The 144,179-nt window shown below is 46.8% G+C and overlaps 2 protein-coding genes and 1 pseudogene across 3 annotated transcripts; all 3 read right to left on the bottom strand.

The window, feature by feature from the left end:
- Positions 1-19,308: 19,308 nt before the first annotated feature.
- On the bottom strand, positions 19,309-19,776 carry LOC308413433 (large ribosomal subunit protein uL23-like; annotated as a pseudogene). The gene has a single exon. The product of its transcript is annotated as a large ribosomal subunit protein uL23-like (transcript).
- Positions 19,777-33,238: 13,462 nt separating this feature from the next.
- DPY19L3 (dpy-19 like C-mannosyltransferase 3) lies at positions 33,239-95,238 on the bottom strand. Its single transcript, XM_080908632.1, has 19 exons — positions 95,115-95,238; positions 93,477-93,618; positions 90,657-90,790; positions 70,552-70,642; positions 68,239-68,360; positions 66,624-66,769; positions 64,962-65,085; positions 63,518-63,652; positions 59,091-59,222; positions 56,611-56,712; positions 55,475-55,548; positions 55,182-55,340; positions 52,243-52,365; positions 51,850-51,961; positions 51,209-51,265; positions 47,244-47,326; positions 39,317-39,449; positions 36,262-36,420; positions 33,239-34,760 (listed from the first exon to the last, which is right to left on the bottom strand). The coding sequence occupies exons 2-19, from the start codon at positions 93,577-93,579 to the stop codon at positions 34,599-34,601; spliced, it is 2,151 nt and encodes a 716-aa protein (XP_080764758.1). The 5' UTR covers positions 93,580-93,618; positions 95,115-95,238; the 3' UTR covers positions 33,239-34,598.
- Positions 95,239-114,491: 19,253 nt separating this feature from the next.
- ZNF507 (zinc finger protein 507) lies at positions 114,492-142,580 on the bottom strand. Its single transcript, XM_080909244.1, has 7 exons — positions 142,464-142,580; positions 141,081-141,171; positions 133,176-135,253; positions 131,574-131,688; positions 127,691-127,805; positions 117,840-117,974; positions 114,492-117,733 (listed from the first exon to the last, which is right to left on the bottom strand). The coding sequence occupies exons 3-7, from the start codon at positions 135,249-135,251 to the stop codon at positions 117,367-117,369; spliced, it is 2,808 nt and encodes a 935-aa protein (XP_080765370.1). The 5' UTR covers positions 135,252-135,253; positions 141,081-141,171; positions 142,464-142,580; the 3' UTR covers positions 114,492-117,366.
- Between the last annotated feature and the right edge of the window lie 1,599 nt (positions 142,581-144,179).

Raw genomic sequence — 144,179 nt, 5'->3', positions numbered from 1 at the left:
GCCCACCCTGCCCCGGAAGCGTGGCCCACCAGAATCCCTCAAATTGTCACTCTCCCAGACACGAGGCATCTGTTTACTTCCATGGTGGTTGGGATGAGAAACGCCCACCATTGATACATGTATTTGAACACTGGGTCACAACTGGTGGTGTGATTTTGGGAGGTTATGGAACCTGTACGAGGTGCAGCCTCACTGGGGGAAGTGCTCTAAAAATGTATAGCCTTACCCACTTCCTGTTTGGACTCTGTTCCATGTTCCTGGCTGAAGATGTGCTCTTCGCGCTTCTTGCCAGTCACTTACTGCCAGCCATTTTGGACTCCTTCCCTGGAGCCATAAGCCCCAATAAACTCTTCCTTTTATAAGTTGCTTTGGGGTATGGTATTTTATCACAGCGACAAAAAATAACGGGGACACCTCACCCCACCCCCGACTCTCATGAGCCTTTCCCTGTGGAGGGAGTGTTTCAATTCGGGGGAACACTGACATACAGGGCACATAGAAATGTGCATACACAAATGGGACAGAGGAGGAGAGGAAGGGAGGGATGAAAGGAAGAGATGGAAGGATGCACTTGGGAGAAACCACAAGTGATACATAGCGATTTCATGGCCTCCCTGTGTTAGTCACTGCTGTCACTTCTTGCTGCTTATGTGACAGCAGCTGGCCAGCAAATCCTAGAATCCACGGGGATAATGCTTACAGCATTCACTGGTCCCTCTGCCATGCTATTCCCCAGGCTTCTTTTCCCTGGGCAAGCCACCCTCTCTGCTTAAATGTCCTCGAGCCCCCAGGCAGCTGAGCCCTGGCTGTCTCCTGTCAGCAGCAGAGGGAGCCATACCCTACCGAAAGAGAACAAGTTCCTCATTATACAGCGAAGCAGAGAAGAGCGGAAACTGTTGCTTTGCACCACACAGTTGTGTCCTCACAGACAAAGCTGCAATCTCTCTCAGACATCTCTGCAGCTGTAAACCTGTGCTCCATTCTGGGTCCCCATGCGCAGATCCCCCTCCGAGAAAGCCTCAGCCAGCTCGGTGGGTGAGTCGGGGCTTCCGTGCTATCCTTGCTAGGAGGTGTTGTGTATTCATGCCTCTCACCATCGGGGTTTAGGACCAGGCTGGGCAACACAGAAAGACATAGATAAGTAACTAAGTAAATGAACGGGGATAGCGATGCTTGCCCGTAATCCTAGCATTTACACGGTCAGGACAAGAGGATCAGGAGTCTGAGGTCCGGACTGCATATCAAGATTCTATCTCAATCTAAAATCTAAAGTACTGAGTGGATTTGTAGAAAGAATTTAGAATCCTAGCTAGCCTGTATAAAAGACACAGACCCCAGGTGTTTTATTTATAAGCCATAAGCTTGGGTTGGGCAGGTTTGGGCAAGTTTGGGCAGGTTTGGGCAGGTTTGGAGCTATACTAACTTATTCTCCAGCTATAAAGTCCCCTTTACTTGCTATTCCTCCTGGCCACATGCTCATGGCCCATCTCCTCTCATGGCTGCCTCCTCTGTCTTCTTCTCCCCCCTCTACTGGCAACCCCTCCCCCTAACTCAATCTTCAGGTCCCACCTTTTTCCCTCCACTGCCCAATCATAGGCTCTAGCCTCTTTTTTCCCCTCTTTTTTTTTTTTTTTTTATTAGATACTCTGTATTTACATTTGAGATGTTATCCCTTTACCCCACCCTGCTCACATTCCCCCTAGGTTCTAGCCTTTTATTGACCAGTTAAATTGGGGAGTAAGGTTCACAAAGCAATACTTGGTGTATGTGAGGATCGGCTTGTTGGGGGCAACTACATCTTGAGAAGCTAGTATTTAGCATTAGAATACAAGTGCCATCAGACCAACCCACTATATGCATGGATAGATAAATGGATGGATAGATGATGGATGGATGGATGGATGATGGATGGATGGATGGATTATGGATGGATAGATGGATGATGGATGGATGGATGGATGATGGATAGATGGATGGATGATGGAGGGATGGATGGTGGATGGATGATGGAGGGATGGATGGATGGATGGATGGATGGATGATGGATGGATGGATGATGGATGGATGGATGATGGAGGGATGGATGGATGGATGGATGGATGATGGATGGATGGATGATGGATGGATGGATGATGGATGGATGGATGAATGGATGGATGGATGGATGGATGGATGGATGGATGATGGATGGATGGATGATGGATGGATGGATGGATGGATGGATGGATGGATGATGGATGATGGAGGGATGGATGGATGGATGGATGGATGGATGATGGATGGATGGATGATGGATGGATGGATGATGGATGATGGAGGGATGGATGGATGATGGAGGGATGGATGGATGTATGGATGGATAGATGGATGATGGATGGATAGATGGATGATGGATGGATGGATGGATGATGGATGGATGGATGATGGGGGGATGTGCTCATACTCAATAGCATACTCAGCCCTTGTGACCGTAAGTGATGAGCACTCATAATCAGCTCTAAGCACCAGGACTTCTTCAGCTCCTCTGCCACAGCCCTGACCGTGCTCCATCTGCCTCCCGTGATATTTAAATCTCATCAACTCTGATCTGTCCAGAAAGAAATCTTGATTTTAAGGTGATATTTAGAAATTTATCCAACAGGTCCGATACCCACACTTGTAACACCAGAATGAAGGAAATGGAGGCAGGAATACCATGATTCAAGGCTAGCCTGGGTTACAAAGTAAGCCAAGGCCAGCTTGAACTACTTAATGAGACCCTGTCCTCAAAAGCCCAAGGGGCAAACATGCTTGATGAGAAAGCATTTGCCTGGGTTTGACTTCCTAATGTTGAAAAAAAAAAACAAAAACTGAACAAATACAAGCTATTGATCTAAATTTCACTTTGTAAATCAGAGAAAATTACTACTCAGTGTGAGACTTCGTACATTTATGTGTTCATTCATAATTAAGGCAACTGTGTCACACAGGAACATACGCTCCTGGGTCCCCTCAGCTGCTAAGGAGCCACTGGCTACGTAATGTAACAAGGAAAATAGATTTTGTCACAGTTCTGCTTGCTTTCTTCTGAGACATCTCCCCTGACCTTGTAAATGGCACCTCCTCTGCATCTGCAGAATTCCTAGTGCGGGAGTTTATGACCAAAGCCCAGGCACACTCGTGTCCCAACAGCCACCGTCTCAATATACCAGTTAAATGATGACTGGAGACCATCAGTGAAGTTATGCATTAAGAGACCAGACCATTGTAAACCAAGGGTTGGAGTTTAACAAGGCCATGTGACGTGTGTGACATCACTTACACATCCGGTTTCTTTGGACTTATATTCTTTAACAGCGCCCTCATTTTCCATTCCCAAGTGTGTATGGTACACATGAGTATGCATGCTTGAGTGCGTGTGTTTGCTTGTGCACGTGAAGGCTGAGTTAGATATTCGGCATTGCCCTCCGTCACCCTTCCACCTTAGCCACTGAGGCAGGCCTCTCAATCAAACCCAGAACTCACTGATGTGGTGACAAAAGAACCCCAATTTTCAGTCATTCACCACTGGGAGTGCATGGGGGAGTGGTTGTGCTCATGGCAGACAGGACGTAGAATACAGTGGCACTAGTGGGAAACCAAGGCAAGATAGAGTGCCCAGGCATGACCCCAGTGACCTGCTCCCTTCAGCCAAGCCCTGGCTGTTCCTGTCCCACCATCTCCTGGAGAATCTCTTGCGCAATATATGTGAAGCATCACCTGTCAATAAAAAGCTGATGGCCTATTAGCTGAAACAGGAAATGGGAGGTGGGAGGGACTTCCATCAGGGAGAGAGGATTCTGGGATAGAGTCGGGTGAGGGAAGGATTTGCCCCAAATGCTGATGGAGACATCATATGAACCTGAAGGAGGGGTGACTGTCCCCCACGGCAGGATGTAGAATAAGATATTCAGGATAGTTGAGATATGGGCTAGTGAGAAAGAGTCAAGGCATTGGCCTAAGCACTTACTCATAATTCAGTCTCAGAGTCATTATTTTGTGAACTTGAGCATGGGTGGAAAAGCCTGTGGTTACAGTCTGTTCATAAGTAGATTAAACTATCGATTAATTCAGAGCCTTTATGTCCTGATCATTGTTTTGGTTTTTAATTATCTGCTTTACAGGCATGTACCTGAGTGTGTGTGTATGTGCCAGGTGCGTGTAATAAATGTCCTCGGAGGGCAGGAGCGGGTGCTGGATCCTTTGGTACTGGGGGTGTCTGAGAGCTACTGTGTGGTTGTTGGGAATGAAACTCCAGTCCTCCACAAGAGCAGCCAGCGTTCTCACTACTGAGCCACCTCTCCAGCCCTTCTAGTGGACTTCTTAACCCAGGCAAATAAGCTGTCGGTACTTAACATGGCAGAGAGGCCAGAGAGATAGGCCTCCTGTGTCCTGCCTTACTTCTTGTGGGAATCGTGAGATGTCCCAAATCTCTTACTTATGAATGAAGAACTTTTCATTAAAACACTAGAGTACCACAACTGTTACAAGCTACACTTTTACAAGATGTACTGGTGTGTGTGTGTGTGTGTGTGTGTGTGTGTGTGTGTGTGTGTGTGTATGCAATTACCTTCAGAGTGTTATGCAATTACCTTCAGAGGCCAGATGAGGGCACCATGGTCCCTAAATGGGAGTTACAGGCAGCAGTGAACAGCCATGTGAGTGCTGGGACCTGAAACCTAGTCCTCAGAAACATCAGCAGGATAACCAACAAGTTATCTTTCTGGCCTTCAGCCTATTTTTTTTAATCCCCCCCCCCTTTTAAGTGTATTAGGCAGTAGGAAAGAAAGTTTGACCCTTTACCTACAAAGATTATTTATATCTCGGGGGACACTTAGGAATTCAAGAACCAATTCTCTGTTGGGATGTCTTTCTATGACTAAGGTAAAGGCCAGACACAATAATGACAAAGAAATGGGTTACATCATTTGGGGTGATCCAGACCCCTAGAAGATCTTGACCGACTGTGTGCATCTGATCACTAATTAGAAAAACACATTCCTACCCAGACACCGCTGAAATAAGCGAGCTGAGAGACGTTAGTTATGTAAATTAAAACCAAAGGCATCAAACTTTGCATTTCTGATTACATATTCAAACCATACAATTACAGTGTATAAAATCAATTTTTACTATAGTCATAAGTAGCAATTAGACATCGCACTTTAAAATTCAAATGATATTTGTATTAGATGAAATTTCTTCTTTTCCCCCAGCCCCAGGAAAACATCTGACTAGGAAATGATCCCCTGTGGTTCCTTTCTTCATAAGTCCCTAAAATAGCTGCTCGTGACCCATTTTAGCTTAGCGGCCACAGTGGGAAAAACTCATACTGACTCCCTCTAAACACTGTGTAGTCGAGGTCAGGGGTTGATAGTCTTCAAAGATTACAGCATTTTGTCAAAGATTTGACAACTAAAGGAAGCTGAGAAGAAAACAAGGGCAGATAATGGTAGATGTTTTGGTAGTGATGGTGATGATGGTGGTGATGATGGTGGTGGTGATGGTGGTGTTGATGGTGATGGTGGTGTTGATGGTGATGGTGGTGGTGGTGATGGTGGTGGTGGTGGTGGTGGTGTTGATGGTGGTGATGGTGGTGGTGTTAATGGTGGTGATGGTGGTGGTGTTAATGGTGGTGATGGTGATGGTGGTGTTTGTGTGTCTCCAGAAGAAGTAAGTTATAGAAGACTTGAAACCCATTGTTAGGCCCTGCTAATTAAGGTTGAAATCTACCATCATCCAGGTAGCCCACTGAGCTCAGTGCTAAATTTCCTTTGCCAGCAGGGCTTCTGCTTCTCTAACCTTGTCTGAGGAGCCCAAACCCCAACACTTGGTGAGAATACAGGTTCAGCTTCCTCTCTCTCCAAAAGAACTTGTCCAGCAAGCCCCTGGGATTCCTGGAATGCCTCTCCATGCAAAGGAGGTATTCATAGAACTCTAAAACTCCAGCCAATAATTTTCATTTACCCAAAAACTCCCTCCCCCAAGGTCCATATATACCCCCGGTTCACCTGAGTAAAGCGTGTGTGTGTACAAGCCCATTCCATATAAAGTTATGGGCCCAAGCTAAGATCCTCTAAGAAAGCTGTAACACTAAGATCCTTGGAGGCCTTTCCCTGCCCCTCACCATCACTCCCGGCCAGACAGGGACCCTACAGGACTGCACCCATCCCAGACTCTGCTTCATCCTTCCAGCCTGGTGTGCAGTGGCATCTGAACACCCTGAGAGGCAGGGAACAGAGGATGCAGAACCACAGCTAGCAACCCCCAAGATGCACAGCCCCAAGATGCACAGCCTCAAGATGCACAGCCCCAAGATGCACAGCCCCAAGATGCACACCGCAATCCATGAAAACCCAACACCCAGATCAAGGTCTCTAAGCATCATTCCTTCCTAAAAGGAGCCAAGGCTTTGTTGGAATGATGGATTCCATTTGTGGAGAAAAACAAAAGCTATGTGTGTGTGTGTGTGTACACAAATTAAGCTTGAACATACCCAGGAGTGATAGAAACATGTTGCTTTTCCTTTTTAAAAATTATATTATTATTATTATTGTTGTTGTTGTTGTTGTTGTTATTGAGACAGGGTTTCTCTGTGTAGCCTTGGCTGTTGTGGAACTTACTCTGTAGAGCAGCAGTTTAGCCTCAAACTTACATCTGCCTGCCTCTGCCTCCTGAGTGCTGGGATTAAAGGTGTGTGTCACCACACCTGGCACACTAAACTTTCTATGGGGTAAATCTGAGGTAATCTGAGCAACAAGAATGACATCAGTTATGAAACATACCCCCCACAGCTCCTCACAAACAATGCTGGCTAATGTAGGAAAAACTGTCAGATACCATTTTAACCAAAAGTTCCAACTCTACAGCCAATAAGGGGGTATCAGACACAGTGTGTTTCCTGACAAAGAACTTATTTCCTGTTTGTACAAAGGGCCTGTAAGATACCAGACATTGAACTTGATCTAATTGTGGGGACTCAATGGAACAATTCAAACCAAGAGACCTTCTGTAAAACAGCACACACAGATTCTCAAAATGTCAGCTTCAAGAATGGCCAAGGTGGGCTGGAGAGGTGGTTCAGTGGTTAGTTAAGAGCACTGACTGCTCTTCCAGAGGTCCTGAGTTCAAATCACAGCAACAACATAGTAGATCGCAATCATCTGTGATGAGATTTTCTGGTGTGTCTGAAGACAGCTACAGTGTACTAATATATAACTAACTTAATAATAAATAAATAAATAAATAAATAGTAAATAAATAACTTAAAAATTAAAGAATGCCTAAGGTAGGAGGGCAGGCATGGTAGCAACACCTTTGATGCCAGCACTCAAGAGACGGAGGAGGACCTCTGTGAATTTGAAGGCATCTTGGTCTACATAATGAGCTCTGAGACAGCCAGGACTACATCCAGAGACGTCTCTCAGGGCTAGGAGGATGGTTCAGTGGTTAGGAATGTACACTGTTCAGGTCCCATATCTGACACCTTGTAACTCCAGTTCCTGGGAGTCTTGCGCCCTCTTCTGGCCTCTGTGGCACTGCACTAATGAACAGGGCCACCCCTCCCCCGACCTCACCCACCATACGGAAACTAATTAAAAACAAATCTTAAAAATGAAGAGTGTACTGGGCGGTTTTGTGTCAACTTAACGTAAGCTGGAGTCATCAGAGAGGAAGGAGCCTTGGTTGAGGAAATGCCTCCATGAGATCCAGCTGTAAGACATTTCTCAATTTGTGATCAATGGCGGAGGGCCCAGCCCATTGTGGGCGGTGCCATCCCTGGGCTGGTGGTCCTGGGTTCTAGAAGAAAGCAGGCTGAGCAAGCCAGGGGAAGCAAGCCAGTAAGTGACATCCCTCCATGGCCTCTGCATCAGCTTCGTCCTGACTTCCTATCGCGAGGAACAGTGATCTGGAAGTGTAGCTGAATGAACCCTTTTCTCCGCGACTGGCTTTTGGTCTCGGTGCTTCGTCGCAGCGATTAAAAACCCTGACCCAGACAAAGAGTGAAAGAGTGCAGTGTGGAGGCTGACCACATTCTTTTTTTTTTTTTTTTTTTTTTTGCAATATTTCTGAAGGGTTCGATATAGTTCAAATGACAGAAGTGAGGTTCAGATTCTATAGGCCACATGGAAAGTGACAGGCTGGGCGAAGTGGAACCCCATCCATAACACCCACGGTGGGGCAGGATTTTGTATCAATGCAGCTGAAGGTCACCTACTCTTCATGAACCCTGGAGCCAAAGAAGCTCGGGAAACCCATTGATTTCAACAACAACAGAGTAAGTAAGCGGACGGATAAATAAATTTCAAATGGAAGGAACAATCTGGTTAATTCCCTGTCTTAGTCAGGGTTTCTATTCCTGCACAAACATCATGACCATGAAGCAAGCTGGGGAGGAAAGGGTTTATTCAGCTCACACTTCCACATTGCTGTTCATCACCAGAGGAAGTCAGGACTGGAACCCAAGCAGGTCAGGAAGCAGGAGCTGATGCAGAGGACATGGAGGGATGTTACTTACTGGCTTGCTTAGCCTGCTTTCTAATAGAACCCAGGTCTCCCAGCCCAGGGATGGCTCCACCCACAATGGCTGGGCCAGGGGTGGCACCACCCACAATGGGCTGGGCCAGGGGTGGCACCACCCACAATGGGCTGGGCCAGGGGTGGCACCACCCACAATGGGCTTGGCCCTCCCCCCTTGATCTCTAGTTGAGAAAATGGCTTACAGCTGGGTCTCATGGAGGGATTTCCTCAACTGAGGCTCCTTTCTCCGTGATAACTCGAGCTTGTGTCAAGTTGACACAAAACCAGCCAGTACCTCCCATATTACATTATTTATCTAAATATGTTAGCTAAGTCTTAACAAAATAATGGATTTATTTTTAATAATGAATTATTAAATGAATGTGAGATCACTGCAACACGCCTCGCCTTTCTTCAATTAGCAGCTAATTGACTTTCATGCATATTTAACTTTTGAATAAAAATCTGCTCACGTGGCTGCAAATGAAAAGAGTCTATGAAAAAAAAAACAAAACAAAAACAAAAACAGAAACAGAACTCCCCAGGGCTGTTGAGATGGTGCAGCAACTTAGAGCACATTTTACTCTTGCAGGGGACCCGAGTTCAATCCCCAGAGTTAATGCCTGTGACTCTGGCTCCAGAAAACACTGATGTCTGTGGGTACCACGCATACCCGAGGCACACGCTCTTACACGCTGCTGACGTGCTCATATACGTAAAATCAAATAAATAAATTTAAAGGGAATTTTTAAGGGGCTGAGAGATGGCTTAACAGTTGAGGGCACTGGCCGCTCTAACAGGGTGCCGGCTCAATTCCCATCACCCGAAAGGCAGGTCACATTTGTAACTCTAGTCCCAGGGGGTCCAATATCCGATTTTGGCACCACACGCAGGCAAAACACCTATATATGTAAGAACATTTAAAAATTTTTAAGTGAATAAAAGGCTGGTGCTATAATTCAGTGGTAGTTGACTGGTTGCCTAGCAACCCAGCATATGCAAGGCCCTTGGTTCAATCCCCATCACTTACTGTAGAGACACACACAAAACCCCCTGCCTAGGGAGAACCCTTTGATTAGAGTCTCCCGCCCACTGTCCAAGGATTCTGCTCTCTCTCTCCACGGGAAGCAGATGCCAACGTACTTATCTTGCTGACAGAACACTAAATTAAGAAACTGAGCCTAATGTCACTTGCTTGAGAACTTTGTAAGATTTTAATGTCCAGGAATCCAAATTAGCACGCCTCTGTCCAAGGGGTATGAAGAACTAATCTAAGTCTAATGATCTGATAATTCGATCCCGGGAGCCGGGACCCGAGCCACTGCCTGCGCAGGTGAGTTATAGCAGAGTCATTTAACAGACTCCGTCAGCCAGACCCTGATCCCGAAGGCTTGACAAGAACAGTTCCCGGGATGACCCTTGGTGATAAGAAGGATCACTGAAGGTTGACGTCTTCATGGCAAAGCCTACAGAACAGCTTCTGCTCGGAGCCCTGACTGAAATCCACATCTAACAGTCGGGTTCCAGGGGTTCTCAAAAGGGAGCTGCTCAGGCTTCCAGTGACAAGGACCTTAGGAGGTGAGGATGCCCAGAGCCCTGATTAACGCCGCCTCCCCTCTCTGCACGCCGGACTCCCAGAGGGAGGTGACCCACGTGTCTGTTTGGAGTCTGAGGGGTGGGCTGCTTCAAACAGGCCATCAGTAGAGCTTCAGGATAATTAGCTGCCTAATTGAGTGTCTCACTTCAGCTGAAGCAGTTTATGTGGCGTCTAGTCATGGCTACAGTGCCTAGTCCACTTATGGATTAGTTTACGTATTTTCTCTTGTGTGTCTGTGTGCACTATGTGCTTGTGGTTCGTGTGCTCTCTGTGGTACATGTCTGTTGTGTTTGTGTGTGTGTGTGTGTGTGTGTGTGTGTGTGTGGTGTCTGTATTTGTTGTGTGTGTGGGGTCTGTATTTGTTGTATGTGTGTGTGTGGTGTCTGTATTTGGTGTGTGTGTGGGGTCTGTATTTGGTGTGTGTGTGTGTGTGTGTGTGGTGTCTGTATTTGGTATGTACGTATGTGTATTTGTTGTGGTGTGTACTGTGCCATATGCATGTGATGCATGTGCACGTGTGCTTGCACACCCATGCATGAACGTGTGGAGGCAGAGGAGAACATCAGCTGCCTTTCTCTAGAGCTCCCTGTTAAGTCTCTTGAGGCAGGCTCTCCTCTTAAACCTCAAGATGGCTGTTTCAGCTTGGCTTCTGCCTGCTGAGCTCTCAGAGTCTGTGTCCATCTGAGGCATTGAGGTTACAGAATGAAAAGCTTTTCTTTTCTTTTCTTTCTTTTCTTCTTTCTTTCTTTTTTTCTGGTTGTTTTTGTTAAAGATTTCTTTCTTTTACACAAGTGCTCTATCTGCAGGTACACCTGCGTGCCAGAAGAGGGCATCAGATCTCATTACAGATGGTTGTGAGCCAGCATGTGGTTGCTGGGGACTGAACTCGGAACCTCTGGAAGAGCAGTCAGTGCTCTTAACTGTTGAGCCGTCTCTCCAGCCAAACTGGTTGTTTCGTTTGTTTGGTTTGACAAGGGTGCCAGGGATTTGAACTCAGAACCTTGTACCTGTGCGCACTAGGCAAGAACTATATATCATGAAGCTGCACCTTCAGTCTGTGCCCCCCTTTTCATGAGGCCCTGATCCCAGCCCCAGAGGTCATGCGTTGATGGTGTTTTAGTCTCCTTTCGAAGGTCTCCTACCTCTTAATGCCTTCGCTTTGGGGAGGGTCTAGCATTTCAACACAGGGTACAGACATCCAGGCCATAGGGGAAATGCACTGATATATGTCAACACATTTTTCTCTCATCCCTGGGTGAGGGGTGGGGTACTGCTTTTTGTAGAATGCCATTATGCTGGTTCCTCAATATTCAGTTAAACATTTATGAAGTACTTACAGAATATACTGATTCAGGATAGTTGTGGATCCTAGGTGTTGGCCCACACCTTCTGGTCTGGTTTTGTTCTCTTTTTAAGTGGAGTCTTGGCTTGAAACCTCAAACCATCATGGGGTGCCAGGTTCTGTACAGAAGTCCTCAGGGCTCTCGGGGAGCAGGCTGTAAGTTGCTGGCTTTCTCTCTGGGTCTCCCAGAACAGAAGAAGTGGGGTCTCCCAGTGGGGCCCACTGCACAGTTGAGATGTCTCAGAAGGGAAAGGCCGGCCAAATCAGAGCTTTAAGACAGAACAACACAGACAGAATTTATTCAGGAAGCCAGGCCTATCTCTGCGCGTTAAAATACCTAACACAAGTGACTCGGAGGAGGAGGATCTATTTAAGCTCATGGTTTCCAAGGCTTCGAGGTTGATTGGCTGCAAAGCTTTGGGCCTGAGAAGAGGTACCACGGAGACCGGCGTGTGGATAATGGCAGCTGGGAAGCAGAGGGACAGGAGGAGCAGAGCCAAGGGACACCTTCAAAGGCGTCAGATCCCAAGGCATCTCCACCTCTGGTTTCTGCAACCTCCTAACTGTATCATTACATTTTATGCACTTACCCTGTGTGTGTGTGTGCACATGCGTGTGTGCGTGTGTGCATGTGCTTTATCAGAATATCTTTTATTTAGTCTGATGATTTAATTCGTGTAAACAATATATTTGATCAAGTGTGTCCTAAACTCCCTTACAGTCCCCCAACTCCCCCACAGGAGCCCTCAGCTCCTCCTTTACACCCCAATGTTTCCTTCTCTCCTTCATACTCTCTCCCCCCCCCCATCTTTCTTTCCAGTTAGTACCACCTGTTGACAGAGAACCAGAGCTGCTGAGTCGGTCCATGGCTGCAGTGTCTCGGCCTGTCTCCTCCCAGCCCTCCAGCCTCTGTCCCTCATCCTAGGATGCTCTTGAACCTGGGAGGCAGGGTTTAAGATGGATGTCCCATTTAAGGCTAAGCCCGGGGTGGGTACCACATGTTCTGACTAGCAGGCTCCTTAGCTCACTGACCTTGGCGCTGGGAAGGTAAAGGTCGTACTTTGTTTAGGCAGTACTTGGACTCCAGACCCATGTCCTGTGTTCTGGCATCCCATGCAGGCAAAGCATCCACGTATACAAATAAATAAATAAATCTAAAAAAAATTAAAAATTAAAATCATGTATTTTTAAGTGCTCGTGATGGAGTGTGCTTTGAAATATTTTGACAGCCCATGCAGTTCAGACGGTTTGCTGCCCGTTGACCCCTTTCTATTGGGTTTTGATTGTCATGTAGAATTGTTTTTTTCAGAATCTCCCCCAGGTAGGAAAGTGAGAGGCTGTGTATTGGGGTTGACGTCTAAGTCCAGGATCAGCCTTTCTGATGGCTCCTAATTGGAAAAGATTGTTCTCCAGAATGAGACCACTGGTCTCTGGTAAAGGCATTGGCTTTGAAAGAGTTACCATGACAACCTCTGTCTTTAGGGAAGCATTTGAGTTTTATGAAAACAAAGGACTTGGCTTTGTATTAAGTTGGTCACCGTGGGAGTGTGCACAGCGTGCAGACTTCACCAGCCCCCTTCGCTCCCCGGGGGTGTGGCGGGGGGCGGGGGAGGGCTTGATTTTCTTTTGAGATCTGGAGGCTCCATTCAATTGGGTGGCTGTCCCCTACCTCCCTCTGGCATCTTGGACTGGAGTGGAAGCTCGGTTATATCCGTCCCTAAATAAAGCATGCTCTCCGTGGCTGGACGCAGCCTTTTGTGCTTGTTACTTCTTAGATACAGGCTCTAAGTCGGGGGAGAAAAAGTTTGTGCACTCCACCACACCCTTGATCACAGTTCTGCCCAGCAACCCTCTCTGCCCACAGCGTGTTGCCTGTTCCTTGACTGTTCCGCTAACATTAACAGGACAACGAGTTATATCCGCTTAAGGGGGAAATGACATCTGCACTTGCAAGACACTCCCGAGATTATGTGTTATATTAAAAATCTGAAAGTGGCCTCGCCGGCCTGGCTGGCGGTGGCGCTGCGCATGAGTAGGGCTGGCTCTGCCCATCACGGGCCCAAGCGAAGGCGCGTGATGACCAACGCAGCGACCACCCAGGCCCAGATTCAGGGCTTTGAGTTGGCCACCGCAATTTGTTGAGCTGCTGGAGCGCAGAAGGGGCCAGTCAGTCCAGCAGATCACAAAGTTTGCAGGATCTCCAAGTATCTCCTCGGGTGAGGAGAGGAGCAGGTCGTTTACCCAACAGGGTTGGCAGGATCGTGTGCGGCAGCCCCGAGCTCGTGCGGGCTCAGCCCTACCCCCACCCCCGTCCCGAAACAAGCTGCCCACCTTCATGATCGCCTAGGCTCTGAATAGCAAGAGGATGTTGGAGATGTCCATGTACCGGGTTGGGCTTTCTCGAAAGATCTCCATGGTCTGTGTTTCTCCCGGAGGCCATGCTGGTCTGTGACCTGTACTTCAGCAGAGAATCCTGCTGATGTCCACCAGAGACCAATCACAGGACATGATGCTGGAGACCACGTGGATGTTCATGGTCCAGGCTGTTGCCAGAAACCACACAGAAGCCCGGGATCCGTGCTCCCACTGACCGTAAAGGCAGAGAAGCTCTTCTTGGAGATACCGATGTCTGCAGATGCACAGTTGAGAAAGAGGGACATGGAAGGCTTCTGTGACACTGCCCGCCCCTCACAGCAACAATCTAGACAGAAAGCCACCGAGGAGCACTTTGTAACTTGTGATAGGGATGCTGAAGTGTAGCTCTCTACAGCTGACGACTTCTGGAGGGGTTGCAGGAGTTTGACCATGCTCCAGGGACCGCTTAAAATGAAGGGTTTGTTGTTGTTGCTGTTTCTTCCTCCCCCCTGCCCCCACCACTTCTTTTTCTTTTGGTGGTGGTCGGAGAGGTTAAAAGTGAGGGGTGAGGGGTAGAGACCATGGAAGGACTGGGAAGTGAGTTTGATGTGGGATTCCCAAATAATCAATAAAAATATTGTGTTGGGAAAAAAAAACCCTGAAAAGTGACTTAGGTAGCAGAAGAAACTATTATGTGTGTGAGTGTGTGTGTGTGTGTGTGTGTGTGTGTGTGTCTGTAGTACCCACAAAGGCCAGAAGAGGGCATCATATCCCCATCAGATTTACTAGGAAGCAAACTCTGGTTCTTTGCAAGAACACTCTTAACTGCTGAGCCATCTCTTTTGATTTTACTTTTGTTTTGTTTTTGAGACAAAGTTTCTTTGTGTGGACCTGGCTATCCTAGGACTTGCTCTATAGACCAGGCTGGCCTCGGACTCACAGAGGTCCATTTGCCTCTGCCTCCCAAGTGTTAGGACTATAGGCCTGTGCCACACTATCCAGCTTATATTTTTCTATTCTATTTTATGGGCTGGATATCCAACCCCCTCTTCTGGCCTACGTAGGCACTGCATACTGCACACCTACATACAGGCAAGCACTCGTATACATAAAATAAAAAAATACGCAACCCTCCCCAAAACCCCACACACAACATCGTAAAATCTACTCTGGCTGTTTTCTCCTTTACTTTTATCTCCACTCGTTGTATTTATCCTCATTTAGCTTTATTTTATGGGCCTTGTGACTTCTTGCTGAATGAAACATTCACTTACTTTTCTTGCATGACAATGAAGGTACCTCTGGGAGAGGACTTGGCTCTCTTAGCTGTTGGCTGGTCTCTGTCATCCCCCACCATTGTCCTAGCACCTGAGGATCCTGAGATGAAGGCCTGGGTTGTTTTAAAAGGCGTCCCTAAGTTCCAGGTTTGGAATGTTTAGAGAGTAACCCCTCACGGGTGATTTTTAGCTTTACTACACCGACACGTGCTGTGGTGGAATCAGACATTCTCCGCCCGTGGAGCGTCCGTTATTCCTAGGAGTGAGTTGATTATGCGTGAGTAGGAACGTTGAGTGGGCCTGGCAGTTGGCGGCATCTGCGATACCTTGTTTGGTTTCCCACCGGAACCTATCACAGATGGACGCCTTCACACCGCAGTATGTCGCTGTGGGTTTTTCCTTCAGACGTTTATCCCTTGGTTTCTTCTGTTCTTCTTAAGATACTTTAGGTTTGGTTATTGACATTTGTGTGACATGCACTTCAGCCATCTTCTCTGGGAATTGTTCCCTCTGGTTGCTGATAACTTGGCCTAAAGCCACATCATACATAACCGTAGGGTTTTCTTTGCTGGCATCTGCTGTTCATTCATTTGTTCATTCATTCATTCATTCGTTCATTCATTCATTCATTTGTTCATTCATTCACTAATTCATTCACATGTTCCAGCCATCATACCTGGCTCTGAGGACAAAATGCTGCCCAGAAGCATTACAATCCCTGTGTCCACAGAGCTTCTGGACAGAGATGTGACCTAACCTGAGACCCACATTCTCATGCACACGCAGCCACACTGTCACTCATTCCCCCACGTACACACCCATCCATGTGCTCACGCTCACCCTCAGACACACCCCCCCCCTTAACCTATAAGAGGCAGTCTTAGGAAAGACTACCACTTTTGCCTTCTCCAAAGACTGCTTGACTTTATAGTCTGTGGTGGTGAGAGGCCGAGTCTTCTCAGTTCAGACTTCATTTTAGAGGACCCCACCTGAGTTTAAACTCAGGTAATCTAACAGGCTGGTTCCTAGCATTAGTTTCCAAGTTGCCCCTCAACAAAATTTGAGCCTAGCTCCAGTCTCTAGGCTAACCCCCAACAAGACCAGCATCTCCAGGTTATACCCCCAACAAGACCAGCGTCTCCAGATTATACCCCCAACAATCCTGCATGTCCAGGTTACAAGCCCACACCCTGCCTAATGACCGCCAATGAAGAGGGGAGCAGAAATTAAGTTTATGATATGGCTCCCCACATCGGCCAATTATGTTGAAGGCCACGGTAGCTTTCTAATTAATTACACTGCACATTCACAACCCCCCCCCCATTTGCTGCTTCCTATAAAGTCTTGCCCAGAAAGACATCCAGGGCTCCCCAACTACCAAACCTGTCCTGCGTGGTGACAGTACATGGGGGGGGGGCTGAGCTAGCTTGCATAGAATAAAGACCCTGCTGTGAGTTGCATCAGATCGGCTCCTGTCTGGTTTTGGAGGGGGGGGGTTCAACCCTTCCCAGGCTCTACAATGACCATCATAAAATGTCCAGAAAGTGTAATCACCTGCGAGACAGGCATATCTGTGGGGGTGGGGGCGTGTCATCTTCTTGATCATGTTGACTGGTGTGAAGCCCGTTGTAGTGGTGAGAGGGACCGTTCCACAGGGACTGTGGACGGATAAAGTTTAGGGAGGGAGTCCAGTACTCACTCATCTCTTCCTCTTGAAGGCTGTGGGTGTAATGTGAGCCACCAGGTGACGCTGAGCAGACCCCTGGGTCCTCTGCAAGAGCCACCAGTGTTCTTAACTGCCCATCTCTCTAGCGTCCCAGCATATCCCGTGCTTTGATCAAATGTGCTTTCTTTGTCAATTTCAGTTTCATTTAATTTAGTCCCCACTGAGTCCAAACGGTGTTGCCTATAAAGCCCACGAGTAATAGTTCTCTGGAAAAACTTAGAACTAGGTACGGTGGCTTACACTGTAATCCCGAGGCCTCCCATGTATACGTGTTTCTGTGTGTGTTGGTGTGGATATGTGTGCCTATGATATATGTTTATGTGTGCATGTATGTTTGTATATGTGTATATGTATAGACGTGCTTGTGTGTGTGGTTTGTACTTGTTTATGTGTGTTTGTGTGGTATATGTATGTGGCGTGTGTATGGTGTATATGTTGGTGGTGTAGGGTGTTTGCGTGTGTATGTGTGTGTAGTGTGCACATATCTATGTGTGTTGTATGTATGTGTGTGGTGTGTGTAGGGTATGTGTATGGTTCATGTGTATGTATAGTGTGCACGTACATATGTGTTTGTAGTATGTGGTGTACGTGTGTGTTGCATGTCCCCAGGAAGTCTCTCAGCCATCAGGCATGCAGCAGCCTTAAGACATTTCCCTCCTGCATCTGAGCTGCCCTTCAGGACACTGTCTGTGAACAGCTGAAGGACACAGACTCAACTCTCACTGCGTCACCTTGCAGTCAATGGACTGAAGGCAAAGGAAAAGGGTGCTTAGCGGGAGTGGGGAGGACTCTCTTCAAGGTTCCCCATTCTGCTTAATTTTAACAAATAGAATATATGTCAGCTAATGAATATTTCAGTCTTTCACGTAGGAACCGGGAATGTAATTATGGATTTGATTTTGCCGACTGTTGCCGCCTGAGGTAGTCAGAGATCACAAATCGCATTAAGTGAAAGGTGAACCCCATTACGGTATCAGGAAAATGGAGCTTAATAAGTTTTATAATTATGGGGCAAATCTATGCAAATTGCCATTTTTTTATCAGGCAATTTTCCATCTTCTTCTCGGCGCTAATAGTCCATTAGACCCGTGGCAGTGAAGCCTGTGATACGGAGCGCTCCAGCTCTTTCTGGGTCATTCTTTGTGATGCAGACTCGATGTTGGGGGTGGACTAGCCAATGGGCCGGGCTGGCTTCTTATTTTCAAGCTTTTTAAAAATAACAAGATTCAAATCCTGTTAGCCACTTGGGGAAGGCTCTAGAGCCCGTTTATACTGTCTTACATGGAGGTGGAGAATTATGAGAAGCCAGATTCAGAGAGTTTTGTTTAAAAGAGGGTCTCACTCTGCCGCTCAGGCTTGTCTGGAGTTTGCTAGGTAAACCAGGCTGGTGTTGAACTCAGAGATCTGCCCGCTCCTGCTTCCCAAGTGCTAGGATTAAAGGCTTGTGTCTTAGTTAGGGTTTTTATTACTGCAGTGTAACTCCATGACTAAAGATTGGGGAGGAAAGGATTTATTTGGCTCACACTTCCACATCATAGCTCATCATTGAAGAAAGTCAGGACTGGAACTCAAATCGAGCAGGGCCAGATCCTAGAGGCAGGAGCTGAGGCCACGGAGGGGTGCTGCTTACTGGCTTGCTCCTTGTGGCTTGCTCAGCTTGCTTTCTTATAGAACCCAGGACCATCAACCTAGGGATAGCACCGCCACCAATAGGCTGGGCCTTCCCTCATCAATCACTAACTAAGAAAATGAAGGCTTGCTTATAGCCTGACTTTATGGAGCCATTGTTTTCACTGGCATTCCCCCTCTCAGATGGCTCCAGCCAGCACAGCACGGGCCACCACACCTGGCTTTGTCATTTATTGTTTTGAGATATGATTTCACCCTCTAACTCCCGGCTGGCCTGGAAATCATGGGAATCCTCCTGCCTCAGCCTCCCAAGTGCTAGGATTACAGACGTGAAGCCTGGGTAAAATTACACATTTTGTAGTGATTCTTTTTGAAAGATTTATTTTTAACTATGGGTGTGTACGTGTGCGTGCAAAGTGATTGCAGTATCAATAAGTGGCCAGAAGAGGGCGTCAGATTCCCCAGGAACTGCAGTCATAGGCAGTTATGCGCTGTGTGCTGTGGGTGCTAAGAATGGAACCCAAGTGCTCTGCAAGTACATGCCCTTAACTGCTGGCCCACCTCTCCAGCCTTCATTACTTTTTCTTCTTATGGTGAAAAATAAAAAGGTGTATATTTAGAATTAGCCATCTGGACTCGGTTTAGATTCTCCCAATCTCTTTTTTTTAAAGATTTATTTATTATATATATGTAAGTACAGTGTCGTTGTCTTCAGACACACCAGAAGAGGACATCAAGATCCCATTACAGATGGTTGTGAGCCACCATGTGGTTGCTGGGATTTGAACTCAGGACCTCTGGAAGGGCAGTCAGTGCTCTTAACCATTGAGCCATCTTTCCGGCCTTAGATGATCCCAATCTTGTTGGCAACATCTAGAGCATCACAATCAGGAGCCAGGCGAACATACGCCTTCTTTCCATCAGGCCTTATCGGGGTAATGACTTTGGCCACATCAATGTCACAGAGTTTCTTCACAGCCTGTTTGATCTGGTGCTTGTTGGCCTTGACAGCCACAGTGAACAGCAGCGTGTTGCTGTCCTCTAATTTCTTCATGGCTGACTCGGTGGTCAGTGGGAATTTGGTGATAGCATAGAGGTCCAGTTTGTTTCTTCTGGGTGCACTCTTTCGAGGATATTTTGGCTGCCTCCGGAGCCACAGAGTCTTGGGCCACTGAAAAGTGGGTAATGTTTGGATCTTCTTCTTTTTGTGACTGTGGAAGCTTTTCAGCACTGCCTTCTTAGCCTTCACGGCCTTTGCTTTGGCTTTGGCTTAGGGAGGGGCAGGAGCTTCCTTCTTCGCTTTCCGCACCATCTTGGCAAAAAAGTGTCGCCTTCATTACTTTTTTGGTTGTCTTAGCAAATGTTTTCTTACTTGATACCACCAAAGGTTTCACAGTTTAACATGGTGGTTTGTAAAGAATGATTTCATAGTTAGGTATTTTGCCTGCATGCATATATATGACCACACATGTGTCTAGTGCCCTTGGATGTCAGAAGAGGGTGTCAGGTCCCCCGGAACTGAAGTTGAAGGCAGTTGTGAGCTGTCACGTGGGGGCTGGGACTCAAATGCAGATCCTCTGGAAGAGCAGCCAGTGCTCTTACGCGCTGAGCCTTCCTTAGTATCTCGCATTCAAATCTAAGAGGGTGCTGTCTCTTTTCCTAATGATTCTACCACAGGCTCATGCTGAGATCCTTTTCTGTGGTTCAAGTTGGGATCCCAGTAGGCACTTGGGTGGAGGCCCCTAAGGTGGGTAAGTTCCTCCGGCTTCAGTTGTCAGTGAGGGTGTTTCCTGTTGCTGCCGACAGACGCCAGACAGCAGGGAAGACATGCGGAGAAGACAGCCTGTGGGCACTTGGGTTCTCTGGACACACGGGCAGACGTGCGGATGCAGAACTGAAGGTTCTGGCTTGAGCAACAGGGTGGACCAGGGTGCTGTTCACGCAGACACGTGTCCTTGCGACAAATGACTCAGTATGTTGACCTGGAGCGGGCACAAAAGCATCACTTCAGAAAAGAGGAGGGGTTCTGGGGATATAATTAAGAACCTTGGGCAGCGCTTTTTGCTTTTCCAGAGGAACTAAGTTTGTTTCCTGGCAACAACACTGGATGTCTCACGCCCACCCGTATCTTCAGCTTGAAGGGAATTTGATGCCTTCTTTTGGATGACTGGAGACCTGCACTCACAGGTACACATGTGTGTGTGTGCACACACGCAAGCACACGGGCACAAACATGCACATGGACACTTGCACGTGCACGTGCGCACACAAAATTAAAAATTTTAAGGAACAAATCTTGAGACCTTTATAGATGATTCTGGGACTCTCTGGAGGAAAGTAGCGAAAAATCTAAGACATAGGTAAAGTACTCATAAAGATGGGGAAAAGACTTAAAGCTATGGAACCATAAGACAAGAACTGCAGGAGATAAGAAGGTGGAAGGTTCCAGAAATAGAGAAAAAACAAACAAACAAAAACCACACCTATGTCCGAGATTCTGCAAGGCTCATTCATTGACTATTAGAATTGTGGAGAGTTGGAATGTTGCAGATCCAGAGCCAAAAGGGCTGTCTTTAGACACCCTCCATAGCCACTTCTCTCCCGCCTCTGTGTCTGACCTACTGTCTTCTGGACTCTTGGGTAAAAACCCTTTTGGAATGTACCAACCGGATCACTAGCTTTCACCCACGAGAAAGCCCAGACTGTGACAAGCGTTCACCAGCCAGCAGCAGCTGCCGTAGTAACGCCTCCTACCTGGTGTCCAAGGAAGTAAAAACAGAACAAGCGAAGCGACACCCCCGGTGCTGAGCTGCTCTTGGGGTAGCGAGTCGCTGAATGGAGGGGGCTGGAGTCACCAGAGAAAGGGTGATGAGCCCTTTCCCTCTGTGCTGAGTGGCATCTGCACTGAGGATGGATTTGCCTCTGCTGAAGAAAGGAAGTGTTTTGGGACAGGCACGTAGAAGAAAACAAACACCCATAAGTGTTTTAGCCATTCCTGGGCTAGACACTTTATAGCAAAGGGTAAAAGGGGGAACCACGCAAGACAACCTCCATGTTAGGAAGTGTCAGAATTGTGTTAATAATAGCAATAAATATTTATTAGCTGTTTCGTCTGCTCAGTGCTGTTCTAAAAGCTTTAAATTATTAACTAATTTAAGCCTTTCAAAGACTTCAGGGGATAAAACTGCTGACTCAATCTATTTACAGACGACACGACACCCCAAGGTCATGCTACGGGCATCAGGCAAGATGGTTGGTTCTGTTGTGGACTTTGCCTCAAACCTCTCAGAAGGACATTAAGACGCAATAGGGAACGGGTTTGGAGAGACGGCTCAGTGTTAAGAGCTCATATTAACCTTGCAGAGAACTGGAGCTCAGTCCCCTGCCCACATGGTCAACAATGGCGTAACCTCCTCTAACTTCAAGGGGGAAATCCTACGCCCTCTGCTGGCCTCAAAGGACACTGCATTCAGATCCCAACACACACACACACACACACACACACATACACATGACTAAAAATAAAAATAGATACACAGGGCTGGAGAGATGGCTCAGGGTTAACCGCACTGGCTGTTCTTCCAGAGGTCCTGAGTTCAAATCCCAGCAACCACATGGTGGCTCACAACCATCTGTAATGGGATCAGATACCCTCTCCTGGTGTGACTGAAGATACCAACAGTGTATTCATATACATATAATAAAATATTTTAAAAAATAGATACACAGAAGAGTAGAAAACAAAGAGTGCACTAGCTAAATGTCTTTCTGCTTCCTCCTGGGTGGTGCTGGGATTTGGACTCGGTTCCCTCCTCCCCTTGCCATTACAGCAATTTCGCAGCCTCCCCTGATGCACAGTTTATTCCATCACAACATCTTCTACCACAGAAGCACATCCCCATGGAGGTGACATGGGTACCATAAGCCTCTATGTGTTCCTTCAGCCTAGGTTTGCTCATGATGTGACAGTCTGTGCATCACCATGATTGGAGACAAAATGTTCCCCGCTTCAAAATTACCTCTTTTTTTTGGGGGGGAGGCTGTGAAATGGCTCACCACACAAAGGGGCTTGCTGTCCAGGCTGACAATCTGAGTTCAGTCTCAAGGTAGCTCTGGTCTCAGAGTCTTCTTTGCAGCTCAGCTTGGTTTAGTCTGAAAGGGACTCTCAGCTTTTATTGCTAACTCTGGCAGGAAGAGGTCTAGCACTGCTCAGTTTCAGGGACTTCCTGGCTATTCTGAGTTGATTACATTCTGGCTTTAGGAGCATTCCTTCAGGATTGAATATTTTAGTCTCAGACAAAACTGTTACACAATAGGCACACATGTGAAGTCAGAGGAAAACTTGTAGCATGTGTTCTCTGACTTCCATGTGGGTCCCAGAATTGAACTTCTGTGTTGTCCCCAGTCCCCAGTGCCAGCACAGCCTTTACCCACTGAACCATTCTAGTGGGTGTGTAGAAGTGATAGCTCCTTGCTATTTAATTTGTAAATTCCCGATGGAATGTAATTACCTTAATCACAGACTTGAGTTCAAGTCTTACCATAAGGAAATCCCATCTGGCTAAGGTCCAGCAATATTTTCGATTCTTTCTCAGCATCCCCCCCCCCCACAACCCCTTCCCTGCCCAAGGAGAGCAGATTGGGTTGTAGACAAGGGGAAGTTCATGAGGTGAGACCAGGAAGTGAGTTTAGCAGAGGATTTACACACCCCTGATGATGTCACATAGTGCTATGCCAAAAATAGTGGCACCGTTACCTTCATATCTTAGGGGCTCAACAAAAAAAAAAAAAAAAAAAAAAAAGCACGGATTCGTTGTATTAGTCAGGGTTCTCTAGAGAAACACAACTAATAGAATATATTAAAGGGGACTTTATGAGGGGATGGGGAGATGGCTCAGTGGTTAAGAGCACTGACTGCTCTTCCAGAGGTCCTGAGTTCAATTCCCAGCAACCACATAGTGGCTCATAACCATGGGATTCAATATCCTTTTCTGGTGTGTACATAAAATAAATAAACATCTCTTTTTAAAAGGGGGATTTTATGGGCCTGAAGAGACGGCTCAGTGGCCAAGAGCACTGGTTGCTCTTCCAGGGGACCTGGGTTCAGTTTACAGCATCCATGTAACTACTGACAGCCCTATTCACAAAGGTCTGTAACTCCGTCTAGGAAACCTGATGGTTTCTGGCCTCCATGGGTATCAGGCACACACTTGGTGCACAGGCACACATGTAGGCAAGACACCCACACACATAACATGAAGTAAATTAAATCCCAGGCTGCATCGTCTCAAAAGCGAGACACACAGCACCATGTAATGAATTCATTCCCGGGGCTGGAGGGATGGCTCAGCGGTTACGAGCACTGGCTGCTCTTCCAGAGGTCCTGAGTTCAATTCCCAGCAACCACACGGTGTCTCACAACCAACCATCTGTAATGGGATCTGATGCCCTCTTCTGGTGTGTCTGAAGACAGCTATAGTGTACTCATATAAATATAATAAATAAATCTTTAAAAAAAAAAAGAGTGGCTACTTTTCTTGCAGAGGACCCAAGGTGGGTTTCTGACACTCATCTGATAGCTTACAATCACCTGTAATTCCAGCTCCAGATGATCTGGCACCCTCTTCTGGCCTCCACAGGCACCTGCACTCACACACAGACACACAAGACACACACTCAAAAACAAACCTTAAAAAATTAAAACACTCACAGTGGGCTGGACCCTCCTAGCCACCTGACCAGTTGTCATGAAAATGCCCTATACATCTGCTTCCGGGTCAATCTGACAGAGGCATTTTCTCGGTTGAGGTCGCCTCTTCTTTTATATCTAGGTTTGCTCCAATTTGACAAGACCCAACTGGCACAGCTCCTCTGCCCTAGGGATAGATGGGGAAGACGGTTTCCTTTCCTTCTTTGAACAAGTTTGAAATGGCCGTCTTGACATCTTTGCTGAATTTGACATTTGGCAATCTCCCAGGCCATCCCCACTGCTTGCTTTTTCTCAGCCTATGGGATGCACATTCCTGGGCCTTCTCACGTCTTATAATTTTTTTAAAATAAATACGTTCTGTCATTACTCCTGCCACTGTTGCATATTTAGAGCCTGTCGGCTTGAGCGACCGTATATTTTTAGAGGGATTTTCATATGCATGCGGCCCTTCGGAACATACAGCTCAGTCTCTTTGACAGGCAGTGGGGAGGCAAGGGTTCGTTTGTCAGGCAGCGCGGCCCCTGTTCTCATTCTGTTCCTTTCTTTGGGAGACACCCACTGGCCCCTCCCCCAGCCTTTGTCAGACCATGAGGAATACTAGCAGAACATTTTTTTGTAGCCACATTTGAGCAGTCTTCCTAATTTTTCACAGCTATTTCAAATGTTCACCATTTCTCATTTTTAATTAAAAAAAAAATGTTTGAGAACTTCATCCATGAGTACTATGCTTACATCATATCTCTTCCTCTTCAATTCCCTTTTCCTTCTCAAATCCATGGCTTCTATTATTATTATTATTATTATCATTGTTATTCCTAGTACATGTATTTGCAGATATATGTGTGCACACACACGCACAAGTAAAAATAAAATAAGTTTAAAAAATAAAGAAGAAAGAAATCCATACTCATGAGGACCTGGGCTTTGCCCCTGCCACGTCTTCACAGAGAGAATGTGGTTAGATGTTTGCTCGTATCAGATTAAGGCAAAGAAGTCAATTACTGAGAATATGACATCAATACTTTGTGGAATCCAAGATGACCCATAGCTGAGACTCACAAGTGGGTCCCTAGCACAAGTTTCTTTTCTCCTTGACTCGTAGAAACTACAGTATTTCATTGCTACTTGAAAAAAATAAAAATAAAAAGTCATATATGTTCATGTGTTTGCCATGTGTATGCAGGTGCCAGCTGCGGCCAAAAGAGGGCGCCAAACTCCCGAAGCTGGAGCTGGAGTGCTTCCAGTGTTGGTGCTGGGAACTAAACTCTGGTCCTTTGCAAAAACAAACAAACAAAAAACCAGTGTGCACCTCTAAGCCATGAGCCATCTGTGCAGACCCCCACCCCACTGCTACACTTTAGTACTCGATTCAGTGCAGGCTCCAGGTGACTGTCTGCGTGGCATATACACACCAGCTCAAGCCTGACGCCACCGTTCCCTATGCTACTGGAGACTAACTGGAGTTCTCTGAGATACTGGGTTTTGTTGTTTGGTTTTGGTTTCTCGTTCTTTTACTGCGGGTCCTGAAAGCCAAGCTTTGTATATGCTAAGCAAGTGGTATAAGCCCACTGGAATTGTGACACAGGGTCTCGCTATGTTGCACAGGTTGGCTTGGAACAGTCTTCCTACGTCAGCCTCCTCAGTGCCGGGATTAGAGGTGTGCACGTTTTCAAGTTTTGTTGTTTGTAGTTGGTAAGCACACATGGCTTTTTGTTTGTTTGTTTGTTTGTTCTGTTTTGAGATGGTCTCCCCACATAGTTCTGGCTGGCCTAGAGTTCATTATATAGATCAGGCTAGCCCGGCACTCAGATGCCCCTGTCTGTGCCTCTGGTGGGATTAAAGGTGTGTGTCACCATAACCAACAGCCTTTGAATTTTGTGGTCTCTTAGTCACCCACTTTAACACAGCAGTTTAAGAGAACTCCTAATGCCATATCCAATGATATATGTTTTGAAGAATTAGGTTAACATCACTAACTGGCTCAAGAAATCTGCCCTACCTCCATGTTTTTGTTACCACTGGGAAAACGTCCCGCCTCAGTGTGGCATCTGTGGCCTTACTGCCCCTCTTTCCCACCTGCTTTATTCCCAAGTCACTGGTGCCAAACTCTTTCTTGTCCTGGGGGTTGATGATGCCCAGTCCACCTTCCTGGAAACTTCTTCTCTCACCTTGTCACTTGGTGGGCTTCAATTGTCAACTCAAATGTTACCTTAAGCATCATCTCAGACATCAGATCAGTCGGTTCCGCAGCACTTCCGGTCCCACCAGCACTTCCGGTCCCACAGCACTTCCGCTCTTTTAAACATCTGGCATTTCCTTGTAGTATTCTTACCCAGCGTCTGACTCACCGCTATGATGTTAAACTCAGCGAGTATATGGAATTGATTTGCACTGATGAGAACCCTGAATCTACTGGACACAAAAATACTAGGTGAGCTGAGCCTGAGGTCCTAGCACCCAGGAGGGTTAGGATGAAGGGTTTGAGTTCCAGTGAATCTGGGCTATGCAGAGACCCTGTGTCCACCCTCCCCTCCCAAACAAAAAACCAAACAACAACAACAACAACAACAACAACAACAAAAAGGGCAAAACAAAAACAAAATGCTCCGGCAAAAAGAAAGCAAGAAAGGAGAGACCAAGGAATGAAGCTAGTCAACTGGAACATCAGATTCAATGGTATCTGAAGGTCTGATGGTTTCAATGTGCTCAAAAGCGGCACAGATGGTGTAAGCCAACCTGGGCTAAGTTTTCTGTAATAGAGGATGAGCCCCCAAGTTGGTACTCTGTCTTAAAGGTCATGGTGATTGCTTTTTAATTTTTACAGTTCTAGGGATGGAACTCAGGGCACAAATAACAGGGCAAGTACTCCACCACTGAGCCACGCCCCCAGCCCCTCCCTGGGGGATTCTAGGCAGGGGCTCTACCACTGAGCCACGCCCCCAGCCCCTCATTGGAGGATTCTAGGCAGGGGCTCTACCACTGAGCCACGCCCCCAGTCTCTCACTGGGGGATTCTAGGCAGGGGCTCTGGGGGACTGCTCACAAAGACAGCAGACTTCCATACACTGGGCTTCCCCAAAATGGCTGCATTGACCATTATCCCCAGTTCCCAAAGTAGTACCCCAGCCATGGAGGGAGGCCCAGTGTGAGATCAGGTGTTGGAAAAACCCCACATCCTTGAGCTCTAAATGAACACAGCTTATGTAAATAATCTTAGTAGCAATAATAAGAGAGATAATTGTTCACAGGTGTCGTTTCCTGGGGAAAAAAATCCACCTTTTCTTCTGAGAGAAAATGCTAATAGTTTCATTCAATTTATGAGTCTTAATTAGCACACTGCTGTTCTAATTATTGTGCGGGGCCTAAAATCACTTTCCTGCAGCCCCTTCCCTCTCCCACACAGCCACACTCAATCAGCCGCTCCTCTCCTTTATGAATATGCACTTCTGGGCATGTGCACACATCTGCGCATGTCAATCACACAGCACAAAGCGAGGGCGGTCTGAAAGAGAGCTGTCAGTCACGTCTGTCAATGGCCCGTACCCAGTTTCCTTTCTCTTTCTTTTCTTGCGCTTCTACATACATCGACATAGGCGTGTCTTCGTTTTATTTCTAAGTTGTGTCTATTTTTTATGTGCCTATACTTCACTTCTGTGCCTGGTGCCTCAGGAGGACAGAGGGTGTCAGATGCCCTGGGAACTGGAGTTATGAATAGTCATGAGGGTGTTGAGAATTGAACCCAGGTCCTCTGGAAGAGCAGCCAGTGCTCTCTCTGGCTCCATAAATATTATCTTTCCTGGCAGCAATAGAAATATAAACCTTGAGAAAAAAAAAAAACCCAAATGTTTAGATTATCCAATTCTGTGCCTAATGTGGTTTTGTTGAGATGTTTCCTTCCGTCTGTCGGTCCATCTGTCTGTCCATCCGTCTGTCCCTCCCTCCCTTTATCCCTCCCTCCATGTGAGTGCTGTGACTGGACATTAATTGTCCCAGTGTCTTCCTCCCATCTTGCTGTGGGAGCACCGGGGTTATAGATGCGCACCAATGCTCTGGCCCGTCAAGATTTGAAATCATGTATCTGTGTGCACATACACACTCCAATCCGGGTGCCCTCAGACCAGAGTCCGGAAGAGGAAGTTGGAGTGGTTGTGAGTTGCCATATGGGTGCCGGAAATTCAACTTGGGTCCTCTGTAAGCGCAACCAGTGCTCTTAACCACTGAGCCATCTTCCAGTCCCTGCAACTGGCTCTTTTTAGATGGCTTCTTGGAATCAAACCTGGGTCTTTGAGATTGTCTGGTAGTATTTTTTACACACTGAGCCAACATCTTGGCCACCATTTTTTTTTGCTCGTGTGTGTGTGTGTGTGTGTTAAGAGCACTGGCTGTTCTTTCAGAGGAGCAAGGTTTGCTTCTCATCACCCATATGGATGCTCAATTCTGGGAACTCTGATGCCTACTTCTGCTTCTTTGGGCAACCACATAGCATGCAAACACACATGTAGGCAAAACACCCATACACATAACATAAATCTTTAAAAATGTTTCCATACAACCGGATATGGTGGTTCAGACTTGTAGCCCGGGGTTTTGGAAGGCTGAAGCAGAAGAATCCTAAGTTTGAGGAGGCATATATAGCAAGATATAGATCTTGTGTTATATAGCAAGATATGGGACAGGGAGAGAGGATAAGAGTAGTGGGGGAGAGGAGAGGGGGCAGACAGACGGACGGAGGAGGGGAGACGGTATAGCAGAACAGGACCTATTAGCTGAGATCCCTGACTCCTCCAATTTGACCTTCAAAGCAACAGAAGACACCACGGATTATTGAAAAGAGCTTTATTTAGTATAGAATCTCCACACAATTCAACAAATTATAAACGCTCTTTGTAAGGTTATTTTTTTTCCCTATCAGATGCCACAGACGGGCAATGCCCCTAGCTGATAACAGACCAGCTCCCTTCCTCTGAGCCACCTGCCCAGCTTCCAGCTTAGACATCAGAAAGGTGGGATGAGCATGTAAGATAATCTTACGAAGGAATGAATTTAAGCTCACTCATCTCCTTCATTTTAATCCCTCCAATATTTAATCACTTTTCTGATCACATTTTTATTTAAAAATAAGGGTCTTCCTTTTATTCTTCGTTATCTGACTGCACAGGAAGAAGGCGTCACGTGGGTGCCTTCGAGTCAGAGTTGTAGGCAGTTGTGAGCTGACGGGCGCTGAGAACCGAGCTATACAAGTGATATGCGCACACCACCGAACCGTCTTTGCAGACAGGGGCGAGTTAAATTTAAACGCAATTCTGATGAGCGACCCACCTTGTCAAAGCAGTTGATTTAAAATTTTGCAAAGTCATCTCTTTGTCTGCTGCGGTGCTGAGGACGAAGCCTAGGTTTGTGCAATGCCAGGCAAACACTCTCAAGCTGTACCCTGGCCCTCTCGTGGTTGGGATGCTAAACTCACAATCAGCCGCGGAAGGTGCACCCAGACATCTGGGGTGGGTTACCACTGGGGCTTGGCACCAGGAGGAAACACAAGGCAGCGGCCACCTGCCGGATTGCAGCAGGTGGCTCCCAAGATGGCTCCAAGGAGTCAAAAGTGGAGTTAATTAAGAGCACTTCTGTTGTACTTAGAGGTTCTTCCGGGAACTCAGATGCAAAGCCTAGGGCTTCTATCCAGAGCCACAACTGAACACTGTGACCAATAGTCCCCAGGGCCCACGCAGCAGAAAGCCAGGGCTATAGGTGCCAGCTTCTGCTTGCAGTGTGGGGGCCGTGGCCAGGGGTGGATCTGCTTCCATCCCCTGTGCTCAAAGACAAGGTCATAAGCTGAACTCCTCACCAGAGCGGAAATGATCAAACATGATTTGCTGAAAATTTACGTGACGGAGTGTCAGGAGCCATTTTGTCTGCTTCTGTGAAAGCCTGCCTGCCAAGCAGAGTCTAGGCAGGTCAGGGTCTGCTGGCTGATTTCCTGGCCTGCAACAAGAGGGAATACACTTGAGGCTCGAGGCGGGAGGCTGGATATTCTGTTAATCTTGGTGGAAGGAACAGGGAGGCCTCCTGATGGGACAGATGTCCTGTGTGTACATTAGTCCTTGTTTTTGCTAGCTTGTGACTTTGTTTCCCATGGCAGTGTAAAGTATACAAAGACCAAAGAAAATAAATTTGAGGCTGACATGGGGTTGACCTGCGGCCCTCCCAAGGCTAACGTTCGTCTCTGAGTCTTCTGTCTTTCCTATGATCATCCTCACTCCCACCTCAGAGGACTGTTCCGTTTTGTACTGGCAGGGCCTGTGCAGGTGGGGTTCACACAGGGACACTCTGAGAGTTTGGGGATCAAGTGGTGGACACCACAGAAAAAGCAAGTGCTCAGAAAATGTCAAAGTGTGGTGAGATTCTTGGGAGTAAAGACATAGGAAAAGGTACATAATCGAGCTCAGAAAGGTAAGGTAACTCAAAAAAAAAAAAAAAAAAAAAAAAAAAAAAAAGAGACAAGAAAAAAGAAACAAAAATGGAAAATAGAACCAGCTTATGCTTTTTGTACAAATGCTCAAGAGAAAGCATTTGTGGGGCTCAAGCAGGTCACAGCAATTACATAGCTTTTTAGATTTTGTAGAGGTTTGCTCTTGGTTTCCTGAGGAAGGTACAGTAAATTTAGCTATGGCTGCTTGTATTATGCTAATTTGGGTCCCCAAAATCGTTTGCACTAGAATCCACATGTAAGACACCGAGGGACTTTGTCCTCACAAATAAACTTGCCGGCAGCCAGTGGCTGGGCAACGTAGACAGAGGCAGAACCTTAGAACCTTAGGATTCCCAGGTGAGGGACTGAGGGAGGAAGAGGAGTTCCACAACGCCAGGAGAGCTGGAGGAGGGAACGCCATGCCTGAAAAAGCTCAGGACACAAAGCATGGCCCCCATATAGGAGCCGGGGAGAGTGACCCCAAGAGGGCTGCCTGACTGGGTCCAGGGCAGCAAAGATGGCATATAGGACTTAGTAAGTAATAATTTGGGAATACTGGAGGGAGGTGGATTAGCCATGTGGATGGAAGTTAGGAAGTGGCCCAGCCATTGAGCTGTTTTAGGTATATCAAAATATAAAGGCTGTGTGTCTCTTTCATTTGGGGACCCAGAACATTGGGATGGGTAGTGAGGAAACACCACCTCCCGGATCAATTTAAATTCTTAATCAATTTAAGATTTAATACTATTACATTTAACAACTTGGGAAAAGGTTAGGGAAAGACTTCAAAACTATTATGGTGTGCATGGACCAGGTAAAATGCCTGCTGGTGCCTTTAGTTTCTGGACGTTGATTAGAGAGTTTGGATCCTAGACACGAGAGGGAGAATGGGTGACGGGGAAGCAGCCCCCATCTGGGGATGCTCTGACGGAGGAGGAGGAAGAAAATGAAGCTAAGGTGCCTGCTCTTGCGGTTGGTCGAGCCCTCTGTATACCTCTGCATAGGGAAGCAGTGTTTGAGCTTCCCCTGCTGGAGGAGGAGAAGGAAGAGGAGGAGGAGGGAGAGGAGGAGAAGGAAGAGGAGGAGGAGGAGGAGGAGGAGAAGGAGGAGGAGGAGGAGGAAGAGACCCTACATAGGGGAAACTGAGCAGCTGGAAGAGGAAGCTGCTAGGTATCTTAGGGAGGAGAAATCTTTGCCACTTGTTGCCTTGGCAGAACTTGAAATTCTCTCAAGGACAAGTTAGTTACGGAGAAAAATCCAACAGCTGCAAATGCTTCTACTTTGCTGTCTGTGCAAGTGGAAAGGTTACAGGCTCGACAAAGCTCGAGGGGAGATCTCGGGACTCCCCACCCTCAGCTGGACTGCACCCTACAGATGCAGAGAAGTGGAGGCCAGGTGGGAGGCAGCCTTCTCAGAGGCTTTCAAGCGACCCTGAAGGAGGCTCAGAGAGGAGAGGGTGTTCAGGGATTTCCTTTTACATTCCCAGTAATAGAGCAGGTCAGACCTCAGGCAATAGAGCCAGAGTTCTTTAGCCTTCTGTTTAAACAGGGAAAGAAATGAAAATCTGCTGCGCAGTACTCAGGTTAGGTGGAATCTTTGTCCTCAGGGCCCTCCCTCCTGGGGCTTGGAAACAACCCGTGAGGGTGAGCACAGGCTTGTCAGGAGGAGACTTTTTATTATGGAAATCAGAATTTGCCGAGCAGCATCAAAACACTGCTCAATCAGGCACTACATAGGCCTATTATGTTTCAGAAGCAAGCAGGAGAGGGGCATAGACAGTTACATTTTCATCCAGCTGTTTATGAACAACGCTGCAGCTAAGAAAGCCTGGTGTAAGCTTCCTTCTACAGGGAGGCAGGCTGAGGATTTATCTAAAACTAGGCAGGTTTCAAGATTTTGTGGCCAGGTTGCTGCAGACAGTAAGCAGACTTGGGGGCGGCGGAGGGGGCGGATACTGAGGCAGCATTTTATAAGGTGGATAAAGTGTGATTATCTTAATCAAGTATTTAAATATTTTTTTAAAATATATAATTTATTTTTAGAGAAAAACTTTGTTCTGACGTTGTCCTGTACAGATCACAGTGTCACGGGGAGGGCGCCTGTGGGAAGACGGTTTGTTGGCACTTCTCGCTGTTTAGGAAATGGTTTGGCAGCAATGGTGCTGTGGAGACAGCGCCGACGGGCCTGACAATGTCACCACGGTTAAGGATGTGCATCCAAGTTTAAGTCCATGGCTCTTGGAACACAAGACGCCAGACACCGAGTGATTAGACAAATGCACACAGGAATGTTTGACACAAATGCAAACTCACCCACAAAGTAACTAACTGTCACCAGGTCCCGGTGCTCCGTGCCTGACTTCTTTAGAGTACGGCACTAGACCAGAATGCTCCATCGCTGGCGGCGGCGGGCGTGGCAGCTTCACTAAACTTTTAGCACTGGCGAACATGCTTCCTTGTGTACCCCAAACGTCAGTGATCTCCAACCTCATTAAGGGGTCCAGAGAAGGCAGGATCCCAAAGTTCCAACAGCTTAATTTAGTAACTTAGCTGCTGCTGTCTTATTTAAGCGAGTTTTACATAAAAACTCCACACCTGATGAGACAACGGAACACAGTTTTGAATGTTTAGGCAGCAGCCAACGGGAGGCTTGTCGGAGCACACGGTGCTCTCTGCTGAGGCTGGAGGGGATTTATTACACTCACACGTGAGGAGAAACATTTAAATCACTTCCAAATGGCAAGAGCGGGAGGGAAAATTAATTTCATTAGCTATCTTGATTTAATTAAGTGGACAATGTGCCTGTATCAGCAGCTTTTACATGCCCCCACCATTAGGAATGAATTATAAAAGCGATTATCAAGAACTCTTGAGCAGGTGCACCACCCTCTCTGCGGCTCGCAGACACGCGTGGCTTGGAGGCTCTCGGGTTTTCCCAGGGAGGAAGGCGGTGTCTGCAGGGCCGAGAAGGGAGACTGGAGATCAGAAGTCAAAGAGAATGAAATGCCGCACACAACTCCCGGAGTCAAGGTGCAGCGTCTAAAAGCGGTCCCAGACTTTGCAAGTTTCTAGGCTAGAAAAAAAATGCAAAGGCTAAAAAACACGAAAAGTTTACAAAGTTTTGCAAACCCAGTAAATTGAGATGAGTAAGAAGTGAAACAAAACCATTTTACTTGCAGAGAGATTAAAACGCATGAGTGGCCTCCCTCAGACTCCTAGGAGAAGCCCTGACACATGCTGCCTTCCAGAGACAAGGCCTTGTTACATAGCCTTGGCTGGCCCCGAGCTCACCAGATAGACAAGGCTGGCCTCAATACTCAAGAGATTTGCCTGCCCGTGCCTGCAAGTTCTGGGATTAAAGGAGTGTGTCACCATGCCTGGCCCGGTAGCACCCTGATTGCTGTGCCCAGAATTAAAACAAACACACACTCTAAATGTGTCACACACTACCGTACGTGTGACATTTCAGAGCATGAAAGATTCAAAGACTTAAAATAATTTGTTTCTTCACACGTGTGAAAGCATGGCCAACTGGAAATGTTATAAAATTTCAACGAGACAGGACAATCAACTGTTAAAAAGCCACCAAGCGGTCTCAGTGAGGACGCAATGTCAGTAACTGGACCCTGCAGCCTGTCAACCTCGCTCACAGCTGCCTCAGGGTCACTGAAAGTCACAGGGATTTCGAATCTTACACAGGCTCTCATTTCCCAAACCACCTAGTGGGTCACACATAATTCCCTCAGTGACAAAATCCCTGGCCAGCCGTGGGCAGGTACAAGAGTGAGGTTAAGAACAGTTGCAGAAAAGACAGAGACGGGACAGAAAGGGCTGACGTTCCAGGGAGGCGTTCCCGATGGTGGCAAGACTCGTCTGCGGGCCGTCCGCAACCCCAGCATTCAAGTCTCACTCCTGACCGGGACGTGGACTCCGCCAGCCGCAGGTGCGCTGTGGACTTGGTTATTTGTTTCTGGACAGTTTGTAGACGTGGAATGTCTTGTTCTGGAACACTCTAGTGAAGTGGGCTGAGTAGGAGGGCAGGTTCCTTTTAATCTCCTCACAGAAGCGAGGGTGGTCCGCAGGTTTTAAGTCAGGGTCACTCTCTCCCGGCCCATCCATCTCCTGAGAACAAAAGAAACCCAGATACAATGTGAGTGGTGATGGTGGGCCCTGTCCATTCGTCCGTCCACCCCCCCCCACCCACCCACTCACTTATGTATCTATTGAACCATCCTGACTTTTGTTCATTGCTTTGTCTAATTTTAAAACAGGGTCTATGTGACCCTAGCTATCTGTTACTCCACATACATCGTCTGCCTCTGCCCTGAGTGCTGGGATTGAAGGTGTGGACCACTATATCAAGCCCATATCCCGGGTTTGGGGGACAGGAGCTCACTACGTAGCCAGGTTGGCCTAGAACTCTTAATCCTCCAGCTCGAGCTTCAGGAATGCTGGTACTAAAAGCGTCCATTGTCACACCCACTGGACAAAAAGAATCAACGTCAACACCAGCCGGAGGTCAGACGGTTCACCGGTCCACCTCGTCCCCTCCCTCCAAAGAGCAAACAAGGCTGGAAAGAACTGTATCTTCAGATTTGCCACCACTAATGGCAGGACAAAACTAGAGTCGTCCTAGGAGAGAGAACGCTATTTTGATTGCCTGTAATCAAGTCGATGGGGAGGGACCAGACTACTGTGGGTGGTGCCAGCCCTGGGCTGCTGGTCCTGGATGGTATTAAAAACACAGGCTAGGTAAGTCGTGTAGAGCAAGCCAGTGTGCCACGGCCTCTGACTTCCCTTCATGACAGACAGAGTCATAAGATGAAATAAATCATTCCTTCTCTAGTTTGCTTTTAATCCTGGTGTTTGTCATAGTGTTAAAAAGCCAACTGAGCTACCCTCTCCCTAGAAGCATACTGCCCTGTCCCATTCACAGATGTTAAACACACAGAGCTGGAGAAAATTCCCCACCTCAGAGGCTGTGTGAAAAGATCACACCCCACATGCAGACCTGTGCTCTGCTCACCCTCCGAATCTGAGGCACTGACTGCTTCCTGGTTTCCTTGGCAAACATCTGACTGTACCCTGCACCCCCAGTGTGCTTTGGGATTCAGGCTCGTTTTCACTGTCAGCGTTCAAACCGTCAGTTACACCAGCCCCGGAAGGGGACAAAGACCCCGTTCACTGTGGGCTGGCTCAGCCCCAGGCGATACACGGCTTGTTCTGCTGTGGAGGGCGAGCTTAGCTGTCCTGAGGCCATGTGTAGGTGGTGGACAAGAGGAAGCAGGATGGGAAAAGGGGGTGGCCCACTGCCCGACACTTAAAGCTGTGCCAACAGGAAGCCCTGAAGCAGTGTGCTTATAGGCAGATATGTTGTATATAGCAGAAAAATACCCTTTACAAATAAACCTCACGCAGTGATGTATCATGCAAACATGCCAAAGGCAGAGATGCTCTACATGAGTCAAGCTGGGAACCCAGAGCTTTCCTGTCCTCCAGCCCAGCCTCCCATGTCACTAAAGAGCAGGACCTTGACAAATGTCTGACTTGTAATGTCACTCACACACGAGGTGCAAAGTGATATCTCTGAAAGCTCCTCAAGATAAGGAAGCGACATGCTCACGTGTCCATTGGCGACGTCCAGCAAATCACGTAGTCGGCAGCCCCGGTGGTGCCTGCGTTCATAGCAGATGCTGTCCTCCAGGATTACAAAGTCAGTGCCAAAGGACCTCAGGAGTGCGTGCACTTCCTCTGGGGACCTCTTCGCATATATCTGATAAACCTTCAAAATGAGACAAAAATGGACCGGTGGACACAGCCTCTCAACTGCATGGGGGTCAGTGGAGGAGGAGAGGGACCATCCCTGGGGGCTGATGCTAAGACCTGACACTCAAATCCCCTTGCTGCCCCGGCCACTCTCATCCTGTCAATCAGTCTCTCTCTCTCTCTCTCTCTCTCTCTCTCTCTCTCTCTCTCTCTCTCTCTCTCTCTGTGTGTGTGTGTGTGTGTGTGTGCGCGCGCGCGTGCGCGCGCGTGAGTGAGTGTATGTGTGTATATGTGTATATGTGGCACTATTTAGCTTAGTGCCAAAAATACTTGGATTCAGAGTGAATCTTCTTATAATTCTAAGAATTATTAAACATGGTCCAGTCTATCAGACAAGCAAGCAGGTTGGTGGTTCCGTTTGGGGACATGTATATCTAAAGAGGAGGCCTGGCTTCCCCCAATAGCAAGTAGGAAAGGACAGTGGCCCCTAGCTAGAGCAGACCCTGTTACATTGTATCCCACAGGCCCTGTTACATTGTATCTATCCCACAGGCCCTGTTACATTGTATCCCACAGGCCCTATTACATTGTATCCTGCAGGCCCTGTTACACTGTATCCTGCAGGCCCTGTTACACTGTATCCTGCAGGCCCTGTTACACTGTATCCTGCAGGCCCTGTTACATTGTATCCTGCAGGCCCTGTTACATTGTATCCTGCAGGCCCTGTTACACTGTATCCTGCAGGCCCTGTTACACTGTATCCTACAGGCCCTGTTACACTGTATCCTGCAGGCCCTGTTACACTGTATCCTGCAGGCCCTGTTACACTGTATCCTGCAGGCCCTGTTACACTGTATCCCGCAGGCCCTGTTACACTGTATCCCGCAGGCCCTGTTACACTGTATCCTGCAGGCCCTGTTACACTGTATCCTGCAGGCCCTGTTACACTGTATCCTGCAGGCCCTGTTACACTGTATCCCACAGGCCCTGTTACACTGTATTCTGCAGGCCCTGTTACACTGTATCCCGCAACCCCAGGAGGCCCAGTGGTTCACCATCCACTTCAACTCTTTCCCTGGAGAATTTCCCAGGGAATCTGTTGTTTCCCCAGGGGCCTTCTGTACCCTTCAAGTCTACCACAGTGCACCCCGAGAAAACGCTTCTGGGAAAAGTTAGCTTTGGGCACAACACCAGGTTGTGATTCCTGATACTCAGCAGTGTGAGGGCCTGATGGCGGGTGAGGCTCCAGCAGGGACAGATAAGATGGGAAGGGTGATGCATTTATTGCCTGCTAAGGCCGGCAAGGTGATCTCGGCTGAGACATTCTAAAGAGTCAGAGTCCTGACAGAAGGCCAGCACGGGGACTTCGGTTTGTGGGGCGTTTATACTCAGTACCTCTGAGGGACGGTGGCTCCCAGCTGTCTTTCTGTAGCTCTGCAGGCTAAGTGGAGCTGGCTAACTCCTAATGGAACCAGCCATCTGTCCTAACAAACATGGGGCGGCTGTCTGCTAACATTTCAGTGGTATGAAACCTTAGCTCTTTAACAATGTTCGAAGCAGGGGTGCTGGCCAGAAGGCTCAGAACACACACTGTTCTAGCAGAGGACTAAAGTTCAGTTCCCGGCACCCGTGGGTGGCTCACAATTGCTTGTATCTCTAGCTCCAGGGCATCCGATGCCTTTGGGCACCTGAGCACATAAGTGTACAACCAGAAAATCCCCAAAGTACCCCACTACACACAATTAAAAATTAGGTTAAAAAAAAAAAGCTCGGGTAGTGTGAGCTCATCAGGATAGAAGACTGAGGCTCAGGATCACAAGTTTGAAGCTAGCCAGGGCTACAAAGTGAGACCCTGTACCACCTCCCCCCCACGCACAAACTGAGCAAGCACTGAATCCTCGCTGATATGGACTGGAGAAACACAGACACACACACACACACACACACACACACACATACCCCTTCCTGCATTGCTGTCCAGCATCTAACTAAAATGAGCTGTTTAGAAGGTGCCTCGATGAAGCCCATGTGAGACCTGCTACACCGGCGGGCACTACGGAAGCACACACAGGTTCACTCACTCGGCTGCTCCGTGACTGAAGGAAAGCCAGCATACCCACACAAAGTATTTGGAATCTTTAAAATGGTCTCGAGGGGGTCTCGAGCCTTGCTGGCCTTCATGTGAGGTCCTTCTATAGGCTGTGTGAGTGCACTGGTAAAGTTAGCTCCAGAACAGAGTGTCAAGAAAAAGGAAGGCAGACTACCGTATTTCTTCGTAGGAAGCCTAGAATAGATGGGGCTGGAGAGATGGCTCAGTGCTAAGTGCACGTACTTCCTAATTTTGCATCCAAGGACCCCAGTTCAGTCCCTAGCACTCACATCAGGAGGCTCGTAACCCTCACTGGGTGCTGATGCTCTTCCGGCCTCTGTGGGCACCGCAATCTAGCGCACATATGTACACACAGACGCGCACAGACAGACAAACATGCTTTTTGCATCCTGAGAAGGCAGTGGGGAGTTAGGATACAGGGATGAGGTGACCACGTTTCAGGCCACTCCCTTCCATATGCTCTGAGCTTTGAACCCTGTGACTGTGTTATCTAAACCAACAGCAACAGCAAACACCCCAACACCGCCCCGCCTCAACCATGTGACTGTGTTATCTAAACCAACAGCAACAGCAAACACCCCAACACCGCCCCGCCTCACTAGAAACGGCCCACAGATTCATAAGACCCGGTCAGAACGTCTCCACTTCCGTCCCTTCCCTTCCCAGATCACAAGCTCCAAGGGCTTTGGCTAAACACTGCCTCCCACCAATCCCGGATGTTTATCCTCCCAGCCCTTTCCCTACCGAGGAGGAGCACGTGCTTGCACCCAGCCCTTAAAAGGCAGAATCAGATGGGCCTTACCGCCTGGGTCCGCTCTCTCAGACTTTTGTCTTCATAGTGTGGGTGGTTGGTTAGGGTCCGGCCTGTGCACAGCTTGACTCCAGCCAGCAGCTGCATGCTTCCAGCGAACACGGCCTTCCTCGGTGTGTTGGAGCTACAAGGTTTCAGAGTTATGAGTTAACCCAATGCCAAGATTCCCAAGCAGGCACCCCCCGTCAGAACCACTCAGCCCTGAGGGAACATCTCAAGAGTTAGGGGATCACAGACGACCAGAACTGACTTACAGCCACGGTATTTTATGTGCACTTTATCTACTTATTTGACACATTCTCACGGTACGTAGCCCAGGCTTGCCTCGAAGGGCTGGCCTTTATGGCGGACGGTCTTAGGAAGCAGGCAGCTAGCCCCTGAGCCTAGCGTCCCTGCACCGTCCTCTTCTTCTGCTGCTCGGAGAGGCAGAGGCTAACAAAGATCTCAGAGGCTTCCGCTGCTGGTGAGCTAAGGGGCGGCTGAGAGTAAAGGCAGGAGAAGTGTCTGGAGAGGTGACTCTGTGGTTCAAGGACACTGGCTGTCCTTGCGAGGTACTCGGTTCAGTTCCCTGCACCCACTCAGCATCACACAGCCGCCAGTAACTCCCTTTCCAGAGGATATGATTCCTCAAGTAATGCATGCATACGATACATGCATATGCACAATATACAGAAACTTATACACAAAAATGTAATAAAATAAAATAAGTGGGGAGTCAGAAAATGCAGTTGATCATGACTCAGTTCCATGGGGTTATGACAGCAAAATTATATAAGTCATAAAATTTAGTATGACTGTAAATGATATTTAAAGCCCAAAGCCTTGTTGTTAACCCAGAAGTTAGGAAGAAGCAATCCGTCACGGAGAGAGGATGGATGTACATTATTTCTGACATGGAAACATTCTTCTGTTTGCTGATAAAGGACACGGTATACAAAGCCAACGCTTAAGTAACATCCCATGAACTTATTTTCCTGTGAGCGCCAGGCTCTGACCTCTGCTTTCTAGTGGGAGGACGTGGGAAAAGACACCACGTGGAAGGTATGTCTCACCCCCCAGCCCTGGAAATAAAAGATCTGTCTTTTCTTCTTTTAAATGTTCATACTAAGTATTGCCATGTACCCCAGGCTAGCCTTATGATCAGCATCCTGTTGTTTTAGCTTTTTTTGGGTAATGGGCTAATAGATGTATTGGACATCTTACTTTCCTCTCTATCTGGGGGAAAGTTGGGAGCTGTTACTGGGGACTCCAGGCCTCTGCCCCCAAAGGGGATTTTCTAAATGCTCACTAGGAACATCCCAGGACATGCTCATTTTTGAGTTAAGAAACGAGGGGCTTCTGGTATGGCTGTATACACTCCTTTAACCCCAGCACTCTGCAGACAGGCAGGCAGGTGGCTCTCTTGTGAGTTCGGGGCCAGCCTGGTTCAAACAGCCAGTTCCTGGCCAGCCATCACTACGTACGTAGTAAGACCTTGTCCCCCAAAACAAGCAAGACAAAAGACTAAGGAGAAGAAATAAAAGGCTTTGCTGACTTGTACTAAAAGGACGGAGGTAGTTATGAAGGCTATTTGGAATTTAACAAGAAAGCAAGGCCTGTCGCCTGCTCTGCTGTTCAGGCTCAGGGGACGCCTCTTCACAGTTCTATCTGTATTCCAACTTAACGCTAAGAATACAGCTTGGATGCAGGCCAGCAAAGACTTGTGGGTGTCTGGGGGCAAGACACGCCAGGCTTCGAGTGATGGCACTTAGCTAAGTTACTTTTAGAAAACTCGAGGTTTCTCTCTAACGATGACATCCATCTACGCTGCGTCCCAGCACGGGGTTCTCGAGTGGAGGAGCAAAGCGGAGGGAATTATAATGAGTGAGGAAAGACGGACAGACACGTCTGCACCCTCCCTCACCCCCACTGAAGTCTAAGATCTGCATTCCGACTGAGGGAAAGTTGAGCCTGAGCTTGCTGCCCTGACAGGCTTGTCAGTGGTCCTAAAAGCAGATTTGGGAGCACGGAACACATAGGCGTTTGCCATGTCCCCCGGATTCACAAATTACAGTGACGTCTGACACTGGTCCCACATGGTCAGAAAAGTGGGAGAGTTACGCAGGCATGGGAGGGTTTAAATAACGGCATTCGTAGGCAGAGAATTCCTTAGGGCAAGAACTCGGGGAAATTCAGTTTACTTCAATTAATGCTCACTCAACACTAATCCTGGACCCCGTCTATCTTCCTATCCTACGTTTGGAGTTTAATTTATAGTTACAGTCTAAGTTTTAGACTGCATCACCATTGCCAAAAGGAATACATATGAATGAAAGGCTGGCCTTCAGTCCCCTTGGATCCTCTCAATGCTATAAGCCACTCCACTGCAATTAGCCCAGAATGACATATCTTCTGCATAACAGAGGTTTAGCGTACACAGGAAAAGGAGCCTGGTTTCCTCATATGGCGGAGCAGGAGACAGAGGCAGCTCCGATTTCATTTAGTCTTGAACTGCCAAGCTTCAACAGGTAAATTACTGATGAACTAATGGGCAAACTTCAAAAATGAACACTTAGTAATTTATAAAATTATGAAGATAAGAGAAATGGTTCATTACACAGAAAAGGTTTGGGTAGGAGGGTGGAGTGGCTAAGAGCACTGGCTGCTCTTCCAGAGGACCCTGATTCAATCCCCATCATCTACATGGGAGTACACACATCTGTAACTACAGTTCCGGGGTCTGATGTCCCCTTCTGGGCTCTGAAGACACTGCACACACACGCTATGGTGCACATATGTGTAGGCAGGCAAGCACTCATACACATTTAATAAGTAAGAGGTCCACTTAAAGTCTGAACCTAGAGAACACAATCTTTAAAACACACAACAAATCTTTCTACTCTGATTCAAAGCAAAAGAAATTCAGTGTGTGCTTTTTCAGTTGTGCTGAGAACATTCCAAACATGGCAGACTTTGGCTGCAAAGAGGCTACTTCTAGTGAAAATCTAAAGAATTAAAAGGCCATCTCTCAAAATATTCCCATCTACAGATCTCTCTTAATTGTAGAAGAGAATTTCCAGGCTACATTTATTCCAGGATATACTGGCACAAGGCATGCATGACCTGGCTAGGCAGCTGCTCCAGTCAGTCTTGCTGAGGCAAACATACTTTCTAGTCTCACCCAAAGCCTTTAAGGTACTGCCTGGCTTTGGCTGAGAGGCACAAGGCGGCAGAAGGACCCAGGATCGTGATCTCCGCAGCCAGGAAAATGTCAGCAGGTAAGGCACACCGAAACCGAGCACAAGGTGGCAGCAGGCAGTCAGACACTCCAGCGGCAGTGAGTGAGATGGCAGCCTCTACCCTGGGGGGCTGCTGGGACACATATCCAGGGATCTGGCCTTCATAAAAGGTCCCTGTGAACTAACATGCCTTTATATAAATGCAAGTAATTAAAATCTCCTGAGTGCTGTGGCTCAAAGCCAGGGCTACAGAAAAAAGACCCCCATCTCGAAGGAAGGGAGGGAAGGAGGGAAGGAGGGAGGGAGGGAAGAGGGAGCGGGGGGGGGGGAACAAGACCGTCCCTGCTAGTTTGAGATGAGCTCTCCTGCATCCCAGGCTGACCTCCAGCTCTCTGTGTGGCTGTGGCCTTGGGCAGTCACTGTCCCTGGTTCCACCTCCAAGTGGTACGAACACAGGCTTAGGTCTTTTCAGTGGCTCGGGTTGGCCTTGATCTATCTCACTTTGGAGTCTTGAATGTTGGTCTTCCTGACTGCCTTCCAAGTAGACGGGGTGACAGGCCTGGTTTATCAATGTCCTCGTCTGTTCCATTAGAAAATAAACGTCAAACACGTTATGAGCACACCGGTGAGGCGCCCACAAACCATGAGGTTGAGTGAAGAGCCGGGGTCCTCGGCAGAAGCGGCAGAGGCCCATCTGCTGCTATGAGGGGCAGCCAGCAGCGTTCACACGTGGACCCTGATGTCCTGGGTGTGCGCGGTGTGTGCGCTGCTGATCTCATATAGAAGCAGCTGAGCTGCACCAGTCAGTGCACAGATTCTGCTGTGGGAAGGCTGTAATCTGAAGGCTCCTTTCGGGAGCACGGTCTCTCTCTAGCCTGCAGAAGATCTCAGCGGGGCTCCCCGAAAAGACGACACTCACTGACTCCCGCCATGGCTATGTCAACTTTCAGTGTGTCCTCAGCCCACCTGCAGGAGGCCCAGAGCAGGTGTGTGGCTCCCACAGAGCCCAGAGTGGGGGTGGGGTGGTGGCTCACCCATAAGCCGGTGTCCACACTTGGTTAACAAGAGTCTTCTAGCTAGCATGGAAGACCACTGGGCATGTGTCCTGAACCCAGGAGTCGTTCCTTGTCCTAGCCGTCACCATGGAGACTGCACAGACAGAGGGTGTGACTCGAGGACAGGTGAGTCAGCATGGAGTGCAGGCACCCCCTCAATGACCGTGCTGGACCCCAACTGCAGGCTTTTCTCCCGGCGGCACACACACCCTGTGGCCATTCTCCACCATGGAGCCAAAGCAGACACGAGAAATCAGACGTGAAGAGAATATTTAAGTGGGATATGGCGGCACAGGCCTGTTAAGTCCGGCTACCCAGAAGGCTGAGACAAGAGGCTCCGAGTTTAAAGCCTGCCTGGGCTACAGAGTGAGTTTAAGATCGCCGCGGGAAACCGAGTGAGACCCTTCCTCAAAATAAAAAGTTAAAGAGGTCTGCACCCAGTAGTACAGTGATGTTTGCCTAGTGTGCATGGAGCCCTAGGCTCAACCTCTAGAACTGAAAACGTAAGACTATTAAATGAACTCCCTTACAGGGAGAATCAAGCCTGCCGACCGCAGCTGATTTGAATGTTGATTTAAACAAACATATTTTGTGTCTAAATAGACCCTACTTTGGCATACATTCATCATCACTTAAGTTTAATTTACAAACATGCCAAGCAGCTATTTTTACAAAAAAAAAAGAAAAAAAAAGAAAAAAAAGAAAAGAAAAAGATGGCTTTGATTCGAGGAGTTTTAAGGGGGAACAGGCAAGATTAGATAACAATGCAACCAATATTTTTAGAACAATATGAATCTCCTTGTTGCAGAGAAAAAAAAGTAGTAGTTGTTGTAGCAGAAAGCAAAAACAAGTTAAAGGAGCCTGCGGACAAGGAGGCTGCCAGGGCTCTGCCAAGGCCAGTGCCCAGCAGGGAGGAGCAGCTGGATGCTGCCTCCCTTATACCTGACTTCATCTCACCCAGACCTCTGCAGAGGCAGAAATGTTGCTTTACACAGAGGTTTCTGAGAGAAAAACTAGAGAATGCGTGTTGAGTCTGAGACAGACAAAGAGAACCCTGCGCGGGCTCCGCTGTAATCGTCTGGACCGTAATAACGTCGTCGGCAAGTCAGGGAACACGGGAAAAGATGCTAATGATGGTAGGCCGGGGGAGGTCCTTATAGCATCCTATAGCACTTCCTCTAATAGTATCAGCCACAGATACAGAGGACCAGGGCTGGTGATGGTTCTCCCAGAGGTTCTGAGCTCAGTTCTTAGCACCCATGTTGGGTGGCTCACAATATCCTACAGCCCTAGCTCTGGGGGATCCAACACCCTTTTTCTAGATCCTGTAGGCAGCTCCTCTACATATGCAAGCACACATCCCCATGTGCATACAACAAGGACAAAATAAATCTTGGAAAAATACAGACCGAGAGGGCCAGCCTCGCTTTCAGATGCACCTGTTGTAAATATCTGATAGATTAGCTAGTGCAAAAGTAATTAGCTTTTCTTTATATGAATAAATAACCTTTTCCTGTTTACAATAAATACTGAAAGCATTGTTTACTCCAATAGTACCCATCATGATTTAAAGTTAATAAATAAAGAAGATATGCTGTTTCCCACTAGAAACATGTCAAAAAAAAAAAAAAAAAAAAAATACTGGGGCTGGAGAGATGGCTCAGCAGTTAAGAGCACTGACTGCTCCTCCAGAGGTCCTGAGTTTAATTCCCAACGACCACAAGGTGGCTCACAACCATCTGTAATGGGATCTGATGCCCTCTTCTGGTGTGTCTGAAGACAGCTACAGTGTACTTATATAATAAATAATTAAAAAAAAAACAAAACAAAACAAAAAACTCGTGTCTAGTGAAATCCAGTTTGACAATGAGACAAAACCACATAGACATTTAAGTCTCTATAAAACCCAGGCATGGGGAGGGGGATGGGAGAGGGGGATTCCAGAGGGGAAACCAGGAAAGGGGATAACATTTGAAATGTAAACAAAATATCCAATAAAAAGAAATAATAATAATAATAATAATAATAATAATAATAAAAGCCCATGCATGGTCTTCAGGAGACCTAAGCTACCAAGCAGCTGCTGTCTGTTAAGTAGGAGCAGCGCTGACCGGTACTGACCAGTGAACATTGTCATGGCAACATCCTCAGGCTGCTGCTAAATCCAAGTGGTGGAGACATAGACAATGCCTTCGAGGCTCACCTGTGGTGTACAGGTGACTGTCCTCTGCAGCACACACGTGACTCGTGCTGATGAAGCAGGGAAGCCTGCTCTGCAGAGCCCGGCCACGCTGCTCAGGACAAGAAGTTTGTCCTGCTAGTGAGAGCCACAGTCCATGAACGATGCTTTGAAGCACACCCCTGTCATCCTGAGGTTGGAGGCTGAGGTAAAGCAACCAAGTTTGGGCAAAAGAAAAGAGGAAAGTAAAAACGGAGAGGGGGGGAGAGGGGAGAGGGAAAAAGAGAGGGAGAGGGGGAGAGAGGGAAACAAAATAAACCCAAAAGGGAGGAAAAAAAAAACCCAAGAAAACTAAACAAACAAACAAACAAAAAACCAACATCACCACCACCAAAAACAAAACGAAAACTAAGAACAGTATCACACCAGGGTGTTCTGATGTTGTGTTGTATGTGAAAATCTATTCTATGGGTTGGAGAGATGACCCAGTGGTTAAAAGTACTCGTTCTTTCCGAGGCCCTGGGTTCAATTCTGAGCACCCGCAGGATGGCTCACAGACACACGTGCAGACAAAGCATCCACACACATAAAAATACAATTACAACAATTTAGAAAGGAAAGTGCCTTGCTTTCTAATTCATTAATTATTAATTAATATTTAAAAATCTGAGGCAAGGTCTTTCTATAGATGAAGCTGGCCTTGAACTCACGGACATCCACCTGCCTCTACCTTCCAAATGCAGGAATTAAGGATATGCACTCCCATGTCCAGCTAGGAAAAATGTTTTAGAGTAAGATGAAATCTCCTCTAAGATAAGAACTTAGGCAGTGAGCTATGATTCTGGAACGAGGGCATGTGTGTGAGTATTAACAGCAAATATGAACGGGATTCAGAAGAAAATAAGATAAAACCAGCAGGAAGTAGAAATGTGAACTTTTAAGCATGTGTATGTGTCCATGTGGGGGCACGCGCCCGGACACCCTGAAACTAGAGTTCCTGGTGGCTGTGGGCGCTAGGACCGAGCTTGGGTCCTCGGCAAGCACAGTGCTTGCTCCCAGCTGCCTCATGGGTAAATCAAACCTTACTTTTGCGAGTTTATTTTTCACTTTAAATGAGTGTTTTCTTTCCTTCAGGGAATGCAGCTGCAGAGAATCCTTATGTTGTTTAAAGACGGGGGTAGGGGGGGTGGGGGGGGCTTGCTCTGTGGCCTAGGCTGGCCTTGAACTCATGGCCTCTGTCTCAGTCTGGGTGCTGGGGTTACAAGTGCGCACTACCATGCCCAGCTACGACAGTTCTTGAAAGGAAGAGTTCCTTTGAAATTCATAGCTTTAAAGAAAAGCTTGGTTAAAAAGGATGTTTCTTAAGCATTAGAAAATAAACAAGCCTTCCCCACAACCAAATGAGCTCTACAGCTGACTTAAAAGGGCGTTCAAAGTTTCAAACTTAAGAAGAGAAAGTTCCTTACTTAATCCAGTTCATCAGTTCCACCGTGTCTGGGTCATAGAATTCTTTCAGTTCGGACAGTTCATCCATCATTCCTGGCCAGGACTGAAATTAAAAACAAAACAAAACCAAAAAATGCACCCCCGTAACTGTCACTGAGAGGAAGTAACAGAGAAAGAGGAGCCGTGTACGATGTACTCAGGAGGCAAACACAAAGGGTAACTGCAGCCCAGAGAGGCCTTACCTCTGCGCCAGTCTGCACAGCCGAACCAGAGGCCTGAGTTCCTCCAGTAACCCCTGGACGCTCCTACACACGGGCTTTTATATGGTGGCTTACGTATAAAGTCTAAGACTTTATTTATGCAACAACAATAAAATACTGCTCCTGTTGGGTCTGGAGAGACGGCTCAGTGGCAAAGGGCACTGGCTGCTCCTGCAGAGGGACTGACCAGGGTTCAGTTCTCAGGACCTAGAACACCAGCTCACAACTGACCTTAATTCAGTTCCAGGTGTCTGTGCTGCCCTCTTCTGGCCTCCGTGGGTGTTGCATGCATGCGGTGCACAGGCACGCACACAAGGCTTTCCATACAGGGTGTCGTCCTGTCCCCAGGGGTATCACAAGACAGATGGTGCAGCTGGGAACATCACCATCAGATCTGTTTGTTGGTGGCTGACTAAGTCACAGAGCTGTGCCTCAGAACTTGCTTCTAAATGCAGCCCCTTCTCTCCGCACTGTCTGACTATTCTGGAGCTAGAATTCTGGGAAAATGGCTTGGTACATGTTAAGAGAAATGCTGTCACGATAGGAGAGGATGGTTGGAAATCAGACTCCCCAGGAGTATCTAATGTATTAGACTTTATTATTTTGGACATCGATCAGCTCATGTCTCTGAAGGTTATTCAGACTGAGTTTAAAAAGAACTTTCCCATCTAACACTTATCTAATGTAAATTTCAGTTCAATAATCAATTAAATCTTAGTTATTCTCAAATGGTGGTGGACCAGGTACCACTTCCCCCATTAATTCTTATTTTGAGACAGATTATTACTCTGTAGCTCAGGCTAGCCTCAAACTCCTGACTTAGTCTGCTGAATACTTTGAGGGTTAAATCTGTGCTGCCTGTCACCTGATAATCGATGCTGCCTGTCACCTGATAATCGATGCTGCCTGTCACCTGATAACCCGCAAGATCCAGCATTTTATTTAATATAATGTTCCAATTATTTTGATCTATCTATTTAGTGGGCATTGGATAGTTTTCTAATGTTAAAGTTGTAGATCCCGAAAGAATGTAACAATCTAGTCTGTCCTGAGGGAAACTCCTTAAATGACATCCAAATAAAAACTAAGTGTCACTTTTTAACAGGATGCAATAGATTAGCTGGGATTTCAACAAGCCAATAAGCTAATCAAAACCAGAGTAAATGCTTTTAATCTCTGGCTCCGAGGAGCCTGGCACATGCCTTCCCCTTTGAACAGGATTATCCTAGAGCAAAGAGCATGGTCCACATTGTAGCTGACAGTAAAACTTAAGCCAGGCTTGGAATAAATACTCATGTGGCTTTCAGAAGGTCTTCACAGTTGGCCCAGATGGGAAACAGCTTTACTGTCCGGGTGGGGGCGGGGCGGGGGCGGCGCCTCCTGTCTACATTGTTCATATTCTCTGGTCTTAGACTTGACAATTCTCTCTTTAAAAGAGACAAAACCTCACTCACTCTATAGCCCAGGCTGTCCTGGAACTCATTTTGTAGCCCAGGCTAGCTGCTAAACTAACAGAGATACCTATGCCTCTTAAAGCTAGGATTAAAGGCATGAGCCACCATGCCTGATTTTACTTTGCAGATTTGGAGTGAAGTGGCTAAAGGGTTTCACATAGTGTGAGTAGAGGAGTCAGGCCGCCTATCCAAGGCCTTTGCAACAAACACCCTTGAGTAACCCGCTGGGATCCTGACTTTCTGACCCAGGACATTGCAGGCAGCAGCGGTGGGTTAGGTTCCCCTGGTGCTTGCCTGGTCCCCTACAGCAGTGGTCCTTGGAGACTGTTCTCAGCAGGCAGAATGCACGTGCTGGAAATGACAGGCTGCCACAGGAGGAGCAGTCAGCCTCAAGGAGCTAGAGGGTGGGCACTTTGCTACTCAGTCTGCTTGGTGCAGGCCAGCAGCCCGGGCGGGCCATGGTTATCCCGGGAGAAAGTCCCAGGAAGCACAACAGGCTCTGCAAACTTGTCCTGTGGCTGACTCGTGAGCCTCTGACTCAGGAGGTCCAGGGCACCCCACACCTTACATTTCCTAACCTTGGTTAAGAACCAAAGCTCAAGAGCATGTTCTGTTCTCTACACCTCCCTAAATCGTATCCCCACACCTTAAACAGCTTTACAAGGGAAACTCACCAGATTTCAACAGGAAGTGAAGACATAAAAGAATTCAGTCTACAAAACACACACATATCCATACACATGCACATCCATCCATACACACATCCATATACAGAAACACGAGTATCCACCCCCTCACACACATATCTATACATACACATCTATATACACACACATCTATACACACACATCCACACAAATATACCCATATTCACATATGCATAGACACACAAGTACATATATACATGCATACATACTTAAAACATGTATGAACACATATGTGTACACATACATACAGTCTGCTCACACAGCTTTGGTGGGGACACTAGAATGACACTGAGCTTCCCGAGGTCCAACCCTCATAATTCCATGTGGAGGCAAAGTTGCCAAGTTGCTCATTAACCATTTAACCTTGCTTCACTTACTTACAGACAAGAGTGAAATTCCTGGAGCTGGTAGGCTCTGCCTGGGACACTGACTATCAGATACAGGTCCTGAGCCTAAAGCCTTTGGTTTGCAGAACCGCACGTTACGAAAGAAGCAGTCAGAAGGCTGAACTGTAGGCTGACTCTCTCCTGACCACGATGACAAACTGGGGCCACTCCACAGTAGTCTCCAGTCTACTGCTCTGACTTAAAACCATACAAAAATATAAAAAATAGTCGGGGTGCTAGTGCACCCCTTTAATCCCAGCACTCAGGAGGCAGACGCAGGCAGATCTCTGGGTTCAAGGCCAGCCTTGTCTGTAGAGTGAGTTTCAGGACAGCTAGGCCTACACAGAGAAACCCTTTCTCAAAAAAAAAAAAAAAAAAAAAAAAAAAAAAAATCAAAACAATAAAATAAAATAAATAACGATAACAACAACAATAATACACACGTTTGGGTTTGGTTTAAGAGTTCAATCGGATTAAATATTTTTGTGCTATTTTCCCAGGTGATAATTCAAGGTGATAATCTCAAAAATGTAACACAGAAGAATATCACCAAGTGGCCAGTGTGTCTCTGAGGGGTGCCCAGTTAAAGGAGAATATGGCTTTTCTCACTGCTTCATTAACCTGTCTCTGCGTTGGGGGAGGGGTCAGCCTTTCTTTCTGCTGTCTAGTTTTTGTTTGGGTCTCACTACGAAGCCCAGGCTGGCTCTGAACACCGGATCCTCCACCCCGGCCTCCGTGTTAAGGTGGCTGGTGTGCACTCCGCACCGTGCCCCAAACACTAGCCTTACACTGTTTATTCCATGTGTCGGCGCTCCTGAAGACATGTCCCTAATGAAATGAGCAGGTTAAAGTCGGCCCTACCTTAAAACTGCTCAGTCTACACAAACCATGCAACAGGGGAAATTTGTTCTGCCTTCTTTGATTCAAAACAGGTCTGAAAACATTTTCAAAACCTTGCTTCCATTAAGAAGCTGAAATTCACAGAATGGCTTTAAAAGGAAGTGTTTTCCCCCCTTTTCTGAATGGCCTTTTTACTCTAATGCTTAACGCCCAACAGCTATTGGTTTTCAGACCCCGACTTTCTTATCAGTGCCAACGTGACAGGATTTAACAGGAGCCTTTGTGGATGCCACAAACCCCTCTGCTGCTCAGTGGAGGATGAGGGAGGTCAGCCTTACCTTACAGCACAGGTACAGCAGGGTGAGAACGGGCACCGAGTACCGCAGGACCCAGATCTGTGGAACAAAGACTACTTAGATCACAAGTCTTTGGACCTCTTGGGCCGCAGAGGCTGGCTCTGAGCATGCGCACTGCGCCTACCATCCTGCCAATGAGCATAGAGGGCAGACCGGCTCTCGGCTATAGGCGGTAAATTAACTTTTTAGAATGTCTTATGTAATAACTGTAATTCTGCACAATAGGCCTATTGTAAAGTTTTAATTTCACTTATTACATTCCTAAATTCTGTATATAGTGGACATATCTGACATGTAAAAATATAAGTGGATTTAGAAGTGTAATGGATGACTAGAATGTGACTCATTCCTGCCTTGAGTCTCTCCGTGACGGACTGCGACTTGGGACATGAAAGGTAAGTAGAGTTGCTTTGGTCATGGTTTACCACAGCAGCAGAAAGCACGCTAGGACAGCGGGGTACTCATAGCGGTGTGAGGCGCTCGAGACCATGACACACATGTACGAAATTGTCAAAAACCTAAATGAGGTAATCCGCTCTGCACAATGCCCAGCCCCTACTGGAATGCTTGCAGGAACCCACACGGAAGAAACCTTTCCGGCTGACAGACAGGATGACACTCACCCTCTTTGGGTTACAGAGATGAAGCAACCTCAGCAGCAGCCCCCAGATCTCAGAGCTGCACAGGCCGAAGGATGCGAACACGCACATGTGGGAGGTCCACAGGTACTTCATCCTGAAACGGCAGAGCACGGGTCAACTGCGAGGGAGGAGTTCACACAGGGACCAGACAGCCCTGTCTGTGCAGACGCCATTGGCCAGCATTCAGCCACTCTCTAGGTGTGGTCATACAGGAGAGCCACTGAGGACTGTAACTAAGAGAAAAGAACCCTGGCGGTGACGCTTCACAGAGAACACAGAATCACCAACAAAGACGACTGTCAGATAATACTGCTAGGTACCGTCCGTCAAAGAGCGGTCAAGTTAAACTGAAGAAATCAGGAGAGATAGAAGTACCTCATCGTACTCAACGCCAAGACCCCGAACAGAATGGTGTGGATCAGATTGTACGCAGCTTCTGGCTTCAGGTCAACCGCACGCTCTCTTGTCTGATCCACGGGCTGCAGGCTTGTGGAATCACTGGAGAAAACAGCCAGTGAGCAACATTACATTTGGATGTGTAGCAATGATTTACATAAACCTTATTATCCCCCCCCCCCAGAAAATGAATCAGCACCCACCAGTGTGGAATCTGAGACTTGAGATCATAACACGAACTTCCCTGCACCAGCAATGAAGTAACTGCAATTTCACAGAAGACTTTAAATCAAGCACCTACCACTGCTTTATTATTTCTATCCAAGAGATGAACATTATCATCGTTAAAAGTGTGCTCTCGTGATACAACTCAATAGCGTGCAATACCTGTGCACAATAGCATGGTACTAATCTTAACATCACTCAATGGTGCTGTTTACCCCATTCATTTCATTTACTTGTTTAGTTTTTGAGGCAGGATCTCACTATGTAGCTCCGGCTGGATTTGAACTCATTAATTCTCCCGCTTCGGTTTCCCAAGTGCTGGCACTACAGGTGCAGGGATTACTTTTCATACTTTTCTGTTTAGTTTTTATCTTTGTTGTATGTGTGTGAGTGTTTTGGCTCTATGCATGTGTGTGCACCATGTGCATGTCCCGGTGTCCATCCAGAAGAGGGCAATAGATCCTTTGGCATTGGCTTTATAGATGGTTGTGAGGCGCCGTGTGAGCGCTCTTAACTTCTGATCAGTCTCTTTGGTCTCAGTTTTAAGACTTTTTTTTTTTTTTAAGTCATAATCCAGGGGCTGGAGAGATGGCTCACTGGCCGAGGGCACTGGCTGCTCTCCCAGAGGACCTGGGTTTGTTTCCCAGCCCCACATGGAGTGTTACAGCGGTCTGTAACTCCAGTTCCAGAAGATCAGATTTCTCTGGCCTCTGAGGGGACTGCAAATGGACAGGCATGGCACGCATGCAGAACAAGTAAAATAAAATAAAAATAGATAAATCTTAAAAGAAAATAAAATCAATCAGGCACTGTCGGTGCATACCTTTAATCCCAGCACTCAGGCAGGGGCATGAGGATTTCTGAGGTTGAGGCCAGGCTGGTATACAGAGCAACTCCATGACACAGAAATCAATCTCAAACCCCCTTCTTGCCCCCCCACCAAAATCAGCCCACTGAGTTAGCGTGCATTGAGAAACTACCATCATTAAATTAACATAGCGCTTTTCCAAACAAACCCAGACCAGGTAGATGAGGGCCCTCGAATGCCTTCATCTACAGTCATACAGCAAATCAGCTCCAGATGCACCCCAGAGCCACAGGAAGCTCAGCACACTCGGCAGGCCAACACAGATATAGCTCGGGGTCCTGTCTACACCTGTGCACCTGCAGTGACATCAACTGTGCCACCCAGGCCAACTTCCCTGTTGGCTCGCTTTGAGCCTTGAGTCTGCATAGCTGATGAAGTGTTTTCTCAGTTCCTTTTGAGAAAGATTTTATTTATGTGTCTGTGTGCGTGTTCCTGCAGAGGTTAGACGAGGCTGTCAGGCTCCCTGGGACTGGGATCACAGGAGGTGGGGGGGTCTTGCAACCCAGGTGCTGTAACTCAGAGTTCCCGGAAGAGCAGCCAGCATTCTTACCCACCGAGCATCTCCCAGGCCCTGCTTCATTCTTAGTAATCATAAGGCTGGAGGGACCCATGCGAACCAGTTTCCTGCCTGGAAGTCCCAGCTCCTGGCATTTTAAATGGTTGTGGAAATCCACAGAAAAGGGGCCTCATCACGCTCTCATGAATGACAGTTGCTTCAACTTCTTAATTTTCTTTCACTGAAATACAGATAGTAAATGCAAAACCTATCGGCTTGATGGGAGGTGTTCTACAAATCTGCCAAAACCCCCTTCAAGCTCCTGCTCCTTTCTTCCAGACTGGGAGACGTTTTAAATCCAGACAGTGAACGGACAAGTTTCCGTAAATACTCATAATTATGGCCCATACCAAATGCATGGAACAAATAAACAATAATTAACTTTATTTTTCTGGTAACCCGGGCCTCAGCGTGCTGGACCACTGGGTTAATGTCTGGTCCTTATTCATGTTCTCTTGTTATTTTGAGTCTATGTTGCCCATATTGGCCCTGAACTCAGTGCAGGGTGGCCTTGAACTTGTGATCTTCCTGCCTCAGCCACCTGAGTAATTAGGCTTACAGCTCTGTGTCACCAAATACAAAGTTCTCGGTGTGATGGAGTTACCAAAAAAAAAAAAAAAAAACAATTGCAGATGTACACTCACGCACGCACACACGTGCACGCGCACTCGTGTGTGTGCACACACACACACACATTGCCCCCAAACAAAACCCAAAGCCCAGTTATTTCACTATTCTGTGCTGTGCCACACTGTAGCTGTGTTGGTCTCACACAGGACCCAGGCTGCATGAGCCTAAACTAGAAGAAAGCTACATGGGGCTAATCACCGAAACCAAAGCAGACTCACGGTCAGTACCAACAACAGGTAGTGGCGGCTGATGCCTGCAACGGGGCCTTGGATTTCCACACTAAGTGTGGTTTTCACACCGTTACCCCGAAGCCTCACAGAAGGTCTTCCTCTTCGACAGGAAAGGAGGCAGACGTGCTAGCAGGGCTCCCGACCCACCAGAGATGATGCTTCCAAGAATGCCGGCCCCACCAGCTCCGCAGAACCCAGCCCACTGGGTTTGTCTGCCCTAAACTGGGGGTGGCCTCTTTGAAGAGGAACACAGAGCTTGGATGCTCTGTGCTGTTCTCATTGTCATTCTCCCTCTTCCCTCCCTCCCTCCCTCCCTCCCTCTCTCCCTCTCTCCCCCTCTCTCCTCCCCCTCCTTCCCTCCCACATCGCCCATCAAGAACAACTTCATCAAAGTGTTCAAAAGTCCTACCTGAGATTATGAAAGGCCACAACAGACGCTGTGACCACTGTGACCAGCAGGACAAATAAGTATGCGTAAAAAAGCAGTGTTTCTGAGAGCCTTTGGAATGTGTTGAGAGGCAGGAGGCCGAAGGCTTCTTCACACAGGTAGAGATTTGCATCGAAGTCCCTGGGGAAGGAAGGCAGGGCAAGAACTTACATCCAAGATGGGCAAGGAAACTTCAGGGCATTGCCCAGGGCTCCAGGGCTCGGGGCTAAAGCTCCCAGGGCTCTGGTACGGGCATGCTCCCACACAGGTCCTACCTTGTTGCTCCAAATCCGAATTTGGCCTTCAGAAATTTAAAGATGTGTTCGTCTGACTTCAGGTTAAGAATTTTCTGTTAGGAAGAGAGGAAAGGACATGAGCTGTTAGTGTCCTGGGCATGGTGTCCCCCCGGCAGCCTGGGAGGAATATGGCTCAGGAGGAGGCCAGTCCACAGTCTAACCCCAGACTCACAGAGCTGCCTCATCCCCTCCTCCCTTTATTCAAACATCTTCATGAACTCAGCAGGGGAAGCAGATAAAAGAAATGTGGGCCCTTTGGTTTTATATCAGAAAATCAACAAAATGATTTGAAATCTCAGGCAGGTAAGCAGCCCATGTGGCTGTCGGGTTTGGTTCTGGGGACACAAATGACTCGTTCACCTATAACTCTGGACAGAAGTAAAGTTAAGGTGTAGCCGCCCCAACTCCAGTGATCATCATTATTGATTGTAATTTTAATTGATGTGATTGAATTTTTTATTCGTAGACTATGAAAACCCACACAATACAAACGGTGGGAGCTTGAGAGAAGGGGAGCCGATAATGCTCTTGCAGACCGGGTTCCTAGCACCCAAATAGGGTGACTCATAACTGTACGGAACTCTAACTTCAGAGGGTCTGTCGCCCTCTGCTGGCCTCCATGGGCACTGCACTCAAAGGTGCAGACCCACCCACAGACACACACCACAATGTCCTCCATCATCTCAGGCATTTGAACACTTCCTTAGCTGGTAGTATCGTTTGAGGAGGCTCAGAAGGTGTGGCCTTGATGTAGAAAGTGTGTCGTCACTGGAGGTGGGCTTTGAGAGCTAAAGGCCTCACTCCACTCCCAGTTTGTAAGATGTGAATGCTCAGCCTGCTTGGCCCACCATTTTGGACTGTAACCCTATGGAACTTTTAGCCCAGATCAACTGTTCTCTAAATGGCTTTGGCCATGGTGTTTGCCGCAGTGACAGAAAAGCGACACATACAGGGAAAGGGAAGGGAGATGAAACTAAAACCAACAGAGCCGAGTGTGGCTCTTGCCAGGTCCACCATGACTCTCGGTGATTCAAGTCCTAATCAGAAGTTCAAAGCTTAACCATAATACCATAAACACAGTTCAGAAGTGGATTAAATCTCAGTTACTAACTTACCTTAATAATGTTGTTGAGAAAAAGTGTCAAACAGAAAACTAGAAGCAAATGCAACAATAGTTTCCAGATCCTAGTCAGGAAGGTTCCAGTCTTCAGGTTTTTCTAGAAATTGAAAGGGTTGTTTTCATTTTAAATTAGCATTTAGATAAACTTCAGCGTTTCTATAATGTCATACACATTTGAGATTCCTTGAAGATTTAAAATGCTGGCTCATGCACCACATGAAAATGTGTGTGGGAAACCCTACTTCACGGGGTCTTTTCCTTTAATAATTTTATACGTGGTGTGAAACGGGGGAGGGGGGTTTAACTGGTGGTTGAACGGCTAAACAGGGGTGGGTCTGAGAAGCGGATTGGGAGCTAGTGAGAGAAGACTAAGGGTGTCTGAAATCCCTTGTGGGAATCTACTACGTTGTAAGGTAATGTGGAAGTGTAACTAAAGAAAGAAGGAGTCTGAACCGAGGTCACCCGCACGGGTGAACAAGGCTGCCCCTAGAAGACAGAGGTTATTCAATGGAAACTCCAGTCAACACGTGGGAGACCTCCCTATGAGTTACTAGACCGGAAGGCCACACCCAGGAGACCCTAAGACAACACAAGCCTCGGCTGTTCACTGTAACAAGTGTTAAGGCCCTACTGGTGAAGTCATTACACATGGAGTGTAGGAACAGAACCTGAACCGGTGCTGAGTGGGAACCCCTCTCATCAGGGGAGCTTTCGCAGTGCAGGATGGCGCTCTTCATGCGGCCACAAGGGAAAGACATCTCGTCTCACCCTGCACTAACCCCGCCGGGCAAGGCATCCCCGCCCGTGTGATGGCAGCATGGTTGGTTGGTAGCTTTCTGACTAGATGTGGTCTATTCGCCAGGATGGACACCGCGGCTGGGGAGGTCATTAGTCCCAGGGAAAACCTATCACTGCTGTTTTGGGGAATGGCCATGTTAGCTAACTGTTTTCTCAGTGTGTATGTTTGTATTTACACATCCGGGCTGCTCTCACGCTTGGTCAAGCTCGCCTCTTTGCAGTGGGCAGTGGTTAATGCAGAGACTCACAACCAACCTAAGAATTCAGAATTACTCACTCTAGGTGTTCAGCCTTATGCGGGGTGCCCATATCACACCCCCAAGGCTCGGGGAACCTCAGGACAGACTGGGTGGGAAGACTGCAAGTGGGGGAGGGGAGAGTAAACTCTTGTTATTTTGTCTTTTTTTTTTTTTTTTTTTTTCAGAGCTGAGGACCGAACCCAGGGCCTCGCGCTTGCTAGGCAAGCACTCTACCACTGAGCTAAAACCCCAACCCCTGGAGAGTAAACTCTGAAACGCTATGTTCTCATGAGTTCACAGTGGGGGTGGCTGCCTTTATAAGGGTAGCACAGCGTAAGTCAGACACAGTCCCAGTGCTGATGAGGCCCACCCTTAGCTGACGAGCTATTGGCGGTTGCCGGCTGATGGGAGTCGTAATTGAGGATGCAGTTCCCACTTGGCTGCCCACGCTGCCATGCATGGCCCCATCTGCATAAGGTCAGCACTAATTGGATTCATCAAGTAATTTTATAACTAAAAGACAAAGTTGGGGGGGGACATGTTAGGGGTGTCTGAGGAAGGACTGAAGGGTCATGAGAGGAAGTACTTATAATTGAAATATATCACATACATGTATGAAATTCTCAGAGTTAAAAATATACATAAAAGAATTTTACATGATCTTTTAATAGCTTACAAGGTGCTCTGTGCCCTTGGAAGTTTTTGTTTGGATTCTTTGAATTTTAAGAAGTTTATTTTAAATTCATTTCAATAACACTAAGAGGGCAGGTGAAGCCAGGAAAGGGTGGCTCGAACAGCAAGGGCTCCAGACCTGAAGGGCTGTGCCGGACACACTGGCATTGATCACGGATACAATTTTTTCTTTCTTGTACCACGGCTTTACATCCATGGCAGATAAGATCGTATTTCAAATAAGCCACCTTGGCCAATGACTGAATTAAGGTTTCAGTTGCGTAAGAAGCCATCACTGCTAAAAGGAAAGAATGACCGGAGACAGCTTGAAACAGAGGTTTCGCTTCAAAAGTGAAAGCGCCCTTTAAAAGGAGACGCGCCGGTAACCCTGCTGGTGCAACCACTGGGAACTGGGTCAGGTTTTCCTTTGAATTCAAAATGAAAATAAGGTCCAGTGAGCCACACAATCAAAAATAGATTTTATAGGGCTGGAGGGCTGGCTCAGCAGTTAGGATCATATACTATATTCTCACAGACAACCCCTCGGTTACCAGTGCCCACTTTGGGCAGCTCACAAGAGCGGGTAATTCCAGGTCCAGGGGACTGGGTGCCCTCTTCAGGCCTCCATGAGAACTGCACTCATGTGCACAATCACAAAACATTCACACACACACACACACACACACACACACACGGAGGGAGGGAGGGAGGGAAAGCGAAAAATTAAAATCTTACAATATCGCTTATAAAAATTAGAAAGCCCTACCTGAAGTTTTCTTACAATTAATACTGAAAGGTTAAAACTGATGAGCAACGATCCCAGAATCATGGAGTTGAAAAACTGAAGTGTGCAGACAAGGAGCAGGCAGCCTATCTGTATGCCGTACAGCCACGTGGCCTGCAAGGAAGCAGACGGGCGGACGTCACCGGAGAGCAAGACATGGGACAGCAGGACAGCGGTCCCAGCTCAGGTTACGAGGGGAGAGCACACACCAGCTCCGGGAATCACCAACCCGAAACGGGCGCCCTGTTGTATAAATTCCACTTGTTTTTCACTGCTTCCCGCCATGATGATAATGGGCCAAACTTCTGAGCCTGTAAGCCTGCCCCAATTAAACGTCCTTTATGATAAGAGTTGCCCTGGTTGCGGTGTCTCTTCTCAGCAATGAGACGTTATGACATCTTTGAAAAAGTGAATCGCTCATTTCTCGATTCCATACTCAGAGGGCTGTGCAAACCGGTTCTGTGGAGCAGCAGCTCTGAGCCCTCATGGCCGCAAGCCCCTAACCTCAGCGGAAACCCGGCTGCTTCAAGCATGGGGAGGTGAGTCTGCGGGCTCTGCCTTGCCTGGTGTCACCAGGAGCTCAGCCCAACTGTACACAGGCAAACGTTAAACAGAACAGGAATTGATAGGAAGGCGGGGCCGAGAGTCAAAACCCAATGCTGTTACCAACAGAGGGAACTCGGTTCCGACTAACATTACATTCAAACTGCTTACTCTACGCTACGCAGTATCATTTCTCACACCAACGACTATTCTGTAAAAACCTGAACTTCAAGATGCAACCGAACTGCTAAGATCTGATTCTGAAATATGCCTCCAAATACAGGCTTATGTTTTGAAGGCTGGTGGTGCCTTACACATTTTTGGAGGAATTACATACATGTACGCAGTAAGTATGATTGTATTTAGCCCGTCTCGATCCTGTGCCTCCCAGTATGTTCCCTCCCAAGTTCAGGTCTTTGTTTCGTTTTTGATAACCAGTAAGTCTAGTCAGTGTTGCCCATGTGTGCATGGGTGTGCATTGGAGTGTGGAAGATGTGCCAGGGCCACGTCCTCAGTATAGAACGATGTTCCCTCACTCAGCAACTAGCCACTGCCAGCAGCTACTGAGGAGGCCCGACGCCAGGCTTTCGGCTGGCCTGATCTCCTGTGTGTCTTGTATGGGCAGACACAGCTGACAGAGGCGGGGTCTTTGGGAGACGGGCCCAGCAGTGAAGGCAGCCCCCAGCACGAGGCAGCCCCCAGCACGAGGCAGCCCCCAGCACGAGGCCGTAGACAGCTATGCCCAGCTCTGGTTCTCAGCCGCTTCCTGCCTGCTGACTCTAACAATAGGACCAACCCATCTCCTCGCTAAGACAGACTGAAATCTTTCTAAAGCCACGGGACAAAATAAACATTTTCTGCCCCAGCAGCGAGAAAAGTTACTAATATTACGTCACGTGGGCATCTCTTAATTTTTCAGGTTTAATTTGATGTGGATGAGTTTCATGCACTCAGCCCAGCTCCGTTCTCCCACCCAGCCCGGGCATTCCTAACACGGCTCCCTCCCCATTCATGCCCTCTCCACTGAGTGCAATGCCTGCCGCCTCATCTAGGGAACCAGACATATCAAGTCCATGGGTGCGGTCCTAGGATGCTCTTGAACCTGGGAGACGGGGCTTGAGACGGATGTCCCATTTAGGCCTGAGCACAGCATCACACGCTCTTCTGACTAGGAAGCTTCTTAGCCCGCTGACCTTGGCAGTGGAAGGCAGCACGCAGTGGGTCTCCTTAGATCCCGCCCTGGCAGGAGGGATGTCACCACAGCTAAGCGGGGGCTGAAGTCAGACTTTCCATAAGGTCTGTGGGAGAGGGTGAACATTCTCGATTTTGTGACACTGCCCTGGCACAGAGCAGACATGAGAACAGGGTGAGAACTGAAATCCAGGCGTTCCCATGATTCCCTGCTGGAGGTGGGGGTGGAGCTGCACGTGTTTGTAAGGTGCTGACTGCTGTGGGCTGTTAAGTTTTACCTTGCTAAAGTCTCTTTTCTGGTCCTCTGCTAGGAGAACATTGCTCAACTGCTGTTTCTGGGCTTTTGGTTTTTCTAGTGCCTACTCTTGGATCTGTGAAGGAAAAAGAAAAACCCAGAAGACTCATGGCCACGTTTTCCCTCTGGTCTGAAGTTCCTACTTGTCTTAAGGTTTTGCTGTGAGGAGACACCACGACCACAGCAGCTCTTACAAAGGAACGCGTTGAATTGGGGCTGGTTTACAGGTTCATTATCACCACGGGGAACACGGCAGCATGCGGGCAGACACGGTGCTGGAGATGAGAGTCCAGAGTTCTACATCTGCATCGCAGGCAGCAGGAAGAGAAAGACATTGAGCCTGACTTGAGTATCTGAAATCTCAGAGCCCACTCCCAGTGACACAGTTCCACCATCAAGGCCACACCTCCTCCAACAAGGCCACACCTCCTCCGTCAAGGCCACACCCCTCCAACAAGGCCACACCTCCTCCATTAAGGCCACACCTCCTCCAACAAGGCCACACCTCCTCTGTCAAGGCCACACCTCCTCCAACAAGGCCACACCTCCTCTGTCAAGGCCACACCTCCTCCAACAAGGCCACACCTCCTCCGTCAAGGCCACACCCCTCCAACAAGGCCACACCCCTCCAACAAGGCCACACCTCCTCCAACAAGGCCACACCTCCCACTAATGTCACTTCGTGTGGGGGCCATTTCTATTCCAGCCACACTAGTCACCTCCTTTCTTAACTCTGTGGACTGGAACAAGAAGAGTGTGAATTCAGCCTTGTCTGCACGCAGGCTCTCGCTTTCGAGAGGCTACTTACATCTTACGGGGATGTGTGCACACACGTGCAGGAGCCCAGTGTGCAATGCCCTGCCCAGTGCCCTGCAGCCAGAGCTACAGGCAGTTATGAGCTGCCAAGGGGATGCTGAGAATCAAGCCTGGGGTCTTCTGCAAACCAGTAGGCATTCTGAAGTGTTGAGCCATCAACTCTTTTTAATGTAAAAAAAATTTAAGATTTAAAAATTTTTAATTAAAAATTTAATTTAAAAAAAAGTATGTAGTATCTGTCTGTGAGCTATCTACCTGTGGCTGAAATGACTACTATCAAACCAAGCCGTGATTAAAGGACAGCACACATTAGGGGACAGCCAGCGCTGACTACGGGGGATCTGGAGCCCTCTTCTGGCCTCTGCAGGTACCAGGCACATATACGAAACACATATTTACATGTAAGCAAAACACTCATATATGTAAAATTAAAATAAATCCTTCCTTAAAAAGATCAAAACAAATGCCTCCAAAAGAATAAACACATGCCCTATTGAGTTCTGTATTTAAAAAAAAAAAAAAAAAAAAAAAAAACAGGTATTCCATATTAAGAAAACTTAAGAGCTATGGCTGTATCTGAAGTCGCAAGCCACCTCACTTATGGTTATAAATGGCAACTGATTGAGACACTGTGTCTCACTTAAACGGACGCACAAGCAAATGATTTTTTATTTATTTCTATTATTTGCCTGCACGCGTTTAGGTGTACCGTATGTGTGTAGCTCCCGTGGAGGTCAGAAAAGGGCACTGGATGTCCTGGAGATGGGCTTGCGGGTCTGTAACTCTGTGTGAGCTGCTATGTGACTGAAGCATTGACTGCAGGTCCTCTGCGGCTCCGCGGTTAAGAGCACTAACTATTCTTACGGAGGACCCGAGTTCAATTCCCGGCACCCACATGATAGCTAACAACCATCCGTAACTACTGTGGAGAGCGGGTGTGGCGGCAGTCCCAAGATGGCACCTGGGACTCCGGCCTAGTCTTGTGACTAGCACTAGACTTCCTCCTGCCCCCCCATATTAGCCACTCCCACCGAGTGAGCTGCGCAGGCGCACCCATGACTCGCGATCAGGCCAGATGACGCAGACCTATGACCTGCAGCCACGAAACATGGACTGAGGAGGTGGAGTTGAGAGAGGATAAAAGGGACTGCGCTTGGGGGCGGGGAGGAGAGAAAGAGAAACAGAAAGAGAGACAGAAAGGAGACAGAAAGATTTTCACTGGCATGCTGTAAGGTTCCTGAGTAAACCGCTTTGAGAAGAACGACGTGTCGTCGCTCCTTTTCTACTGGTCGGAGACGGTTACGGCTCTAGGGGATCCTATGCCCTCTTCTGGCCTCCATGGGTACTGCGTGCACACATGCGGCATACATACATATATATATACAGGCAAAGCATCCATACATATAGCGTTAAGTGTTGAATTGTCAAACTGGGCTGCACACAGTTCTTAGCTTCAGGTGACCGCCCGGCCCAGTGACACGGATCAACAGTTTCGCCTTTGTCATAAGCCTGCTATCCGTTTCCCGCTGCAGCCCGAGATGGGGGCCCTTCCAGGGGTGCTCACCTTCAGGGCTGGCAGCATGTCCAAGGAGTCCAGGATGAAGAGCACCAGCGCCTGCAGAAGCATCATGAACTGATTAAATTGCCACGTCAGGCTAAAGAGGAAAGTTGATACGAAAATGGCAAGAAGTGTCAGCCTCTGTGGGAACAAAAGAAAACAAACCTTTGAAGGAGTCTCATCTCCAAACAAAAGTAGAGGCGGCAGAAGCTGTTGCTCTGAAAAGCTTCGCATTTGTAATCTGAGCTCCAAATATCCCCGAGTGATATTCTCACATAAATATTCACATATGGTCTGTGCGCGCTCCACTCTGATCTCAAGGCTGTGACACAGCAAACCACGTCTCAGAAGCAACGGATTAGAAACCCTCAGTTTCACAGAACAATGTGGGCTTCCTGCAACTGTCTGAGGGTAGGTTGTAAAGAGGACATTTTTAACTCGACATTTTCTTGGCCAAGGAGGAAAAAGTTCAGAGGGAGACGGCTTAACTTGGGGGTGAAGAGATGGCTCAGCAGTCAATAGAGCTGGCTGTTCTTGCAGAGGGCATGAGTTCAGCTCCCAACACCCACACGGGATGCTCACAGCCGTCTCTGACTCTGGCTTGAGGAGACGAACGCCATTCTTTGGCCTCCACAGGTACCAGGACCCAAGTACCTACATCCACAAACACATGCAAGCATACATAATTTAAAAATAACAGAATTGCTCATGGGTTGAGAGCTGTCCCTGTGGACTACAACTTTTTGCTTCTCATACAAAACCAGCAGATTAAAAAGTGCCCTAGAAACTTTGAGCTGGTAAGTCAGCTCGTGGGTGGAGACACTAAGAGCCCCAGTTAAATCTGGGTCTTACAGACGGCAGGATCAGAAACAACTCCCCTGAGATTTTCTCTGACCTTTGCATGAGTGCTGTGGCACCCAACACACCTGGATACACATACATGGATGGACACACAGACACACAGAGACAACACACACACATACACTCTCATACACACTTGAAACCAACACACATACACACTCTCACACAATCACTCGTGCACACATACACTCACAGACTCTCACACTCATACACACATTCACTTACACACTCTCACACTCACTCATACACTCACACATACTCGTACACACACATGGATGGACACACAGATACACACACAGACAACACATACACTCTCATACACACTTATAACTAACACTCATACACTTATACTCATGCTTTCACACACAGGCACACATACACACTCACTTACACACTCACTTGTACACACATACACACACACACTCACTTGTACACACATACACACACTCACTCATGCACACATGCACACTCATTCCCACACTCTCACTTGTACACACATACACACTCTCACACACATTCATGCACACGTGCGTGCATAGACACACACACAGACACACAGACAAGTAATTACAGTGTTCTAGAAACTTACTTCAGACAGAGGCTGTAAGTTTGGTCTCAGGAAGTAGGTAATTGCTGCAATCTGAATTGCAAAAAAAGGCAGAGCCCAGTTCTCCCTCAGCGGGATGGTAAACTCAACTCTTGTGGTATCTATTCTGTGGGAAGAGAACACAGACAGCCAAAATAACAGCCAAAATTGTTCTTGCAACAATTTCCTCAAGGAATCCTAACAGGAAAGCTAGAGGGCGTTTAGTTGAGGGACACACGCTAGGCACTCAACAGTAAAATCCTCCTTATCACCACTACTGTCCTCACGACAAGAAATTGGTGCCGAAAGCAGACCAGCTCTTGTTCCTTATTAGCTAAGTGGTGGAATCCAGCCCATGTTAGCCAGGGTACCGAGGCCACGGAGGCCCACGCCAAACTCCTCCCTCACACTGTTCTCTAGATGCTGTAGGCAAAATTTTAAAGATTTTTGTTTTATGTAAATGAATGTTATGCCAGGAGTGGCCAGAAGAGGGCACTGCACCCCCTGGAGCTGGAGTTACAGGAAGTCATGATCTGTCATGTGGATGCTGAGAACCAAACCGAGGTCCTCTGCAGAAGCAGCCAGTGTTCAGCCATCTCTTCAGCCCCCACGGCTCTCCCCTCCTTAATGCTTTCTGTCTACACTGAGGCTTGCTGACGGCCTTCTGAAGTGAATTACCCACTGGAAGTGAATAACTCCAGAAGGCGTGTTGGGAAACCTCTAAATAGCAGCTAGGAAAGAAGAGGCAGGAGGATCTGAATTCAAACCCTGCTTGAGCTACAGTGAGTGTAAAGACAGCCTCACAATGTAGTGAGTCCCTGTCATACAACTCAAAAGTTACTTGAAATTTTGGGACATAGTTTAATAGCAGAATGCCTCCAAGGCAAATAAATCCCCTGGGGGCAAAACACACAGAAACACACATACTTACACACCCTATCACACACACACACATTCATACTTAGACACAGATATTCACACCCTCTCACACACATAAATGCATACACACTCTTACATACACACATACATGCACACACTCTCACACACACACTCACATATATACACACACACTTTCACGTACACACTCACATACACATTCTCACAAACACACACACACCCACAAACACACTCACAGAAACCTTTATACACACTCTATCACACACTCTCACATTTACATATGTACACACTCACACACATACACACACTTTTACATATACACACACATTCACAGACACATACGCTTTTATACACACACACACACAAACACACTCAGCACAAATACTCTCTCACACACACTCACATTTACACACCGACACTCATGTGCACACACACATTCGCAGGCATACTCTCTCACACACCTCTCTCCTGTTGAACGAATACCTAAACTGTGTGGCTGAAGCAATACCGGTCCCAGAGCAAGCAGGTAACGGCAGAGGGTCATAGCTGTTGGCGCTGTAACGCGACACACTCTGCTTCTCAGATGAGAAAACTTCTGAATGAAGCTTTCTCCCTTGCTAAATAAGAAAAATACTCTCAGCCCATGAAACATGGCAATACTGCGTTTTGGCTCACGAGCCACACTGTTCACAGCCATTCTGTGTACAAGAAAACAGTCACTTATCCTCACTTAAGTCTAGGAAAAAGGAGTGGACTGACCCAACTCACCTGTTGGTGACGTACCAGAGGGCTGCCAACAGTCCTGACAGCCAGGTGCCACTGAGGAGCCAACTGGTTACATAAAGGGCCGTGACATAGACTGCTTGGAGGCCGAAAAGAGTGTAGATATAAAAATAGACAGGTTCTAGATATTTCTGTAAAAGACAACAATAAAAACTGTGCATGAGGGATGGGGACTCGGCTCATGCCTAACATCTTAGCTCCTGTTCTCTCTCTGTAAAGAGACAGTGGGACCTCACAGTCTCGGAGGGTGAGTTCCTGACCATCATGGTGGGAGCATGGAAGGCAGACTAGGGCTGAATCTGTTAGCTTACAACCTGATCCACAACCAGGGGGCAGAGACAGAGCTAACTGGGAGTGGTGTTGGCTTTTGAAACTGCAAAGCCTGACCCCATCCAACGCATACCTCTTAACCCTTCCCAAACAGTTCCACCAAAGCGGGAATCAACCATTCAAACGCACGAGCCTACGGCAGCTATGTTCACTTAAACACCACGCCAGACGTACGCCAGGCCTTTGGTTCATCCCTCAAACTGTGGAAGTTTATCACAGATGTGCCAAGCCTCCTTACTGGCATTTTAAAAAAATCTATCCATGGAGGCCTGAGGAGCTGGCTTACACAGAGGGGCCTACGGAATGAGCCGGCTCACGTGGAAGGACCTAGGGAGCTGGTTCAGAGGAGGGGCCTAGAGAATGAGTCAGTTCATGGGGAGGGGCCTAGGGAGCTGGCTCAGTGCCTGAAAAGTGCACATGGATCTTGCAAGGGACCTTGGTCGATTCCCAGACCCATGCTTGGCAGCTCACAACTGCCTGTAACTCCAGTTCCTGGGGACGCCAATGCCTCTGGTGTCTTTGTACTACTCTCACATGCCCACAGCCCTACACAGGCACATATCCGCACAGACATAACCCAAAATAGAAGGACCCCCTCATAGAACACGTCTACAGAAAGGTGATACTGGGCCTGGGGCTAGATCTAGCATTAGGACCCTCTCCACTCTACTCCTACAAGCAAGCAGCTGCCTTTCTTCAAAGTACACGCAAGGAAGCCTCTAGACAAAGCAAGGTCTAACCTTTCCTTATTCGACCTCGTCCATGTGAGAAGTGCTGATTCTGATCTGATAATTAATGCACATCTTTTAAGTCATAAAGACAAGTCACTGATCTGGGCAGGGATGGCCCACGCCTTTAACCCCAGCACCCGGGAGGCAGAGGCAGGAGGATGTCTATGAGTTGGAGGCCAGTCTGGTGCACAGAGTAAATTCCAGGACAGCCAGGGCTACACGGAGGAACCCTGTCTTCAGAACCAAAATTAAGAATAAACAAACAAAGTGAGTCACAGAGAAAACTGGTTACATGTTTTCAAATGGAACTACTTCCCAGGCCTCTAGACTCCGTGCATAAATAGGATATACGCCAAGGAGGCTCTGCATGTAAAATAAAGTAACAGTATCTTACAGGACCAACAGCAAGGAACAAACAAGCAAGCTCAGTGCCCACAGCCACGATTCTCTACTGAGGCAGCTGAAGTCAGGAGGCCCGGAGTGAAGCGCCCACTGTGCGGGGCAGACCCTGTGAAGTCAGGACAGAGGGCACCACGTACCTGTATGGGGAGGACTCTGTATAACACACTGAGGACAACTTCTTGGTAAATATTCATCCGCTGCAGGACGTTGATGGTCCTCATGGATTCCGTTTTGTTGTCGTAGATTAAGCCGTGGAAGCCTAAGGACACGTGAAAGCAACCAGGGTGAAAGAACACACTAGCAAGTCTCTGTGCACCCCGCCGTGCAGACTCCAGCACTGTGCTGGGCGTGGATAGGACAGCTCGGCGTGAACGCCAGAGCCGGCCATCCTGAGAGGCTGGCACCGGCTAGCGGAAAACACACCACAACTCAGGCACACTTAAGAACTTCTGAGCAGAACCCCAGCGGGGCAGCACCCCAATCCGACACGTGATGGCATGACATGGGAAAACTTCGGCACAGCAGAGGGAACAATCTGAGAGGACACAAGCCTAGAGAGTCGGAGAAAGTCCTTGCCAGTGACACCTACACAGGAGATTGATAGCCAGGCTATTAAAAAAACAAAAAAACAAAAAACTGCAAATCAAGAAATGGGCTAATGAACTATAGATCAGTTTTCAAAAGAAAGGACAGAAATGGCTGATAGGTATTTTTAAAAGTGTTAACTATCATTAGCCATCAGGAAAGATGCAAACTGAAACGACTTGGGGGTCCCATCTCATGCTGATTAGAATGGCTGCCATCAAAACAGTAATGCCGGGTGCTGGAGACAGTCAGACCCGAGGCCGGAGGAGCCGAACCGTCTCCGAACCGTCTCCGAACCGTCTCCAGCTCCCTGTGGGAGCACAAACCGGGACAGCGGCTATGGGAACCAGTATGGAGGCTTCTCAAAAAATCAGAAATGACTATTAAAAATTAGAAGGCCTCCCTCCCCCACCATATCCCCCGAGAAGCTCCTGGCAGTGATGTTTGCTGGGGCAGGGGACTGACTCTCTTCAGTGGTGTAACCACCGCTAAACTGCCCAGGCGCCAGTGGGCACCCAAAAATGATTATGCTGGCGACCGTGCCTGAACTCAGCGGGGCACAAAGAAAACGGAAGGAAACGAAACAAGACAAACAAACAAATGACATGAAGGCAGGTGGGAAACTTGCTGGGAAGGAAGCAAGGCTTAACAGATGCAGGGGAATGACAATGGGTAACGGGATGGTAAAAACATTCTACACATACATACACATACACACACACACACACACACACAAACACACACACAGAACTTGTCAAAGAATTTCTTTAAAGGTGATTTCTTTCTCGAAATGACTCATCACAGGACCGCTTGCCCTGTGTCAACCATGTGTCAACCATCAATAATATCGGGTTGTTCTTGCCACGTGGCAGTGGCTCACAGCCTACGATTTACAGAAGCAAATCTACTGTGTCATGGTCACAGATGGCTCCCGAGAGAGGAAGAGCTATCTCACATGGTGGAGCAGGCACCCGTCAGAACACGCTTCTGTCATATACATGCTGAGGAACGACTGTTTTCCAGACCCTGACCTGGACTTATGCCAGCAGCATGGGGACAGAGACCCAGCTCCAAGTGCCAACCCTGACCTCAGAGGTTAAAGTTTTCAGGGACCCTGACTTTTGCCAAACCAGATATTGTGGCTTTGATGCAGAAAAAAAAAATCAGAATTAGCCAGTAAGATGAAGGCAGAGTCAGGGGCTGAATTAAAACTGTTAAGATAAACTCTCGAGAAGAGAGGGCCAGCATATACGAGAGATATCCCCATGGTGACTGTGTGCAAGACACTGGAAGCGGTGGGAATCTCACTGCTAGGGTTTCTTGGGATACGAACTGCCTCCTTCGCCATACCATGAAAGGGATTACAATCTGATACAATGAAACCAGAAGCTACAGGAGCTCAGAGATGGCTCAGTGAGTACTGGCTGTTCTTCCAGAAGACCCTGGTTTGAATCCCAACAACCGATTTGGCTCACAACCACCTGAAACTCAGTCCTAGGGAACCCAATTCCCTCCTCTGACCTCCACAGACAGCAGGGTCACATGTGGTACACAAATGTATATGAAGATGAGACACTCGTCCATTTAAAATTATGAGCCGGGTGTGGTGGCCCATTCCTTTATCCCAGCACTCAGGAGGCAGAGGCAGGAGGATCTCTGAATTTAAGGTCAGTCTGGTCTACACCAAGAGTTCCAGGACAGCCAGGACCATGTAAAAAGACTGTCTCAAAACAAAACAAACATGTACACACACACACACACACACACACACACAATGCATCAGGTACAGAGAGGGGAATGGGGGAGTCTTGAGGGAAATGAGACACAGGAGTCAGCGTGCCTGGATGAGGAGCTGTTGCGATTACCTTGCAGGAGGGTCGGAGCCTGCAGCATCTGCTTGTAGTAAGAATAGTACAGTCCACATTCCGTCCTGAATGAGATTTCTCGCTCTACTTCCTGTAACAAAGTGAGAACTACTGGGTTTACTTGACCCAGTTTTGTTGAAACGCCCACTGTTACTATAGAAACAAGATGCAGAACTACAGAGTTTAGGAGAGAAAAGACACTCTGGCAAATACCAGAAGTCTTAACATTGTGAGACACAGAGGCGCCTGCAATCCCACCAGCTGGAGGTTGAGACAGGAGGCTTATGAGTTCAAGGCTGACCTGGGGACTATATGGACAGACCCTGCCTCAAAACAACCAAAAGAAAGCTGATGCTTGGGTGACAGACTGGGTCACTATCCTCTCTACTCTTGTAGACATGTGGCCATATTTAAAAAAAAAAGAAAAAAAAAAAAAACAACAACAACAAAAAACTGACAGAACTTGTTTAATTTAAGGGGTATCTCAAAGTTCATGGTTTCACACAACTTAACAACTACAAAGAAACTCACAAATCACCATCAGACCCAAGTGACAATCGTTCTCAGAGCTCTGGGGCTGGAGAGATGGCTTAGCAATAAAGAAACGTCATACTCCCCCGCCGCCCCCCACCGCTTGTTTTCCCCCAAAGTATAAACGACTTTAAAAGCTATAATCTCTGCTATTACAGATTCCTTTACTCCAGCTTCGCAGAAGCCAGGCCCCCGAGCTGACAGCGCATGGTGTAAAAAGTGGTATAATGTACCCGTTAACACGCAGATGCACGCTCCACAGACCTCAGGCAGCCAGGAAAGGTCAGAGGCGCTCACACTTGGTGCCAGACGGCTAAATCCTCACCTCAGCTTCTCTCTGCTCCTTCCTACCTACATGAGTTTTTGTTTTCAAAGAGCGATAGCATTTCATTAAAAGAACCATTCATGGGTTTGGTTCCCAGCAACGACAGCTCCCAACCATCTGTTGTTCCAGCCCCCAGGGGAGCCGATGCCTCCTTCCTGCCTCTGGGGTACCTCGTTCACGTGGTAAACTTACACACATGCAGGCACACAATCAGATACATAAAACTAAAAACAAACAACATTTTTTTTTAAAATAAGAACCATTTGGGCTATTTATCTTCAGACCTGAAAACTGATGTATTTCTACCATCCTTTAAATACATTTTCTTTTCTTTTTAAAGACGTTTTTATTTGGGCCAGTGAGTGGGCTCAGAAGATAAAGGTGGTTGCTACCAAGCCTGATAACCTCAGTGCCACCATGCCCAGCACCTGTAACCCTTTTAAAACTTGTATTTTGAGATGAATTCTCACTGTGTAGCCCAGGCTGGACTGTATGATTCTCCCATGTCCACCTTGACAATGGAAGCAGACTTGAGCCACCATGCCTAGCAGACCCCTCCTCCTTGTCCTCTTCTTTCTCTCTCCCTTCCCCCTCCTTTCTCATACCCTTCTCCCTCCTTCACTCCCTTCTTCGTGTCTCTTTCCTCCTCTTCTTTAATGCCTGTCAAGGCCAAGACATGCTTATTTTCTAAGAAGAAAGTTCGGTAGATAAAGTCTATCCTTACACGATTCTAGAAGGAATAAACAGGACCAGCTAATGGTATCTGGAGTCAGTAGTTGGATATTTCAGCATTTTTATAAAAATGTCTTTTAAGTTGTACTTGTATGTGCATGTGTATGTGTGTGCACTCGAGTCTCTATATGTGCACATGCCTATGGGTGTGGCTATGTTGTATCACGGCACATCGGTGCAGGTCAGGAGGCCTGTAGCAGGAGTCTTTTCTCTGCCTCAGCCGTGTGGGCTCGGGATGGAACCCAGGTTGTCAGCCTTGATTGCAGGCTACCTGCTCAACAACCTCAGCAGTTTGTGTTACCACACTCTTAGTTATTAGGAATATTTTATTAGTGATTTTTCCACAAGCACACAAGTAGGTTCTTCATGTTTTTATATTTTACAGAAGTTTTTCCTGTGTGTGTGTGTGTGTGCGCGCGCATGCATACATACACGTGCTAATGCATGCATGTATAGAGCTTATATTTGCCAAGACAGATGTACAGCGGTCAGAGGATAGCTTGTGGGAGTCTGTTCTCTATTTCTACCAAGTGAAGCACAGAGACGGAACTCAGGTTGTTAGGTTTGGTAGCAAGCACCTTTATCTTCTGAGCCCATTCATTGGCCCAAATTCATATGTTTTTAAAGGGTAGAAAAAGTATTTAGGGCTGGAGAGACTGTCTTAGCGGTTAAGAGCACTGACTACTCTTTCAGAGGTCCTAAGTTCAATTCCCAGCACTCAGGAGGCAGAGGCAGGTGGATCTCCAAGTTCGAGGCCAGCCTGGTCTACAGAGGAAATTCCAGGTCAGCCGGGGCTGCACAGAGAAACTGTGTCTCAAAACCAAACAAAGAACAAGGAAGACCCCTGTAGATGCAGTCCAGAAGTACAGTCAGCCTGGCCTACACATGGTAGTACATACAGAGGCAAAACAAACACAAAGATTCCAAACAATGGAAAGTTCCAGTCCCACATCAGCCTCAGCATCCCCAGTCCCACATCAGCATCCCCCGTCCCACATCAGCCTCAGCATCCCCAGTCCTATATCGGCCTCAGCATCCCCAGTCCCACATCAGCATCCCCAGTCCCACATCAGCATCCCCAGTCCCACATCAGCCTCAGCATCCCCAGTCCTATATCGGCCTCAGCATCCCCAGTCTCACATCAGCATCCCCAGTCCCACATCAGCATCCCCAGTCCCACATCAGCCTTAGCATCCCCACTCCATGCTGAGGACTATGGGAACAGCACCCCTTCTCGGCTTTCGCAGTGGTTCTGATTTACCTTTCACAGCAGAAAGAGGCCACCTTTCCTAGTGATTACACCAACCTGGCCATCTCTAATCTTTGTAAACACACGATTTGTTGCTTTGGTAATATAAGATCAAACTGGTATCCTGTGTTTCTGCACCGTTCAAATTCCTACCCAGTCAAATAACCATCGAGACTGCCTACTGATGTTAACTGAGCAAGTACTAGCTTTTGTCCATGCCAAAAAAAAAATGTAATACAAAATAAGCCCACATTAGTGTAATTACACTCCTCTTTTCTCCAGCTGTCTTTGAGCGTTCATGGCTCTACCTACCGCCTTCAACAGAGCACCCTAACTCTAAACCTACAGTGGGGGAGCCAGCTCAGTCATTCACATCTTTGGGCTCCATTTCCTATAGGGCTCTAAGGGGAAAAGGGGGGGGGGCTTATAAAAGAAGAGGGGTTATTCAAAGTATAAAGAGTAGAAGGCCTCTGTGCCCTTCCCCCATTTACTATACCCAGAACAGTAAAAACCGAAGAGGGATCTAATTAGTAAAGAATGCATTCAAACATGATTAATTGGTAATCTTGGCACCAGCTGTCTAGAACCAAATGCTATCCTTTATTAGACAGACACTCGCAGGTTTTACATCTGCTTCATGCTAAGGGAACATCTGCCTCGCTCAAATGCTTCTCCAGTTCCACAGCAATTTATACTTTGGTGGGTCTGGCCAATGGAGACGCACATCAGTGGGAGTCGCCCTCTGCAGAGGGCGAAGCGGAGCAATACTCCACGTTTGAATTTGCATAGCTACTGAGCGAGGAGCAGTGTTTGGTGGAAGAATAAAAATGGGCCTGAAGATAGTGACAGAAAGAAGCAGAAAGACAGACAGACTGCGTTCCCGGTCATTGGTGTGCATACACACTCACAGTCCCACAGAGCCGGCAGGGGGTGTCGGAGCCAAGGAAGCCAGAGTTCCAGGCAGCTATGAGCTGACAGTACAGGTGTTGGGAGCTGAACTCAGGTCCCCTGGAAGAGCAGTAAGTTGTTCTTAACCTCTGACCCATCTCTCCAGCCCTGGGCACTGTACTGTTAAAGATCTGCATCCCTAAGAACAATTCGGTGGCAGCTTGGGTAGCAATGTAAATACCAAAAGAGGAGAAAAAGAGGACTGTTCATAGTCCGTCATCTGTACCCAGCACTCAGGCATGATGCTGGCAATGCCTGAAAGGTTACCACGCCCTTTGAGGATAATGACACTCAACACAGCAAGTTCTTTTCTAAAAAAACCTCACAGCAGTAACTTTTGTTGATAAAAACTGTTCCCTCCCACCTCCCAATAATTAGGCTGCTGGGAACGGAGAAGCCAACGACCCATTAACTCTCCGAAATGCCGTCTCAGAGTTAACAAATCATCTCACCAAGAATCGGGGAGTTCAAGGGAAGACAGCTGTGCAGAGCCCCGCACTGGGAACCGTGCCCTTGGCAAACGTAGTTACGGCACGTACATGGTTTATTGTCTGGTTAAATTCCCATCCATCTGTTAGGATGGAAGGATTCCTGCCCCAGAGTTGTCTAAAGCTGCGACACGTGACAGCTGACAAGCAGACTAGTGAGAGGTTAAGTCTTGCAGGCTCCACTGGGCCTGCCCAGAAGCCTCCAGCGGCATCTGCGGATTAACCCCATTTATCCCAGAGACACCTGGCTTTGAAGGAGCACAGAAACCCTGCACCGTGAGACCTATGTGGATGCTGGTGAAACGGAAGCCCGAGAAAAACAGACTAGGAAGAAGCCGGGAGAGCCATGCTTTGAGTTGGTGGAAACAAGAGGTTTAAGAATCCAATCCTAGGCCCAGAAGAACAAGACCCGGTGCACAGAGAACAAGGGAAAAAGCATGTGACAGCTCACTGCCTAACCTAACAGGCATCTAACCCTGTCCCCTCATTTCCACTGTCGCCACTTGGTGAACATACACACCTGCAGAAAAACACTTCACAATCTAAAAAGCAGTCGCTTTCCAGAGTAGCTGGGTGTGGGTGTGGTGGCACATGCCTTTCATCCCAGCACGTGGAGGCTGAGGCAGATGGGTCTCCGTGCAGTTTGACCCCGTCTCAGGAAAAGATGGAGTGCCGTGCTGGAGACGTGGTGTCTGCACAGAGATCTGGAGGTGACTGTGGGCCAAGTGGTGCCCGAGGAAAGGACGATGATAGAGAATCACAGGAGCACCAGGAAGAACAGCCAGGAGGGCGTGGCAGCCCAAGTGCAGATGAAGTATGGGGGGAACGGGTATTAAGGGCAAGAGGTGGGTACCGGAGGGCACATCTCCTTGTCCCTTAAGTGATACAGGCTCTGGACCTGCAACTTAGAGCTTGGAAGGGTGGGGTGTGCAGAGGGAGTCAAGAGTCTGTTTTTACCTCATTAAGCTTAAGAAGCACAGGGGGTTTATATTTCATTTTGAGACTGGGTAGCTCAGGCTGACTAGCACCAAACCGATCCTGTGCTTCTACCTCGTGTTAGGATTCCAGGCGTGCACCACCGTGCCTGTCCACACACCACACACATACTCATGTAATACACATACATTCTGAAGATTCTTAAATTTATGTGTCTTTGTGAGTATATGCTGCAAACGTGCAGGTGCCCAGAGTGGCCAGGAGAGGGAGCCAGAGCCCAGGGAGTTGGAGTTGGAGTTAGAGCCGACAGGAGCTGCTTGACATGGGCACAGGAAATCAAACTCAGGTCCTCTGGAAGAGAACTATGTACTTTTAACCACTGAGAGGCCTCTCCAGTCCCTTAAGTTAAAAACAAGCAAACAAACAAACAACTGCAGGGTTCTGAGCAGTCCCAATGGACTGCTGGGTAAAATAAGCCAGGCTCAGAAAGATCGACATTACGTGAATTCCCTCACACGCAAGATCTAGACAGAAAACGTAAGTGAGGCACAGAAGCAGAGGGGTGGCTCTGCTGGGTAGAGGAAGGGACTAGAAGGATGGGAACAAAACAGAGCAAGTATTTCAATGTCTTCCTCGTGGGCAGTGCCTGGTTGCTCATCAGAGACACAGTCACGAAAGCAGAAGCGGGAAGGAGATGAGCAGGGACAAGAGAGGTCCTGGGAAGTGGGCAGACAAGTGTCAGGACAGGCAGGCTTGACATGTCATAAGGAAAGCAACTGTTTACACCCGTTTTAAAAATAAAGGAACAGGCCGGGCCTGCATCAAGGGTCTGCTGTAGTGACACCGGCAGAGAAAAGGCACAGTCTTGAGACAGTCACCTTTTGCACATTGGATGTGCTTAGCAGAGGGAATTACTGAGGGAGTCCATGGGGGGTCTGAATGAGCAAGTGTCTTCAAACCCTTCCGGCATGTGCTGGTCAAACATGATGCTTTCAGTCACAGATATGGGAAACACAAAGGCCAGGCAGGCCAGGGCTTTGGCCCCTGCATCTGAAATGCCTGTTGGACGCCAGAGGTTGGACAACTAAGGGGCTAACACTCAGGTCTCCACTCCAGGGGAATCGCTGAGTGCAGTCTTCACTGGGAACCACCAGCATGAAGACCTTAGAAATGAGGGTGGGCAGAAGAGACCCGGGGTCTCATTCAAGAAGAGGCTGGAAACTGAGGAGTGGCCTTAGGGGGACCCAAAGACTCAGATGCAGCAGCAGGGGCAACTCCTGAAGAATGTTTCCAGGAAGCCAGGACACGATGGCAGCCGACCGAGCCCAAGCAAGGCTGGCTGACTTAGCCTCCTCAAGACCACCCACTGGGCATTTCACTACGCGCTTTTGTGGGGAAGCTCTGCACTCGTGCCTGATTGGAAAGGGTTCCAGCCAGAACCATAAGAGAGGAACAGGGACTACAGGTCATTAAAACGAGACGGTAGCTCAAAAGAAAAAAAAAAAAAAGGTATGTTGCATTTGTCCCCCAGAAGGGAACAAAGGTAAAAACGCCAACTGTAGAGCTCTGGGTCTCAGCAGAGGTGGGGAGGAAGCCAGGGGCACGGATGTGTGTACCCGTGAACCAGCCGGGTGCGGTGTGCAGGCCCCTCAGGTCCACTGCCTAGACGGTAACTGCAGAAGGGCTGGCGAGGGTCTGAGGCACGAGCTGGGGGAGGTGCTACACACCTGTGATCCCAGTACATCCAGTGTGCACAGTCATTGGCGCACACACAGGGACGAGCGGGAGGCAATCAGTCACCCTTTTCAGTACATGCTCAACACAGGAGGGGTCAAGTACCGCAGGGACACCAGCTGGATGGGGTTTCCATGCCAGCTGGGGCACGGAGAGTCGGTGACATCACTCAATCCTTCTGAACCTCAACTTCTCTTTCAGGAAATAATCTACTGTCCATGAGGATGGGGTTTCAAGAGTCTAGGTTATAATCTACGCGTGATATGCATTCACATGTGCATACACATGTTTTCAGGGAGCAATCGCTCGGTGTTGGCCAGTTCTGGTTCTCAGCCACTGTGTGCTAAGTGTAGAACAAGAAAACCAACTGCAGTTTCCATGTTGGTGCTGTGACAGCTTTATAAAATGCGTCCCAGAGGGTATTTTTGCTTGTTTGTTTTTTAAAGAATCTGGGCAGCTAAAGCTATAGGTCAAGACTAAAGCCTAGACTCCCTCAGTGATGGGTTGGGGGCGTGGCTCAGTGGTAGAGCCCCTGCCTAGAATTCCCCAGTGAGGGGCTGGGGGTGTGGCTGATAAATAGATCACTTACCTTATATGCAACACCCTTAGATCTACCCCCAGTGCAGGAAAACCTTGTCTCTCTCTCTCTTTCTCTCTCTCTCTCTCTCTCTCTCTCTCTCTCTCTCACACACACACACACACACACACACAAACATAAAATCCCTAGTGCCTAATATTTTTAGGGCAATGAAGGCTGAAGTCCCTATTCAGCCCACAGTATTTGTCTTCTGGGGCCACACTTGAAAATCCCCATTTTCCTAGAATAAAATCCATTTTATTTAGACCTCAGATTTGTGTAGACATGCCACTTGTGATGTCACAATCAACTTGTTTTTTGGTTTCTGTATTTCTACCCCATTTTATCTTAGTGCGTTGGTAGATGAGGACACACTGACGGTTATCATCTTCACCAAGTGTTTTCCTCTATTTTCCTGTGATTAATCTACTTTTTAGCTATATCTGTCCTTTTGGCAGGCTGTTTGCTTTCCAATTCCATGAAGGAACACTCCCCATTCATTTCTGGATCCTCGCTCTTGTTCTATATCATACTACGTAAAGCCACAAAGCTCCTCATACTGCTTTGAAATACACCTCTGATTTGTAGCTCTCAATTATAATGTCTAAGCATTCAACATCCACTCCCTGTGTCCCACAGTCTCTAAGGAATACTTTCAGGGACGTCTGCAGCAGACAAGGCCCCGGGTTCAATCCCCGGGGCTGCAAATGAAGAGAGGGTGAAGAAGGGGAGGAAGCGGAGGGGATGGAAACTGGTAAATTACAGGTCGGAGGTAGCTTCGTATTTAGCTCAAACTTTTACCTAAAGGAATGAATAAGTCAAAGAGAAAACTGTCACATTATCCGGAGGCAGGAACCAGAGTGTTTATTTTCCTGGGAGAGTGAAGTCTATTTTCTCTGCAAATGAAACACACACACACTCCGGGGAGACAGAGAGTGGTGCAGCCGTCCAGAGCACCTTCTGCAGGCTCACAGTTGCCTGGCACTGCAGTTCCAGGGGATCAATGGCCTCTTCTGGCCTCTTGGGGCAAAGCACTCGTTGCACATACACAAACACACACTCACCTACATTCCTAATTTAAAAATAAAGGTTTGGAAGTTGGATGTGGAAGTACACAAACAGTGAGTTCGAGGACAGCCTGGTCTACATTATAAGTCCCAGGCTACCCAGCAGTACTAAGACCCTGCTTCAAAAGAAAGTTTGGATATATCTGACATCTTTGTGTGGATGGATTTTGTGTCATGCTTTGGGGAATGCATCTTTGATTGTGTATTCTCCCCTCCCCCCACCCCCCCCCCCGTGTGTGTGTGTGTGTGTGTGTGTGTGTGTGTGTGTGTGTGTAGGTGTCCTGCTTTCAGGGTAATTTTCTTAACTACGAGGACAGGACAACTCATTCACCTTTCTGTGTGCTAGCTATTGACGCTCTGCCATGAGTAGCGTAGCCACAGGACCGTGTGTGCTTCCCCTGTGCTCTGGGGTCGTGTTCGCCCATAAACACACCTATGGGGCTTTGCATTTGGAGACAGCCTCATATGGAGCCCAGGCTGGTCGTGAACCCAGATCTCTCAGTTCTCCCATCTCCCTTCTGAAGAGCTAGAACTGCAGGCATGGATTACCACACCACAGATCTGGTCATTGATCTATCAGGTTGTTGTTGAGACAGGACCTTAAATAGCTCGGGCTGGCTTCGAAATCTCCCTGTGGTTGAAGACGTCCTTAAACTCTGACCCCAGTGCTGAGATCACAGGTGGGAACCACGGCACGGTTTCCTGGATGCAGGGGATCAACCCAGGGCTTCCTGCATGCTATGCAAGTAGGCAGCTGACACCTGCCCTGGAGCAACTTCCCAGTTTTGATATAGATACACATTTATAGATATGTTTTGATTCTACAACTATAAAAGAGAATCCAGGATGCTTCCATTACCTAGGTCTCTTCCTCCTTCCCCTTTATGCGTTATGTTATCATATAACTCAGTCATTAGATTACACAACCAAGCATTACACACGTACGCCTGTGTTACTTAAACCCAACACTCTTTATGCTGTGGCGTTAGGCATCCTTAGCCCTACAGTAAATAACATCAGTTCCACTGACAGCATTTCTGACGCTTACAAAATTCTATTCTAGATAGTTTGTGGTTGTTGTTGTTGCTTGTTTTGTTTTATTTTGTTTTTGAGATGCAGTCTAACTATATAGCCTTGGCTGGTTTGGAATTCACTATGTAGACCAGGCTGGCCTCTGTTGGCCTGCTTTTGCCACCTGAGTACTGAGATTAAAGGCATGTAATGCCACGCCCCCACATCTGCCATTGTTACAAAATCTGTACAAAGTCTGGGTTAAACATTTCCTCTCAACTTCTTTAGGAGCTTAAAAATCATTTCCCAGGCTAAGTAGAGTGTGTATAATGCCTTTGGTGATCTGAATAAGAAAAGCCTTCATAGGTTCACAGATCTGAATGCTTCTTACCAGGGAGTGGCATTATTTGAAAGGATTAGAAGGATTGGGAGGTGTGGTCACACTAGAACACGTGTGACCTTGGTGGAGGAAGTGTGTCACTAGGGGTGGGCCTGAAGGTTTCAAAAGCCCATGCCTGTCCTACGCTCTCTCTCTTTCTTGGCCTTCAAATCAGAATGCAGAACTCAGGTGCAATCTCCCTGACATAATGGATTGAAACTGTGAGCCAGCCCCCCAGGTAAGTGCTCTCTCTGGTAAGAGTTGCCTTGGTCGTGATGTCTTTTCACAGCAACAGAACCGTGACCAAGACAATGCCTTTATATGTGATAAGAACGAGTAAAGTAACATGTAAATTGCTTATTCTACAAGCATCATTCAGAAGTAATTACATATTTTTTTTGTGCCAGATTAATATGCAAGTCTCTACTGTAGGCCTAGATTAGCTTCAAATTCATGATCCTCCTGCCTCTGCCTCTTGAGTGCAGGCATTACAGGTATGTAACTACCAAAGTCAGTTCCATTCACGATCCACAAATTTCACATGTGATTATGAAAGATTTGAAGAGAGATTAACCTGTGACTCTCCTCCTAGGTCATGTGATCCTGTAATGCCCAGAGATTCTGTTATTAAGTCCCACAATCAATTTCCTCCCTCTTCTTGCTCTCTGAGACTGGGGGCTGTGTGTGCTATAAAACCACCCATATATATATATATATATATATATATATATATATATATATATATACACACATACATATATATACACACACATACATAAATATACATATATATATACATACACACACACACACACACACATATATACATACATATCACATCACTCAGTTGGCTCTCTCCTCCCCACTTTACGTGAATTCCAGGAACCACGCTCAAGTTATGTCCAAACCACTGCCACACACCAGGCCATCACAGTGGCTCAGAATTAATGTATGTAGACAGACACTCACATATATACATACATGCATGTGTACGTACAGGGTTTCCTGTATGCTTGGCTGGCCTCAAACCCTATGTAGCCCAGGGTGACCTTAAACCTCTCATCCTCCTGCCTCTTCCTCAATTGCCCGGATTGCAGGTCTGCTCTACCACATTACATTTCTGTGGTGTTACACCCTGCTAATAATTTTGCTAGTGGACTTTCCCTTGGGACCAGCTACTTCCTTTCAGGTTGTTTACCCAAATTCCCCTTTACCCTTCCTTTCTCTGAGAAACAAATTTCTGCTTCACCCTTCCCCTCTTCTTTGGCTGGGACAAGAGTGTTACATGTTTGCTGCTCTTTTGTCTTCCCTGGCTGCCCGCCAACCTTTGGTTAATTTCACTCAGCCTGTTTCCACTTACCAGCCTGACAAACTCCCGCTCCTGCGCTTTCCAAGTCCCGTCTGCAGGGTGCCGACTCCTATGTTTGGTCCTCTCTCCTCTTTCTTTTCTAGATTCCGGGGGCTTCTGTGTCCTTTTCCACTGCGGCTTTTATCTCTTTATAAAAAGCACACACTTGGGGTAGGAGATGGTTCAGTGAGTAAGAGTGCTTGCTACTCCTGCAGAGGACCTGAGCTTCCATGATGGCTGCCAACCACCTGTAACTCCAGTTCTAGGGGATCTGGTGCCCTCTCCTGGCCTCTGAGGACACTGCATGCAGGAGGTACATGTATACACACACACACACACACACACACACACACACACACACACGCACACACACACAAGTAAATACTCTTACTCATAAACATAAATTTTAAAAAGTCTCTGTTCTGAATCTACCTTTCAAACTAGCAAATACTTTATTTTGGGGTCAGGGTGGCGCCATGTAGCTGAGGCTGGCCTTAAACTCTACCCCACTCCTGCCTTAGCCTCCTGAGTGCTGGGGCTACAGGCCTGCGCCACTGTGCCTGGCTGTTTGTGAGGTATTTGTTCAACCTTCAAGTGTTTGCTAAAAGGTTTTCTGGATTCTTCTCCCCTTTCTCTTAGGGTGTCACCTCACAGCCTTCTGCTACTCCTTCTGGGTACTTAGTCATTCTGAATATGACTGACCAGCTCTTTCTTGAACAGTTCCTTCCAACAAGGCTTTGGGGAGAGAGGTGGAAGACACACTCAGCAAAAAAAAAAAAAAAAAAAAAAAAAGCTTCTAAATTTAAGATAGAGGGTGTTTTCTCAGCCTGCCCTGGCGGTGCACACCTTTAATCCCAGCACTGGGGATGCAGAGGCAGAGAGGAAGTTGAGTTCAAGGCCAGGGGTCTACGTGGGAGTCTCGGGTCAGCCAGGTTAACTAGTGAGACCCTAAGAATGATGTCTTTAGTTTTCTTCTCAGCTTATTGAACGGTGATCGGCAATGATAGAGTTGTTCAAACTGGTGCTACCACAGCCCAAATCTACAAATACGGTCAACCCCCTCACACTCCCTCCTCACTGCTTAGCTCCCTACTGCCACAGAAGCACGCTCGGGAGAACTGCTTTGTGGCCCTTTGTGCCGATTCCCACAGTCCTCATCAGGACACGGGCGGCTCTGTCTCCTAGGACATCCTGCACATCAAGCCTGTCTACACTGGGAGCCTCACCTGAAGGCTGGGCGGGACAGCCCTTGCTGAGGGTCTTTTATACTCCCGGACTTCACGGGATCTGCCTGGGATCTGGGTAACGGTCTTCTTAGATTTCTGAGACACAAAGTCTGGGCACAGTGTGGTAGAGGGTTCGAGAGGGCTCACAAGCAAGCCTTATAAGGAAGAACTGGAGGGAGGGCGGGAAAGAGAAGCCAGCTCTCCTCATTTTCCTTAATTGTTCTGACACGATTTCAGGACGAGTAACAAGTGACATGTTTTTACTGCCACTTTCAAGTGAGAAGTTAAGTAAGTAATTTTAGGAATTTAATGACACAATTAGAAACAATCCAACTCTCCAAAAATTGGGGCACATTCAAAGAGTGAAATAAATAAGAGTACATGCACATCCAGTCTGAGAATTCTATAGGCAGACTTAAAAAAAAAAATTTATTTATTTTATGTGAGTACACTGCCTCTGTCTTCAGACACACCGGCTCCCATTACAGATGGTCGTGAGCCACCATGTGGTTGTGGGAATTGAACTCAGGACCTCTGGAAGAGCAGTCAGTGCTCTAACCACTGAGCCATCTCTCCAGTCCACCTTTTTTTTTTTTTTTTTAATGTATGAAACACAAGCTTGGTAAAGGGATGTAACCGTCCACGTGAGAAGCACGTGATACGATGTCAGACATGGCGAATTATGTGTACGGCATTGGGTTTGCTACGTAAAAATACATATGCACGTAGGATGAAAAATAGAAGGGAAATATTTTCCTGTGGTGGTGGTAGCAGAAATGAAACCCAGGCGTGCACAGACTATCCAAGTGCTCTACACCTAAGCCACACTTTCACCTTCAGTATTCAAAACAGTTCTTCCTGACCGTGCTGTGCGTGTGTCTATGTGTGTGTCTCTGTGCATCTCTCTGTGTGTCTCTGTGTTTCTGTATGTGTGTGTCGTGTAATATGTCTGTGTCTCTGTATCAGTGTGTGTGTGTATCAGTGCGTGTGTCTCTGTGCATCTCTCTGTATGTCTGTGTGTGTCTGTGTTTCTGCATGTGTGTGCCATGTAATATGTCTGTGTCTCCGTATCAGTGTATGTGTGTGTCAGTGTGTTTGTGTGTCTGTGTGTATGTGCGTCTCTGTGTGTCTATGTGTGTCTGTGTTCCTGTATGTGTGTGTCGTGTAATGTCTGTGTCTCTGTATCAGTGTGTGTGTGTATCAGTGTGTGTGTGTGTGTGTGTGTGTGTGTGTGTGTGTAATAACTAGAGACTGAACCTAGGGCCTAGGCAAATACCTACCACTGAACATCTCTGGCCTATCTTACCTTGTTTACTCTGAGACAGGGTCTTGATAAGCTGCCCATGCTGGCTTTCAACTTCCTCACTAATCCTCTGCCTCAGCATCCAGCCAGCCCTAAAAACCTTTTTCTTTCTTTTTTTTGATACAAGTGTACAAGGTGGGTGTGCTGACACATGCCTTTGATCCCAGCACTCGGGCAGCAGAGGTGAGTGGATCTCTGTGAGGTCAAGGCTAGCCTGGACTACATAGTGAGACCCTGTCAAAACCACAAAAAGTGTGTGTGTGTGTGTGTGTGTGTGTATTCCTAAATACATAAGTACAACTTCTATCAATATAATGTATGTATGTATGTTTTCAGGGCAAATCATTTGGTATAAGATAACCAACTGCTGTGCCCTCCCCTATTTTTAATAATAACTAATGAAAAAAGAGGCCATGAATTTAAGCAGGTATTTTGGGGGGCTTTAAGGAACGTGGAGGGGGAAATGGCATCACTATAAACAAAGAGTAGTTGTGAGTCTGAAGCACCGTGTTTCATCTCCCAGTCTGTTTCAGCATCACAGTGTAGCATGTATAACACCAAATAAAACAAAATAAATGCTCAATAAATAGAAGCCTAACGGTAACACAGCCTTCCTCTGCTGACAGCTGACATTAAATTGTACTGCCCGTCCCCCACTTGCCTGGACTAACGATGTCCCCTCAGCCAAGCTAAGCTGCTTCTTCCAACCCAGTTCCAGACAGATCTTCCCAGCTCCCAGCAGTGGCTGCCTCCCCCCCCCCCCCCCCCCGCCACCTTCCCGCAACCCCACAGGCTCACCCTGCCTCAAACGCAAGCTTATTTACGTAGCCCCAGTAATGCGCTGGGCTTTAAGGGCAGCGGCACGTGAGACTGTGGACTGTGACCTTTCGGCTTGTTTTGATTATGATAAAGGACAGTAGAAAATTGCACGCTACATTTAAAGGCCAATTTAAAGCCAAGGTGTTTATGCAAGTAAACAGAAAAAAAAAAAAAAAGAAAGAAAAAAAAAAGCACCAAGCACACTGCAGACGCTCAACACAGGATATGTGCTTTTAAATCTCTAACATTTGAAGCTTCCGGTTGAGGGGCATAAACTACAGACTGAACGGGAGCAAACAGACTCTAACCCACAAGCGGGGCTGGGCAGGGGTGTGAACACAGATTCTCTATACAGCTTAAGCCCGTCTCCTTCCCTTCAGTTTTCACGTCGATGTCTCAAGGTTCCTGCTTTTCAAATTCTGACACTGCCAAGACGCCCCCGAAACAGCTCTGAAGCACGCTGTCGCACACTGTCGCACACTCAAGGTGAGCCGGGGTTATGCTCAGAGTTCCGATGAAGTGACTGAGGTGACCCCATTCTGTCCTGCTCAGGCACTGCTGAGCCCTAAGCACCTCCGAGTGGTTGTGTAACACATTTGGGATCTTCCACGACCCTGACCACGGTCTGATGGGGAAAGCAAAACAACTGGTGTGTTCTGCCAAAACAAATGCTACCAGGTTCCCCTGACCTGCACCTGACAGCAGTGTCACTGTGGCGTTTGCCTTCAGAAATGCTCCCACTCTTGGCCACCAGCTAATAAAGGACTCCAACTTGGCCTTACGTGGAGGGCAGTCTGTAACTGTCTCGCCTGGACTGTAGCATCAGGCCACCTAGGGCTGAGACTGGGGCTGTGTTTCAAAGGAAACAGAAACGCAAACACACACATCATACTGAGGAAGGGCATGGTGGTGCACATCTGTAATCCCAGCACTCAAGGCTGAGGCTGGAGGATCAACACTTGGAGGCTAGCCTGGGCTACAGAGTGAGCTATTAGCTTAAAATCAAGTGAAACTTAAACCAGTAAGTCATTTAGAAAACAGAAACCCAATGTACAAGCTGGTCTACCTTATAAAGAATTATTTGTAGTCTTTGAATAATTAACGATTGAATAATTAACTCAAAAATCTGTATTTTCACACACACACACACACACACACACACACAAATATATATATAGTGGTGTTAGGAGTCCGCACCTTTAATCAGAGTTCTGAGTTTGAGTTCCCGGCCTGACAGGGCTGCACAGTGAGAGCCTGTGTTGAAACACAGAGAGAGATTGCAAGAACAGCCAGTGAGCCTCTGAGCTCAGTTGTGGCCTCCACGGGACAGGGGGTGGTGGGTGGAAGAAACCTGTTAGAGGATATGCCAGCTTGTGGCTCCCCAGATGGACTCAGGCACAGAAAGATGGCCCGGGCTTCTCTCTCTTTCCCACTCTACACATTTCTCAAACAGTCTCACCCACACATCTACAAGCTGGTAATGTGGAAGTGTCCGTTTTCCAACACAGATGGAGTGCCTGCCTTTGGAGCCGCACAGCCAGCTTCCTCAATTCCCTATCTTTAGCCCGGCTACTTTGAAAGAGCCATCAGTACCAAAGTCAGCTGGTGGGGGGCGGGCAGGAGAATCATGAGTTCAGAGCCAGCCTGGGGTACAGAGTAAAACCTTGTCCTTGAAAGTAACTTCTAGACCCCAAAAATCAAAATACTGGCTGTTCTCAGTCCTCTGTTCCTAAAGGACCCGGACCAACAGCTCGAAGCTGGTGACTAAGAAGGGCCTCTCATTTCTGCAAAGGTGACTCAGGATGTCGGTAAGCCTTGCCAGTAACTTGAAGGTGAGGGCTTTGAGCCACATGGTACCATGTCACTCTGACCTCTGTGGGCTGCAGATTATGTTCAGCCCGTGGCCAGTGATTGAGTCTCATGCATAAAGGATACTTTTTATGTTGACTTGACATCGGCTAGAGTCTATGAGGGAGAGCCTCAACTAAGGAAGCTCCCTCCCCATCGGACTGGCCTCTGGGAAAGCCTGTGGTACGTTTACTTGATCAGTGTGGAAGGGCTCAACTCACTGTGAGCAGTGCTACCCCTGGGAAAGTAAAAGCAAGGGGACAAGGAAACCACGGAGAGTACCAGGTAGTCAGCACCCATTCCTCTCTGGACACTGAGGGCTCCTACCTCCAGGTCCCCGGCCTGACTTTCTTCAGTGATGAGCTGTGAGCTGAAGTGTAAGCTGAGACAGACCCTTTCTACCCCAGGTTGCTTTTGATCAGGGCGTTTCTAATGAAGACAAGTCGCTTATCCGGAGCTCGGATGAGCTGTCCTGCCTGGCATCAGGCCACACACCCTGAACTCACAGGAAGAGCAATGGATGCTTGGGTTTGGGATGCTCTGGACCGCCCTGCATCTCTCCCTTCAGTCGGTTCCGGTCTGTATCTTTGTACCTTCAAGTATGGTATGTCCCTGAGTTCTAGGATTCATTTTAGCCAACTGCTCATCACGAATGGCTAGGGCACCTCACTTAGCTAACGACTAGCTTCTCAGGGACTCCAAAGGAATGCCATCAGAGGACGTGCGAAGCCCGGACCTTGCTGCACCCGGTGTCCTAGTTTGCTCTCTCCTGCCGAGATGAAGCACCGTGACTAAAGCAACCTCTGGAGGACGACAGCTTATTGGCTTTATACCCCCAGTCCCTCACGAAAGGGAAGTCAAGGCAGAAACTGGGGGAAGGAATTTAAGCTGAGGCCACGGAGGGGTGCTGCTTAATGGCTTGCTCAGCCTGCTTAGAGATGTCACTGCCAGAGGGGACAGAAACCTCCCACGGCCATCATTATTAACCAGTCTGGCAGAGGCATCTTCTCAAGTGAGGTTTTCTTCTTCCCAGAAGAACTTGAGCTTGCTTCAAGTCGCCAAACAAGTAACCAGCGCACCCACATCCTTGGCGTCCCCACCAAATTATTTGGATAAACGCACTGATGTAAGATTCCTTGGGTCTGTGACACAGAAGGTCCTGTGACCTCTTCCACAGCAGCACGTATCACTCAGGGCCACACGAGCCACACCATGGGGACGCTCACTTTCTTCCACTCCCCTCCCCATGCACCACCCGCCTCATTCTGGACTTGCCAACTTCACTCCCACTCCGGAGCTGCTTCCTTTTTTGCCATGTAATTCCTGTTTCCGAGTCTCACCCTTGAGGGCTCAGCTTTCCTGGGACCCGGAGGAGCCCTTCCCAACCCCAACCCCTGCCCAGTCACTCCTCCTCTGCTTTGATTTCTCTTTCTGCTTGTCCTCCACATCAAAGTTAAGTTCCGAGTCCCCTCCCAGGGTGGATTCCGGGACAGGAAGATAATCGCTTACTGAGTATCCTAATTGGATATTCAGGTCCCACAGAATCCGCTGAACAGGATTAACTCAGCAGTGGGCTCTAGCTTTATTCTGCCCTCCACAATCCATTCTCCACACCACATCCTGAGTCCGGTTTCTCTCAGGAGCTCGGGGTGGGGGTGGGGGGCACCACCCAGCTGTTTCTACTCTCAGTCTATACTGTGTACATCTGTTCTCCCGCTAGGCTGTCCTGGGCACGTGTTCAGGATGAACGTCCCTGTCTGGAGCCTTGTGTGTATTCTTCTCAAGTATCACAAGGAGGTAGGGTCCTATCTTACTTGTTTATACGGCGACCTTGAGGCACATTGCCTGCTTAGCACGGTAGGTGTCTAGACATTCAACCCATAGGTTAGACAAGCTCAAGTCCTGGTTACTCCTTCCACGTTCTCCATAGAAACCAGATCCGTGTGACCCACAAAACAGGTGCCCAGACGGGTTTAAAAGCAGCAAAACAACTACTCTGACCCAGAGAAAAGTCAGGGTGCCCAAGCATCTTGAGTGTGTTTTTAAGGATGTGAGCAAGGAAGACCGCTCAGGAACTTTAAAGAGCTTGATTCAGTCGCTTCTGATTTATTCTGTGATTTCTTTCAGCGCATCTTCCTACCACACAGCTACTAGCGTTTAACTTTGGCTCCACAGTGCCACGGAGGTATTTCGGTCTTTGTTCGAAACAAAGATACTAATGTGCCTAAAGAGGCATCATTCTGGGGCTGGAGAGATGGCTCAGCGGCTAAGCACGCACTTGCCGCTCTGCCGGAGGACCAGGGTTCGGTTCCCAGCGCCACCAGCTCCAGTTCCCGGGAAACCGGTGCTCTTCGCTGGTCCCTCCCAGGCCACGGCTAGGTGCATACTGCACAGAAATAATCGGGTAAACTTTAAGGAAAACAGCAAGTAACGCTTGGCCCGAAACCCCTGGCAATGTGCATGTTGCCTTTTGTGAACTCACAGGCCTGCCCTGAAACCGTGCCGGTAAGTTCTAGGAATTCCAAGAAAGACAGAAAGAAAACAGAATGGTGGATGATTGGAGAGACTGCCCAGACCCCCTCCCCCCAAAGCAATGACGACTTTTCCACCCAACACCATCTGCAGACAGCAACAGCAAGGTCTGAAGCTCCCGATGGGGACGAAGGCTCCAACAGTCTCTTACTTTTCTTTTAGCCTTTGCAACCGACAGGCAGAAAAAAGAAATTAAAAAAAAAAAAAAACAAAAAAAACAAAAAAACAAACTTTTTACACAGGTATATGCAATCAAAACGAGAAGTAACATAACAGGCCTCAGGCCTAGTCTACCGTATCCCACTGCATTTCACCGAGACGCAGGATTCACAACCTCGGCACCAGTTCCACAGCCAACATTTCCATAAGCACCGAAATAACCACAGAACAACTACACTGATTTAAAAAGGCCACGTTTCCGTTTTCTTTCTTCCCTCTTTCTCCTTTCTGCGTGTGTACAGGGTGACAGGAGACGGATGCACAGGGACATGATCTGTCCGTCATGAGTTTTAGGAGGCGGAGTCTCTCCCTGCAACCTGGGACTGTAAGAACTTACTACTGTGCCTGGCTGTTTTACATGCACACTAGAGATATGAAGTCTTCACTTTGTTTCCTATTTTTTTCACCCAGGGTTTTATTATGTAGCCCAGGATAGTCTCAAATTCTCGAACCTTCTGCCTCTGGGGGGTAGGGGAGCAGATACCACAATAACCAGAGAGAAACTCATTTGATCAGATTCTGGTGCTATTTTAAAATGATGAACAGTAAAGTCTTTACCCTAGAGTCAAACTCTTTCGAGATCCTGGTTTCTTTTTATTCTTTGAGGGACAAGGCCTCATGTGTCCATTTCACCCAGGCGGGCCTTTGAATGTGTGATCTTCCCACTTCCACCTCCTGAGTCCCGGGATCACAGACACGCGCCACCATGCCAGGATGAGAGACTGGACTGGCCTCTCATGGTTCGACTGCGTGGTCTCGGTCATTCATCTACATGGTCGGCTACGGGGGGAGACAAGGGAGTGGATCATATAACGGTCCAAGGGGCCCCGTACCTTAATATTGGAAAACCACAAATCGTTCTCATGGAGGGTGGCCAGGTACACGGATGTGAGAAGTCCAATGCAAAGGGCCACAGTTCCGCCAACTGCAGATGACAGGATCTTCCAGAACCTTCCAGAGGTACAACCTTTTAGGACAGAAAAAAAAAAACAAAGCACATAAAACACGAAACTTAGAGACGGCTCCACTGTTAACATCACTGCAGTGACCGGGGTTTGGATCCCAGCACTCCTGTAACTCCCAGTGTAGGAGAGCTGATGTCCTCTTCTGCCCTGCGTCCCTTTGTCCAGCCTCCACACCAACACGCAGAGACGCAGATTTAAGAATAGAAATAAATAGTACAGGGACAAAGGACATGCCAACTAGGAAAGATACAAAGGCGGGAGGATTAAGGATGGTCAGAAAGGACGATGGATATTCTAGGAGGGAACAGATGAAGGATACGAACCGTCCATGAGCAAAAGGGAACGTGGCCAATAACCGTAGCAGAAGGAAGAAGACCTGCTAAACTTCATTCAAATTCCCTAGCAGTGACAAAAGAATGTACCTTAGCGAAGAGGAAACTGGAGATGGCAGGAGCTGGACGTGTGGCTCAGTAGTGGAGCATGTGCCTGACATGACCCGCCATGCAAGAGGGGATATATGTAACTGGAGTTTAGAACCGCTTTGGAAATGTGCTGGCTAGTATTTATGTCACCTTGACACAAGCTAGACTCAGCTGAGAAGCGGGGAACCTCAAATTGAGAAGCTGCCTCCCTAAGTTGGGCTGCAGGCAAGGCTGTAGTGGATTTTCCTAATCAGTGAGTGACTATGAAACTGGGGTCTTCAGTGCTAGATAAGAAAGCAGGCTGAGCAAGCCATGAGAAGCAAGCCAGTAAGCAGCACCCCTCCATGGCCTCTGCACCAGCTCCTTCCTCCTGGTTCTCGCCCCGCTTGAGCTCCTGCCCTGTGTGAGCTCCTGCCCTGTGTGAGCTCCTGCCCCGACTTCCTTTGGTGGTGAACAGCAATGCAGAAGTAAGTGTAAGCTCAAGAAACCCTTTTTTTCCCCAAGTCACTTTTAGCTCATTGTGTTTCATCACACACAGCAATGGAAACCCTAACACATGAATGGGTTTAAATAATTAAATCTCTTGAGGACCAGAGAGATGGCTCAGGAATAAAGAGCACTTACTGCCATTAAGAAGGACACAGGTTCCAGTCCCAGTACCTAACACAGTGACTTAAACTATATATAACTCCAGTTCCAGGGAACCCAATGCCCTCCTCTGACCTCCAGGGGTTCCTTCCTCCTTCTGACCAGCAGGCACACACGCACACGTGACATACTTAGGAAAGGCTCAGGACATGGAACAGGAAGAGCAGCAAGTTCCGGAGCCACGCGTGGATCTTGCCTGTTTTCTAAAAGCTGCTTTAGGGTAACCATGTGCAGATGCATCGTTCAGACAGCAAGACAAACACCGGCGTCTACTCCCCGGATGAGCAAGTCGGTGGAGGCAGGTTTTCTTTCTTCTGAAAGTTGTCTTTTATGTTCAAGGTTGCCTTTTTCTGACATGATGTCATAAGGTGAGCAATCTTCAACTTTTTTTTTTTTTTTTAATTAAAAACAAAACAAAACACTGGGGCTGGAACGGTGCTTGGCTGTTTGAGAGCACTTACTGCTCTTGCAGAGGACCCAGTTTCAGCTCCTACCACCCACATGGTGGCTTATAGCCAATTGTAACTCCAGTTCCAGGGAACCCAACACCCAAATCTGACCTGAGAGGTCACCAGGCATACGTGTAGTGTATGTGCAAGCAGAACTCAAACACGTAAAAATAAATGAACACATCTTTACAGATAATCAACCTAGAGGCTGGTGAGGCAGCTCAGCGAGTAGGGAAGGTGCTTGCTGCCAAGCCTCATGACCTGAGCTTAATCTCTAACACACAAGGTGGGAAGAGAGAACGCTTTCCTGCCAGTGGGCCTCAGACCTTCACCTAAACACCCTGTTCAGCCACCATACAAGGCATATAAATAAGTGTAATTTTTAAAAAAGGACACAATCTAACATAAATTTTCACTGCGTATCATCAGAAACGATTCCAAATGACCTAATATGCCTTGGCTCTCATCAGCTTGGCCTAATGGTCTGGCTTTCCAACCGAGAGACCTTTTATCTTATTAAACAGCTTTCTCTGCTACTTACTAGCTCTGGCTGCTAAGAATTCATCTGGCCACAAAGGATGAATTATGTCCTCTACAGAAGACGGCTGATGGGTGTGGAGTTTTTCCACGCTTACTAAAAGAAATTTGGCCATGTTCAATTACCTAGCAACTGCTCAACGTTAGAGAAACATTTCGACAGGCTCTGTTTTCTCTTCCCTGCCTTCCATTCCTACGCTCCCTAAATAGAGCAAAGGAGGTAACTTCAGAATCTGACTGAATACAAACTGTCCTTTTCAAAGGTGTTAGTGAAGTGGGAATGAGAGGAGACTAAAAGGAGAGGACACCTGGAAGGCATAATGCGACGCACAGGGTACACCAGACAAGGTACCGCAGACAGGTCAAGCAAACCTCTAACGGACCTGATCACACGGCCACCGAAAGTTAACCAACACATAACTTTCCTTCTCATCAACGCTCATTTACTGATTACAGCTGAAAAGCCAATATAATCAAAGGACAGTCAGAATTTCTGGGTGCTTGGAACAAGTGTCCTTCCTAAGCGTCACCATTTTTTTTTTTTTTTTTTTTTGCCCTATTAGATCATGGCATATGTTAATACGCAGAAATGAAAGTAATCCAAAATACTGGCTTGAGTTCTCATCACCTACCAGACGGCAATTTCTTTTCCAGCTTCGCATCTTCTTTGGGTGATGGAAAATCCTCAGAGACTTCTACGGGTTTTGTCTCTTTTCTTTGCCGGATGTACATCATGATGTCAAAGACTCATACGCATTGTTCTTCCAACCACACCTACAAACAACATCAGATGAATACCCCAAGGAAATGTCAGCAGCCACTTTACCCAATACACCCTTACGCTCTTATGTGCTTAAGTGGCCTGACTTAGCCTGCTGTCCCCTGCTCTCAGCAGACCCTCCCATACAAATCTTAATCAGCCTTTAAAGACAAAACACAAATGTTGAACTCAACCACATTTATGAAGCACCTGCTCTCCAGCAGGCACTGCCAGGAGGCACGGATACAGGTAAGCCGTATGAAGAAGCCCGGCACTTCTTCCAGGGAGCCATCTTGGATGCTCCACATCTTGTGATGTTTTTCCCTCCTCAATTCTGTAACACTAACCGTGTGATTTGATGCGCTGACACAGTTTTACATTGTTTTCTACAGTTCCGACAAAAAGTAGTGGGTCTGATTCTCCCACAGAACTGACCACGTGGGAGGGATTCCTAGTAAACTTGTGACAGCCAGGTTTCGAAGAACTGAAACATTGTTTCTTCTGATACCTGAATTTTAGCACCTGTGTTCTTTGGAAAAATCACTAAGCTTTATGCCTGGGTGTCAGAGACAGCATGGGGCTGTGCCAATCAGGGTGGCTGCTCTCCCTGGGGAGCAACTGTGGGTGTAGCAGCAGGAGCAGTTACCTAGTTTGGAAGCTGTAAGAGGGAGGCGGGGGTGTGGTGGTGGTGAGTAAGCTGGCTTCAGTCCCCCCGGGAACATCTTGCCTCTTCCTCTGACTAATGAATAGCGTTTTACTAATTATCTATTAAAGATGAGGAGTAGCCAGACGCGATCGTTTCAGCAGCTTGTCCAGCCTGCACTCGAGGTACCAAAGTCTCCTTTTACCTAACGGAAAGGCTCTTGCTCCACACAACAGAGGAAGCCAATACCACACAATGCTTTTGTTAAGAGTCGTTCATTCAAAAATGCTGAGACGGAGCACAGACCCAAATGCTGGGTGCCCAAAATCACAAGAAACGGGGGTGGGGAGGGGGGAGTATACGGAGGAGGGGGGTTGAGGAAAAAGAATCTTTTCAAAGTCTTGCAGCCACAGCTGGAATCCTCATCCCTCCTGGGGTGTACCCGGCTAGCCCTCGGCGGGTAAGGGCTATACAGGGCCCACCTTACATCTACCCAGAGCCTGTTGAGGCAGAAAGTTAACAAACACGCCGGGTGCTGCTTACGATTCGCGTCTGGATGGCAACAACCTCGCCAACTAGGAAACAAAAAGTTGCTCCGGCCAGCCGGACGCAAAGCCCCGCCAGACCTTAGCAATGGGACCCCCGAAGGCAATGCCTGAACCTGCGACCAGGACGCGCGCCACTCCCCCGCACCTGGAGCCACTACCCTGCGCACCTGGCGAGCCCAAGAGAGGGCCAGGTGCCAGCGGGCCCGGGAACCTCGAGGCACACGCTTCCGCTCACAGACGCTCCCTCCCATGCCCCGCCCACGTGTCCCGTAGACACCGCGCGTCCAGTTCCCTCGCGGCCCGACCCGCAGCCACAGACCTGCGCGGCCTCAGCAGTCCTCGCGGGCGACTCGGGATTGGCAAGGAAGCACGCCGAGCACCCAAGCCTTGGGGACGCGCCCACTTCACGGGCTACGGCGAAGTGACGACCCGGACGACTCGGCTGTCGCCGGCTCTGTGCGGCGCGGTGGAAGGATGGGCCTGGGGGGCATCTGCAGCCCCGGGAAGGGGCGCGCCGGGGAGGCCGGGCCGCTGCCGCTGCATTCATTGGTCTCGGCAGCTGTTCGTCAACGCCAGGCCCCGCCCCCGCCTCCCGCGCTGCCCCGCCCCGTCTCGTGCGGCGCACACCGGAAGGAAGAGGTGCACTTCCGCTCAGAGGGCCGTTGCGGGTAGTAGGTTTGTAGGCAGAGCTTCAGCTTGGTATGTTTCCTGTCTTCGGGGTCCCTGGTGCCCCGAGGAAAGGTTACCCAGTCTCAGGGGACCTTCCCAGCTTTACCTCCTGCCCCCAGTGTCCAGCTATATGTGCTTTCGACGTTGTTTAGCGACAAAATCCGCGGACACGTTTGTGTCTCTAAAGTCACGCCTCTCACTCCCCACACCCCTAACCCATCCACACCCGTCTTCCACCCCCGTAGTACAGCTCTGGGCTTTGTTAGCATGCTTCTCCAGTGTTGCTTGAACGCCTCTTTTCCTTTCTTTGGGACAGTGTCTCACTGTGTGGCTCTGGCTGGCTGAAACTGCATGTAGACCAATTTGGCTTCAACTCCGCTTCTGCCTCCTGAGTTCTGTAACTAAAGAAAGGTGTGAGCCACACTGAGTTTTCGTAGTGGATGGCCCTCTGAGATCGATACCTAGGAAAAGGCGACCTGTCATCTAATTCCAACAAAAATTATACCACCGTGCCTTTCTTGGCTACCTGTCCCTGATAGATCTTTTCCCCTTTTGTTTATCAACTGCTAATAGCAAGAACTGTTAATACCAGGATGTTTTATTAGATAGTCCCCCCCACACACACATTTTAAAAGTGATTTGGAGGAAATGTAACTGCTGCAAGGTGTGTGTCCCTTAGGGGAACATCATTCAGCTGCTGTTTGAGGCAAGGACTGTCATAAGATCATCAGGTTGCCGTGCTTCTCATAGAAATTGAATGCACACTGCCAAGAGTAAAGTCTGAAAGTTAAGCTCCCGTGGTCCTGCTGAGGAGGCCGGGGCAGGAGGATGACAAGTCCAACTCTTGCCTGGGCTATATGCAGAGACACAGAGTACTGGCTTGTCGCAAGCATGCAGTAAGGCGAGGATGAGTGCTAGTGACACAGAATAGGAAGACAAGGAAAATTATGGAGAAAGGAAAAGGAATTCCCCCATTCCTTTGCGGATCTAGACGAGGCCGCTCACCAGCCGCAGGCAGGGATTCCAGCACAGAGCACGTGCGGTAAAGTTTGTTAACATAGAAATGATATTCCTCTTGTGGGTCTTTTGTTTAAATGGGCCTGAACTAAGGCTTGAATGTATCTGACTTTTGGGCCTCGTTCATTCCCCCCAGATGGAAATCCCAAAGGAGATGTTCACCTTTATTTACAGGCAAGATATTCTACGTTAGGGCTGCAAAGATGGCTCAACAGTTAAGGGCTGATCTTCCTAAAGACCCAGGTTTGGTTCCAGAACCCACACGGCAGCTCACAACCATCTGAAACTACAGTTTCAGCGGCATCTCTTCTGGCCTCTGTGGGCATTAGACACACACACACACATATACACATGTGCACATATATATGTTCAAGCAAAACACTGATAAACATACAATAAAAACCTATAAAAATGCTCTGCCTTCCTGCGTTTCTGTGGTCTTGTTGGTTGTAATGTTAACAGGCATCTCTCAGGAATTACTATGGCAAATGAAGAATGCAAGAAGACGGGCTGGAGGGGTGTCTCAGAGATGGCATACTTGCTGCTCTCTTGTAGAAGACCAGAGCTAGGTTAAGGCACCCATGTGAGTCCGTAGCTCCAGTTGCAGATCTCTTAACACCTTCTTCTGGCCCCCTGGGCACCCACACAGACTCACACATGCACATAAATGAAAATGGATCTTAAAAGTGCAAATAGAGGGGACTGGAGAGATGGCTCCGTGGTTAAGAGCACTGGCTGCTCTTCCAGAGGTCCTGGGTTCAATTCCCAGCAACCACATGGTAGCTCACAACCATCTGTAATGAGATCTGATGTCCTCTTCTGGTGTGTCTGAAGACAGCTACAGTGTACTCATATAATAAGAAAATAAATCGTTTTTTAAAAGTTCAAATAGAGTTATATTTAAAGTCATGGGACCCAGGTTCAGTTCCTAGCACCTACATGGTGGCTCGCAACCATCTATAACTCCCATTTCAGGGAATCTAATACCCTCTTCTGATCCCCAAGGGTGTCAAACATGCATAAGGTGCACATACTTGCAGGCAAAACACTCATAAAACAATGTAAATAAAGGGATGGTTGGCGAGATGTCTCAGTGGTGAAAAGCACTGGCTTCCCCTCCCAAGGACCTCCATTGGATTCCCAATACCCACATTCTCAGTAACTCTTTCCCCGAGGATCTGATGCCCTCTTCTGGCATCAGCGGGTAATGCATCCATACAGTGCACACTTAAGGCAAAACACTCCTATACATAAAAGGAATCTTTAAGAGTTTTTAAATAGAAGTAAGTCTTCTGAAAAGTATTAACTTGGGTGATAGCCATGGAGATGAAGAAATGTCAGCAGATCTGGGATATTTAGATGCTCTGTGCAGCTGGAGCAGTGTGGGCGTCTTTACAGATTACATAAGAGCCATGCTGGCTCCTAGGTTTCTGACTTGTGAGCAATCAGGACCATGGGACGCACCGAAAGAAAAGCAGGCTTGAGGTGCTTAATGACTCAAAGGAATGTAAGGGTTTTTTGTTTGTTTGTTTGTTTACAAAGGCAGTACTGGTTCTGCCCAGGAAAGCTGCCCAGGAACTGTCTGATCAGCCACTACATGGTGGGCAGCTGGCTCTGGGCAAGTTGCTGTTCACAAGGCTCTGTCTCTCCGTGGGCTGTCGGAGTAGCCTCAAGACATACCCTCTGGGGAGCTGGAGAAATGGCTTTTCGGTTAAGAGCACTGACTGCTTTCCCCAGGTCCTGAGTTCAGATCCCAGCAACCACATGGTGGCTCACAACCATCTGTAATAGGATCCGAGGCCCTCTTCTGCTGTGTCTGAAGACGACGACAGTGGACTCATACAAATAAATACATTTTTTTGGGGGGGGGGGAAACATAACCTCTGAAACCTGAGGGCTTCCAAGGCATCTGTGGTAGAGGGAGAGCAATGTAGAATTGGGCTCGTAACATCATGATGGAGACAGCAGGGGACGGGCTTCCTCCCTCTTCACTTTTACCTGATTTGGGTTGGGGCCACTGGAAGTGTGCACATTCAGGGCCGGTCCAGCACTTCAGTTCATCCCCTCGGAGATCCACCCTGGGATGTGCTTCATTGAGCCCCTCCAAGTCCCTCGCACTTCTTCCCTTCCTGTTCACCCTGCAGCGAGCGCATTCTCCACACATTCTCCTGCCGTGATGTTCTGCCTCCAAGTACTGCAGACAGAAGCCGCAGAAGCCACAAACCAAAACAAGTGGCATCTGACCGTGTCTTGCCGTGTGCGGTCAGGTATTTTGGCCGTAGTGGTAAAGAGCTGACTCACATGATACCCTTCTGACATTCCCGATCACTGAATTGGGGCTGTGGCAGTGTGTCCAGGGTCAGCCTTAGCTTCTGTTGGATTGCTCACTTATGGGAGGATCTCAGTGTCATGCCTTGAGGCTACCCCAACAGCCTGTGGAGAGAGGCATTTGCCAGTGAGCTATCCTGTTAGCAGATCCGAGAGCTCCTTCCTGGACAGCTTTGGCTGATATCAGGACGCATCCTGGGCAGACCCACTTCTGCTTGTGACTCTTACAGGTGGAAACTCTGAGGGCAGTGGATGCTTATTTTTGTTGTGAGGGGGGAGGTGTAGGGGGGCTTTTATTATACAGTGATAGCTAATCAAAACAATACTGATCACCAACATGGACATGGCATGAGGTACATATTTCCAGTTAATTGGATGTTTAGGATATATATAATATATATAAATATATATTTATATTTAATTTTACATATATTATAAATTTATATATACTGTGTGTAATTATTAAATGTAATTTAATGTATAATATATCATGTAGTATGTGTAGTATATATTATATAATATATCATAATGCATACTATATATTATATGTAATATTATACCATTTATATTATATGGGTGTTTTGTGTGCATGTATGTCTGTGTACCTCCTGATGCCCAGGAGACCAGGACAAGGCATTGGATCCTCTGAAACTGGAATGACAGATGGTTGGGAGTTACCATGTGGGTGCTAGGATTCAAACCCAGGTCCTCTGCAAGAGCAGCCAGTGCTCTTAACCACTGAGCCCCTCTCCAGCCCGTCTACTGCCCATGTAGACCAGGTTAGTGCCTGCCTTCGATTTCCCATGCTTGGGCTGATGACATGCACTATCATGCCCAGTCTGTTTCTGGTTTTATGCAGTTTTTAAGCAAATCTGTGAGAACATTCTTAGACATATACAATTCTTTAGGAAATGTGTCTAGAAATGGAATCGAAAGAGCTTGTGTTCTACTTTGTGATAAAAGTTGGCAAGCTACACCGCAAAAGGATGAACAATTCCATTACATTAATTTTTTTATTACCGGTTTGTATTACAGCTCAGGCTTCTCTGTACCTTTGCCATCAGTGGACATGTCCTTGCCAATCTTAGAGGAAAAATAATATATCATTATCTTAGGGTTTTTTTCAGGGATGGGGGATGGGCTGCCGGGGCTTACACCTAAGACACTGCACACGGTGGGCAAATGCTTTACCATTTATTCCGGCCTTACTCCTCAGCTCTTTGTTTTTGCAGCAGGACTGTGAACATGGTGTATAGCCCAGGCTAGCCTTAAACTCATCCTGTAGCCCAGGCTGACTGTGAATCCAAGCACTGGAGTTAGAGATGTGTTCCCACCACATCCCCTGTATGTGTTTATTAGGTAAAGGCGATGCCGATACCTGGGTTTTTATTTGTTTGTTTGTTTTTACGCTGGTTGCCCTTTCTATAAGCTTTGTCCTGCTCAGGCTCTGAATCTCTGGCGAGGCTATCATCTGTTCCCTGTGAGTGCACACTTGCTATTTGTCAGAGACAGCACAGGAAGCCAATCACCTCTGTGTATCTGTTGGCTGTCTTCTGCTCTGTGGGAATTTCCCAGGTTTACTTGGTCAAAGCTGTCGTCCTTATAGATCACAACATTTACAAGTTCTCTCATTTCTAGATCAGGTTTCTTGAATACTTAGTTCTAGTATCTTGAACTACAGATTTTTATTTTTTAGGTTTTTTTTTTTTTTTTTTTTTTTTTTTTTTTTTTTTTTTTAAAGATGGGGTTTCTCTGTGTAGCCCAGGCTAGACTGGAACTTGCTTTTTAGACCAGGCTGGCCGCAAACTCAAAGCAAAGATCTGCCGCCTCTGCCTCCCAGTGCTGGTCTTAAAGACATGTGCCACTACCAACCAGCTTCAGAATCTTTTAAAATATGGAATCAGAAAGATAATCTTGTTCTAACTGTTCAATTATTTCATGGTCCTTACTTGACTGTTTTAAATTATTTATACCGCATAATAAATTCTCATGGGCTTACAGCCAGTTTCTGTACTACTATATTAATATTATTTTTACAAATCATCTTTAAATATATAATTTTTTATGTGCATTGATGTTTTGCCTACATGTGTGAGGGTGTCACACCCCCTGGAACTGGAGTTACAGACAAGAGTGAGCTGATATGTAGGTGCCGGGAATCGAACCTGGGTCCTCTGGAAGAGCAGCCAGTGCTCTTAACCACCGAGCCATCTGTCTGGCTCCTTTAACTTATTTTTAAAATCTAAATTATGTTCTTTCCTTTGTGTTTGTACTCCAGCCAGAGTGCATGCAGTGCCCAGGGAGGTCCGAAGAAGACAGTAGATTTCTCTGGAACTGGGTGGGGTTAAAGGCAAAGTGTGAGCTACCGTGTGGGTGCTCAAACCAACTGGGTCCTCTTCAGGAAGATCGGGTATTCTTAAGCATGGAGCCATGCTCTAGCTCCTGTTTAATTTTTCAAAGAACCGAGGTGCATGCCTATAATCCCAGCGCTTTGGAGGCTAAGGCAGAAGGAGGGGCAGAGGCTGGAGAGAGAGTGTGATTAGAACCTACTGTTCCGGTTCCCAGCAGCCGCTCACAACACCGACACCTCTCGTTAGAGGGCACGGGGAACCTTCTTCGAGCACCTGCGTTCACATGCTCCACCTTTACACATACAATTTGAAAAGAATAAAGTATTTTTGGGATGAAAACAAAAAGAAATAACAAGGGCCAGAGGTGCGACTAAATGGTAGGGTACCTGCTTACGAGAATAAGGCCATGGTGCGAAGCCCTGACCAGCTGCTGATCTCCCAGCAAACAGAGCCAGTGCACAGGTCAGCCGGCCTGAAAGGTCCTTGTAGAATGCTTTTCTCGGCTCCGAGACAGCAACTGACATTATACTACCGTTAAGCATGGCAAATAGTTCAGCCACTCCGTATATTGCCTTGAGAAACTTCGTAATCGGTTTCCAGGTTCCGTGAGACCGTTCATGATCATCGTTATTACAACTGTATAAAACACACAGACATGTGTGGGAGAAATGGGGGCTTCACAATACAGCATCCGTAACAGGAGCGGATACACAGTTCAAGACAGTTTGGCCCAGGGCTGGGGAGGGAGAGGGAGGGAAGAAGGTAGGGAGGGAAGGAAGGAGGGAGTGAGGGAGGGAAGGGAGAGAGAAAGAGAAGGGAGTTTTACCCGGAGGACTATATAGAGAGACAGGTTGAAGAGAGAACAAGTTAGACACAGGTGAAGACAGAATGAGAAGGAGCCAGAAGCTTAGAACAGATCGCTAGGGTTAGTATGAGGCCAAGCAGAACAATTCAGAGGCAGAGAGAGAAGCCAGATTGAGTCAGTCATCTGGGAGCAGAGTTTGAACCAGAACAGCTGAGTTGAACCAGCCAAGTAGAGTTCAGGAAAAGGTAGAAAGAGGAAGCTTACTCAGCAGCAAGTCTGGGAGGTTCAACAATCTAGACCTAGATTAGACTGTATAGAGGCTAATTCAGGACTAGGCCTAGGTCAGCAGATGGAGTCAGGAGACCTTGGAGATGACCATTCCTACAGAAGAATAGAAAACTGTGTTTACAGCTAAGAGCATTTGGTCATGCACAGGACCTAGGTTGGGCTCACTGTCTTTCTGGAGCTCCCTCTCCCCAGTACTGGGATTACAGTGTGTGCCACCATACTGGCTCCTAGTGTCTTCCTAACATAGCAGTGGTCCCTAGGTTTTTGTCATAGGATTATTATTTCTCTTTCCCCTTTCTATAACTATAGAAATATGTTCAACTAAAGTCAGGACAAATGGAATTCCTAATATTTTCTGCCACGATTCTTTCATACCTTCCTTGTGCATGGCTCTAAGCCAGGAACCACAGAGGTAGGTCTGTGTTTGGCGTTCTTCTCGGCCTGGTTCAGCTCACTTAAGTCTTCTCTGAGTTTTGTAGTGCTTAGAATGAACTCAGGCCCTTATGCACAGCAGACAAGCACATAACCACTGAGCCACACCCCCAGCCCCTCACTGGGGGATTCTAGGCAGGGGCTCTACCACTGAGCCACGCCCCCAGCTCCTCACTGGAGGATTCTAGGCAGGGGCTCTACCACTGAGCCACGCCTCCAGCCCCTCACTGGGGGATTCTAGGCAGGGGCTCTACCACTGAGCCACGCCCCCAGCCGCTCACTGGGGGATTCTAGACAGGGGCTCTATGACTGAGCAATGCTGTCAGCTCTAATCCATATTTCTAAAGGAAGTTGTACATGTCTGTGAGCTTTGCTGATGCTCACAGATCATTGCATGGGAACTGACAATGTCTCCTTTCCAGCCTTTAAGCATCTGTTGATATGGCCCCCTTGATGTGAGGGTCTGCAGGCGAAGCGTTCTTAAAATATTGTCAATGTTCTTCTCTTTCTCTGTGAATTTTGTATTAACTAGATTTGAAATGGTTTACACCCGTGAATTACATGAGTGGACCGGCACAGGCAGGCATTAGCTTAATGCAGCCGGTCAGAGTTAAGTTCACATGGCTTTGAAGCATCGCTTTTTTTCCCCCCTCACACCTGCTATTCTTCATACCTCGACTTCTCTGTGCTTTTATTTTTTTTTTATCTCCATGGTTACCTCCTACATTTCTTTTCATTTTCAGGGCTGAAATCAGTGTTGTGTGTTTCTGAATGAGGGACGAGAATAGACCAGCTCTCCGATGACAGCAAATGATGGTCCTTGATCGCATACGCTTTTCAGTTGGGATGAGTCCCAGTTGTTCCTGCTTAATCAAACAGTCAGTGGCCTTGGTCCTCTGGATTACCGTAGTACCACTCCCTGTGCAGCCGAGAGCTCTGTCGTGGTACCTGAGACGGAGAAGCAAAGCCCCCTGGTGACAGATGCCTAGGCATACTGTCTGGCTTCAGATTCTTTTTGGGTTCTCTTATAGAAATAAGTAGAACTTTGTGTTGAAATGGATGTGCTTCTAGAACTCTCTGGTCCAGGTATTTTATCATCCCAATCTAGAGCTGGGCTAGGTTTTCACTAAGGCTCTTCAAGTGTTCTAGATATGTCCAGAGAAACCCTGAATGGAGATGAGCCAGTCTGAAGGTGGCTTCCCTCTCCTCCATTTCGTCTCCTCATTCTCCATTACATTTATTTATTTAGTGTGTGTGTGTATGTGTGTGTATGTGTATGTATGTGTGAGTGTGTGTATGTGTGAGTGTATGCGTGTGTATATACGTGTGTATGTGTATATGTGTGTGTATGTATGAGTATATATATGTGTGTATGTGTGTATGTTTGTGTATATGTATATGTGTGTGAGTGTATATATGTGTGTATGTGTGTATATGTATGTATGTGTATATGTGTATATGTGTGTATGTGTGTATGTGTGTATATGTGTATATGTATGTATGTGTATATGTGTTTATGTGTGTATATGTGTGTCTGTATGTGTATATGTGTGTATGTGTGTGTATATATGTGTATATGTATGTATGTGTGTATGTATATATGTGTGTATGTGTGTGTATATGTGTGTATGTGTATTGTGTATGTGTGTGTATGTGTATATGTGTGTATGTGTGTATATGTGTATGTATATGTGTGTATGTGTATATGTGTGTATGTGTATTGTGTATGTGTGTGTATGTGTATATGTGTGTATGTGTGTATATGTGTATGTATATGTATGTATGTGTATATGTGTATGTGAATGTGTATGTATGTGTGTATGTGTGTATATGTGTGTATGTGTGTATGTGTGTGTAGGTCAAAGGATGACTTGTGGGGTCAGTTCTCACCTTCCCCCCAGTGGGGTCCTGGCTTGGTGGCAAGTGAACTAACCCACTTAGCCATCTCCAGGACAGGGGGAGGGTCTCTCAGTCGAATCCAGAGCTCACAGGTCCAGCTGGCTTGCTCTGTGACTTCAGTACCAGAATTCTGAGCCCTGTGATCACAGTCAGGCCGCTGTGCCCACCTGGTATTTATTCGGTTTATGAAGATCCTAACAACAGACTTTATCCCTGCTGCTTGCAGGGCAAGGCCTTAGCTAAGAGCCGCCTCCCAGCCCTCCAGTGGTTACCACGCTCATCTGACTGACGAGGTGTGCCCTGGCCATTCATGTGTCTTTGTGGAGAGATGTCCGTTGAAGCCCTTTGCCCGTTTTTGAAAGATAGGATAATGAAAAAGTCCTTTGGTGCTGGTATGGCTTAGCCATTTGGTGCGTGGTTTATTCATTATCTCGGCTTTTCTAAAATCCTACCCTGAGGGAATCAGTGGCTACCGTGTTTTAGTTACACACTAGTAAAAACTACCAGGCACTGTGTTTGCTTTTACTTTTGTATGACTGTTACCATAATATCTTAGAAAACAACAGGACAGGAAAGATTTATTCTAATCAATAATCCATGATTGCTTGGGTTGGCCAGAGTATCATGGCAGAAGCAGTGAACAGAAGCTAATTTTTCTTTACCTCAAAGTGAGCCACGGTGGGACTCGAGACTTCAGAAAACCTTCAGAGTCTGAGCCTCAGCGAATGACCTTTTCTAACTACGTCCCATCTCCCAACACTCTTGGGACCCCTCAGAAGCCTCTCAAAATTAGCAGCATGATCTGGGAATCAAGTGTTCACATGCTCCTTGGGAGACATTTCATATTCAGATGCTAACAGGCGCTACTGTACAGATAGCAATCTGTGTAATACATTTCAATAACCAGAAAAAAAAAAAAAAAAAAAAAGACTAGAAAATCTCTACCACAAAGACTTCGTGATTGGGGCTGCCGAGATGGCTCCTCTGTTGAGAGCGCCTACGCCTTCTGCAGAGGCTCGGAGTTCCATTCCCAGTTCTCACACCAGGACAATCATGGCCGCCTGTACCTCCAGCTCCAGAGGATATGGTGCTCTCTTCTGGCTGCTGTGGACACTGCACTCACACATGCGGTTAGAGAGTCACTATCAGGTTTTCTGCCCCAGTTCAAGTGGAAAGCAGTTTTGACTGAAGGCCAAGGTAAGATGTGCTCTGTGTGACGTACACTAACTAGTTGTCTTGTTTCTTCAACCCTTAGTCAGCATCTTAAGCAGCAGGTTAACAAAGCTAGTATGTGAGAATGGCTTGGAAGGAAGAGCAGAGCCAAAATAACTTATTAACGGTAAATGGCCCGAAGTCAATCTAAAACTGGACTGATTATTTGTCTTGGTATGAAGTGGAGATTGTCTCGTTTTTATTTTTATGAAATAGGCTGTCTTCCTCTTAGCAACAGTTCAAAAAGCAATACCACTGAGCCACGCCCCTAGCTCCTCACTGGGGGATTCTAGGCAGGCATTCTATCACTGAGCCACATCCGTAGTTCTGAATTTTTCCTTTTAAGTGGAAATAGAATTTCATGACATAGGTTATTATTATTTTTTTTTTGAAGAGTTGTCTTAGAGGTGTACAAACTCAGTTAGTAGATGCTTGCTAAATGCTTTGTAAACGTGGCTGAACAAGTTACAGGGAGGGCAAGGTCCATCATTCCAACCCTTCAGAAATTTCATACAAGGTGTGGGCACAGCTACATCTTGATTCTGCACCTCTGTTCACAGAAAATGAATGTTAGAGTCGTGGGCTTTCGATAGAATCATGTCTCTTTCCGTTGGTGCCTCTTTTCCGTGTACTTTGCTTGGTTGGTGTGTTGGATACTTCCCTGTTGCTGTAATAAAACACCATGACCAAGAAGCTTATGGATGGAAGGATTATCTGGGCATTACAGGTCCAGAGGGATGAGAGTCCACAGTTGGCAAGCCCCAGGCTTGGCAGCTGGAATAGCAAGCTGAGAGCTCACATCTGCTGGTGCCAGCACAAAGTAGAGAAGCCAAGCTAGGAATCATGTGAGCACTGAACTTATCAAAGTCCACGTCTGTAACCCATGTCCTGGACCACAGCTTCTCAACCATCCCGAATGGGCATATCATAGCTGGGAAGCATCATTAAGGCCTGCCCATTTAATCGTTCTTCCCATTCTTTGACAGCCTAATTCAGGTACGACTCTTAGGTGCTTTCACCCTATTCCCCCTCACACCTCTTCCCATTGAAGCCATTATTCTTTGCAGCAAGGCCCCCTCTGACCTTTAGGTCTCCTTTTTCTCTGTGACCCACTGAGTTTAATTAGTTGCTTACATGAGTGTTGGAACACAGGCAACTGACCAGTGGTTACACTCCCGTTTCCTGCCAACAGGGCCCTTTCCTCATCTTTTGATGGAACGCCAACAGGCTCCATCTTGCTCATGCCAACGGCAGCTTCAGTGAGCTGAGGAACGTACGTAAGGGTGATGTTATGTCCTGGAGACACTCTTGTGTTGCACGCCCCACCCCACCCTCTGTGGCCCCTTCTGTGACATTCCCTGAGCCTCTGAGAGATGATGTAGCTGTCCCCTATAGGGCTTAGCAGTTCACCATCCTTTAGTTTCAGCATTTTGGCCACTCACAGACCCTTTCCCACTTCAATGAGAGGCTTTTCTGATGAAGGCTTTGAGCATCCCTAATCAAATAAAGGTCCAAAGGTTGGACTCAAGGTTGGGCATGAGCCCCCACCTCTAAGAGTAAACAAGAGCTGAGACTTTTCTGTCCATTTAATCTTTTCTTGTCTGTATGTGTGTGGTAAGTACGTGCTGGTGATTGTGGAGGCCAGCAGAGGGTGTTGGGTCTCCCCGGAAATAGATTTACGGAGGGTTGTGAGCGCCCAATGTGGGTGCCCAGACCAGAGCTCTGATCCTCTGGAAGAGCAGCAAGTGCTGTTAACTGATGAGCCATCTCTTAAGACCCACCCCAACCCCCACATATAATCTTTTAAGTAGTGTGGCATCAACAGAGAGGATGACTAAACCCAAGGCAATTTTTAAAAAACTAGTACTTTATTATATGTATACATATATGTGTATGTATACTATATGCATACTTATAAGTATACATATGTGTGTTTTGCTTACATGTATATCAATGTATTAGGAGGGTTGGATTCACTGGAACTGGGATTACAGGTGCTTATGAGAAACCAAGTGGATGCTGGGAACTGAACCTGGGTCCTCGGGAAAGGCAGCCAAGCCAAGCCTCCTCTCCAGCCTCGGATTTGGTTCTCTTTCCCTCCTTCCTTTGTTATTTTCCACTTGATCTCTAGGCCATTTGGTAGAAAGTGGGATCCTACTCCCAGCCTGCAGGCCACTGTTCTGCATCAACAGGTCAGTATCTGGATCTCAGGCTTCGGAGCACCAGTGTCCTGTTGAAGAAAAGCCCTCTTCCCAGGTTACACTGACATCCCTGAGAGCTGCCCAGACTGGAGAGAATGTGTGTGTGTGTACATGTATGTGTGTGTGTGTGTGTGAGTGTGTGTGAGTGTGTGTGTGAGTGTGTGAGTGTGTGTGTGTGTGAGTGTGTGAGTGAGTGTGTGTGTGTGTGTGTGTGTGTGAGTGAGTGAGTGTGTGTGAGTGTGTGTATGTGTGTGTGTTAGGGTCTCATTATGGAGCCCAGGCTGGTCTAGAACTCTCTCTATACACCAGACTGGCCTCAAAGTCATAGAATGTGGTTTCTACATACTCCTCAATAACCACATCCCCCTGTATGTGCTCAGACTGTCCTCTTGTCCGGGCTGAGGGAACACGCTCATTCTCAGTGTAGCTTTCTGTGGATGGGACATAACCCACCCCCTGTTTCATATGCAACTCATAGCTGCTGTTCCATCGGGACCCTTCATTCTTTCCTGGCTCCTGTCACAAACATAAACAAACAATTAAATTCCCAGATGGTACTTGAGTATGCACTGAACACTTAACCCAGCGGTTAAGAGTATATATATACTTACTGTCTTCCAGAGGACCTGAGCTTCATTCCATGTTAGATGGCTCACCCCTGTTACCCCAGCTCCAGGGTATCTGATGGGCACCTGTGTGTGTGTGTGTGTGTGAGTGTGTGTGTGTGTGTGTGTGTGTGTGTGTGTGCCTCTTGTTGGTCACTCTGGCCACCTGTGTGCACGCATGCATGTATGAGCACACCACCTACAAATATATAAAAAATATTCTTGGACAAAACACTGGATTTCCTTTTTAGCATTTGCAGGCTAAACACAGGGTTGCCCCTGTCGGCAAAGATGTGGTGTTTTTAACTGTTTGGTGCTACAGCGCCAGGTCTTCAGGGCCATCACTGTGAGGAAGCATGTCAGCAACGGTGTTCTCACATGGATTTTCTAACCACTGATTTCCCACACTTGTTTAACCCTTTAAAGACGGGGTCTCACTATGCAGTCTTGGCTGGCTGGAACCCTATGTAGACCAGGCTGGCCTCCAACTCCCTGAGATCTGTCCACTTCTGCTTCCTGAGGGCTGGGATTAAAGGCACGTGCCACCACATCAGGTGTACTTTTGGATTGAAACAAAGGATTAATTTTATTTCTAGGTGTCTGTTTGTCTGTGTGTGCAGCTGTCTGTAGAATTGGCATCTGGTCCCCCTGGAAGCACACTAACAGGAAGGTGTTGCTGGGCTTCGAACTCAGATCCTCTGGAAGAGCAGTCAGTGCTCTCAACCCCTGAGCCATCTCTCCAGCCGCACTTTTGGGATTTTGGGACAGGGTCTTGCTACGTAATTCAGACTGGCCTTGGAGTCTTGATCCCTCTGCTTTGGCTCCCCAAGTAGGGCGAAGCACGGGTGTGTACCAGTGGCTGGCTCTGTGTACCTTTTTGTAGACTGTTAGCCACAGGGGAGCAGAAATAAACCCAGTTTAAGATTTCAACCACATCCTGCTTTACTTTCTCTCCCAAGCCTGAAATAAAACTTTCTAACACCTTTTGTGACTGGATACACTGAATTTAAATGGGACTGCAGCTATAAACAAAAAGAGCAAGCTGTGGATTGACGTGTCTATTTCAGTGAACCGCGGCGCCGTGATCTCTCAATATGGATACTAAAATTAATAAAACGACAAGTAGGAAGAGCCGCAAATCCAGAGATGTGTACCGCAGTGACGGGTCTTTAGAAGATCGCAGTAGGTGTTAATAAGAGACCTGAAAAAAAAAAATGAGTGACGCATGTTTTTTGTTTTTATTTATTTAGGGGCATGCTTTCAGTGTGCCCAGGCTAGCCTCCACCCACAATGCAGTGAAGGCTGGGTGTGAACCCCTGATCCTCTTGCTCCACCTCCCAAGTGTTGGAATAACATTTGAGATGAGGCTGCCATCCTTAACTTCGACAAGGGCTTTTCCAGGTCACTGTGTATGCACTTTATAAGTAAGGATTTTATGTAGGTTTTTTTTTTTGTTTTTTTTTGTTTTTTTGTGACTTGGCTTTGAGCCCAGGGTTTTCCATATACTAGACAGGAGCGCTCCCATCTCAACAGCCCTAAGGTAACATTTTCCATTATTAATTTTCCTTATTTATTTTTTTTATTCTGCAGATGAAACCTAGGGCCTTATGCATGCTACGCACATTGTCTATCACTGAGCTACACCCCATCTGCAGTACTAATTGAAGTGGTTGTTACTGATGCCGATGACACAGATATTTATAAATACTTCACTTTAATGAAGGGGAGGGCTGAGGGGAAAAAAAGAAACGCACAGATCAGAACTGAAATGGAGACGCTTGGTTCTGTTGTCAGCGGGCCACTGGTTCAGATGCACCCGGTTTTCTTTGAAGCAGCTGGGACTCAGCTCACAGCAAGGATTCCTCACTTTCTGATCTGTGTAAATATACTATGTACTCAAAATGGGGAGTCTGTGCCCCTGGATGTTACTAGAGAGGTATCTGTCCTATACTCAGTTTCGCTACAGAATGACATCTGTGCTATCTGGAGTCAGTAACGGAACGTATAGAAATCTGGTTAAGTGGTACACAAAAAGACCATATCTGATGACTTCATTAAATGGCATGGTATTCCATTATATCATTTTATAATAGATGTCCAAAATCAGACTTTTAAACTCGAATTAAAAAGTAATATACTATATATGAGTGTATATATAATATGCATATGTTGTATATAAAATGTTATATATATTTTTATATATATAAATAACTCAGAGTGATTACCTGTTATTAAAAAAAAAAAAAACTCATTAAGCTGGCATAAGCTTACCTTTACTTTCCGGATCGAGAGATAAACCTAGATACTAAATGTTCTAAGGTACTGCCAGGAAAATGGGCCTACAGCCCCTAACAGGGCACACACATTGGAGTCTGCTGCTCATGCTGGAGCTTAAGATACACCCCTTTACTAAGCAAGCTGTTGGGCTGCTGGAAAAGGCTGGAGAGATAGCTCAGGGATAACGCTCCCTGCTTTTCTAGGGCACACACCTTTGCCGTTCACAACCACCTATGACTCCAGGTCTGGGAAAGCTAACACCCTCTTCTGGTCTTTGTTGGCAGTATACCCATGTGTCCCAGGCACACTCATAAAAAGAAATCCTCGAAAACCCAACAATAAGGAAAACACCTTCAAACACCAGACTTATCTGAGGCTTTGTTGAGCCAGGAATGTCCTCATTTTACATTTTTCCTGGTCCATCTGAAAGAAATCTCCACGACATCCTCAGCCCTTTTACAGCAAAGCCAAGGCCATTGTCCTCTCCAGCGAGCTTGGCTATAGGGTCCTGCATGCTCTTTGCTGTCAGGTATCTGACTCCAGCCAGTGGTCAGCGTGCCTGGTGACTTTACTGAGCTCACCCTGCAGCATGCTGACCAAGGCAGGTTCTATAACCAAGCACTGGATGAGCCTGGAGGGCAGTGTAGACATGGTTTGGTTGACAGGGGTAACTTCAGAGCAGCATTGTTAGGGATTCACCTAGCCAGTTGTTTTAAACAGGTTGTTTGACTTTACATACCCATCACCGACTGAGTCAACAGACTTGGGTTGAAGTTGTGTGTGTGAGTCTGGGAACGGTAGATGATAAAACGCCAGAGGGGGCCGTGAGATGGCTGAGTGGGTGAAGGCACGTGTTATGACAACCTGAGTTTGATCCCAGAAAAGGCATGTAAAGGTGGAAGGAGAAAACCCGATCCAAAGTGTTCTTCCAGATGGCACAGACACACTGTGGCACACATGTGCCTCACTCATACAAGATAGCTGCAGAGGAAGACATGCAGCCCGGCTCTCAAGACCCCAGGGAGGCAGCTTGCTCTATAACATGTTTTGCTCTGTGGTGGCTGTAAGATTTCCAGATTCTAGGGTTGTTCCAGAGCCCAGAGCTCAGCAGCTCCATCAGACCGTAAGCATGTGGCCTCCATGGGTCATACAATCTGTCGCTCAAACACAGAAACACGGCTGTACTTTCCGATAATAGCTGATAAAAAGGTTCAGAAAAGAGAAATGATGATGTGGCAGAGATTCAATGGAACTATTTGTAAAATAAGTGGCAAGCTAGGTTTGAAACCGAGGGCAGTCTACCAGTCTTTCCTTTATACCAGGACTACTCAAGGGAAACATAAAGCAAGCCATGTGTGCACTTAAAAGAAGTTTCTAATAACCACATTAATGCGCGCTATGGTTTGGCTATGAAGTGGCTGCAAAGGTGCCTGTGTTAGGTTTGGCTTGAACTTTTGGGGACCGAGCCAGCAAGCAAGCTAGGCATGGGTTCATCATTTGTTGCCACTATCATTGTGGCCCAGTGGGAGGGATCAGCTCCTGCCTATGTCCTGTGTCTATGTCTCTCTTGTCACCTGCCTGTCCCTCCTCACTGCTTCCTAGACACCATATGCTATCTGGTTTACATGTTCACATAAGATCCTGCTTCACTGCATATGGTCTTGGCTTGAAGCTTCTGAAACCATGAGTCAACCTAAGAGGTTTTGTTTATTAGATAGGTTATGTATTTACATTACAAATGTTATCCCCTTTCCTGGTTCCTCCTTCTCCCATACTCCTCCCCCTGCTTCTATGAGGATGTTCCCCTCCCACTCCCACCTCAACACCCTGGCATTCCCCTACACCGGGGAAAACAAACCTTCACTGGACCAAGGGCTTCTCCTCCTATTGATACCAAACTATGCCATCCTCTGCTACAAATGCGGTTGGAGCCATGGGTACCTCCATGTGTACTCATTGGTTGGTGGTTTAGTCCCTGGGAGCTCTGGTTGGTTGATAATGTTGTTCTTCCTATGAGGTTGTAAACCCCTTCAGCTCCTTCAGTCCTTTCTCTAACTCTCCATTGCTGAGTCTGATGGTTAATGGCTGCAAGCATCTTAACCTGTATCAGTAAGGCTCTGGCAGAGCCTCTCAGGAGGCAGCTATGTCAAGGCTCCTGTCAGCAAGCACTTCTTGGCATCAGCAATAGTGACTGGGTGTGGTGGCTGCATATGGGATGGATCCCCAGGTGAGGCAGTCTCTGGATGGCTTTTCCTTCAGTCTCTGCTCCACTTGATTTTTGTTCTTCTAAAAAGGTATTCTGCCTTTTAGAACAATGAAAAGCTAACACAAGGTGAAATGACTTTAGCATGTTTTATTTAACTCCATATAGCCAAAATATTTTAACACGCTGTCAGTATATAAAACTATTGAGATGCTTTACATTTCTTTTTGGACTAAACCTTTGCAACTCTCTGTTTCACACTTAGAACACAAGTCCCATCCCGAGTGTTCAGTAGTCATGTGGCTACAGCTGTCACATGGGACCCTGTGACCTGGACCTAAGTTCCCCCATGCTGTAATTTGTATGACTAACTTGTCATGGCACGTGTTGAGATCTGGTCCTTCAGAGAAGAGATAGGACCACATCACTGCACAGAGAACAGTTCAAGAGGCTATAGGAATCAAGGAGAATTACCTGTTTTTTGTCACTTCTGGCTGGGAGGGCCTGGGACGCTAGGGCACACCAGTCCTGTAATTAGTTGTGGCCTCTGCAAGGGATCGGATGGTAAGGTTGTTTGGTGATAGACCATGAGAGGATCAAAGTACGAGCAACCTTGTAGTCTCTGGCCTTCAGTAGAGTTCTAGTTACAGGAAGGGAGCTGGCACCCACAGGTCAGCACTGGAAGCGTTTCCATGTCTGCGGAAGCTAAAGGACTGTTTAACAAAGGCCCAGAACCTGCAATAACGCTTGTGAAGCATTGTAATGACGAGCGAGTGATGGCCTAGCAAGTTAACAGAGCCCAATAATAAACCCCATCCAGACCCTGGGAAGCTTTCATGATGTAAAATTCAAGTTTCTAAATCAATAAACCCAAGACAGGAATGGGCGAGTGCTGCTAATGAAACTTAGAAACAAGTGTTTTTAACAAAAAAAAAAATTTATTACCAAAATACAATATTTAAGTCGATACGTGACAAACTCCTGTAAAGCAAAATAAATTACTCTAATTTTGGACAGTTTTTCTGGAAATTAAGAGGTGCTTGCTGCACTCTTCTCAACGGGTGGCCTGTTCCACCACAGACAAGGCTTGCGGCTCGATGTACAACAGAATGTAACCAAACGCCAATCGTCCAGTTTTCATGAATCAGCGTCAGAATCAACTGTTGCTTTTTTACATGGTGTTTCAGAAGTTTCTCTACTTGGGCTACAGAGGCAAAGCCATAGTATTACACAGTACTCATTTCTTAAAAAAATAAAAACAAAAACAAAACCCTCCCCCCCAAAAACACGTCTTTAGTCCACGAATGTCAACCTCAAGTTTCTATTAAATACATTTATAGACTATTACTTTGAGCACCTTGCTGCACAATTAAAAAAAAAAAAAAAAAAAAAAAAAAAAAAAACGGATTTAATAAGTGCTTATGAAACTGAGAAACAGAAGCCTGCTCATCCTTGTCCAGACAACTACATTGCAGAGATGTGATGTAAACATGATGCTCACGTTTGTCTTGTGAGAAAAAGAATAGTAACTATAAAGCCACTAATGGTAATGTCAACAGGACTGAGGTCCAGGGCAGAAGCTTCAGCTGGTACCGCTGCGTGTGGTCGAGCCACGGATAAAGTGAATGAACACGCGGCTGATAAGCCAGTAAGGGCACCTGCCCGAGTCCTATGATCACAGCAAGGGACAAAATGATATTTATAAAGATCACAACTGCCATCTCTCCATCTTATGCTTACTGAATGCAATACATGTTTTTAAAGCAGTATTCCCCATCTGCTCTTAGAAACGCAGGTGGTCAGAGCAGGAGACAAAAAAGAGGGTTTCCCATGCCGAAGCTTAGAGCAGTGGTCAGTACACTCCTCTGACCAGTGACCCGGACTGGATAGGAGTCTCCCCAGCAATGACAACCAGACATTCGTTATTCTGAATCTTGCTTCTTGGTAGAGACTTGCTGGACAATGCTAACAGAATGTGCAGGGTACAGGACACTGTCCCTTGTCCGGGCCCGAGAGCTCATAGGAACAGACGACAGAGTGGAGGCTTTGAACCTTTGGGCTATTAGTCTTTTCCAATGGGGTGGGGGAGTTTATACTCATGACTGCAATCATGTGGCCTGAAGGAACTTTCCAAGAGGCTCACTGCTCAACTGGTAGGGTGTTTCAGGTGATTACTATTTTTTAACCAATTGTGGAAAATTAAAGCCATAGAAAATTCATTGAAGGCTATTACTGCTTAGACTAACAGCAAAGTGAAAACCAGATCTAGTGGGCACAACAGCAAGGGGTGAAAAGATGGAAACATGACTTTTTTACATTTGGCATTAAATATAAATGTTTTAATTGTGAAAATATGAGAAAATTCATCTAAGTCCATAGAGTAAATGTAGGGGAATTGAATTAGTGTCTATAAATTTAATTTCTTATTAAAATGCATATATCATAAATGAATTCACTTCCACTAATAAATTCAGCCTGCCCTGGCCAGGTGTGATGGCTATTGCCTTTAATCCCAGCACTTGGGAGGCTGAGGCAAGTGGAGTTTTGTGAGTTTGAGGCCAGCCTGGTCTTCATAACAAGTTCTAGGTCAGAGAGGACTATACAGAAAGACTCTGCTTCCATCCTCCCCCCAAAAGTTACCCCAAATCAGAGAGTAGCAAAATTTTAGTCAATTTTCTCTAAATAGTGTCATCAAAATTAGTGGTAGAAAGCCATAAAACAAATCAGAAAGTGTTTCCACATGTCTGGCCCCAATGCTACAGCTCTCAGCACCATGTGAGTAACTCATTTTCCAGACACTTCGACTTTGGGAACACAAGCTGTAAAGTGTGTCAAAACCCACAGAGGTTGGTTGTGTAAAGAACACCTACACGAACAGCAAGTGATCAGATCTATACAAACAGCACCCTGTTCGCCTCAGCCTTTTAAGTAATGATGGCCCAAGCCATGGGACCAATGAGGTGACATCTGTGTGATGCATACTTTAGCATAAATATACTGAGCTTGTTTCTCAGTATATTTTCTTGAACACTAACAAATGGACTCTTAGAAATAAATACACTAGCCACTTACCAAATGTTTCTGACAAGAGACTGCTTTTGCTGCTTGTTTTCTTGTGGCTAGATGTACGTTAGTGCTCAACGGCTACGCCATATCCCCGGGGTCTCAAAGTTCTCACCAAAATTACATTTAGAGACTTTATTTTTTGTTAATGTTTCACCTGAATTATGTCTGTGTACCACGTGTGTGCTTGGTGCCTGATGAGGCCAGAGTACCAGATCCCCCAGAACTGGTTGTAAGCCACCATAAAGTTACTGGGAGTCAATCCTGGATCCTGAGGAAGAGCAGCTAGTGCTCTTAACTACTAAGTCATCCCTCCAGTCCTTTTGAGGCACCTGACTTTCATTTTCATTCTTCAAGTGATCTTTTCAACTTCAGGAGGCCCAGTCCCGCTAACCCAGGTTGGTCTCAAACCTACAGTCCCCTGCTCAGAACACCTGTGGATTTTAGTCTGCGCCACCCCACCCAACCTTCCCAAAGCTTCTTACTTTGGCTCCCAAGCTCCAGTGTGCTTGAGTAAGCAGGCGAGCACCTTGCTCAAGGATAGGTGGTGCGCAGCAGTCTCTGTCCTCCTGCTTGAGGAGGCCGTCAGACAACTGCTGGTGGCAGCAATGAAGGTGTGTGGAGCCGTGTAACTGGAGGAGTGGGCTCGGTTTGTTCACACAGACCTCTGAGAAATCACCCATCTCTGTGAACCTGAAATTTGGTCTGAGTCTTGTATTGAGTCACTGTGAATTTGAAACAATAATTTACTTCCCAAATGTTTATAATCCAGGAGTGATTTGGGCATCTCTCTTCTTTTTTAGGGAGTAAAGGACCATGCCCTACATTGAGCCTGTAATAAATTCCTATCGATACAAGGAAAAGATTTATGAAGCCTATTCCTCAGCCCCACTGCTCTCTGGAGACAGTGGAAGTCACCTTCCCTCTCCCTAGTGCCCATCTTGGCGACAGTGGGAATTATCCTTTTCCGTCTGCCTCACCAGAGCCCTGGCCACTGTAGAGCTTTCTCAACTCATCTGCTTGCAGATTCTGGACTATGGTAAGCTTTTAATAATAAACAGCGACACTAAGAAGGGGCGCCAGAGGTTCGCACCAGGTCACAGCTCTGTCTCCTCACTCCAGCAGCGAAGCATCAGCCACACCAGCTTTCTCCATGTCTAGTGAGCTTGTAACGGCCCTGAGGTTGACCTGCAGTTCAGAGTCCCTCCCACATGCTCCTAGCTAGTTGGCATTCAGGGCTGTGCTGTGGTCCTTGTTCAGGATGATGCTGACAATCTCCCCCTCATGTTCCTTCATGTGATCCAGGAGGCTCTCCTTGCTGGTTGACTCAAAGCCGCAGATGCAGCAGCAGAAGAGCAACACGCAGTACTCGGTGCCTGGTGCGGCCAGGCTGCAGCTCCTTCCTGAGACGTCAGAGCTGCTGCCTGTGGGGCTCAGCTTCTCAAGCTCGCTGGCATCGATGACTTCACCAGGCAGCTGGGAAGTGAGCTCTGAGGACGACACCAAGGTTTCTGGACTGCCTGTCGTAGGGCCAGTTCTCTCTTCACTGCTGGTTAAGAGCGGTTTCCCACGGGATTTCCCCAGAACTCTTAAACAGAACACATGAGACTTTCAGTGGGTTTTGCTGTAGAGCTAGGAGACGCTCCCTCCCTTGCTCTGTACCTGGCCGTCAAGTGAAGGGTGGGATGACGTACCTGCCGCTTTGTGAGATTGCATCATTGATGGCCTTGTTGACTTGCTCGTAGTTGTAGTTCTGGTCACTTGCATGTTTCCACATGTGTGACTTCAAGGAAGGGGGGTGGCTGCACACATACCCACACAAGGAGCACCTGGAAGACAGGCACCAGGAAAATCATAACCATTTCACAACACTAGTGAAAATTCAGAGTGGTTTTATGCAAGAGCCACCTTTCCTGGGTAAGGTCCTCTCCAAGGCAAATGGAGACAACCACAGAAAACCCAAATTAGACACACTGACATCCTAGCTCCTGCATCTATGGCTCAGTGAACATCAGCAACAGCCAGAATATCGGCAAGTCTAGGAAAACAGTCTCTCCTAGACAGAGACCTCCAGAGCATCTCCAGTGATGACTGTCCTTTCACCAGCTGTCCCCTGTAGGGTGGTCAGGCCTGGGAGCACGCCCACACAACAGAACAGGCTCAGCAAGTTGTATTTATAGACAGATGTATGTACACACACATGTAAGAATATTATCAAAGAAAAAGGGCTATGGACTTGGGTGGTGGAGAACTTGGGAGTGGTTCGAGGGAGGATGGATGGGAGGTGCTTAGGGAGGAAAGAGAGGAGGGAAGGTGATGTAATGGTATTTAAACAAAAACCATATTAAAATAAACTTTTAACAACTTGAAATGATCCTGTAACCATAACCCCTAAACATTCTCAGCTGGCCCATATGCACAGAATGTGAATTATCACTGGTTCTAAGGCACACTGATTTCAAGAGGTCCTACAAAGAAGTGTAAACAAGAAAAGAAAAACAAGGGAAGGGGATCTTTTATAACATGAAAGATTTTTCTGGGAATCTAAATAAACATCCATCTTACTTTAGCTAAAATTCATGATGTGGAAAGATTTCTAACATAGTAATATACAAAATTTTTGTTCTGAACGACTTTTCTTCCCCAAATCAGGGTTTCTTTGTGTGCTCCTGGATGTCCCGAAACTCACTGTACAGACCAATCTGGCCTAGAACTTGGAAGATCTGCTTGTTTCTGCCTTCCTTAATCTGGGATTAAGGGTCTATGTACCACCACAGCCTGGCTTGTTCAAAGTTCTCTAACCACGGGCATAATAATTTATTCTGTTTATCAAGAAAGTAAAAAGTAGAGCTGGGGGCTTGGGAGATGCTCAGCAGCGAAGAACACTGGCTGCTCTTGTAGAGGACCCAGGATGGATTCCCAGTACCCACATGGTAGCTCACAACCACCTTTAACTCCAGCTTCAGGACACCCAGTGCCCATTCAGGTATACCTAGTGACCTTTATATGGAACTGCATACATGTAGTTCACAAAAATACATGCAGGCAAAACACTCATATACGTAAGTTAATTAAGTAAACATGAAGAGTGGGGGGAGGGAGAGGAAGGGGTGGAGTGGGGAGCATGAGAGAGCATTACTGAGCTGGAGAGATGGTTCAGCCTTCACAAGTAAGTTAGTCACCATGTGGGCTCTGTTCCTCTGAAAGAGCAGCCAGTCCCTTTAACTGTTTTGCCATCTTTTCAGCCCCAAATTCTGTTTTAAGTAATCTGAATACCTTGCATTAGTGTGATCTGTTACAACTCTGAACAGTTTAAAGTGGTATCATAGCTTGTCTAATTTCTGCTTAGAATTAGGAAAACACACTGCTTTGTGCATCCACTGCAGTGTTGAGCTGAGAAGTACCTCAAAGTCCTCTGTGCTCTGCCTATTCACCTTTCCTTCCTGCCTCAACTCACCTTGTTTTCTGAGACAGGGTCTCTCCCAGGGCTGGAGCTCACCAAGTACACTTGGCTGGTTGGCAGCTTTACCCCTAGGAAGTCACCAGTCTCTGCCCTTAGTACTGGGATTACAGACACCACCATGTCTTTTTAGCTTCTTCTTCTGTGAGTTCTGGAGATGTGACTCGGGTCATCACGTCTGCTCAGAAGCACCTTCCTGACTGAGATAACTCACCAGCTTGCTTCCAGATTTTGCTATTATAAACAAAGTTACTATAAACATATGGACGCATATTTTCTGAGAATACAGTTATTATGTTGGAAAATACCTGTCTATAATTTCCAGGTTGTATTATATAACTATAGTATTTTTGGAAGCCACAAATGTACCCAATCACATATCTAACAAAGCAAACAGACCATTCAGCTCTCCCCTATACCCACGAGACAGGACTGGCCGGACTGGCAAGGGTATGGATTAACTCATATCCTAATTGATTCCAGCTTACCTAAGGACTAAGAATAAGGCCAAGGGTCTCTGACCTTGAGAAATTTCAAACATAGGCTTTGCCAAGAAGCACAACAAGGAAGGTCTGAAGAAGATGCAGGCCAACAATGCAAAGGCAGTGAGTGCACGTGCAGAGGCCATCAAGTTCAAGATGCCAAATGATCCCAGCCACAAACTCAGCCGTCTGGCTTTCATCACTCACCCTAAGCTTGGGAAGAGGAGTCGAAGTGACATGGCCAAGGGTCATGGACTCTGCCACCCAAAGCACAAGGTTCAAACTAAGGCAGAGGCCAAAGCTCCAGCAAAGGCCCAGACTTCGGCTCCAGCTCAGGCTCCCAAAGGTGCTCAGGCCCCTGTGAAGGCTCCATAGAGAAGGCTCCTGCCAATGTGCAGACAGACGCACTGCTGTGACACACCCACCTACACACTAGTGCAGATGACCAGTGTCCTATGCTGTTTTTACAAATAAACTTGAGACAAGGAAAACAAATGTTGCAACTGAGTTTATGTCATTACATATAATTCATTCTCTATGCATTTGTTGTTATTATTATTTTTAGATAGAATCTTTCTATGCTGCTCTGGTGGTCCTGGAATTCACTATGTAGACCAGACTGGCTTTGAATTTAGAGATTGGCCTGCCTGTGTCTCCTGAATGCTGGGATTAAAGGAACATGCCATCATGCCTAGGTCACGTTCTTATTTTACATTATTTACTTTATTGTTTTCTGTGCACGGGTGTACCTAATACCCACAGAAGTCAGAGAGGGCACTGTCATCCTCTGGAACTGGCTGTGGAGACAGCTGTAAGCTCCCACACGAGTGTTGGGTAGACCCAGGTCTTCTCCAGAAGCAGCTAGTGCTCCTAACTTCTGAGCCAACTCCCCAGCTCTCATTTTCTACACTTGTAAGAAATAAGAACTAGAAAAATGGAGATTTAAATTATGCAATAAGCCTGAGATACCACTGTGGGAATATGTTCCTTCAGCTCTCCCCTTCAAAACCCCCATCACCCATACCACTGCTCAGATTAATTACCTAGTAACCAGTGTTCTTTAAAATCAACCCATGCCTCTAAAATGGCTCTCCCCTAAGCCAACAGCACTGATTTATGATTCAGCATCTACAGATTAAAGCAGATATAAGTCCAACTTTGATGGTGGGAATGGAATGTGGCTTTCAAGAGTCACAAATGACAGTGTGATATGTCCTCCATAGTCAAAGGTGGAAGACATTTGGAAAAACAACTCCATCTGCACTAAACCTGCACATGTCCTTCCTCCATTACCCTCTGAGCTAGCACCGACATGTTAGATGTTACAATCTAGAGTTGATCGACACAAGGGAGCGTGTTCACAAGCCGTGTAGAAACATGTTATGTGACATGAGGACCATGAGGTGCAGACTTGAGTACCTGTGGACATGTTCCTGTTGAAGTGCAGTCAACACAGTCCCAACTACAGACTGGTGAGGGAGCCCTGGGCAAATGAAAGCCCAGCTTCTGCTATCCTCCATATGAAATGTGCCCTTTCTTCATTCCTGGCCCTGGCCCTAAGCATAAAGACTGCTGTCTCACACTGATGTGGAAGCATGCTGCCTCAAAGGTGCAGCCCAGGCAGGAAGGCTCGCTGAAGCAAGGGTTTAAGCTGTGGCTCATGTGTGGCTCGGGGAAAAGGCCCATCATGTATCCCAGCCTGCCACCTGCCTCTGACTGCTGATACCAGCCTGCTGTGAGCACTCATTTAGAGACCTTAGCACACGGCTTGGCCCAGAGTTCTCGACATACCACTCACCACTGCTAACACTGACCAGTGTCTGACCCTGCCACAAGGCCACTCTATTATTCCCATTGCCAGAAACCTAAAGGCTTTCTTTTTCCTTCCCATTGTCATTTTTAAGGCTTATTTATTTATCCATTCTAGCTTTAATGCCAAATTTTTACTTCTGTATCATTACTTTCTGGATTTCTGAGAAAAAAAAAAAAAAATCAAAGCCACTTTCAGAATTAAGTCCATAAGAGCCCTAGATACAAATGAACAAATCTGTCTATAGAAAACTAGAAATTTCTGTACATCAGCTATCAGGGAAGCCATTGCACAGGACAGTGTCAACAGTGCACAAGCAAAGGACTTCCTCACAGAATAAAGATGAAGTCCTGCACATGACCAAGGACAGGGAGACAACTCACCACACTAATAGACAGCAGCTCTCACGCACATCAGGGACCAGTGCACTTCCCACCCACACAGAACTACGGAGGCAGGCACTCACCTGAGCACTCCCAGAAGCTGCTGACATTTGAAATGGGCTTGTGTGTACCCCAAACAAGCGAAAGAATGTTTAAGATGGAATTATTCATAACAAGAAGGAAAATCATAACAAATCCAAAATCTATCAATAATAGTGTCTTAGTTGGGGTATCATTGATGTGAAGAGACACCATGATCATGAAACTCTTATAATGAACAACATTTAATTGGGGCTGGTGTGCAGGCTGAGGTTCCGTTGAGCATTAAGGCAGGAGCACAACTGCATTTAGGTAGGCATGGTGCTAGAGGAGCTGACAGTTCTACCTCTTCTGAAGGCAGCTAGGATGAGGGTCTTAAAGCCCACCCACACCCAAAATGACACACTTCCTCCAATAAGGCCACACCTACTTCAACAAGGCTCTACCTCCTAATAGTGCCACTCCCTGGGCCAAGCATATACAAACTACCACAAATAGAAGGAGTAAATGACCATGTTTTGGTAGCTTCAGGTCAAACCCAGGGTTTTGTGCACATAGGCAAGCACCCTACTTCTGAACTACATCCCCAGCTATGTATGATGGTATTACAATAGAATGTAATATAGAAATTTATCAGAACACACGGAGTAAAAAGACACAAAATTCTATGTACCATATGGTACTATTTCTATTAAGTTTGAAAACTAACTTAGGATTCTACAGTCAAGATGATGCTTGTGGAAAAGAGCTGAGGGCACTTAATGGCAGGAGGACCAAGAAGGCATGCTGTCAAAAACTGAACAAGAATTAGTGATTGTTTAAAGTGTGAACTTAGGATATGTATCATTTCTAGGATGTAAGTTATGTTCAATTTAAAAGTTGATTTAAGACATTGGAAGAGAGAGGAGAGATGGGGAGAGAAGTAGAGGGAAAAGAAGAGTGAGGGAGAAGAAGGAGGCAAAGAGATAAGAAATTTAAGCAAAGGGGTTAGAGATGGTTCACAGTTAAAAGCACTAGCTGTTCTTCCATAGGCCTGAGTTCAATTCTCAGCACCTATGTGGCTACTCAAACCTTTGTAATTCTAGCCCATGGGCACTGAACATATATGATGCACAGATATAAATGTAGGCAAAACATCCATACATATTAAAGAGGGGGGAGGGGGAAAGGAAGAAGAGGAAGAAGAAAAAGGAGAAAGAAGGGAGGGGGGAGAAAGGAACCTAGCAATTAAGCTTAGTGTTTAGATTTTGTAAGGTTCCTACTATGAGCAAACTAATGTTTATGGGAAAAATCTTTTTTTGGGGGATAGGATAGTATACAATTTAGCATATATGTATTTAAGCAGTTCTTTAAAAAAGCCTAGTAATACCGACATGCATCTATTTTCAATAAAAGTTGCACAGTAAATCAAAGCCATTTTATAAATGAGCACAACTAAGGCATATTAGAAACTGACAGCCTTTACTGAGCGTCCACTGTGTTAGGCAGGGGTTCAGAATTTAGCCCAAAGCCTGTTAAGTGGGAGGGTTAAGGACTAACTGCTGGGACAGGCAGAACTCACATATGACAGGTACCTGCTGTATCACAGGCAAGCTAGGATGGGTTGGAAACACAACAGAGAGAGGCCAAAAGCAAGGCAAGAAGATGCTGTCATGGCAGGAAAGCCTTTACACCAGAGGCTGCTCAAACACATCAAGAGCCTTCTGTGCAAAAAGGCATTTTTGCCCCATGAGAACTTATTATATTTTCTTAAGAGAAAACAAAGTAATAATCAGAAACATGTACACTGTGGACTCTAAGGACAAGCCCAAACACTGTAATAAAGGGACCTAGATTGCTTACAAAATAAGTCAGAAAGGACTATTATGATCCTCACTAAAACCAGATACCAAGAAAGTGTGCTTACCAGCCCAGCGAAATGAAGTCCTGCCTGAGTATTTGAGTACATAAACCCACGGGCAGGACAGGGCATGCACTGAAACAAGAACTGACAGTTCAGAGGACAGTGGCATGGCCAGAAAGCAAGACTAAGGAGACATAAGAAGGCACCAAGACAGCCGTGACTCACCTTTAAGTCTATTTTAAGCAAGCACAGCATCCTGAAGATGCCAATGACAGTAACTGAGCCTAATCTATTCAGGAAAAAGCCTCCTCTACAGAGTCAGGCAAAGAGGCTCTGACTCTGCATTTTGCAGTATCTGGGCTGTGTTTGGACTTAAACCCAAACAAAACCCACCTATGTTTCATATACACCTTACATGCATAGCCGAGGGTGCTTTTGTTTGGTATTTTTGAGTGTTTCTGTTTTGGCTGAGATGTATAGTATATGAATATTCTACTTGCTCCATCATGCAGTGACAACTCAGTGAATTTTAGGTCTTGCGTAGACCTGCAGATCAGGACCTAGAACTTGTGTCTGAGACTGTAAGTTTATCTATTAGCCCCATGATGGTAAAGATGATGCCCTTTCTGTTAGGAATACAGCCCAAAGACCTAGTAACGCACCTGGGATATAGCACTTGCAGCATGTTTCTTAATGAACATACCTAGTTTTGGACCCAGACATGTTTCCTGCTCAAATCATGTGTATTTGGTAGGCCTCCTATTACATTCAAGAATAAAGGCACTGAGGCTTAAAGGCAAAGCTTTCTGCTGAAAGCCAGTGCCTGTCTTTACCATGCTCTCCTAGGTGTTTCCCGGTGTGAGCACATGCTCATCTCACTTAGAATATACAGCCCTGATATTATCAGTAATGAATGGCCATCATGTTCTTCTACAAAGTCTTCTCTACCTTCAAAATAGAGACATTAAAGCAAGGCCAAATGTCTCCCAGAGCTTCAGCACTAGCTGATGCATGTGCACGCACACATACACACCAGAAACAGAGAAAGCATGAGAACACAAGCAGACTACATTTTAGAACCTCATTAAAATTAAAAAAAAAAATGTATATGGGTGTTTTATCTTCAGGTTCTGTTGCAGCAAATATATAAATGGTTCTATTGTTATTCCCCCTGCCCCCAAGGTCTCACTCCGAGAAAGCTGCTCCAATGCAGAGCTGGAGCGCAATCCCCTAAGTGGTTAGTTCCCAAGACTGGTACCCACACATCTTGTTCCACGGACCTGGTAAAGTCATGACGCCACAATTATTAACTTATCAAACAGGTGTCTATGTTAAATTCTTAATCCACAAACCCTCTACACAATAAGTTTACAACCGCTGACAAAGATATAAGCTACCTACCAGATAAGATAAATTGACCCATAGAAACCCTTAGAAATAATCATAACAACCTTTTCCATCTACAGATACGCTGAGAGAAACACCCATGTCTGCTTCCATGTAGACTCCTCCAGAATCTCCCTTTTCTCCATCTCCCTCCCTCCTTACCAGGACTGTCTCGGCCCACTCTACTGTCCAATCATGTACCACTTGTCACCAACCTACAAGGTTCACCGTGTGTGCTTGCTGCTCAATGAGGGTTTAGAACTCTCAGAACTGGAGTTACTGATGGTTCTGAGCTGTCATGTGGATGCTGGGAACTGAACTTGGGTTATCTGGAAGAGCAATCAGGGTTAACTGAGCCAATGCCCCAGGTCAAGAACCAAGTCTGTCAGGTTTTCACTTTGATCTGTCTCTTAAGCTGGGTCATGACCCCATATGGGGCTGGATTACTCAATGTAAACACTGTGGTAGCAGCAAGAGGTTTCTGAGCACACAACAATGAAATAGTCATTCAAGCCTGTAAGGAACCTGAGCCACTTTTAGGCTTCAGAACAGCCTTCACTCTCAACACAGCACACACGCATCTTGCTCTGGTGAAGTCAGGAAGTGCCAATGAATGCTACCTGATGCCGGCCAGCGGAGACCTGAGACTACATGATGTTATGAATTGCAGTGCTTTTGTCTGTACCTGTAAAGCTTTCTGCTCTTATAGACATATACAATTTCGTTACAGAAAATAGACTTAGGTTTTCTTTTGGAGATGTGGTTTCATGTAGCCCATGCTAGCTTCAAACTCCACATGGAACCAGGGATGATGACCTTAACTTCTGACCCCCTGACCTCTGACTTTCAAGTGCCACTGCTCTGTTAATGCCACCACACCCAGTTTATAAAACAATAATGATTGACAACAGGACTTCATGCTTGGGAGGCAAGCAAACAGCACACTGAGCTATATTCCCAGTCCCAGTGTATAATTATCAAATCCTGTGTCTTTAGGTTGTGCTGCACCACATGGTTTGGTTTGAAAAACATCTGCTTGACAGGTTTGAATGAAATTTGGTTGGGATATACACAGAATTTCCTAAAGTTCCTGAAATGGCCCCAAATATACTTTTACTAGTTTGTACTAGGTATTACGTATTGTGTGAAATAATGTTCCAAGCTTTGAGGATTATAAAATTAAAATATTGGTCAGCTCTGAAAAATGCTGAAAATGATCTATATTCTTCAGTTTCAATTGTTCAATGAAAGTATAATTCTTTATTTAAAATAAAAGTACATATATCTCATTAGCATTGCTTCTGTCTTTAATATACAAATACCAAATAATATTTAGTGTAAGTTTCCTTGTATTATCAGTAAATGTTTGATTATAAGCTTATTTATATGATTACATATCTGGAACTGTGTAAAGTGCCTCAGATAAAAAGAGGTCCTGAGTAGAGAAATCGAGCAACTGTCTAGACTCATGTGTATCCCACCTAAAGAGGTTAAATGGGGGGGGGGGGGTGCTTTGCTGAGGGGCTCATGCTCCTAGTCTTATGGACAGTCCTGGTATCTTTATGATGGGTGGACAAAATCTGAAAGTGCTAACTGTTATTGTAAGTAGTGTTTTACCCTTGGGAAGTAAAGTTTATTAAACAGTGGTCACTGCTTAGCAGCTGATTCTGTCTGGCCAAGAATACACCTTATTTTCTCTAAATACATATGAGACCGAATTTGCTTTTGTGACAAACTGTATCAAGTGATACTATTCAAACTGCAGAAAACAAACAATTCACAGATGTGCTTATGGCCTTCATGCCTTTGCTGGCACATGAGGAATCCAACCTTCGCATCATGGTGACGAGCTCTGCAGCACTGGAAACTGCTGTGGTCATCTCCACTCAAGGGAACGAAAGCGTAAAACCCGAGAACATAGGGATCTTCCAGCATTCCCACTGTCCCAAAATGTCTGCTGAACCAAGACTCATGCGTAATGATTCTCAACAAACTTAAATGAGATTTACCAAGCCAGTATGCGACCATTTCTTGGTTTTTAACATGTGTTCTAACCATACATTTAAAACTATTTCTAAAGTATCCCTTTATCATAAACTATTCCAATGTAAGCATTAGAGTGCTGGAGTCATTCACACTTACCTGTATGGCTTATCTGAGTTATGGATCCGTCTGTGGTTTCTGACGCCGACGTATGTTGTGCTTGTGTAATCACACACATCACACCTATACTGTTTCTGGGTTGAAGACTTGTTCCCTTCAAGGAAAGAGGTTTAGAGGCATGATTTGGTAAGACTCACAGGGGAGCATTTACACCTCATCATGAACAAGTAATTATGATGCTATGTGCCAAGGCTTTAATCAGGATCCTCACAGTAGAGTGAACACATTGAAGCAGCTCCCTAGACTGTCTTGCAGCAGACCATCAACAAACACGAGCTGAACACCCCATCACCTGACCTGTAAACATGAGCAGGTCGGGCTGCTTCTGTGCAACCATGTTCCAGGTTCTAGGTACAATGAACTTGTCCCCAGCTGTTGTACTAGCTGCTAATTTAGCAGCTAAATTAACCAAGATACACTATGAACCTAAAAGATGTTATTCTAATCTGTAATGGTCACAGTGTCTTAAACATTTATTTGCCAACAATCTAAAATAATAAAGTGTTATCACAGTGTGGCTAGAGGCTGGAGAGACGGCCCAGTGGTCAAAAGCACTGGCTGGTTTTGCAGGAGACCCAGGTTTAGTTCCAAGTACCTAGATGGTGGTTCTCACCTGTCCATGACCTGAGTTCCAGGAATCCATGTCTTTTTCTTGCCTCTATGGGCACTGCACTCATGTAGTACACATACATACATTCATAGAGCAAAACAGTGATCTACATAAAATAAAAATAAACTGTGGCCGTGAGTCATACACAGTAAACTCCATACAAAAACTGATGGTTTTACCATGTAGGTTTGCTCCGTTTATTGCGTCATGTCAGCCATCAGTTAAACTAAGGAGGAAAAGGAATGGCCAATTCTGAAGAACTCTACAATTCAGCACAGTCACAGTAAATGGGGTGATGGGGGAGACAGAGACTACATAAATAGCTTCCCTCATGCACAGCAAACCTGAGTCCAGTGTTACAGGCTCTACTACTAGCTCATCGTGCAGATAAGCAGTTCACACAAGCTCTCGGGCCCCATCGTGAGCACTGCTCCTGGAAGACAGCCTGTGCTCTGTGTGCAGGTTTCCAGAGCATCCTCAGCCTGTGTGGTGAGGCAGCTGGTAAACATGGAAGCTCAAGGATTAGGTAGAGCGGGAAGAGCTATGTGCTCTGTCTGGAAAGGAAGCAAGCCACAAAGCAAGGTGGGAAGGAGTGCACACAGGATCTAAGTAACATCGCAGAAGGAAAGAAAGCCCTTGGTGGCAATTTCAACAAAGAAAATTCTTAAGTTAAATTTAAGCTTTCTAAAATTGAAATTTTCTTTGGTTAATAAGTACTGCCAGGCAGGACAAAACACCCCAACTTCCTGGTATAAATCTGTAACATTAATACACTAATCATAATTACAATCTAAGCATTGCTCCTAATTGGTAGGTTAAAAACTTGGACTTGATTATAAATGGCATTGTTCCAAATATAGTTTTTGGGGAAAAAAAACTGAAAAAAAAAATGAGGTGTGAAATATTGGGTAATTTTTTTTTGTGTGTGAGAAATATTACAGATCAATGACAGCTAATAAAACTGACAGATGGAAAAGCCTAATATAGCACAGAATGAGAGACCGCGCTACTTCAAGCAAATGTTTCCAATAGAATCAAGACTGGATTTAAAGTTCAACAACTTGGGCCTAATCTCTACTCGACCACTCGTGTGAGAGTGAGCAAACTGTGTGCTCTCGAGATCTCATTTGCCTTTTCTACAGTGGGAAGTGGAGGGCCTTCTCACATGGCTGAATGAGCCTTGTGCTCTTTCTGCACGCTTCTTCAGTCTCTGCAGGGCTGACATTAAAACCCAGGGCTGCACAGATGACAGGTCTCTACGAACGGACACTTCACAGAGAGACACTGTCTGGAGGTGCAGAAGTGCCACACTAGGATGTTTGCTGACATCATACTAGTCCACTTCTGACTCCACAAGGGCAGCGACACCCTTCACTGTGCTCCCAGCTGCTGGCAAGACAGGTGTGCTGTGCCGTTAGCCTGAACCAACTATGCTGTACTGCTCCATCAGTCCTAACGAAAGCACGTTGGTGCCCACGCTACAGCGATGGCAGAGACAGCAGCCACAGCCATGCATGTCCCTTCCTGTTTAATAAGCTCACAGAATAGGTAGGAGAACTGCTGACGGAACATGAATCGCAGCCACACGGAATCAATCAAGTCCCCACCCAGGTGTGAGTATGCAGGAGATCAGCTATGCCGGCTCCATGACAGAACAGCAAATGCAGCTAAGTGGGCTTCAACCAAAATCATGGTGAGGGGTAGGGGGAAGCTCAGCTGAAGAGTGCTTGCTCAGCATGCACCTACCACTAGCACTGCAAAATAATAATAATAAAAAAAAATACAAAAACAAAACTCCTAAGCCAAACCCCAAAACAGGATGATTATGGTGTGCAATTTAAATCTACACATCACTAACCCCAGGAGCAAGTGTGTAAGTCACACAGAAAAACTGCAGAGCAGAGGAAGGTGCGAACACGGTGACTTTGGAGTGTCCATGTTGATGTCTTCACTAAATCTGCTAAAACCCAAATTACTTTTAAGCCCTTGCTTTCAATGCTGGAGTCAACTGCAGGTGGCGCTACTGAGTTGCACACACTTTATTCCCTCATTAGGATTTACAGGCCAATCATGTCTAATGCTTAATGTCTCTTTTAGAAGGGATATGGAAACATAATGAATTAAAATAAAAAGAGGCATTTAGGGCTATTCTGTAGAAAGGAAACAAAACTGTTTTCGCTCAGCCATCCACCTCAGAAGCAGATGCCATGTCGTAAACTCCTTTTGTTCGGGACGGTTTTACGGGGATGGCATCTGTTTGACAAGGGGATTCTGGTGCTACAGTGGTGTCAAAATCAGTTCCTTCAGAAACATTCTGGAATCAGTTATGCTTTCTGGGGTATAATTTAATGAGACATTATGGTAAAACATTTTACTCTGCAGTTGTTCCTAACTTTAATTCTTAGGAAATCTAAAAAGGAAAGTCACCCCAATATGTTTTATTTCCCATAAACACCATGCACCACACTGGAGACATTTAAAGCATATCAGCTGACGTGAAGCAAAGCCAGGAAGCGCAGCTTATTACACTCAGTCCCTCACTCTCTGGATGTGGCACCCGCCTTTTCATGGAACTCTAATTAAATCTTTTGATGCTAATATTCCTATTACCGATACTCAGCCGACTAGTACCTAACTAGTACATAAAAGGCTCCTGTGTGTGTTTAAATAATGCAGATGAAGTCTGGAAGTCATACTCGGAGAAGAGTAAGATCACAGCAGGAAGCCTCAGCTAAAGTTTGAGGTAGGGGTTGCCATCTGCAAAAGCTGCAAAAGCTGTGCCTCAGCAGGCAGGTCATTTGGCGCTAGAGATGGGGTGGAGGCTTGCTGTCTGCACTAGCTCCCACCTTCCCAGCTTGCTGGCCCATTATCTTCCAAGGGTCTCTGCCATAGCCTGGCTCTACAAACCCCTGCCAATTTTAACCGTGAGCCAAGTCCTTACTAATTTAGCACTTCTGACCCAGAACTAGATGTAATTTACTCTAGTCAATTCTCGGAATTTCCTTAGGAACAAAGGGAAGATTAGTTCTCACCCACAGTATAGAAGAGGGGAGGTATATGCACTGTTCCATGACAACGAAGGGCGTTTTCACCTCATAAGCTTGTCAGTGCAGTCTGTGTTTAACAAGGCACAAGTGAGGATGACGGTCTGTGTGAACACCATCAAAGTACATCACATGCATCCACAAAAACATCCTAATGAAAGCCATCATCCTGTGCAGTTCATAGACGCTAATGAAAATGCACAGATACCTTCCTGAACACACTTTCCATCAGCGGCATCACGGGAAATTCTTGGCTCATTTGAAGCTACTGACAAGGTGTTGGGCAGGCAGTGCTGCTCTCTCTCATGATTCCGCAGTTGGCTCTGGAAAAAAAAAAAAGCAAGAAAATTAACCCATAACTCCCAGCAAATCCACCTGCATGGTTAGCAGGAAGCCTATGTAAGGGGCTGACTGCTTTTGGAACCTTTGGCCTAGAACCCATTACCAAGTGGGTTCCAGGGTGATACTTTTAACTACTCATCCAGTTGCAGCCAAGTCCTTATAATTTAGTACTAGTTTACTACTTGCTTTTTTAAAAAATTAATACTTTAAAGTCAAATCCAGTAAGAATCATTTGGCACAAGTAAAATTAGAGAAAGAAAGACACTAGGTGATTGCAATCTCATCAGTTTTCACTAAACAGAGGCCTGTTTTCTTAGGTAGACGCCCCAATGCGCATGCGTCCCACACAGCAAGCAGGCCAGAGATGAAGGAGCAGCGGTTAGGGATAACTCGACATGCCTGCGAACAGAAACTGACCCAGCAAACACAGGAGTTCTTGCGAACTTCTGCCCGAGACCAGCTAGACATGTCACAGGAACTGTTTCTACCTCAAATCAAGAGACAGAGGTAGCAAAAGCAAATCTAGGTATTCCTGGAACTTGCTATTAGGACCTCTCTGAATGTGCTGTGCCAATGAACCCCAGGACAGAGCAACTTTTGCTCCTTAAAAAAAAAAAAAATCACCATCTAGACCCCAACTGTAGGTAATTTGTGAGACCAAGTCTATGCCCCACTGGCCAATAAGGATTCATTTTCAATACCTGGCACACTGAGGGAGATCTAAGGTACCCTTTACAGAGGATAAGAGCCATTTTATGCTGGCTGCTGGCTCAATATTTAAGATAAACATCTGTCTTGAATGTCCACAGAAGTCCATTCAGTGGCTATGATTAGATAGAGACATAGCCCTATAATCTCAGCACACAGGAGGAAGCCTGGAAGATTGCAAGGTCAAGTTCTGCCTGGGACAATCAGCCAAACTCCCACAAAACCAAGGGCTGAGAATGCACTTCGCAGGTAAGCACTTGCCTAGCTGGTATGAAGTCTTGGGGTTGATCCCTAGAAAAGTCCCTCAAACTGTCCAGCAACAGCAAATTTGGCTTCATTGCTATCGTGCGGCCTCCTAGTAGGTCTCACAGCCTGCTTTCCCTCTGCAATGACACAAATCACTTTTTGCTGGTTGTGTCGAGGCTGCTATGACTGCAGGAATACTTTCGTGTGTTCATGCGTAGTTAGCCTTTTATGTCAAACGTGTGCCTCAGCCTACTCCACATTCTTTATGAGGGAAGAGCAGTGCCTGCCATACACACACGAGAAAACAGGAAAGCAACAGGCGCGGAGGCTACAAAGGATGTGGACATGAGACAAAGGGAAAGTTCTGGACAGCAAGCATGGAGACTCAGCTTTCAGATCTATCTTCAATGTTGATGTGTTGGGGTTCTCTGGCACTCATTTTCATGGACATACAAGATGAGGTGGCTGTCCTCTAACTATAAAGTCCCTGCCAACCCTTGAGACCGCCGCTCACCTTGTAATGGAAAGATTCTTTGCACTGCTTACACTGGTGTATTCTGGTTTTACAGTGGTTGATCATGTGGCTTTCCAAGTCTTTGCTGTTCTCAGCTATGTGCTCACAGATAGGACACTGGTAAGGCTGCCTCTGCCGATGGACACGCAGGTGCTGCTTGATGTAGCCCCTGTTGCCACTTGAGTAGTTGCACAGGCGGCATCGGTAGGGCCGCTCGGCATCAGGAATGTATTCCACCACGTTGGACCCCAACAAACTCCCATCGCTGTTGGGCTGACACTGGGCATTGTCCTGTAACTCTTTCAAAATGTCATCATCTGATGCATTCTGGTCTGTCCTTTCTCTCAGTTTTTCTATTACAGTAAGAAGGGACATACTGATGCCTGTCTTAACTTGCCCATCTGACAATTCCTGCCTTCCCTCTGGGAGAGCTACCACAGTGGAATTGCTTTGGTTAAAACTTGTTACTCCATCTGAAGAGTTCTTAAGAGGAGACATGATTTTTTTTGAGTATGTTGTCAATGGACCACTGACCTGCCTTTGTCCAGTGTCTGGATCTAAAAGGTTTATGTCCCCATAGTGCCCAAGGCTGGCTCTTGTTAATTCAGCAGCTCTTATCGGCATGGTGACAAGGGCTTCTGCAGCTAAGGAGTGCAGCCTGAGAGACTCAGAGTTTGTCCTTCTCCGTCCTGGTGGGGCATTCTCGTCAGGAGCCAGGCCCTTACTTAGCTCACTGTCTTTCTTCTCTGCACTGCTCCAGCCGATGATCAGGCCCCCAATATCAACTGTACATTTATCAGCGTGATACACATTTCCTGTTCCTCCACACCCAGTCTGGGCTTCGGCAGGATTTGGGCTCTTCCCCTCTTCCATTTCAGCATCTAAGAGGAAATGTTTTGGCGGGAGGGTTTCTTCAGCACTTGGCAAACGTTCTACAATGACATTTACGTGACCTTTCTTGTTTGGGCTACTGCTAATGATTTTCTGTGCTGACGAGAGCAAACTATCAGCAAACAGATTCTCCTCTGAATCAGACATCACCTCCATCATTTCTTCCTCATTAGAGTCTAGGGTGACTGCCTGGCTTAGGTGTACTCCTTCCTCTGTGCTCTGTTCTAAGGGACATGAAGATGACGGGGGCTCGGAGCTGCAAATCTGTACTTGTACAGATGGCCCGTTGTGGATGCTCAGTTCGCTGTCCCCAATAGCAATGACAACTGCATCGACCCCACCAGGTGCAGCAGACACAGAAGAAGCCAGAAGGCCAAGGGGCTCATTTTCATTCTCAAAGATTGGATAGGAACAATTAACCTCCCCTGCGTGTTTCCAGGCATGTGTCTTTAGCATGCGCTGCTGGCCGCAGGTGTAGCTGCAGAATAAGCACCGGTACATGCCGTACTGTTCGTACGCATACCACTTCCTCCGTCCCGTCTCCGCCACGGCTGCACTCTGGACAGCGTGGGTCTGTGGACTGCCCACGTTCACCGGGATGTCCACCATGGTCTCGCTCTTTCTTTCCGAGGGGCTGGAGCGGGCACGGCTGCTCGCACTGTTCTCGTGCTCGCTCACCACATGCGCTTCGAGCTCCTGCTGGCTTCTGGACGTGGCGTGGCACTCTGAGCACATGAGCATCACGTCGTGCTGCTGCCCGTGCTGCTTGACGTGCTCTTTCAGCACAGAAAAAGATGGTGACAGGAACTTACAGAGGCTACACTGGTAGGACATAGCCTTCCCATCATTTGAGGCAAGAGTGCCTGCCTGTGACATCTCGGATTTCCTAACCCCAGCAGCAGGGGACTCGGCTGCTTTAGCTGGAATCTCACAGTTCTCTAGCTTTTCAAGAGAGTGCGGTGCCTCACTTGGGCGTGGGCGCTTTTTCCCAATCAGAAGACATTTCTGCGATTTTTCATGCCCCACTATCTTGCTTAACTTCTGGATGACATGGACCAGTGGATCTGCTTGAGCTTTTCTTTGTTGGTCAACTTCTGAGGACGGGCTGAGGACTCCCGCAGTTAACACGGCCTCCTGCTCTCCAATCTCTTGCACCAACATGGCAATGCTGCTGCTTTCTTCCATATCTAGAGATCAACGCACAGCAGAGAGCAGGGTTATGGGAGAAACACAGGACAGTAATACAGAAAACCAATGTCAACTCTGGTATCTTCTAAGTTTGGGGGTCCCCAGTACAGACTTAAACAGCTCAGCATTCCATTTTGAAATGCAATCTCCTAGAGACAGATGGAGACCTTGTTCCTTGGGTATGACTTTAAAACCTTATCCTGCGTCCCCACCCTGCCTTCTTGAGATTCTAGAACTAAAGAGACATGATCCTTTGTTTAAAGAAACCCTTAAGATTCTAGAATCCTTGTTTAAAGAATCCCTTGAGAGTCTAGAACAGACATAATTCTTTGTTTAAAGAAACTGCCATCCTCAGGGCCTGTGGAGTCACCTCAAGCTACTGGAAAGCATCAGTCTGTGAAGCCAACATGATTTCATAAAACTCTGGATAAACTATTTCTTATGCCAAATTTTAACTGTAGATAGCGAAAAGAAAAATCACACTTCTCTGCTCAAAGTTTTGAAATTCTGAAAATATATTCATATCCTACAATACTGAATCTTGGGAAGTACTTCGAAAATGAAACTAAATAAGAGCAATGGTCTACTTCCTCCTTTTCTTCCTTTGGTTTATGGTCCACCAGATAAACCACAAACTATGCTGTGGCTTTCTAGAGGTCGTACCAGTGGTCAAATGTTCCTCATTCCCATGCACGTTTCTCCCCTGAGCAGGGAATGGGGTAGAGAAAAAAATGCTGCCATTCCGGTTCTGGTTCAGTGCCAGAGGTCAGGAAGGGTTTGTCACAGGCTGTAATAAGGCAGCAAGGCACACAAGTGTTTAAGAGCAACATCACTCTCCCTCTGTAGGCCTTTGAAGCTCCTTTACACTTCCTGGCAGCCCTTTTTCTTCAGACATTTCCTTCCACTTAAAGTGAGATTATTTTGTTGACTTGGACCAACTTTTTAAGTTTAGGCTCTTTTCCAGCAACAAGTTTTGTTTTTCCACATTTTAGGTACATTCTGGAACCTTACTCACAACATCCAATAAATGCCAACAAGACTTTCAGCACCACAAGCTACAGACCAAAAACTAGGCATCATTCTTAAACTCCAGTAACTGGTTTTGCACTCTTCTCTCCACGTGGCTGTATCTTGCGTTAGGGCTTTAGTTCCCAGGCAGGAGCACATCACCGCATCAGGTAGGTATTCTAGGGAACGCTTCACCTGCACTCCGGCTTGCCCCTTTAAGTCTCTGGCCACACTGTTCCTTTTTGTCCTATGTCTCACTCTATGATGAGTTGTCTTTATCTAAATCCATGTTAAATAAAATGCACGTGTTTTATTCTTAGCTAACATCAGCTTTTTTTCTCCTAGGTGTAGCTTGTTACACCACCTCATGAAAGAGAATAGTTCAGAACCATAACAGCTCTAAAGACCCACTAAGAACACTTGTGTCTTTTGTTGTCCCTCAGAAAGAACAAATCTTTTTAGAAACCAAACTATGAGCTCCTACAAAAGGGACTGATAAAGGACAATGTCATTCTTCAGGGGAAAACAACCAAAACAACCTTCTTGTGGCTTCTTAAAAAATATCACTGTCTTAAGAGTCCAGTTTTAGAGGCTAGGGAGATGGTTCTATGGATAAAGTGCTGGTTACATGTATAAGAGTTTGGATTCCCATAACTCACGTATAAACTGCACTGGGCATGATAGCACACACCTGTAATCCCGGCCCTGGGGATGGTTAGGGAGTCAGGTGGATCCTGGGGTTTGGCTGGTGAGCTACTTTAGCAAGCTCAGCAAGACCTCATCGTAAAAAGTAAGTGGAAGGGAAGAGAAGAAGACTCATGTAAGTAGATGCACATTTCAAACAAAACGAGAATCCAGTGGTTTTTGGCCAAGGGGAGCTGTGGCTCTTCATGTGATTACTGATCTCCCTGTGGGGCCATAACTAAAGGATTTTTGTTGCCATTCAGTTCAACTGTTAAGGATATATTAGTTACATAATAACAGTAACAAAAGTCACACATATTTTTAGTTTCTTGGCCAGATACAATTTATACCACTATAAATACAAAGTCTCCCTTCCTGTGAGTGTAAGAGCCACACAGGCTAACTGATAACCAGGAGAACATTTAAATGTTTGTTCAACAGACTTCACATCTAGTGTTACAAAGGTGTCTCCTGATTCCTCTTTTCTACTTAATGATCCAATAGGAGGAAGACAGAGTAGTGCAAATTGCTCCCCATGAGTAGTTCAGTGTGTGTCTTAAAAAGAAAGTGAAGTCAGAGGAGGAGTTCATTTTAGCTCAAGAAAATGGCTAATACAAAAGAATGTGACACAACACTCACTTTCAAAGCTGCATGTGCTCAGGCATTAAGAGCTAATGGCAGCGTACAGCAGATGCTCCAATTTCCCCAGAACGCTTGTGTAAGTATCTCATTTTAGAGGCTGCATACATTTGGGGATAAGTACAGTAAGGCAGCTATCAACCCGATATGACAACATAAAACGCATCAAAAAACACCTGAAAAAACCAGTTTAGGTCTGCAGGCAAAACCAACAAGCAAGCAAAAAGTCTAAAAGCAAAGTCTGTTAAATAAAAGGTCACAAACTGCCATAGTAAAGTACACAGGAGAAAAGGTCACTAAAACCAACTCTTTAATTTCTAATTTTTTTCTTATGTCATTCATGCAGCCTATGTGTAATATACGCACTGTACATGTAAATATGTAGATATTTATATATATTTTATATATGTCAAGTGAGCTAAAATTTATTTGAACTAGAGATCAAAGAGTCAGCACACAGTACTAGCAACTCAAATCACACCACGGATCATGAATCTAAATACCATCCTTGGACTCAAGAGACCGATGCAAACACAGCTCAGAGAAATGACGATGGGGGACAGATATAGGGTTGGATGGGGGAGGATGATGACAGAGTGAGAACTGAGTCGGTCAATGAAAGTGGCATGATTACCTGTTCATCATACTCTTCTTCCTGCTTGTACAAATGCCTAAAATTCTTCATAATAAAAACACACAAACAAAATACACCCACTCTCAACATCACCATGTGCAAGGCACAAAGCAAGAGGGTAGACCAGGAGCTTTTACACTGACATAGTTCTTGCAGGTGGATAAAGATAAGCACACAGAGAAGCTAGAGAAAACTCAATGCTGGCTTTCCAACACTGTGGTAACATAAAGGCTAAGTATATATGGCTAAGTCCTGAGAGAAGGCTCCTCTGCACAGAGAGCAGGCACCAGGCTTCTTGAGAAGGCAGTATATCCTCTGGTCCCTGCAGGCTTAGGTTTTTTTCAAAACCTACCTTATTTAGGGTTCTTAAACACTCCAACCTCCCTTCTAACTCACTGGCCAGGGTAGGGGAAAAAGAAGGTTAATAGGAAACGGGAATTGTGGACCTGTTTAGAAGTAGTTCCTTAAGGTGATTTTTGTCAGGATACCAACAGTCCAGTTAAATAACAAACACCAAATGCAAATCAGCAGCAGAGGCTCAATCCAGCAGAAACAGCAAGGCTCGGCCAAATAGACACCAGTTAGCAGAAGTGGCCCGGATCAGCCGGCATACCATGAGAAGTTCTCTTTACAAGATGAAGACCAGCAAAGTACTCCATGGCATTTCAATGCAAGAGCGCTCTGTGTTTGTGGGGCTCTATTCTTTTTAAACATCATGAGCCCTCTCAAGTGTCTGTTTTTAGTAAAACATCACTTGCCCTCTCACAAGACAGCTTCCAGTAAAACATCACTTGACATAACTGAATTGTTAAAGAAACCATCATTTTCCACCTCAGTCCCCAGCATCTAGGGGCATGACAGACATCACCACCTGTTCTCTCTGGGCCCCTTGTGGCCTCCTCTTTATGGGACCCTGCTTCCTGGTCCTCTGGCCGGGTACTAGAGCCACGAGTATCAGAGGAACACGGGTGAGAGAGAACAGGACAGCCAATGTCCTGGTTCCTGCTTCTAGGCCACACTGGACTGGCTGCTCCTTAACAGGTCAGTTCTTCCTGGACTGCTGCTCTCTACAAAGCTGCTTTGTAGAAGGCTTTGGCACTTCCCTTCTCTTGATGCTGCTTCTCCCACTAACTTCACACTCCACGTTTTGTGTATAGAAGGCCAATACCCTGGTAAATATTAGCTTTGCAAATACACCTCCTTGAGTTACCCTGATTTGAGAGCTATTTGCTTCCTGACAGTTAATGTAAGGCTAAGAGTGACAAGAAAAGATAAGAAATAAGAAGGTCTGCTCTAACATGTACATCTTCTTACATCCATCTTACATTCCTACAACAGGAATAAGCTCCCTGAGGTAGTGAACAGATAAAAATCACTGCACTGGGAAGTTCACCAGGACACAAGTCTAGAAACATTAGTCAAGTGGGAGACATCTTTGTAATCTCTAGATATACCACCAGATCAGAAGATCCAGTCAGAACAAGTGAGTCAGCTACTCTCCCAAACCAGCAATATTCTATAGTCTTCCCCACCAAGCCTATCAGATCTGTCCCTGACAACAGTAATCCAGAGGGAAAAGCTTATAATTAATGTCTTTCCCAAGAAAAGTGAACAAATTCAGTTGTCTTTATTTTCTTGTAATTTGCTACTTGGTGTATTTGTGTATCTAATTAATTCCTTTAGTTATGGCATGATTATATGTAGAACTGAGTGGAATGATTCAAGTGGGCTTCAAGAAAAGGCTGTAATTTTCTAGGTATATGTAAAGACAGAAAAAGATGATATAAAGAATATCTTCTTTCAGACTACGGATTTCGTTTTAAACAAAAACCTCAAACCCACTCTTGTGTTCCTGCTCTTGCTCTCCCATTTCCCCTCCTGTTCCCACCCCCGCTCCGTGTGCTCATGGCCACCTCTACTTCTCTCTCTCTCTCTGCCCCTACCACCCTCTTAACTCCCCTCCCCATGCCCTGAATAAACTCTATTCTGTACCAAAAAACAAACAACAACAAAACACAACCAACCAACCAACCAACCAAAAAATCCAAACCCAAAACAATAGAAGTGGTGGCCAACGGATTTCACACTCTGTTCTCTGAAGCGCCTTTGGCTGTATGATCTAAACAAGTTACTATTTGTTTTAAACTCTTCTGATGTAAAATATGAAGGTAAAACTGGAAAAACGTTTAGAGCCAGAATTACAAACCACCTATTAAAAGTAACCTAGAAGTTATTTTCACTTTAGAGCTTACTAAGGTCAGTTATAACTTATTTAACATCTTCTCGGCTCAATGTAATAATAGTTCCTAAGAGAAAAGCAACAGTATAAATACAGAAGTATATGGGTTTCCTACTGAGTTTCTTACCTGGTACCTAGCCTGAGACAGTATTTTGACTTAGTAGCTACAATTAAAACACAGTTGTAACTAACATCAAGTAGTGTTCAGCTTTATTGTAATTTGGGAAGCGCTCATGCCAAGCATGGTGCTGAAGACCACTTGTCCTGGTGCTGCAGACCCAGAACTGGGTCTCCGTTTCCTGTCACATTCCTATAATTCCATCAGAATTCCTATCCATCTGTTCTTTGGACACGAGGTGTCAGGTAAGACACCTGAGGCTCACAGATGTGAAGCAGTGCCTGGCGTCAGAACTGGAATCCATGCCACCCTGTTCTCAGACCATGCTTTCCCTAGTGGACCAGTTTCCCTCTCCGTCCTCAAGGGGAACACGGTGTGAGCATGGAGCGTGAGCAACAGCACCACGTCCCTGGCGGCAGCAAACAGCTTCGGAGTTCTGTGGGTCCAGTCACAGCGCTGTCAATCTATAAATAAGGGCATCTCAGTGAGGTGTGTGTGACTTACCCAAGGTTACATGGCTGTTAGTGGCAGAGCCAGTGTCTTTCCAATCAATTTCTGAAATTGATAGTCTCCTGGATCGATATTCACAATCCAGCTGTGGCCAAGAAGGAAAGTAAACATCATCAAACATGTCTCTTGGTGGGTGAAACGAGACAATAACTTATTTTGGCGGTGAGGAAACTTCCGAAACTTAACATCGAAATTTCGGGAGGCTGTTCATGCAATGTAATTGTGTGAGCCAAATTTACATAATTTACTTAACAAGTAGAGGATTTTGCAGAAGCTAAAACAAATCAAGTCTGGAAATCTAACAATTGTGTATTTTAAGCTTTCCCCTCGTAAGTAATTCGCTCAGCAAACTACTGGTTTCACTGACATAATTTTCTAACCAATATGGAATAATAAATGACATATTGCTAGGCTGACTTTAACCAAAATTACAGCCTAAGGGGTGATTATGTAAATTAGCCAAACACAGCGGACAGAATAGTATCATGAAAGATAGGACAACGTGGCTTGACCTATATATTCTCCAAAGCAGTTTCCTGCCCTGGCCCTCCATTTTTTTTTTTTTTTTTTTTTTTTTTTGCTACTGTTTTTCCTATAGTTGCTTTAAAGTAGGCTTATTTGGTTTCCTTAGAAAGTAACTTAGCGATTATAGTTAAGTAAAATTAGTACACAGCTAAATCAACCTCCCGAGTTAATTTCCAACGAGTTACCATGGTAAAGAAATGAAGGGCCAAACTTTCTCTTTTTAATCAATATAGCAATCCATACACAGAATCAGACCAGTACAGTTGCAAGTACAAACTCAGACAGAGAGGGTGATAAATCCAGTAATTGCCTTGGGCCATGTAGACTGATAACAAATTCCAGACCAAGGTCAGCAACCTTGGCTGGGGGTGGCTGCCTGGACCTAATTAATCACCCAGGCCTCGGACTCCAAACAAACCATCAGGATGCCCCAGGTCTGGAAAGGTGGGCACTTTCTCCAGTGGTCTCAGCGATCTCTGGAAAGATCAGTCATCCCAGAGGATGTGTAAGTCAGTGTGGGAGGCCAGGATTGCTATTTTGCTTTTCAACTGGCATTTCCTATTCCACGCAGTGCTTAAAGGACAGGGGATTAAAGAAACTTAAGCTCCATCCTGGCTGGCCTAGGCGCTTCCACGTCTCCAGAAGGCACAGCCGCCTCGGCGGGGCCTGAGAAGCAGCGGGACCCCCACCCCCAGCGGCACTGCGGGCCCGGGGTGTCCACCGGCCCGGCAGAGGGACGACAGTACACACAGGGCCCTGGTGCTCGGGTGCGTGGCAGTGCCGCGGGCGTCACCGGCGAGGCCGCACATGGCCGGCGGCACTCAAGCGGAGGGGCGGCCCGGGGCGCGGTACCTGCGGTCGGGCGGCGGGCTGCCGCTTCTGCGAGCCTCCTTTGGCCGGCCGGGACCCCGCCGTGCCCTCGCCCTCGTCCGCCTCGCTCCCGACTCTTTTCCCTCTCTTTTCCCCCTTTTGCCCCCTCCTCGGCCGTGGCTCCAAGATGGCGGCGCCGAGACTGATCACGTGAGCGGCGAGCGGGTCAGGTGAGCCAGGAGGCGCGCGGCCGGGGCGGGGCCATACCGGGGGTGGAGCCACCACAGACCACGCCCTCTGGCAGACCGGGGGGGGGGGGGGCCCTTAGGCTCTGGGCAGATGCTGTAGCATCTATGTCCTGTCCAAGCTGATGTAGGTCTAGAACTCAGTTAAGGTCCGCTACGTCCTCAACCTGCTGGGGCATTCTTCATTCTCTCATTCTCATTTGCTCCATCGTTCTTTTCATCTTTGTACTTGTGAATCTGGCTGGACTTTTTTTTTTTTTTAAGTTTATCGAGGGCAGTAGCTCCATGGTTGCTCTTATAGAGAGGACCCAGGTTTGGTTCCCAGCACTCATATAGTGGCTCACAACCACGTGCAACTCCAGTTCTAGGGGACTCAGAAGCTCTGACCCTGTTCTGACCTCCACGGATCCAGGCACACACATGGTGCTCAGGTATACATGGAGGTAAACCATTCACACCCACAAAACGAATCTAAAGATTTTTTTAACATTTTATTATCTACTTGTTTGTCTATTGTATTTGTGGAGATTTGTGGTGGACGGGAGGACAGTTTCCGGGAGTCTGTTCTTTCCTTCCATGATATGGGTTCTTCCAGGATACGGAACACTGGCCTTCAGGCTTGGCAGCAAGCACCTTTACCAATGAACCATATAACCTGCCTAGAGGTATTGGGGAATGGGTGTAGGCCCTTTCGCTTCTTAGATAAATGCTGTTCTACAGAGCTACATCTATCACCTCCTACCCATCCCCACTCTTTTTTATTTGGGTTTTCTGTGACAGCTCATTCTGGCTTTTAATTCCTTATGTAGTTAGCCCAGGCAGGCCTTGAAGTTGTGAACCTCCTGCCTCAGCTCCCTCCCACCCCCCGTAGCTTGGGAGAGTAGATGTGTCCCCACCATTTTGCAGCTATTGTTTTTGAGGCATTGTGTATGAAAAAGTGTATAGGACCTAACCATATGTCTGATGAGAGGCAGTGCTGCTCTGGGTCAAAAATACTTTCTTTTTATTTTTTAAAGTTTAAAATAAAAATATACATTTATTTATTTGTGAGTATGTTACAGCCTGTGTGTGGAAGCCAGGTGACAATTTTCTGGAGTTGGTTCCAGTCTTCTACTATGTAAGACCCAAGGATTGAACTTAGGTTGTCAGCATTGATAGAAAATTCTTTTACCAGCTGTACCTTCTTGAGGTCCTTGAAAGATTTTTTAGGGGTTGTAAGGGTCGAACTTGGTGAACTTGGCATAGTAACTCTGAGCCAGATGTCATGTGTCATTTGGATCAGTGAAGGACGTGCTTTGCTGTAACAAGCCCTGTTGGGTCCTGTGCTAATACCAGAAAGTACAAACCGAGAGAAGCAATCTCAGCCAGCTTTCAACCCAAGAATAAGCAGGAATGACTTAGCCAAGTGCTTGGGTCTGGATTCAATGAGTGGGCGTGGCTAGAGGAAGGAAGTTCGACTCCTATCGATAGCAACAGACCCGACTTGTTAGGTGAAATATCTTTTGGATGTTTC

The sequence above is a fragment of the Micromys minutus genome (assembly GCF_963924665.1).
Source record: "Micromys minutus genome assembly, chromosome: 32".
Classification (NCBI taxonomy): domain Eukaryota; kingdom Metazoa; phylum Chordata; class Mammalia; order Rodentia; family Muridae; genus Micromys; species Micromys minutus.
Note: the sequence above shows the minus strand (reverse complement) of the source record. Positions and strands in the feature narration are given on the sequence as shown.

Excerpts from the sequence above, each read along its gene's own strand:
- DPY19L3 (XM_080908632.1), bottom strand. The coding sequence starts at position 93,579 with ATGATGTACATCCGGCAAAGAAAAGAGACAAAACCCGTAGAAGTCTCT. Across the intron at positions 51,962-52,242 it reads TTGGCGTTGAGTACGATGAG|GATGAAGTACCTGTGGACCT; the intron begins GTACTTCTATCT and ends CTGCCGTTTCAG. Across the intron at positions 51,266-51,849 it reads ATCTCTGTAACCCAAAGAGG|ATCTGGGTCCTGCGGTACTC; the intron begins GTGAGTGTCATC and ends TTTGTTCCACAG.
- ZNF507 (XM_080909244.1), bottom strand. The coding sequence starts at position 135,251 with ATGGAAGAAAGCAGCAGCATTGCCATGTTGGTGCAAGAGATTGGAGAG. Across the intron at positions 131,689-133,175 it reads AAGAATCTTTCCATTACAAG|AGCCAACTGCGGAATCATGA; the intron begins GTGAGCGGCGGT and ends TTTTTTTTCCAG. Across the intron at positions 117,975-127,690 it reads AACTCAGATAAGCCATACAG|GTGCTCCTTGTGTGGGTATG; the intron begins GTAAGTGTGAAT and ends CCTGTCTTCCAG.